The 122,500-nt window shown below is 49.1% G+C and overlaps 6 protein-coding genes, 1 long non-coding RNA gene and 3 other non-coding genes across 13 annotated transcripts in view; 3 read left to right on the top strand and 7 right to left on the bottom strand.

The window, feature by feature from the left end:
* Positions 1–21,899: 21,899 nt before the first annotated feature.
* On the bottom strand, positions 21,900–22,682 carry LOC135825070 (uncharacterized). The gene has a single exon (XM_065337810.1). It carries the CDS (start codon positions 22,680–22,682, stop codon positions 21,900–21,902), a length of 783 nt encoding a protein of 260 aa, XP_065193882.1.
* A 4,066-nt stretch (positions 22,683–26,748) lies between these two features.
* LOC135825068 (uncharacterized) lies at positions 26,749–46,724 on the top strand. Its single transcript, XM_065337807.1, has 6 exons — positions 26,749–26,886; positions 27,005–27,065; positions 43,858–44,077; positions 44,429–44,636; positions 45,846–46,033; positions 46,529–46,724. The coding sequence occupies exons 1-6, from the start codon at positions 26,845–26,847 to the stop codon at positions 46,722–46,724; spliced, it is 915 nt and encodes a 304-aa protein (XP_065193879.1). The 5' UTR covers positions 26,749–26,844.
* An 8,340-nt stretch (positions 46,725–55,064) lies between these two features.
* LOC135824868 (uncharacterized) lies at positions 55,065–63,112 on the top strand. The gene is made up of 6 exons (XM_065337595.1): positions 55,065–55,256; positions 55,375–55,435; positions 60,763–60,982; positions 61,311–61,518; positions 62,229–62,416; positions 62,902–63,112. The coding sequence occupies exons 1-6, from the start codon at positions 55,215–55,217 to the stop codon at positions 63,095–63,097; spliced, it is 915 nt and encodes a 304-aa protein (XP_065193667.1). The 5' UTR covers positions 55,065–55,214; the 3' UTR covers positions 63,098–63,112.
* A 2,946-nt stretch (positions 63,113–66,058) lies between these two features.
* On the top strand, positions 66,059–77,321 carry LOC135824867 (uncharacterized). Its single transcript, XM_065337594.1, has 8 exons — positions 66,059–66,253; positions 66,372–66,432; positions 72,929–73,148; positions 73,449–73,656; positions 74,466–74,653; positions 75,200–75,392; positions 75,673–75,747; positions 75,951–77,321. The coding sequence occupies exons 1-8, from the start codon at positions 66,212–66,214 to the stop codon at positions 76,299–76,301; spliced, it is 1,338 nt and encodes a 445-aa protein (XP_065193666.1). The 5' UTR covers positions 66,059–66,211; the 3' UTR covers positions 76,302–77,321.
* A 2,036-nt stretch (positions 77,322–79,357) lies between these two features.
* Positions 79,358–79,430, bottom strand: Trnar-ucg (transfer RNA arginine (anticodon UCG)). The gene has a single exon. It is a non-coding gene; the product is annotated as a tRNA-Arg (tRNA).
* Positions 79,431–90,002: 10,572 nt separating this feature from the next.
* Positions 90,003–91,491, bottom strand: LOC135825071 (uncharacterized). Of its 2 annotated transcripts, none has more exons than XR_010555009.1 (2): positions 90,466–91,491; positions 90,003–90,220 (listed from the first exon to the last, which is right to left on the bottom strand). It is a non-coding gene; the product is annotated as an uncharacterized LOC135825071 (long non-coding RNA). The 2 variants fall into 2 exon arrangements; XR_010555010.1 differs by having other exon boundaries at positions 90,003–90,192.
* Positions 91,492–100,327: 8,836 nt separating this feature from the next.
* Positions 100,328–116,427, bottom strand: LOC135824699 (uncharacterized). 3 transcript variants are annotated; one of them, XR_010554920.1, is made up of 8 exons: positions 116,115–116,427; positions 109,333–109,610; positions 108,432–108,515; positions 107,277–107,378; positions 104,848–105,021; positions 103,619–103,768; positions 100,791–100,967; positions 100,328–100,517 (listed from the first exon to the last, which is right to left on the bottom strand). XR_010554920.1 is itself a non-coding variant. In XM_065337410.1 (8 exons), the coding sequence occupies exons 2-5, from the start codon at positions 109,530–109,532 to the stop codon at positions 104,997–104,999; spliced, it is 411 nt and encodes a 136-aa protein (XP_065193482.1). In that variant the 5' UTR covers positions 109,533–109,610; positions 116,115–116,427; the 3' UTR covers positions 100,328–100,545; positions 100,791–100,967; positions 103,619–103,768; positions 104,848–104,996. The 3 variants fall into 3 exon arrangements, 1 of the variants encoding a protein (XP_065193482.1); XM_065337410.1 differs by having other exon boundaries at positions 100,328–100,545; XR_010554921.1 differs by lacking the exons at positions 108,432–108,515; positions 109,333–109,610 and having other exon boundaries at positions 100,328–100,545; positions 116,115–116,133.
* Positions 116,428–116,943: 516 nt separating this feature from the next.
* Positions 116,944–117,016, bottom strand: Trnar-ucg (transfer RNA arginine (anticodon UCG)). The gene has a single exon. It is a non-coding gene; the product is annotated as a tRNA-Arg (tRNA).
* Positions 117,017–119,997: 2,981 nt separating this feature from the next.
* Trnar-ucg (transfer RNA arginine (anticodon UCG)) lies at positions 119,998–120,070 on the bottom strand. Its single transcript has one exon. It is a non-coding gene; the product is annotated as a tRNA-Arg (tRNA).
* A 369-nt stretch (positions 120,071–120,439) lies between these two features.
* Positions 120,440–122,500, bottom strand: part of LOC135824852 (neurobeachin-like protein 1) — a 95,810-nt gene continuing 93,749 nt past the window's right edge. The window contains exon 67 of the mRNA XM_065337577.1: positions 120,440–122,500. This exon is cut by the window's right edge and continues 180 nt beyond it. The gene's annotated coding sequence lies outside the window, so the exon portion shown is untranslated.

Genomic DNA, 122,500 nt, shown 5'->3' with positions numbered 1-122,500 from the left:
AACGTCTTTAGTATAGCTACGGGAATAAATTTCTTGCATGGTTACAAGTTCGGCACCTGACCCCACCCACCCCCGACCCTCCCCCAACAATACTGTAGTCTAATGATCCTTTCCAAGACCCCTAACTATGAAGTGCAAGCTCCTTGGTATCCACCAGGGAGTCGTAAAATACGGGTATTTTTACTACTCCCTGGTGGATACCACCGTAGCATAATCTCGACTACAGACGCGTGCTAGTTTGTACGTGAACTGGGATGCAGCCATGTGGATTCACAGGAAGAGTCTGAAGAAAATGTTGAACGGTCTCTGCTGGGATGGCTGCTAGCTACACGTTAGCTCAGTGGCTATAGCATGGCTGGCCTCAAGCAAAGGTCCCTGGTTCGAATGCTGGTGGTGATAGTCATTTTTTCTTCAGACTTTTTCCGTTTGCGTCTTTCCCTCAAACCAGTGAACAGACAGTACTGGAGCACTTACCTGTCCGTGTGCTGGAGTCCTGACACGTGTCTTGACTTTAGCGAGCTCCTGTTCGCTTCCTTGTCGTTGGACGTGCTCAGTCCGTTCGGTTTGTGATTTCAAATAAACACAACCAACCAACCTAGCACACCGTCAGCTCAGAACAGAAGGCTGTTGTTCTTGTGCTGCTATCTACCGATGAAGTCCGCGGCATCACAAACAGGCAACTACCGATAGATCATACTGCCACTGCATGTGTGACTATGCGAGTTATTTCGGAACAAGACCAGTCTGTCGAAGTCCCAAACTGATAAGCAGCCACATCTGAACACAACCTGTAAAAAAACTGGGAGTCACGGCAGAATCCTTCCAAATCCTCGAACATGAACTCACTTCGCGGCAGGAAATTTCCTGTACTTGTGACTTTTGAAGCGACACCAAAGACGAGTGCATGTCGAGAAGGCGCCGTGGAAACTACTCAAATGCTGTATTGCCTGCTTACTTTCTGAAGCAAACACTGGGAGCAGAAGTCGCACATAACGACTTCGCAGCTTGCAACGCCTTTCAATATTTTCAAAGCCTCGAATCATCCTCACATTTGAACCAGGCAGTCGTAAAATCCAGGAACAGACTTTACTGTAAATGACCAGTGCTCTGCGAAAACCGACCTTAGGTGCTATTTTGGCGAAAATGAGTTTGTGCTGGATTGTTGGCCCATGGCCCTTTCTTCAACTTCTGGTGAAGTTTTAGGTGGATTGCATACATATTCAGTTAGATACAATGACAATTTCTTTGCACTTTTCCTGCAATTTTTGGAGGAAAAATAGCAAAATTCCAGGATTTTATGCTACATTTTGGAACCAATGCTGTGAGAATTCATGCAGCATGATTGCAACCAAACTTTGCAGAATAAATCTGTATGTCATAATCTTCAAAAGGAAAGGTTTATGATGGCATTGGATCTTCCTGTTGTGGAGATAGACACATTCTATCTCTGTTCTGTGGATGGTGTTGCTCACGAATCTGGTGGAAGAGGTATTTGGCTCTGTTTGAGGATATGCCAGCCGGAGTGATGCGTAGAGGCAGGTGCAAAGTAGTGAAGAAGCTAGGATCAATGCCGGGTCAAAGGATATTGATAGTTTTATCTGTTACTGGTAGTTAGAATATCTAGGTATGTCTACATCTGCCGCACACATTGTTTCGTATTCGGTGATATCATGGCAGTCTCTTTTCCAAATCTTGCCAAACGTACTGTATGCAGCTTTGCCACCAGGCTTTGTGAACGCCTGGTGAACAAGCTTCTTCGTAGTGATACTGGGCAAATACATGTAGGCTGGTACTGGCTTGTTGTGCCCATGTGGAGCCGCAGGTTAAAGGGGAAGTGCATCGATTTTTCAAGTAGGGCTCAGATGAAAGACAATTGGATATCGGTTCCGATGGTATATCTCTCGCTTGCGTACGGCAAGGGAAACTTGCCATATCGCCGATTTCCTGATCCCGTTTCCATGGCGACTACAGGTGATGACGCACATTCTGCTTAGCTCCGTGAGAGAGAAGGTCGATCACTGCAGAATTGTGGCATTTTCAGTTGTCTTCTTGTATTCACGAAGTGAAAGAAGTACTGTGTTCAATGCTGTTAGTGCCGTGAACTGTTTATCAGTAGTCCTCTCCGTTGTGTACTGGGACGTGACACCGACAGGGGAAAGCTGGAGTGCGGAGACGTTAGCTGGCAAGCGAAAATCGTGACGAACCAAGTGCTGAAATCTTGGTTGGGACAAATCAAACGTTCAGCATTTACCTCAACCAAGGACCATGCCGTTTGCTCTTTCCACTTCCTGAAGATGGATGCGCTGCCTGCTGAAGACTCTCCTATCTCTCGTAACATCTTCTGAAGCCAGGTGAGACGACGAGTAGCGGAGATTAGCGAACGAAATAATGTCGTATGTTTTGAAATTTTTGCTGAACATTTCTCAGGAGAGATGGCGAATACCAAGCATCTTCTCCTAGTCTAGAGAAACCATTTCGTAGGCTACATTCCGCCTAGGGAAATGCAGGAGACGGCCTGGCTGGGGAGGACACACTTGGAGGAGAACGAAGTAAGTGATCTTGTTAATGTTGTTCTTTGGTATTGCAATCTTACGTTTGACGAACATACGGCATGGTGCATAGTTGGTCGTTGAGTGCCTGCATGTGCATGTAGAAGTGTGTGCTGATAAACACTTCCTATGCAAGAATGTGACACTCATGCTCTCTTTCTTTCTTGCAGTATGTGCTCACGTGTGTGTGTGTGTGTGTGTGTATGTGTGTGTGTGTGTGTGTGTGTGTGTGTGTGTGTGAGCGAGAGAGAGTGTGCAGGAGCAGCGTGGAGCATGCCAGTGTGATCGCTGTGGCCGTTGCTTTCTTAGCTATGGCGTTCTTGCCCGTCACAAGTGTGTGGCTCAGCCCCCAACGACAGTGGAGCCGTGTTGTGGTGAATACTGTGTGTCCTGCGACCGCTGCTTCCGTTCGGTCCAGGGCAGGAATAGACACCGCTGCTGAAGCTCTCCGCGGCCGTACGTCAGTCTCGTGGCAGATGACCCGAACTCTCATTGTGTGTGTGTGTGTGTGTGTGTGTGTGTGTGTGTGTGTGTGTGTGTGTGTGTGTGTGTGTGTGTGTGTGTGTGTGTGAATGTGTATGTATGTATGTGTGTTGCTCCCTACATAGACAAACTCTTGTTTTTGTGTCCCGGGTGCCATGGGGCGGCGTTCTCCCATTCTCTCTCCACTGCCCCTCCGGGCCCACGTGGCAGTGACTCGACAGGGCAGGGCAAGTGTGTGTATGGTGTATGGTGCATGGTGTGTGCTGGCATGTCTGTATAAATATGTTGGACAGGAATTTGTTCACCCACAACGTTCACGGGAAACCATGCTAGGTGTTGCTGGGACGTATGGAGTCTGCGAGCACTTACAATAACTTACGTCATGTCACGACAAAGAACGGTGCAGTGTTTGACCCTCATGTAAACATGATGGTGATGGTACCTCACCTAAGCTACCCATGAAGCTAGAAAGAACATCAGGTGAACAGAATTGTACCAGAGGAAAGCATCTATTGCCCGAACTTCTTCATATGAAATGAATAATACCCTTCTCCATAGAGACAACATGCAGATGAAGTGTATGGACAAATAATATAATTATATTATTTGTATAAATAGGCCATTCACTGAGGGCATGGAATGATCTCTACGTGTAGATTGGATAGACACATGCACGTCTGCAAGGAAAGCATTTTGTTCATGGGTTAGTTCATGGGCTGATTGAGTTCACATGGACTAAGTTCATACATGCCATCTCTCCTGAGATATGTTCAGCAAAAATTTCAAAACATACATTATTTCGTTCGCTAATCTCCGCTACTCGTCGTCTCACCTGGCTTCAGAAGATGTTACGAGAGATAGGAGAGTCTCCAGCAGGCAGCGCATCCATCTTCAGGAAGTGGAAAGAGCAAACGGCATGGTCCTTGGTTGAGGTAAATGCTGAACGTTTGATTTGTCCCAACCAAGATTTCAGCACTTGGTTCGTCACGATTTTCGTTTGCCAGCTAACGTCTCCGCACTCCAGCTTTCCCCTGTCGGTGTCACGTCCCAGTACACAACGGAGAGGACTACTAATAAACAGTTCACGGCACTAACAGCCTTGAACACAGTACTTCTTTTCACTTCGTGAATACAAGAAGACAACTGAAAATGCCACAATTCTGCAGTGATCGACCTTCTCTCTCACGGAGCTAAGCAGAATGTGCGTCATCACCTGTAGTCGCCATGGAAACGGGATCAGGAAATCGGCGATATGGCAAGTTTCCCTTGCCGTACGCAAGCGAGAGATATACCATCGGAACCGATATCCAATTGTCTTTCATCTGAGCCCTACTTGAAAAATCGATGCACTTCCCCTTTAAGGGAGGCCATGAACTATAGCATAATACTAGCATAGCATAATGTTCTATAAAATGTTTCAGCTCCACAACATCTTCCACAGGCAGTGCATTCCAGAGTTCTGTGTTGGGCTGATTTCACTTGCACTGACACTGTGACAGCAGCCTGTAAGGCTGTAGATTTCAGCACCTAGGGCTTGATCTTGGAGGCACACACATAGACTTCCTGACATGCATGTACATGACTTCCACACCAGCCACTGACTGTACTTCAGTACTGACAGTAGTTCAGAGTAGTATTGTTGAGCCCCATCTATCACATCTCCCAGCATGCTGGACGTGCTGGGTAGCCTCACCACGTCTCCTGAGCACGTCTAGCTTTCCGCCTACACACATGCAGCGATCTGTCTTGATCAGGACCTGCGCTGTGTGTGCTGCAAGTGTAAGCAAGGTTTCAAGTGTCACACTCTTGAAACAGCACCAGTGCGGAACACCTACAGCGCTTGTCAAACTTGTCACGCGCCTCCTGGATTGTAGACAGTACTTGAACCGATTTTTCTTGGTCTGCACTCTGTATATTGCCGGCATTGAGGGGCTGGGCTGGTGGCAGAACCGACGCCTGATCGAAATTCTCCTCCGCATCACCGCCATGCTCGATCAGCGTTACGTCCTGCGATTCCACATCCGACTCTCCTCGGCACTGCTGTCACCAGAACTGCGATTGGACCAGGCCAAAAAATGACTATTCATCGTGAAGGAGTTTGGCTAAAACCTCTGGGGAGAAGCCCACAGCAATTTGAGCTAGCGACCGTCTTCTGCTTCGTTCCGCCATGACTCTCACCTTGTAGTCTTCAAAAATCGACAGATCGTGACGTTTTGTTCTTTTTCTCGAAAAAATTACGAAGCACCTAAGGTCGGTTTTCGCAGAGCACGGGTCAAATAATTATTTGCTTGCGGAAACGTACTGTGGTAGATCTACTACACAGTCATCGTGTAGATCTACCACTAACACAGACTCAGTACTGCTGACAGTAGTAGATCTACCACTGGCACTACTGCCACTAGTACAGTAGTAGATCTACCAGTAAGTAGATCTTGTAAAGTAACATAGTTGTAGATCTACATGGCGACGACTGTAGATCTGTTCTCAGTAGATCTCCTCCTCCGACCGAAGTGTCAGAAGTAAGAGTCTTAGACGCTTCGGTCTTGATCTTGCGTGGAAAAACGGCGCACGTGTACGGGTGGTAGATCTACCGTCACACTACAGAGAACCGCTGACACCGTCAGTGATTATGGTGACGGTAGATCTACCATGCAGAGGGCTAGGGTCCCATCCCAGGGCTAGGGTGTCGCACTCGCAGCTCCTGGAGCTGTCCTCGTGCCGTGGGCGCAGAGCATTGACATGCAGAGCTAGAACTAGAAATCTTCAAATGGCCATGGCGACATTCACACTGCTCTGCGGTCTACTACAATTGTACTTGAAAACGGGTTCATCCACAAAGCCAATGGTGTGAAGGCATAAAGTAAGAGCCAAATCAAAAAGACAAAACAAATGGCCATGGTGACATTCACACTGCTCTGCGGTCTACTAGTACTACTTCGGAAGTACTTGAAAGCGGGTTTATCCACAACCACAAGCCAATGGTGTGAAAGCATACAGTAAGAACCAAAGACAAAGCAAAAAGACAACCCAAACTCGCACATCCTTGCTCATGGTTAATAGTGCTACTCTAGTTGCTTCGCTCTCTACTTCGCTTTTTGCACCTCTTTCTGTTCCTTATACCGGTAATAGTGTTTGATTTAGTATTCCATCCATAGTTACGTGCGACGTACGTTCACTGAAGATGGTAACGAGAAAACCGTTCTGAACACTGTCTTCTTCTTTTTTACAGCCCAAATTCTGCAATAAATAGAACACCCAATTGTGACTCAATTCAAGTGCAAGATTGAACACAAAAGCCGTTAACAAAAACCCGTTACCTACATTGTACATGTGCATGTAAATGGCGTACTGGCATGCGAAGGCGAAAGCACTCCTCTACCCGGGACCCGGGTCCCCCTAAACTAAGGCTAAAGCACATGCATGACTGTCTGTCCATTAGGCATTGGCGGATAATGCTCGAAAAGGTGGCAGATTCTGCTCGAAAAGCAGAGAAATTGGCAGAACCAAACAAACCTTATGGCGGGCAATTCCTCGAATTCTGCTCCATTTCTTTATCCACATACCAAACATGCATGAAACTTACCAGAAAAAGTACCGAATTCTGCCAATTTTTCTGCCGGCATTATCCGCATATGCCTACCCTAAACTAAGGCTAAAGCACATGCATGACTGACTCTGTGTGTCCATCGCAGCAGGCAAACGAACCCCGGGTGCGTAGCTCACCCATCACCGCAGAATACACCAAGTCTTTGCTTTTGTGGACCGTTGAACCAAAGGAGCCCATGACTTCAGAAATACAGGATTGTACATGTATGGAAACTTTGCATATACATATACATGTACCAGAGATTGCAAACAGCGGTGGGGCCCGGGGGTGAATGATGCTCTCTCTCTTAACCTGGTTTGTGGAAGCCTTCCGGTTTGCACTCCTTCTCAGGCGAATATCACTGGTTTCATGATCAGCAGTCTCAGCACGTGTGCTGGACATCTTTCCCACTTTCACATTCATACGAGAATGATGCAGTCCGCACGGAACTTGACGGAAGCCCTTGGCGAATAATGCTCGTAAAACTGGCAGGTTCTGTCTCGCAAAGCAGTGAAATCGGCACAACCATACAAACTATACGGCAATCGCTTCCTTGAATTCTGCTCCATTTCTTTAACTAAATGTAGATGACCATGTACACCAAAAATGCATGAAACATACAATAAAAGGAAAGGACATTGTACACAATTCTGCATGTGCCAGCGTTATCCGCCAATGTACTAGGTCTACATAACATTGTACATGTATCTGTCACCAGGGCATCGTTCAGCAATCTGTCACCAGGGCATCGTTCAGCAATCTGTCACCAGGGCATCGTTCAGCAATCTGTCACCAGGGCATCGTTCAGCAATCTGTCACACACTGACACGACAGACCCTGCGCAGACAACACAGTCTTAGACAGTTGTATTGTATCCACCTTGGACCAAAAATCAACTAAGGGTTTACCTTGGTGCAAAATCAAAGAAGGGTTTACCTTGGTGCAAAAACCAACTGAGGGTTTTCCTTGGTGCAAAATCAAAGAAGGGTTTTCCTTGGTTCAAAATCAACGAGGGGTTTATCTTGGTGCAAAATCAACGAAGGGTTTATCTTGGTGCAAAATCAAAGAAGGGTTTCCTTGGTGCAAAATCAACGAAGGGTTTACCTTGGTGCAAAATCAACTAAATCAATCCTATTGGACAACAGCAAGGTAAAAATGACTCGAAAAGCAAACGGTTGCAATCTCGACAGCCTGCCAAGACAAGTACAGTCTGTGCCGAAATCCAAAGCGGAAAACTCAACCATCCAGAATACTAGTATCCCACACAATGAATCCCCAGCGCCATTAGCGGTAACCATGGCGATGGGTGCCTGTGATCCTAGCGCCACTGAGTCTACATGTACGCTGACAACGGACCCGGTATACGTGTAGTAGATCTAGGTGGAAAAGAGCGGGAGTAGGGGACACTGGTGAATGACGAATGGCTCTGCGTGAGGATCACATGCATGTTAAGCAGTATACTCACCAGGATAATAACTCGTGAAAAGCCCGACAGGAGATCCAGCATACTGTCGGTAGGCTCTAGCAGGGTGATAAAAGATGGTGGATGAGCAGATTGCTTTAAAAGTTTAAACTACTCCTTTATCAGTGTGATGCAAGTGCCGTCGGTGAGCTCGGCTCGAAACACGCAGTCGCAGCGTGGAAAGGAGAGCGTGTCCTCTTCGCCGCTGCTCTCGTGCAGAGCTCGGACCTTGCGACTCTCGGCATCCACAAAGAAATGGATGACCTCCTCGGGCCACCACGGCTGGCCAAGCTGGCCACCCAACACCCGATCGTCATGCGGAAAGACGCTGGACCAGCCGCAGAATGACGATCCGTGACTCCAGCTATTGTCCTCGGTCATGGGCAAGTCTTCATCTGCAATTCCAATCATCAATGGTTTGTCTGCGTCTCGGATGCAGATCGTAAACCTCAACTTCAGCTTCCAGGCCTTCTTGATGATGAAGTTGGCCCTGACGGATCGGAGTTTTGCTACTCGGGTGAAGCGGGCAGTGGCCGTCTTATTACCCTGGCTTAGTACAATGTTTTGAGACTTGGAAGACCTTGCGGAATCGAAGGTTCTTTGCCGAGGCCGGAGAAAGTCATACACAGCTTCCTCGTCTTCTGAGGATTCCTCGGTGCCAGACGAATGGTCTGAATTGTCATCAGCATACTGAATTGGAGATACTAAGTCTTGGGGGGCTTCCACGATTGGCAGTTTGTCTTCCGGCGGTAGCCTATGACTGAGCAAGCGGCCTTCTTCGACGTGCCTGTGTACAAGCGCCTGCAGCCCCTCATCGCCATAGCAGGAGAGCATTGAAACTGTCATTTGTTCCGGCGTAGGTGAACTGTAACGGTAAAGAACAGGATTCGCATTTTGTTGAAGCTCCTCAAGGATTCCCTTCCTGCGATCCATGTGCTCCCAGAGCTTTGCACCGACTTGGACTACGGCTGCGTCGTCAAGGTCACGCTGCAAGAAGCGGACAATCTGCAAGAGCCGCAGACCTTCCATGGCCATCTCTCTTCTCTCGTCTTCGCCCAACGGCTGCTTGCACTCACGCCAGTACATCTGATCCAGGTCATCTCGGAACCGTTTCTCCGTTCTACGCAGCCGCTCGTGGTGTTCCGTGAACGCCTCTTCGATGTAGTTGCTGATTTTTAGCACCTTGTCATCCAGCAGCTCCTGGCTTCCTGCAAAGTTCGCAAGGTCTCGTTTCAAACGGGAATAGTAGCTGTCTAGATCATGATCGGACTCATCAGCCTTGCACAAGGACTGACGGACAAACCTGGCGGCTTCCTCCAGCTCCCACACTATGGGTGCGTAGTCTGTGTTGTACGGGGACTTGTGCACCATGTGGTTGGCATGGTCACCGTGGCTGCAAAACGCCTCCTTGCACGCGCAGCAGAAACGCGTGAGACGCTCGCCCGGATGGACCCTGCAGGTCGAGACCGGAATAGCGCGGCCGCGGCCGCTTCCACTACCACCGCCATGCAGCACTATGAGGGAATGCTTGGAGAATTGTCGTTGCTCGTCATGGACATGGGCTCGATAATGCGCCGCACAGAGGTACATGTCGCAATCAGTACAGTACGCGGTCGCCGTCTGAGGATCCTCGCAGCTGCCATGCTGACACGTCACGCTTGCATCCACCGGTGGACGTGGCCAGTCCACCAGTTGCACTTGTGGCAGTGTACATGTACCGACATGTGCTGCAGGTCCATAAGCAGATGACAATGCCATATACACATGTGATGGCCTGTGCGTCGTCCTCGTCTGACATCTAGCACAGTTCAGGGTACCCTCATCATCAGTGTGCTCCTTGATGCAGTGATGGCAGGCGACGTGCAAACAGCTCAACACTTTGAAGGGAACGCCCGGGGCACTGCTACCGTTGCTGCTGCCACTGCTGCCGTTGCTGCTGCTGCTGCCGTTGCCGTTGCTGCTGCTGTTGCCGCTGCTGTTGCCGTTCCTGATGCTGATGCTGCTACATACCGCTGACCTCTGGCAATAGACACAGCGATCATCCAGTTCACTGGGAAAGGAAGGGCAATCTTCCTCAGGAGTACCGGTGGACACATTCTCCAAAGGAGGGGGAGTAATTAGCTTCTTAGGGACGACTTCCATTTCAGCAGAAATCACCAGCAGCTGTAAGGGCTAGTAGTCTGACACGCCAGGATGCCTGCGTTGAACGAAAAGGAGGTAGACCGCGGCCTGACGACTTATAAGTAACACATCGTGCCACCGAGGGCCACCGACAAGTGCTCGATCTGCGAAGCAGCGCGGAACACGGTCCCTAGCCCTGGTGATAAACATGACGCCAGTCTGGTGAGGCGCTGCTGCGATCTATGCAGCTCTCTCTCTCTCTCTCTCGCTCTCTCTCTCTCTCTCTCTCTCTCTCTCTCTCTCTCTCTCTCTCTCTCTCTCTCTCTCTCTCTCTCTCTCTCTCTCCCCCTCTCCCTCTCTGGGCGACATACCGTTTGACCTTTTGGCGTCCATCGCCGGAGGTGATGATAGCGATGCTACGGCAGTATCCATAGCAACATGTGCTGGGATTGCATAATATCTTGCAAGGCTGAAGAATTGACCGCCACTATTCAGCCCGGTCTACACCACACAGGCATGAAGTGGCTTTTTCTGGCCAGTGAATCCCCACTTGTTGGTCTTTTTAATGTTTTTCCGCACACACTTCACACCACATACTCCGGCATGCACCGGCTGTTGGTACTGTGTGCACGCGCGCGCACCATTACCGAAACGCTCAATACAAAGAATGAAGACAATCCTCCTCCCTGAGTACAATTCCCCTCTCTGAAAACAGTTCGTTACGCAGGGGCAATTATTTGCATGGATTCAAACAGGGACGGGTCACATGTCATACATGTATGGACAATCATGCGGCTTCGCTACATGTACATTTATGATGTACATGTACATGGTATATCCAGACTCAGTCATGGGCCACATGCACATGCCAGTCGTGACGTGCTAGGCTGTGCTGTTTGTAAAAAAAGTTTAAAAAAAAAAGTAAATTATCGTGTCCGTTTCCGAAGGCGAAGGGAACTCACGACGGCCGCTAACAGTAAGTAAGTAAGTAAGTAAGTAAATTATCGTATCCGTTCCCGAAGGGAACTCACGACGGCCGCTAACACCCGATAAACCCGCTAACAGTAAACACCTGGTAAACCCTAGCGGCAGATGCAGCGCCTAACGGTGGGGGTGAGTGGATAAGTCTCACAACCACTGGCACAACTTTGTAGGGACCGGCGGATTCTGCTCGAAAAGGTGGCAGATTCTGCTCGAAAAGCAGTAAAATTGGCAGAACCATACAAACCTTATGGCGGGCAATTCCTCAAATTCTGCTACATTTCTTTATCCACATACCAAACATGCATGAAACTTACCAGAAAAAGTACCGAATTCTGCCAATTTTTCTGCTGGCAGAATCCGCTGGACCCTAGGCACGGAGAAACCCCATTACGCATTAGCTGCATCCATGTACCCCTTTTTTTGTAATCTTTAAAAAAAATGGGGGTGATTTTGGACCGGGGTCCGGAGACGCGAGTTCCCCGTGTGATAATCTCGACAAATCGGGATACTTGGTAGCAGGTATGGAAGAATCGATTCAATTGACAACCCTCCCAAGACATGACTCATTGATTGTCATAAAGACATAATGAGTACTTGTATGTGACCAGCTGGCAGCGCCGCAGCGGTCGGCACAGCATGTCCAGACTCCAGACGCATTCACAAACTGAGTCTGTGCACGTACTACTGCCACTACTGGCAGCCGTAGAGTCCCCTGTCTGATTGTCCAAACTGGCAAAGCGGCTACCTTCAAGTCCCTTGCCTTGTTTTAGTTGTTTATGCCTTGACTTGACTGTCACTATGCCACAGTATGGTATGTGTGACTGGCTGACCCTCCTCCGGATCTCCACTGACCATGCTGACAGTGGCTGTCGACATGTCCAAGACAAGAGTCATATCAAGACCAAGAGTCCAAGACATGAAACTCTGCAAGTAACGTACAGTCGTTGTGTGTAGAGAGGTAAATCTGGCAATGACGTTTCCGGATTATGTGTTTGCATATTTTTTGCATTTTGAGGGTCAAAATGCTTTTTGTCCATTTTGACCCACTTTGGGCCAGGGAGTCGTAAAATACCGGTATTTTACGACTCCCTGAGAGCGATAGGTACTTCACGATCACCATGAATGATCACCACGGTGCCAAATGTCACGCGACTAGCTGTCGCCATTTTGTCACCATGGCAACGGTGGCATTTTTTGTCCTTTTTGGGTAAATTTTTGCATTTTCTTTAGAAAAAAATTTGATTTATAGGGGTTTTTCAAAACACTTTCCATTTCCATTTTAGACCAAGAAAAAACGCATAATCCGGAAAAGCCTACTGCCAGGTGCCGTCCCGAATCCCGGACCCGCACCGCACTTTGATATCCCTCCTCCTACATTGTACGTCACGACGGTCACGTACATGTACTACTACTAGTACCTGATGACAGGCAGCACTGTCACGGCACTAGGCCTGTTACCTGGTTACATGTTTTGCTGGCTCACCTGGACCGAACGGAGTTGCTGCTGTTTCTCATTGCCTTTGGGGATGACGCGAAGCGGCGGATGCTTCATCCGATTCAGGCTATTGGCGATAGGATCTCTCTTGGAGACCCCTTGAAAAGGCGGATCTCGGTCGAGCTCCTCCGCTACCCCTTGCATATCAGGAGACCCGCGGACGAATAGCTGAGGGTGGGCCCTACACTGCCTCAGCAGAATGAGATCCATGGTAAGGTCGAACCTCAAATATTTGGCACACTTTGAGTTGCCTGCGGGGAACTCACGACGCAGATGCCGAGACAACGCCAGCAGGGCTACTGCAGTACTGGGAGCAGGAGGCATACCGGGGCTGGTAGTTGGTGACAAAGCCATGATTCCAGGATCCTTGAAATGAAACAAAAAGCACACTAGTCTTGACAAAACTTTTCACAGCTCGAGAGAGAGGAAAGCGTCAAGAAGTCCGGTTCGACTGTGCCTTGTGCACTGACATGTACAACTACGACTACAAGTACTTCAGTCTTTAGTAAGAACTAGTAGTAGCTACATGCGCAAGTGTGAGTACTAATACTAGAGCACGCGCGGAGCATTCGAAAAGTATTCGAAAAGTATTTTCTGTTTGCGGGCATTTTTCAGTCGAACAAAGCCCTAGTTTCGACTGATTGAGGGCTTTTCGTGACGATTCTCGAATTTCACTCGAATAATCGATTTGCTGATGCTCCGTATTATTATTAAGTCATGTCGATGAGATGGAATGCGTGGATAGCGTGGGCGTTTGGACACGTGAGGTCGGTCCTTTGTATGTATGCCAGCAGTATGGCGCAGGGCAGGGCATGCCGGCAGGCAGGGGGCATCCGATGATCCGGCAAGGATATCCTGACTCGTGTAGTGTAGTGTGAGTGTGAAAATGAAATCGTGTCGTCGATGGACGCAACGAGCCTGCCCTCAGCTCGATCAGCCACACTCAGCCCCGGCGCCGGCATGCGCGGCAGCACACGTACACATGCACAGTCGACTGACTCTCTGTGTAGTCATGAATCATGATGCATGTACGGTCGACTACTGAAACGCTAAAAATCAATCTATGCAGTCCTACTCCTAGACCTAGATCCTTGCACTAGCACTTGAAGGACTACAGACTAGAGACCTTTCGCTAACGATTTTCGTACACCATTTTCGTAGTGCGGGAACGAGGTTACGAAGATCTTACGGAAGTTCGTCTGATCTGGACGGAAAAAGCCACTTTCAACGAATATTGCTTTCGTTCTTGTTTGGCGGGATTTGTTTCAGATTTTTCAGACTTTTCCCTCTACTCTTTCTCTTATCCCTAACCGTAAACGTGTCAGTGTACTATGGCTTCAAATTTACCTGCACCTGTTCCTCCGACACCTATTACACCGGATAGGCAACGGATAGTTTGGGACTCAGGCATGGACTTGGTCCTGCTCAGACAGATTCGTGGATCAGGAAATCCTTTTGTCGTGTTAGGATACGAAAGACGCCTCAAAACCACCAGCAGCCCTTCCAATCCTGTCCAACAGTGTCGTGACGGAGCACGAAACCTCGCTGGGAGGCTGAGCCGTTCAAGCAACTCCATAACCTGTGCTTTCGTGAAGCGATATCTGCGAGAACATGTCTCCTCATCAATTTTTTCAAAGTTTAATCGATTACCCACATGCTGAGGGAGATTCGCACAGGTATCTTCAGTTATGCAATGGATGAGAAGTAGGAGCTCCTCTTCATCCAACATTCCATTCTCGTGCTCAAGAAGGAACAGAGATAAAAGCATTTTGAATTTTTGATGATTGAGTCAGATCCTGGCTATAGCATACAATTACAGACCGGTCGTAGCTTGAGTGATCATGGAGTGGAGATAGGAGGAAATCAAAAAACCAGCGTGGGGAATAGAAGGGTGCAAAGTTCAGGTCATGAACTGCGCACCGCCGGTGAGAAATATGTTGCTACGACAACAACGCAACGAAATGTGGACATGCGAGCGAAACGAAAAATTTACGAAACTTCGGTACGTAATCCAGACCAAAGGAAAATTAACGAAAATCGTTAGCGAAAGGTCCGTAGTCAGTGAGGCTACACTACCTTACCTAGGCTACAGCCAGTGCGGCGGACGGTAGATCTACACTACATACAGAGTCAGTCAGTGATATGTATCTAATATTGACTGAGTACGAGGTCAATATAGGAAATAGGTCTTTTATTTCCTATAGTCTATACTGACCAAGTACGAAGTCAATATTAGATTTATCACGACTGACCAAAGCATGCGTTCAATCGCTAAAAAGGAGTCAAATATAAGCGGTCAATATAGCCCTAAGGAGTGAAATATGCAGGAATATTTGACTGCTTAGGTATGGCAAAAATCTATGTGAGTCAATACTAAGGGAGTGATAAACACCCGATACTAGTGATAGTGATACAGCCGCCACGAGAGAGACAAAAGCAATCGTAGATTCCGCTAGGACCCGCAGGGTCCGACGTGGAATCGGGGTTACCATGGTTACACGAGGGGTGAAGGCGAAGAATGTGACAGTGTGTTTGGCCTCAAATCGCTCTAGTTTTCCATAAATTTCCAGCGGTTTAAAGATAAAAATGTAAATGCACGCATTGATTGCACCTAGCACCTCTTGCTTTCTTTGGCCTTTTCTGAGCGACCAAAGTGATAGTGCAATCAAGAGTAGTGACAGTGAGGGTTGGGTGACACCAGCACAATGGGCGGGAACACACTGTCACATTCTTCGCCTTCACCCCTCGTGTAACCCCGATTCCACGTCGGACCCTGCGGGTCCTAGCGGAATCTACAATTACACTTCGGAGCTTCAGCAGACAGCATGCACTCATCAAGAACCAGATGAACGCACAAGGTAAGAAGCCAGGGCATACGTTTCAGGGAGTCTTGAAACCCCGCGCGCGGGCGCTAGCGCTCACGACACAACGTCACAAGTCATCTGGTCAGCACAGGGCCAGGGGATCACGAGGGGATCATATGGGAACACGGAAGAAACGGTAGCATGCAGCATGCATGCAAACAAAAAAATAGCTACGGAAGCAGTGCATGCAGCGCATGCACTGATGGCAGTGATGCAGCGCGCGCAGCCTGCACTGCAGCCGTGCAGGCCGGAAAAGTGCTGTCAGTTCCCCATACCGGTATCAGATTATTGTGTAGCGTGTGTGCAAGCTGGCAGGCCTGCATGGCCGATAGTGCAATCAAGAGTAGTGACAGTGAGGGGTGGGTGACACCAGCACAATGGGCGGGAACACACTGTCACATTCTTCGCCTTCACCCCTCGTGTAACCCCGATTCCACGTCGGACCCTGCGGGTCCTAGCGGAATCTACAATTATTACACTTCGGAGCTCCGGCTTCGAATGTGACAGTGTGACTTTAAAGTGATCCACCACCTCAACCAAGGCAAGGGCGTAGCCAAGCATTATGCGCGAAGGAGAAGCGCGCATGTGGAGTGAAGGAACATGCATCTCGCAGAGTGCCTGATATACAGTAAAAATGTCTCTATGTATCGAGGACACACCATAATACAGGTGCCCTTCAAGTCGGAGACATGAAGGGAGAAAAGGGTGACAGTCAATTAAAAACGACTAGCACCGGACACAGATAATAATACTGCGACACCATGGCGAGGCTGTGTCAAAATATGGAATGTCACAGTACTCCTCGAGCCAGGAATGTGGACAAAGAAGTTTGTCCCTTGCAAACCAGGGAACCAGGAAGGTCTTAGATCTGGAACCCTAGACATTTGCCTTGCTGACGGAGGCAAGGGCGAACACAACACGTACCTTCGGGAGTTGATGGCAGTGGAATACGGACCGTGAGACTGCAAAGCTCCGAGGTGAACGGAGAGCCTGAGTGGAAACTATCTACATGGGAATGTGCCGCGTCAGACGTTTCCGAGGCAATTGGGATTGGGTCCCCAAGCCTGCAGAACCTCCAGAACATTGATGACACTCCATGTGCTGGCAGGCCAGCAGTAATAGACATTGGGCATCAAATGGGTGGTCGCTACATCAGCCTGACCAATACTCTAAGAGGCCCTGAACACGTAGCTGGAGTGTCGACGAGAGAGGAGAAAGATGCATTGGTTATTGGTCTATTGCCTCCCTACATCGCACTGGGTGGCTAAGGAGTTGGTCCGACTGCGATGAACTCCAGACCGAACCCGCCAAGAGCACTTGCTATATGTGGTGAATAGCGCTAACCATCAGGATGAGGCAGAATGGAGAGTGCAGAAGTGCATTCTCCCACTGGTCTGGTCTGCCGGAAGGACCAAGGAAGCCTGGGCCTCGGCCTCAGGATCTGAGCGCTAACTCACATACTGATCCAGTTAGCGGGTATGGCTGGCCACAAATAGGTCAAGTGGGCTGTATCAATGATGTAACTTTGTAAGGACCTACCTGTCCAACAGGCAATTGCCGCTGTCTGCAGACCGTGACGGTCGTTTGGGTCGTGGACGATGTCCCGAACATTGACGGCGACTAGGTGGAGCCAGCGGGGTCGCGCCAATAGTAATAGTTATGTACGCTTGGTAGCCCTAACAGACACATAGTTATCCAATGTTTCTTTCCTTGGATACGTAAGCAACAGCCATCACATGATCAATCTCGACATGCAAAGGTACTCCCGTTATGCCATGCACTGGGGTTTGCAGACCAAGGCACTCCGCCAACAAGCAGTAGATGAATGGAGTTTAACTCCTGCAGAGTCATGTGGTTATGGGTGGCTGCTGTGCATGGGTCCTGAACTGCCGGGCTCTCGTAGCGCAGCGATGGCACCTGTGAGGTGACTGGCTGGCCATCCCCGACTGAAAAGTGACAGACCCAGTAATGGAGACTTGTCAATTGAATCACCAGACCATATCGAGGTTGCACAGCCCAGGCTGTGGACCTCTATCCTGCAAGCACTATATTCTGTAATGAATTGATCGACTGTGAAGCTGGGCTAGCGGGAACGCCTTCCTCAATTCCGGACGCTTCACGTTCAGGCGCCTCAAGTGGCTTGGTGATGGCAGACGGATGGTGAGCCTCATACATTCCAGGGACTGCACCAGCTACAAGCCGGACTTGTGCAGGTTCACTTGGAGCCCGAGATGCTCCAGGAGGCGGATCGTTGCTTGCACTATGGTGTGCCGCAACCAGACCGCACACAATAATGAGGCAGGTGGCAATGCACATCACTACCTTCACCGCCCATGTCCGGAAAATGCAGACGATCGATGCAGACACCTGGTGCATGTGCGGAGTGAACAACACATGCCGAACGGTAGACATGTGTACCGCCAGCCACTTCCGGATGGCCGGATGGATGCCGGTCGAGTGACACATGTCCTGCATGGCCAAATAGCACATTGGCTCCATGAGGCTGGTAACATCGTCAGTGGCCGTACCGGGTCTCCAGCTTGCAGGGACCTGTGGTGATAAAATCGTCATATTCGTGTGCTCAGCGATGGTAGAGATGACGCAGGATGCGGAGTCAATGGCTGGTTGGATGGTCATTTGAACTGGACATAGTTTATATCCGTAGATCTCAGGTATATGTACGGCTTACTCAGCTATTGCACAACATGGTCATGGACCTTGGGAGTGCACAGGACGTCTACGGCAAGACAAGGGTGAATGTACATGTAGGTCATCAAGTTCTTCCTCCACGGTGAGAACACAAAGACATCGCATATTCACTGATTTCCTTCTGCGCTAGGAAAGCAGTTTTCTATACAATATACATAAGGCCAAACTAAAGAAGGTGTGTGGTTCGACTAACATGGACATTTTTTTTACGGGCGGGCGGGCGGATTTTTTTTTAATATATTTTTTAGTAGATGTAAATACACTGTACTGCCTTTAGACACCCAGTGCAGTGCAGTACATCGGCATTATTACGCAGTGTTATGCCATACATGTTGTATAAAGGGATCACTGGCTAATACTTTGAAACATTGTGTAGCTCTGGAACGAGAAGAGAATAACTTCAAGCGGTGACTCTGACTGTCCAAATCATCAAGCAAATGAAGAACGATGCGAGTTGAAAGTAAGTTCCAAAAGGAGCCGCCTAGCGCCTGCGTCCGCAGACTCACGCTGCACAGCACGTACTAGACGTGGACGTGTTCAGTCCACGTACGTCAGTCACACGACAGCCCGCCGAAAAAAAGTTACGGTCGGGCTGAAAAATGTACGGTCGGTCGGGTGAGTCGAACCACAGACCTTCTTCAGTGTGGCCTAACTGTATATTTGTTTACAAACAGGCGCGTCGGAACGACTTTGGAAGTGGGGTCCGGGGGTCACGCGTCGGAACGACTTTGGAAGTGGGGTCCGGGGGTCCTCCCCCAGGAAAAAATTTCAAAAATTAAAGCCAATTGCAAGCATTTCCGGGCATTTGGTGCCATTTCAGTGTACGGTAACTACAATGAAAGACTTTTTGATTCTGCAAAAAACCAAGAAGATGCTACGATCGGGGACAAACATTACCCTCCCCCGGGAAAAAAATTCAAAAATTGAAGCCAATTGCAAGCATTCCCAGGCATTTGGTGCCATTTCAGTGTACATGGACTTTTGATTCTGCAACAAACCACGATCGGGGACAAGGGTTTGCCACGTTTGCGCTGAGATCATCGCGCTTTGTTGCAGTGTGCTAAAAAAAATATAAAAAAAATAAAAAAAATAAAAAAAAATAAAAAAACCGCCGAAAAAGTGGGGCGGCCATGGCCGCCCCGGCCGGTGCGGTTCCGACGCCCTTGACAAAGAGGCGTCTTTTCGAGGGTAGAGGGCTCAACACGATGCGGAGCACTATGATGATTTCATTGAGTAAGGAACTCAGAGTTGCAACAAACTCTAAGACCTCCTTGTGCCTGTTGTGTATATACCTGTTCTGTATTATTTTATACTTGAAGTACATTTATGCAAATGTACTCGTACCAAGTAAGGCACACCGTGAAAGGCCACCGACAGCCGAGCAGGCTGGTAGTGTGGACCATTGGCTGCACCATTACGGGATTGGCACAACATGCATCCAGCTGCTTCAGCTCGTCTGCCAAGCCCTTGTTGGTAACGAAAGCCTGGTACATTGTTGTTGTTGTTGAAATTTTATTTTGTATCGCAGACCAAACGAGCAATGGTGCCCAATATTATGATGGCGATAAAGTAACGGCCGAGAGCCAAGGATACAACAAGCAAGCCTCCACGAAAGAGAGAAAAACACAGAAAACACAGACTGCAAATACTCAAAAAGAAAAAAGAGAAAGGGAAAAAAAGAAAAAAGAAAGAAGAAGAAAGCACAGTTGAGTCACAGTTGAGTCACGACTCCAAGTCCAAGCCTAGATGCTGGCTAACCATAAAAATAAACCTTTAAAAGTCTCTTGAATGATCTATGGCAGGCGAGGGACTTGAACTCTTGGGGCAGGGCGTTCCATAATTTAACAGCAGAAACGAGCGGCCGACAGTCACCAGAGACTCGCCTGGTGGCAGGGACAACATACGCATTTGGATCGTTGATCCGAGTGACGCCTTCAGTCTGGCGACGTAGGCGCTTGGACAGGAGATTACAAATTCTGGCGGTGTGGATACGAAGCATGAGGAGGCGGAGTTTACAGTGGGCGTTTTGGATGATGGGGATGAGGCCTAGACGGGTGTAGATGGGATCTGTGTGGGAGGGGAATGGCTGGTTGGCAACGCAGCGGATACATCGCTTGTCGAGGACCGAAAGCTGATGCCGTTGGTGCGCAGAGAGAACCGAGAAGAAGGCATTAGATCCATACAACATTTCCGGTAGTATTAACGATCTGTAAAATAGCAGGGCTTGTTGCTCAGTTAAGCAGGAGCGAATGGCTCGCAGCGCCGTTAGTTTCTGGGAGGTCTTCCGTGTAATAGTTGCAACTTGAGTCTCCCACCGAAGCTGGGTGTCGAGATGTAGACCTAGATATCGAGCATTTGTGGTCTGAGCTAGGGGATTTCCATTGCATTCTATGTTAAGTAACAAGGGCTGCCTGCGAGACGCATGAAGGGCTAGAACGTGGGTTTTGGAGGGATTTAGTATTAAGCCTCTTTCTTCCAGAAAGTTGGCCAGGTTGGAGACTGAAGGGGAGAGGGTTAAATTCAAGAATTCGACGGATTGACTGATGGCGCCTAGCAGGATATCATCAGCAAACAGCTGTGAGTGGGCTGGAGCTGTGATCTGTTCTATTTCCATTGTGTAGATGGAGAACAAAAGAGGACCCAGCACACTTCCCTGAGGAACACCACACTCACAGGGAGAGAGGGCGGACGACTGGCCATTGCTCAGGACGACTCGCTGACGGCGGTCAGTTAGGTAGCTCATGAACCAACTGAGAGCCGTTGAGGTAATACCAAGCTGAAATAGATCTGTAACCAAAATTTGGTGTTTGACCTTATCGAAGGCCTTGCTCATATCGACAAGTAGAAGACCTGTATGGCGCTGCTGATCCGCTGCCTCCAAGTATCTGTCTACAGCCAATGTCAGGGCATCTTCTGTGGAGTGAAGTGGGCGATATGCGAACTGGTTTGCGGGGAACAAGGAATTTCCGGAGAGGAACTTACAGAGTCTCGTGTGGACTACCCGTTCTAGGACTTTGGAAACTATTGGTAATAACGATATTGGTCTATAGTTCTTAGCGACAGCTTTGTCGCCTGACTTGAAGAGGGGACGAACATCCGCAATCTTCAGAGATGCAGGAACAACACCAGAAGCCAGAGATGCATTGATTAGTATGGTGAGGGACGGTGCAAGGACAGGAGAACAGTGTTTGAGGATTGCAGCTGGAACCTGATCGCTGCCTGCAGCTTTGCGCACGTCGATGTTGGAGAGCAGCTTAGCGATCTCTTGCACACTTGCTGGAGCAAATTCTTCGAGGCATTCCTTCTTCGTGGGACCCAATGGGGCTGAGAGACGTAGTGGTCTAGTTGGGTCTGACACAACACCGCTGAATTGGTCACTGAGCTGTGAGACACTGACGGCTGGTGGAACTGAGGACTTGTTACGACCGCTGAGGTAGTTGATGGTCTGCCAGGTTTTTCGTGCGTTGGCCTGACTAGCAGCAAGAAGGTCCCTAAAGTAGGTGGCTCGGAGATGTCGTGACATACGCTTGGCTTCGTCTCGGGCAGAAGTGAAGACATTGCGTAGTGCCGGGTCTGCAGGTGATGCTTTCCACCGTCGATGGGCCGCGTCACGTCGCTGGACTAGGTCATGTAGAGCTGGCGTCTTTCAGGGGAAGGATTTCCGGGTAGGAGCTCTTGGGCGGTGTAGACGGATAGGAGCATGAGTGTTCAAGGCCGCGACAAGTTTCTCCAGCCACATATCCCACATTTCATCTTCTGTCCGCGCAAAGCAGAAGTTCTCTAGATCGCTATTTAGAAGGTGGTGTGCAAATCGACCCATATCAATTCTTGCAATGTTACGGCCACGTCGCACGGTCGGTGTGCAGGACGTTGTGAGTCGCAAATCAAGTGCCAGAGCGAAGTGGTCACTGATTGTACAAGGTACTACGACACAAGAGTTCACATGATCGTCTCCGACCAGAGCGAGATCCAGGGTTGTTTGGCTGCCTTGGGGTCCAATTCTGGTAGGACTGTCCACTTGGTTCTTGATGTCGAAAGAATTACACAGGTGCAGCAAGCTGTTTAGCTGGGGGCTGTCGCGGGAGCTTACATCGACATTGAAGTCTCCAACAAGGACCAGAGGTGACGTGGGAAGTGTGGAGATGACAGTGTCTAGTGCATTCGTCAAGTCTTGCCAGAATTGCACAGGAGTGCCTGGAGGACGGTACACGCCACCAAGGAGAACCTTGGAACGCTGCCCACTGACCTCTAACATGAGCATTTCCACCTGGGTGTCAGCCTTCACAATTCGGGCTCGGAGATGATCTCTTACATATGCTGCTAAGCCTCCGCCATGAGTTGGCCTGTCGCGTCTGACCAGGGTGTAATTCTGTATGCGTAGGATGTCATCGGAAACGGAGGTTGTTAAGAAAGTCTCTGCCAGCATCATTATATCAATTTTATGGGAAAGAATATAATCTTCAATTTCATGCTTTTTATTGAGAAGATGGCAAACATTTAGGAATCCTATTTTGAGGTTACTTTTAATTAATTCATGCTGTAGGGGATTTACAGTGGGGCAACTATTTCGTGGCTGAAAGATAGGTGCATGGGGGGGTTTAAGGGTTGAAAGGGGGCTGCGTGAGGATTTAAACAGAACATTTAGTGCTCCTCTGCAGCTCGACCAGTTGCTACACTGTCACCCTTGAAGCGCCATTCTCGAACTCTGACGTTTGAAGGCCAGAATTCCGGTTCCAGAACAGTAGCTTTGTGTTGTAATGGCAGAATTACGTGAGCAAAGGCCAACCCGAAGTACTTTGTCTCAGACACGGAGCACTTGATGACAGGTATATTTCGGCGTTCACACCATTTGGCGATCGATTCTGATGTGCACCCACTATTGACATTGCCCACATACAAAGCGCAACATTTTGTGCGGGATCCTCCCTGTAGTTGATCAGAGCGCTTTGGCCGGTTTTCATAGTACGACGTGACCTGAGTGCCTGGGTGACTTGTTTGTTTGGGGTCGTGTAGTACTGGCCTGCTGGCTGGGGCCTCCCCATGTGTTATCCCGTGCTCGCACCTGTGACGACTGTGCACGTGCCGCCGCGCTGTACAACCTGACGCTGTCAGCAGGCGGTTGTACACGTACGGGTTGAGGTTCAGGTGTGCTAGTTTGTACAGGGTCATGATCAGAGTTCCTTTCTTTGAGAGCCGCCAATTCTCCTCGAAGGGACGACACCTCCAACTGCAAGGCAGAAATTAGGGCTACCTTGGCGGCCAATTCTTTAACATTTTTTGCAATATCGGCCAATGCCTGCTGAACAACATCGCGCACCTTGTCAGACTGACCTGCTGAGTTTGTCGACGAACCAATACCGTTGTCGCGAAGAAGCTTGACTATCTGGGTACGGGAAAGTCCCGAGTGTTCCAGTCTGTGACTCTTGGCGAGATGCCGGATCTCCTGATTGTCCATCACAGCAAGGTCTACATCTGCTGGTGCGGTGGGTGACTCCTCAGACGACATTGTCACATCAAGGGGCCTGTTATGCCTACCTCCAGACCGGCCTAGTGCCGGTTGGGCTTGAAAATTTGCAGAGCTCAAAAAGTCACAACTGCCCCGTACTCTGCATTCATGGTGGGTCGGGCACAAGGCACACGTGAATGCAGTACCGGCGTATCCGCCATATCAGTACTAAACAGTACGAGACTGATCTGGTTGCTAGCTATGGTTGCTAGCTATAATTATAAGTAGATTCCTTCTGGGTGCGTAGATATTCCAGGATACGTACGATGAAATGCTATCCACAGTAGTAAATTACAGATATGGTTACTTGGACCTGCCGTTGTACGGAAAGGGCCGCGCTGATATGCACATATCATATGGGCAATGAATTGATCCCAGTTATGGATGCGGCAGTAATCGTGCAAGGCCTTGGCTGGCCAGACCAAGAAGGGGGTGGGTGGTCCCTCGCGGTGCCCGAGATGGGCACTAACTTGAGTAGTGGAAGGCAGTATACCACAAGTCATAGCGTACACAAAGGCAAGTGTACATGACATTGCACTCTTGGCACTACGCTCAGCAGATAGCTGGAGCGCCCGTGTCCGTACGTGCTCCAGCCACCGAAGGTCAGACTGAGGTATTATTATTATTATACGCATTCCCGCGTTGAAGTGTAGCAGCAGTATGCTACTACTACTACTACTACTACTACTACTACTACTACTACTACTACTACTACTACTACTACCACTACTACTACTACTACTACTACTACTACTACTACTACTACTACTACTACTACTACTACTACTACTACTACTACTACTTGAGAACGGTTTTATTCACAACACCATGAAGTAAGAGTCAAAGCAAAAAGACAACCCAATTTCGGAATAAAATAGAAGACTCAATTGAAATATAAAACTTTGAACGCAAAAGCTTCACACGAAATCATTAACTAGTAATAATAATGCCTACGGGCATGCAAAGGCGAACGGTCAGAGCTCTGGCCGTGTCAGCAGAGCCGGCGGCAATAAGCTGCAAAGGGGCTCCCGACCCTGCGGCGAATGTAAGAGAGAGAGAGAGGGGAGACTACTACTACTGAGGTATGGCAACAGTAAAAGTGTCATATGCTTCACCACTTCGAGGTTCCTATCACAAAAGGTGCTTGAACAATAGGAGTGGCAGTACATTGTTAGCACTGCACAAATGGCAACCATTTGATGTTTATTTTTCATTGCTCACAGAGGTGCATCAGCCACCTCTGACATCGTGATCATGCTTCCAGAACCATGTATCTACATACAGGTAAACCTGCCTTAACCGGACGCCCGTGGTGCAGCGGAAACTGGTCTGATATGACATTATTCCGCTTGACACAGGGATGCACGTTCGATCCACAGCCCTTTGATGCAGGAACATTTCCCGGTCAATACGGGATTCTGCTTGGTATAGGAGCAAGCAAACACAGGTAGAACTGTACTTGCGAAACAACAATATGAGCATGGCAGAACGGCATTAAGTTATGGGCGTGACTCTGGGCATGAAACAAACTTTGAAAGCACTCGCCGGTGCTTGCAAAGCCACGAGACCATCGTTCATCACCAATGGACTAATGGTTAGAGTGTGGCAAGGCCCCCGACAGGGCCTGCCCACTGGCGTGACGGAAGCCACCATATCTACAATGACCGCACAGTCCACCGATATGGGTGGATGCGAGTTAGGCACAGACATTGGAAAGGCACTCCTGCTTTTCATGAAATTGCCCTGACCACACCAGGAAGGCACGACTCAGGGCAAGAAACAAAGCACTCGCTGGTGCTTGCAAACCCACGAGACCATCATCCATGGATAGTGGATGGATGGATAGAGTGCGGCAAGGCACGCGACAGGGCCTGCCCACTGTAGAGACCATCGTCCATCGACAGTGGACGGATGGTTAGAGTGTAGCAAGGCACGCGACAGGGCCTGCCCACTGGTTCGACCATCGTCCATCCGCAGTGGATGGATAGTTAGAGTGGCTAGAGTGTGGCAAGGCACTCGACAGGGCCTGCTCACTATAGACTATCGTCCATGGACAGTTGACGTATGGTTAGAGTGCGGCAAGGCACACGACAGGGCCTGCCCAGTGGTGTGACCATCGTCCATCGACAGTGGATGGATGGCTAGAGTGTGGCAAGGCACGCGACAAGGCCTGCCCACTGGTGAGACCGTCGTCCATCGACAGTGGACGGATGGTTTGAGTGTGGCAAGACACGCGACAGGGCCTGCCCACTGCCGTGACAGAAGCCGCCGCATATCCGCCATGTCCGCGTCGTCCATCGATGGGGTTGGATACCAGTTACTTGTAGGTACAGAGATTGGCAAGGCACTCGTCAGGGCCTGCCCAATGACGTGACGGAAGCCGTCTGTTGATGTTGCTACGCGCTAAGCGCAGAGCCTTGGCAAGGCATTCGAAAGAGCCTGCCGAACTCGTGAAGGCCGCCCTGACCCAACAGGGAAATCGTGACTCGGGGCATGAAACAAGGCACTCGTCGGTGTTTGCAAACCCACGGAACCATCGCAGCGTCGCCATCAGCATTGGCCGCCGAAAAGGCCGAAATTTCCATATCGGCACTAACTAGTTACTTCAGCACTTACCTACACGGACAGCATGCACGACGATCCGGTAGGAACTCTTACTAGTCCTAGGCCTGGACTGCGAGCTTCAGCTTCGGAGTCATCATTAGACAATAGACACTGCCATAGCGGCAGTAGAAGACTGAAGTCTCAAGGATACTAGACAAAGGAAAAAGGTAACCTATCAGGAAAGAAGCGAAAGAAAAGGCCAAAGAAAGCAAGAGGTGCTAGGTGCAATCAAGGCGTGCATTTGCATTTTTATCTTTAAACCGCTGGAAATTTATGGAAAACTAGAGCGATTTGAGGCCAAACACACTGTCACATTCGAAGCCGAAGCTCCGAAGTGTAACAGCCACACAGAAGCCGTCCAGATATCAGTTCATTGCAGTTTGCAGTTTGCAGTTCGCAGTTTTACTTTTAGTCCGAGAAAGACGCTTTCACCTGGCAAAGAGTACCTAGCGAGTGGATTGGAGCACGCTGAGCCAGCAAGATGGTGACCATTGCCAGCCTACTGTTGGTTGCGTTAGTTGCCGTAAGTTTGCGCATGTGGTTGCTGTTCGCTGGCTCTTTGTTTGGTGTTTTGTAGATCGCGTTTCATACTGTCGTTCTCGGTTCGGGGTTTTGTGTTTTGGCCTTATCTCCTCCGTCAGGTGGCGAGTGGAAGGTCACCAGCGATCGATGTTGTTCAGCCATCGGAGAACGTTACCTCAGGTAAGAGCTGCAATCGATCGCGTAGCTGCGTGAGCATGGTGAATCCGCCTGCGCTTTTTGCTGGTGGTGTGTTTGTGTGTGTTTGTGTGATGTCTGTTCGTAACATTGCGACACATCCTATGTGGTGGTGTCGCTCAGTCATCTACGCTGAGCATTCACAGTCGCTAGTGCCTACGTGCGAAACTGCGTCGATGGCGAGCGCTAATTCCTGATCTTGTAGCGTTCACCATACACGGGTGTTTCGCAGCGGCCACTCGTCAAGATGGCGGCAAATCCGAGAGTACAAAAATTTCGACTCTGGCTAGGCTATGTGCGCGGCGGATGCGAATCTCGCACGTGCATGCAAAATCTAGCCTTCTGCAGATCTGGGTAGAGCAAGTGTACGTGTGTGGGAACGACGACCTTTTCCGAGAGAGAATGTGGCTCTTTTCATCCCAACATTTTACACGCCACGCTCTCCCTCCCAGCTTAGTGATATGAGTATCTGCTACCGAGTAGAAGTCTCCATCTTCACAGTAGGCAAGGCAAAATCGCAACGTTGAATTACTTTGCTCACTTGGTGTTTTTGGTCCTTTGAGATGATGTGGCTGTTGTGTACAACTCGAAGTGACAAACTTGAGACCCCCGCGCCACAAAAAACTAAGGCGCGCCACAAAGTTTCGTTTGGCTATTCAATGAAAGGATGTATGGAAGCAGGGATAAAAACTATCGTGGCTGCCGGCAAAACTCCTAGTTATGTAATAAACGGGGGTGTGACTTTGGTAATTCCAAGGAAAATGTACGCACGGCCATTCCACAACGAAGACGAAACTACGAGCTCAAAAACACTCCGATTTTCAAACAAACGACGCAGGAAAGAAGACATGGCCGCAGTGTTCCCGTGTGGTCTTCAAAACACCTAATTTTACTTCGATAGCGGCTGGTTCAGGGCAAATTCAGGCCCAATTCGACAGCGTCGTACCGCTGGGATTCGCCCAAAACACGAGGAAATGTACGGTAGATCCAAATGCGTACGCATTTTGCGTACGGGGACGACTGGCCAGAGTTCATGCACTGCAAACACCCGTGCATAATACTAATAGACCAATCCCGAAAAGATTGTCTGGGTTCGTGAAAGGGGGCACGCGTGCAAGCCAGCACGTGTGAAGTGCATCGTTTTGTATTCAGTTTGTGTGTGTCAGCTCATGGCGGAGGAGAGAGAGACATTTGCTCGCCGAGCTGAAGCTAAAGGATTGGATGGAGTCCTGCCAGCAGCTAGTCAAAGGACCTTCGGTACCTTAGGCAGACCCTGACGGAGTTTGGAGGCCAGATAGCTCTCGGTGAGGAGAGAAACATTCGCGTGGCGATCGACTCTCCGTAAAAAATGCAAGCTACATAGCGCCGACATACTGCAACAGCTACGATTTCAGCTAACTTCTCGATCTGCTGCTTCACAAAGTTCAACTATTTACAAGTCCTGACTGTTGTAGTCTGAAGCTGGAGTCTCATCGCTCACCTACAGGTAGCTTTTGGAGCTGATGGATTTCCCGACTTGGACTCCTTCCGCAAACTCTCTCAACATTACTACAGTGTATGCTGTGTTTCCGCACGCTCGTGTCGACATGTCACATACTGTACTGTACCGGGTCGCGGAGGAGCTTGACGACCTCCGCTGACTCCAGGTTTCCGAAATACTGCCGTCGTCTTCGTTGATGTCGCTGGTGACATTCTCCCCTTGCAGGACGTGCACATAGTTGTCGTCCCGGGGGTAAAGACTATGTTGTCTTTCGAAATAGTTCTTCATCACGCTCGCGCGAATGATGTTTCTCATCATGAACTCGTTCCGACGGTGTGACACGGCGATGGTCTTTGGCGGGGCACTGGCTTGGCGAAAACGGTATCTTCTTGTGCAATATAGCATTGATCGGCTGCAGATGAGTACAGTCACTTCGTGGTTGGTGCTATAGGAGGGCAGCTGCCAGGAAAGAGGCAGGACTCATCGAAGACGAAGCGCTCGCAACAAACAATAGCACTCGAAATATCTCGTAAGATTTAGGGCCTATCGCTTTGAGCCACAGCGCTCATAGCTTTGCCTACTTCATCAAAGTGAGCTCTACATGTTCGTTGACCTCTTCACACTACACAGAAGAGCGAAACAAGGATTATGTCTTAGCATTTCCACTCCAACAGCAGACCATTACCAGTGCGAGAGAGAAAACTACAAAGGGCTTTTGCTTTCTGTCGCATCGTATCTCTTGCATGCAACTAACGAGAAAACCGTGTACTTAGGGCCTGTCCACACTAGGTAATAAAAACGGCGTGCCGTTTCAGAGTACGTGACGTACACGCGGTGCGCTGTCCACACTTCGCTCTGTCACCTGTACCACTCCGTGTACCTGTTCATTTTTGTCCGTGGATGCACTACTCACGGTGACTTCATGTGCACCAACTAATGACATGGCGTCCTTTCATGCGGTTTACCGCACGGATTTATGAAGTCGGACATATTCCGATTTATTTGCATCAATCGCACAAAATTAGGTACATTTCTCTTGTAAACCCTGTCAGTTTGAGACAAACACCGAACAAATTTTAGCCGCGACGAGGATCGGGAGGAATCCAGCATTATTTTACATAGCTACTACTAGGGATTCCAGTCAAAATTTCAAATTCATAATTCAAGCTAGTTTGTGCTTGGAAAATGTTACCAAGGAAATCAGAAAACCAACGGTACCAATTTTATCAAAATCGGTCCAGGCATTCCAAAGTTATAGCCATTTTTCTACCCAGAAATGGGTGAATTTTTCTCTGGCGATCAAATGGGAAATTGGCCCAAAACATGGTCAAACTACTGCATAGCAACAGCCTAGCAACAGTCAATTTCACCCAAATCAGGTGAAATTTGGAACACAGCCTCTAACCCTGATCTTGATCAAGATTGTGAATTTTTTTTCACCAAAAAACATTAATTGGCAAAAATGGCGCCCCTAGCAACTGCATAGCAACAGTGATGCAGCACATAGCAACAGCATGGTTACAGGCCATATTCTACTTATATTGAACCAGATTATCTTCGGAAACTTTTTGGGAGGCACTGTACACCCTAGACAGATGCCCTGCAGATTTGTTTACTTTTGCGAGAGGAGCTTGATCAGGTTTTCCTTGAGCACAGTTGACGAGAACTTGTTGCCGAGCTGCGAGAAAGCAAACAGCGACGAATCCGCCTCTTGGCTAAGGATCTTCTTTCTGAATTTAATCTGCAGCTTAAGCTTGCTCAGTCGGGCTGACTCAGATGTGCAAGATTCTAACCCTGCTTCAATTTCAGCTGGTGATTGCCAGAAACCATCTCTAGCGATGTCGGCAGAAAGCTGTGCTTTCTTCTCCGCTTCCCTTTGGCGCTTCTCTTGCACGGCCTTCTGCTGGGCAGCTTGTGCTGCAGCTCTGCTTTCCAGCATATGCCGCCGGCGTAGACGAAATGCAGCATACATACTTGGACTCAAATGTCTAGCCTTTTGAAATAGGTCCTCGCGCTCGGCTTCAGTGCGCTCCGCAAGCCAGGCTCCGGTCTTGTTATTGTTGTAGAGAATCATTCCTTCAAGAGCAGCAGTTGACGCATTCGGCTTCTCCCTCATCAGCCGATCGAGCATCGCAAAATCTCTCTCAGACACAGTGTTCGTCTTTGCCATTGTTGCCGTCTGCTCTTTCAGGGTTGCTGACGGGTCGTCCAGTTTCCCACCCGGCAAGTGATCACGGACTAGCCGGTACGTTAGACTGGCGATAGCTGCAAACAAAGACTGCAGGATGAGCTCAGTCTCTCCATCATTAGCACTTGAGGTGACAAGCTCTGCCCATTTCGTATCACCGTCAATCGGCACGCTAGGGAATGGCACAGTCTCGCCAGTCAGGAAACCAGCGGCATTGTCTTGTGACGATAAGAAGCTGTACAGGTGTGCGTACTTGGAATTCATGTCTAGAATTGAGACACCCTTGTTCTCCAGCAACTTCCACAGAGGAGCGGAGAGGTGCTTGTCAATCAAGCCGAGTGCGCGCACGCCTGCAAGAAACAGAGGCTCCTTCAGGTCAGCGGTCACAGCTTGCAACAGCATATTGGGGCGGTCGAACACCGTCGTCAAAAAGCTCAGGGCGTGATCTCTCACAGAATACAAACCAGCAGCATTGTGAAATAAGATGTTAAATCGATTTCCACGGAAAGTGTCAAGCGGCACTTGAGAAACACCTCGCTGGCGCAGAAATGCAGCAAATTCTTCAGGAAAGCCACTCTGCTCAGAACCATGGCGCTCCAATGCCTTGCAGGCAGTTCTCACAAGACGGACAGCACCAGATTCCGTTGAGTTCCGTGCTGGATTCTGGGCAAGTAGCGTTGCACCTGCCATGGACCCATCCAAATGCAGCTGTTTGTACACTCTCAGCGACTCGGACACAGTTTCAGCCATATTCACGATGAAATGCATCCCACAGAAGAAGTTATGCATATCCAACATAGACTTCTTCTCCTCTTCACCAACATCACACCATCCGCTGACAACGGCAGGCAGCACCTGGCTTCGATACCGCTGAAGTAATTCATTAAAGTTCTTCTGGACAATATGGCGGTCGGACATTGTGTTTTTTTTTGCTGCTGTAATCCGCATGGACGCATCCTTCGTTCCTGACACCCGCTGGATGTCATCCACTATCTGCACGTAGGTGTCCAGAGTCATCTGCGCCGTCCCAGACAGAACTTCCCGCATACCCATACTATACTGGTCTCCACCAATACCGACCTAGAACAAATGCAGGAATCACACATAGGAAAAAACGATGAAAGGGCACAAGAAACATGTGCTAGCTGATAAGACATGTTCTCATCACGGTGGACACCACTTACCAGCAGTAGTGCTCCACGCGGCTGGCATAGGAAATTCAACACCAGCGTCATAATAATTATTGCTTACTAAACCCTTGCATAGAACGGCAAGACTGATAGCATTCAAATTCTCAGCGCAGTCAAGTGGCTAATGGGCCCAGTATGCCTAATAATCACAACTTACCTGGAAAGACATATACTTCTGACCAAACTTTGTCGTCCAGTCACTGTGCAATGTGACATTATCTGCAGAAACTAGCAGATCACTGAGCTGAACTTGCGATAGGGTGGCAGCTTCGACGTACATCTCAGACAGCTTAGATGGCTGTGGAAGTCGCCCAAGTGTTCTGCCGCAGAGCGAAGCAACTGAGCGCATGATAGGCTCAACGTTGTTGATGCCAACATTGCGCGACAGAAGGTCCATAGAACATTTACGCACGGAAGCCGTGAATATTTTTCCCGCAATCATAGTGTCCACTGTTCCGGTGTCCACAGCTTTCATTGCCTGCTTCAGCGCTTCCACTTCTCCTGCCAGTGCAGCATTTGCAACTTTCAAATCCTTTATGTTCGAGTGCAAATGGGAGATTTCTTCTTGCGAATTTAATTCTAGCTCCATTGCACTCTCCTCCATCTCGTCTGCTGCTGAAGTTGATTTATCTTTCCAGTATTGGACTTGCTTTGCCAAACGCTGATCACGCACCCTGGCTTCAGTTAGATCACACTCCATTGCATGTGCGTCACCCTTTAGATCACTGATTTCTCTCTTCACCCGTTTTAACTCGGCACGCTGTTCGGCTATTACGCTATTTTTCCGCTTTTCCCTCCGGCGAATATTTTGAATTTCGGCAGGTGACATAGCTCTCTCCTGTAGTGTTTCCATTTCCTCCTTTAGTTCATGACACTCAGTGGCTAGTTGGTCAGCCACATCCAGGTGCGCATGTGCCATAAAGTAATCGTCAGCACTCGGCTCACCCGCACCCGGTTGATCGTCCACAGCAGCACGGCCTCCACTGGCCACAGCAGTACTCTGTGCACCTCCTTCAGCAGCTGTTTTTGATGATTGAGCCAACTTGGAAGCGGATAGTATTATAGAGTCTTCCTGCTCCCAATTTTCAAGACCCTGGATGGCAGATGCACGCTTCGTTTTGGCCAAATTACTCCTCTTCTTCACGATGGCTTTGGCCCTGGCCCAGAACGTCGACAAGCATGGCAAGTCACCAGCACGTGGGCTCCCAGAGAGTTTGCAAACGAAATCCAGAAGACGTTTTGGATGGGTGCCTGGATCACGCTGATTTGACACATACTGCATCAGTTCCAACACCAAACGGTTCGATACTATCGGTAGTGACGGCAGCTCACTGTTCTCCGCCAGCGCACGAGTTGTAAATCCAAACCTAGAAAATGGATCAGCCGCACATTCTCCTTGTTCCTCGCAAGCAGGAGATAGCACGGCATCGTGTACTACGTCGCGCTCACGAGGAACAGCACAATCCTGGTCTTCGCGCTCCATGATACTCGCGATCAGCTGACTGCGCTGTGACTGACACCTACTGTACTAGCACCCTTCTTCTTCACAACTAAAAAATCGCAGTTTGTCGGAGCCGTCGGAGGTACTTCTGGCACTACCCGGCGCGCTCAAATTTTGTTGCGCTGGTCTCCCTTTCTTCAGAAAAATACCAGCATGGGTGATTCCGAAAGGCTTTTTGGTGCTGAAGCTGAAAATCGATTTAAGAATCCCCTAAAATGCCGTTTTAAACTTGAAAATCGCCTTCAATTTCTTCTTTGACTGATCGCAATGGCCCAATTTCGCCGCGCGGCGACCAAAAACCCCACATTGGACAGCTGAAAACCTCAGGAAGCCACTGGTGACTTCAAAAATCCTCCACAGCTCACGATATCCCAGCGCACTGGCCTAGAATGAGCCGTCATTGCGCGACCAAACTTTTGTGTGTAGCGCGTGGAGAAAGTCCTCGAACCCAGTTGGCCGAATCCTGGAACCCCTACTACTACCATCACGTCGACCGAGTGAAGATCGAAATGATAATGGAGTGGAGAGAAGAAGACCTGAACTAGAGTGCTTGAGAGACTATGTAGTGTCACATGAGAATTGCTTCGTTAGGAAGGCTCTCCTTTTGAATGGAGAAGCCCAACGTCGCTGATTTGCATCGCCGTTTTCAAGCGCTGATCTGCAGTAGGAATGTTTTTGTAAATTATTCGTAGTTGCCAGTGGACGTGGATGAATTCAGCGCTCTGTTCTCTCAGCAAGCCTACTCAGTCCAACACGAAGGACTTCCATGAGCGAAACAACGTGCTCCTCGAGCAAGTGCAGCTCGGGGTAATATGGCCAATGCCACGGGAGACCACCTCGTGCCTGCATAAGGCCAATTGATGGCAAGAAATCTTTGATGAGCGCCTTCGACTTCAAGGACGCAATATATCACCTCAGCAGTAACTGCAGCGCTCTTGCTGAAAATATCCTGAGATTTGGTGTTGGCTTCCAGGGCTGGGCATATCTGCTCCATCATGGTAACTGGTGCGTTTGTCAAGGCAGTGCAGTTTCTGCTGCTGTTTCACAAGCCATATGCGCATATGCGCAGTGAGTAGGAATTTGTTGTATGATAGCTGAGGATCACCAGCCTTTATGGACAAACCTATATTGGGACTGGTTGCTGAACAGTGCACACCTAAATCTCTCAGCAAGCTCTCTTGCTCAGCTGGTGACGAACACTATATACCCGCTGCTTTGGGCTTGCAGCCCCGTCTCCCGACCGTAGACCGATCGAAAGGCTGTCACGGTCCTGTGACCATCGGCGTACAGTTGACGCTGATGGGGCATCGGATAAAGTGCTGGCGTCAGTAATTCTCTGCCTGGGTATACCTGGATTCTACATCTACAGCTGGTTTCGACTTCCAGCCATCCTTCGTTAGTTATGCTTGTGACTATCATGCCAGCAAGTTGATCAGCAGCATCACCTCGCATCTTTGATGGTGAGGCCTGCAAAACGTCACCGACCAGTGACGATGCTCAAATAGGGCACCCTACCAGAGCTGCCGCAGTGTATGGTGCAGTCTTTCATGAATCCATAAACTATGCTGTTTGGCTGCTGTAGCTCTGACGCTTGCGTGTGTGCCTTACATTAAGGGCAGCGGGCCGTCTGCTCTAGCCATTTGCCAATGCATGCACGGCTGAACGTCTACCAACAAGCTGCAAACACTTCTCTCCCTACCTGTGACACTGTGACATAGTGGACATTGTGCGTGTGTTATTGCATTCCTATCTGAACTGTTCTGGATGCAGAGATTTACCCACTAAGCCCTAGAGAAATATGAATAAATAGTAAATACTATACTACTACTACTATTACTAAACTTGGTATGCGGGTGTGACGTGCTGCTGCTCATCAGATTCGGTCCATGCAACGCTCGTGTTTTTAGTTTTGTTATTTTGTCTTCCTTTTTTGAATTCGTAAACCGAACAGACTAAACTATGCAGTGATCAGGTACTGGTGTGGTGGGGCGAGGTTTTGTTGGTGATGCTGCTGTCAGTGGTGGCGGCGTGCATGTGCTCGTGCTTGCGGGCGATGGCCCGCGTTTTCTACCATGCCGCAAGTTTGTCTTGCGTTTGTGTTTTGCATTTGGACTTCCTGCCAGGCTTGGAAGACTTGCATTTCAAACAGTTTGTCCCACGGTGTGGCTCCCAGTCTTTGAGCGGTGTACATCCACCTCTGGAGCTCCAGAGAATGTTGGGCCCCTGGCAGTAGCAGTGCATTCCATGGCCAATTTGCAAGTGTGGCAAAAAAGTTCAGGGTGTATTTGGTTTCATCCACATTGAGATGAAACACTGCCAAAATGGATTGAGTATGATCTGCCACACGATACTTCGTCCGTCCACTCCTTGACGCGAATTTCTCCCCTCCAATACGACAACACGACGACAGGAAGCTAACATGAGCCTCCATTTCTGAACAAAATAACGTCTCTAACATGGCCACGAAAAGCTACAGTGATGTACGTCAAGCTTAGGAATACACGAAATCGAAAGGCTAGGACATCGAGGTATACTAGAAAATTCGCTGACGAGGTTGGTGAGCCCTTGAAATCGAGCGACGATCCAAAAATAATTGCACCCACGTCGAGAAAGAAACCATGCGTAGCGCGTGGGTAACCCAAGAAGATCGCTCGAGCGGCGGCACAGTCGAAGGCAAGGCCAGTCCAAGCTCTAAACTCTATCGAATGACCTGGCAAACACCCGTGGTTTCGGTTGACCTTGCCCGTTTGAGATGGAAGTCGAGCGAAATTGCAAACATACGACTAGGCCAGGTCGCGTAAAAAATGAAAAGATTAAAATTTGGCCGCCATATTAAATGAACGCGCGTCGCATGCATGGGACAGCCGTGTACTGGCAGACACACAAGTGACTTGTAGTTGTAGCGTGTACACCAGGCAAGCACTCCCTGGCTTGGTCTAGACCTACCCAGCTAGCTACAAAAACGAGTGGCGGCCCAGCGATGGCAGTACTGACGCCGAGCGCAAGGAACATCACCCTGAACTCTGTTCCAGGTACGGAAATTTGGCCACACTCTCGCGGCAGCGCAGCATCACGGTCGAGGCCCGCTATAGCATCGCTTGATGAACTAATGGTTGTGGCCGCCGTGTATTTCCAGTAAAAGTCCCTGGCTTTGGCCTTCAGGTCGTCAATTTCGTTCATCACAACTGAACAGGGTTCTACTTCCTATCCAAACAGTTTCAAATACTCGCTCGTCAGTGAATTATCTCTCTCTCTCTCTCTCTCTACTACACCTTCCTCTTCACCAGACCCCGGGATATCTCTGCATGTCCAGCCACGACTGTATCAATGTCGCCTCAGAGTCGTAGCTGAAACGGACGTGTGGCATTATGAAAACGGCAAAGCAAAAACAAGCTGCAGCAGCTGGAAACAGCAAGAAAAAATGCGATCCGAAAACTCCGCCGATCGACTCTCACACAACAAACACTGCGAAAACGGCACGTAGATGAGAAACGTGCTTTGTACAGGGGTCCTCGACTCACGTTCCGCGTGAATCCCACGTTCCCCGTTATCGGCCATTTTTCGTCACTCACCTTGGCAACAAGCATATTTATGGCGTGTTTACGTGGTTTTCTACCTAGTCTGGACAGGCCCTTACCCTCGCATTCACACGCGAACTATCAAACACATCCTGTGCCGCATGCTGATCAGGTAGTGCCATGTAGGTGTTGTACAGTGTACTCTCAGGTGACATGCCCCCTTTCGAACCCAGACAATCTTTTCGGGATTGGTCTATTGGCCTATGTTGCTGTGCGCCTCTGCCTCTGGTGAGCGGGAGCATTCGCTGAGGTCCACCACCACCACCAGGGCAGGAGGTGTTATTCGCACCGGAGCTGCCTGTCCCAAACCATGAAAACTGGCTGGATGATCAGTCACGGATTGCCAGTACTGCAATGGCAATCGCATGGACTTTCGCCACTCCAGGCTCGCATTATGCGCTATCAGTATCACAGTCATCAAAATGGATATTGAGAATGTGTGGAAGTAGTAACTAATACTTGAAGTGCCAGGAAGAACCCCCGCACCTTCCGTACTGCCCAGCAAGGATTTGTTGGAAGGCAGTGGTGGATCGGCAGGGATATCCCCGGGAATGGCAGAGTGTTGTTCGTAGACATCGCTGTAGTGTTATCAGTAGAAAGGTAGTTTTCAGAGTGACACGACAGGTACGAACCTAGCCGGGGGAAGATCCTTCAGCCACTGCTGTTCGTAGACCAGTTTCGTGCATTTGTATGTGCGTGAGCGACTTTTCTTTCCACTGTCGCTATCTCCCCTCTATTTCTCTCTCTCTCACACACACACACACACACCACACACACACGCACACACACACACACACACACACGCGAGCGCGCACACGCATACCCTCTCGGACTGGTACACTTCAGCTAGCGATGGAAGCTTTCAACGCGCTACTCGTTTTACTGCGTTTGACGGCATCGGCATCGCAAGGATTTAGGTGCTTGGCTGGTTCGTGTATAGACATTCCTGTTCAGCTCATCAGGCGCTACGACCGTCAGTTGTGTTTTCCGATGCAGCTCGCTATGTAGCTGATCGAGCGGAAAGTTCTCAAACGAAATGGCGAAAAGAAGAGTTTCCCGCAGTGATTCTGTATTTTTGCAACTGGTGCAAATGTTGTTCGTTTCAGCGCGACCGCGGTAAAGGTATAGTTTAGGGTCCCAAATTATTTTAGTGGGTCAGCATGCTCTACAGAGTCCCAGGCATGCACATTACACATAGGCCTTGGCCACAACTGACATCGAATACGATGTGGATGGACAACCACTGGTGTATGCAAAATCACCTTACGATGCGAACGAAGACGGCGCAAAGGACCATGAAAATTGCCTGAGTTTGAATCTCGGTGATGCCGTGCGTGTCTTGAACACCTCCATGGGCAAGGGAAGGTGGTGGGTAGAAGTCAAAATATTCGTCGTTCTGCCAGGAGGCTTCCTCCGCGCCGCGCAGGTCATCCTCAGTGCCAAGGAATGATGATGGAACGTAGCCAGACTCGCCATCGACTTCTACCCACCACCATCCCTTGCCCATGGAGGTGTTCAAGACACGCACGGCATCACCGAGCTTCAAACTCAGGCGATTTTCAAGGTCCTTTGCGCCGTCTTCGTTCGCATCGTAAGGTGATTTTGCATACACCAGTGGTTGTCCATCCACATCGTATTCGATGTCAGTTGTGGCCAAGGCCTATGTGTAATGTGCATGCCTGGGACTCTGTAGAGCATGCTGACCCACTAAAATAATTTGGGACCCTAAACTATACCTTTACCGCGACCGCTCTTGTTGATTTTTGCAGCGTGCGATGCGGAAAGGTGTGTGTTTGTGGCACCTTCTGTCGGCGTAAGCAAGTGCTCTTGACTGGCATGAGAAACAAGCACTCTACTCGGCCATTAGATGAGCGGTTTTGGTTTGGTCTGGACACAAAAATTATACTATGGCTCAGGCGGCATTTGCATGAACAGTTGCTTCGGAGGGTGTCTTCCATGCGTACAAGTACGAGCTCGTACACAAACGTAGGCTAGCGATCCAGGAAGCCACTCCATGGCGCATCTGGTGAGCGCTCTGGTGCAGCCCTGGCGTGTTGATAGGGTAATGCAGTATCTCTTGTTGTGTGCTGCTCCGCTGGATTTTTTGACGATCGGGGCTGGGGCGACCGACACCTTTCGTACATGGTACTACATTGTATTTGCGTTGTGCACGAAGCAATGCACTACATCATGTAATGCTCCCTCAGACCTCACAGAAGAGGAAATAGTGGACCAGTTCAGTATCATGTAGATGATGTACAAGTACAATGGTACAGGTCCTCCCTCGTTATAACGAGTAGTACATAAACCCCGTTAGTAAATAGAAATCTGAAATCCCCTGGCGAAACGTGGTCTATACAACTGTTTACAGGTCCGGTTACAACGTAATCCGTTAGTACATAAAATCCGTTATAACGACCCTTTGCCCAGGTCCCTGGAGTGCCAAACCCTCAGTATAAGATAATATTGACCATGCAGGACCAAGGCCAAAACACGTAGGATAAAGCAGAAAGAGAAAACGTATTATGTCTATGTATTCGTGAATATGGACGATCCTTTGCAATGTTTGCATCCAAGGAAGAGTTATATTGGAGATTTTCAATTATCTTATAACGAGTTGAAGCATCGATAATTTATGTTGTATCGAGGGTAGCCCGGGTAAGTACGAAGTAGTGCCTATTTCACCTTTAGCTGCAAGTCCTGCTACAAGATAAGTCTCGTTATAAGATAACTTTTTCGATGGCCCAGAGATTATCTACTAACGAGGGAGGACCTGTACATGTACCAAACTGGATAGAACCTGCACACCACCAGGGGGAAACAGGAAAGACTCTGCGTTATGGTATCCCATTTTGACCTGGGTTATACATGAATGTGCAGTAGTGCCTGGGCTGTAAAGGTCAGATTCGTATGAGTTCTGGCCATTGCCTGCCCATGAGGTTAGTGCTGCTGCACCGACAAGTAGCATGGTTGGCAAGGGGGGAGGGGGGAGGGGGGGGGGGATTTCTCTTCCCCGTGCAAGGTCCAGTAACCTAGGGAAGCACTAGTTCCCTCATGGATGAGATTCCGACTTCATCGCGCGCACACGTTCACACACAAGTCGAGTGCACACACACACATTCACACACACGCATACATATACACACGCGCACATGCCCACGCACACACAGGAGGTGAACATACCGCTCAGGTCGTTTGTAGCTGTTCAAACGGTAGTTTGCAGAATGATGCGTCGATGGCCTCGATGGTGTTCCTGCTTCTTGTCACAGTGTGATGCCAGTGAAGTTAACTTTGTCAACAACGATCTTCGATCCTGCATGGGAAAAACGTCACTATTTGCGAGCTGTCGTTATTCGTGTGTTGTTGAAAGTATGCAGTCAAGATGGTTACTAGATCTGAGGATTCTGTCTTCACACGCGAGTTGCTGACTGTATGCTGAAGTTTTAGAGGCCGTCCATAAATATCGAACTTTTTTTCACCAAACGAATCGGTTCAGTTTATATCCAACCCCTCTCTCCCTCCCCCTCAAAACGTAAAAAAAATGTTGACATATGCTTGCACGATACAACAAAAGTTGCAAGTGTGTCACTGCTCCTACATGTATCAATGTTTTCGGAAACGAAATTGGTCAACCCCTCCCACCCCATACGGTTTTGTGAAAAATGTTCCACGCTTATGGACGACCCCTTACAATACTATTTTTTTTTTTAACTTACATTCACCACCAGCAGTACTAGTACTGTAGAGTGTAGTTGGTAGGTTGTGTTTCTGTTGGGGACTTGGCACTGCACATGAAAAAAGACACGAATAGGCAGACCGGCCAATAGGATGATATGGTGTACGGATGCTAGGAACTGAGTTGTACTCTGTGTACAGTACAAGTATTAAATGAATGTACTACAAGTATGCAATCATTTCGGCTAGCCGTGAATACTCTAATTTCAGAAATTTTCTATTTTCGGTATGAGGGCAAAAGGCCAGGTTAGGTGAACAGAAAATTTAGGTACAGAGAAGCAGTTCCCTATTGGATTATGTGTGTTAGTGTTTGTTTGGTGTGTTAAAATTTTAGGTATGAAACAGATGCACCGAAAGTACCGAAAATAAAAGTACACCGAAAATTTGTGAAATTTAATTACAGTAACCCTTCATAGTTACAGTGTACAGTGTAGTCTGTCATGACGTCACTATCTCACTATCTCACTGTCTGTGTGTGGAATGTTTTATTACGTCACTAGCCTTTGTTTGTGGGCATGCATGCATGCATGTGCTTATCAGTGGCTAGTGTTGCATTGACTGGCTAATGAGTGCGTGGGTGAGTGAGTGGGGACATAGTCATTGTACACACACGCACACACCACACAGTCCACACAGTACACACGGTACACATACTAGTGCAGCCAGCAGGCAACACACTGTGTGTGTGTGTTCTAGGTGTGTCCCCCAACACTTGTTTTATTCTGGTCCTGGGATGATTGCATGCACTGTATGTAATTGTTTGCCCCAAGTACCTGGCAGCCTCTCTCAAGTGCCTGGGAGGCCCTGGTTGCTGTAATGTCATGTGACACTGGATCTGTACAGTAATGTTGTATTGCCGGGGCTAGTACAGCAGTAAGGGCAGGGCCTGCTCTAGACATTGAACACAGCCCGGTCAGAGTGTACCTGGCGCATGCAGGCCAGCCGGGTCAGATCATCCAGCAGAAAAACAACCAAAAAGCCGTCTCAAAACGCAGGAAAACAGAAAGGCGAATTTATTACCGGAAATCTGAAATTTTAGAGAACAACGCGAACTATCAAAGTCCGCAAACGTAGAAGGTACTCAGTAAACGACATTACGTGAAGAATGCAAAGCAGTTCCATTGGATGATTTAACAATTTGAAAAAAGGAATTCTGTTTTCTAATTAGTGCTAGTAGCAGGACGAACATGTTCACATAATAGAGCACTGGGGGGGGGGGGGGGCTGCAACACCTTGTGGAGTGGCTGCTTGCTGCCACTGCATCATCTGCATGGCCAAGCCGACTGGCATCTGCTGAAAGGCTTCAGCAGACTGGAGAACTGGTGGAGTTGCAACTGCTGCTGATGCTGCTGCTGCTCCTACTGCTGGCGCTGCTGCTGCAGCTGGCGCTACTGTTGCTGGTGGCGCTGTTGCTGCTGCTGGCGTTGCTGCTGCTGCTGGCGTTGCTGCTGCCGCTGCTGCTCTGGGTGTGCGGGCCAGGTCCCTCCGTCCAGACGAGGTTGACGTGGCAGTCGTAGTACGCCGAGTCACCTCAGAATACCATGCAGCCATAGCCTTGTCGTAGTTGAAGTCGGCGACGGCAGGAACGTCGAGCTTGATTGCCATGATCATCTCCAGATTCCTCGTCGACAGCGAGTTTCGCATCGCCGTCTTCACAAGCTTCAGCAAGCTGAAGTCTCGCTCGCATTCAGCAGTGGACAGGCAAACGGCCAATCCCCAGTCAGCGATGCGCGCCAGGTTCGGGTAGTCTCCAGCATGTTGCTCGGCGAGAATTTCGAACATCTGCTGGACGCCTTTCGAGGCCCGGAGGTTCGGGTGGGTGAGACTAAACGATTACTTGAGCGGATGTCGCAAGCCAGGATGGAGCCGAGCATCATGCCGATAATTCGAAGCAGTGAGTTCTTACCTTTCAACCACGCATCGCGACCAAATCCACCGCCGCTCGTCTTTCCTTGGAAATGCGTCTTGCACAAAGCGCATGGCATGGATAGACTGGCATGGTCGTAGTCCAGCCAGGGTCGACCTTTCTTCCAAGAGTCATGGAAAGCGTGAGTTCTTTTTCACTTCGCTGCGGGCTCCATCGTCCAAATCACCAGTCGACTGAAAACTTGCAACTGTGTCTAAAGCTATACCCAAAGTTACACTTTTGACTGCCTGCAACATCGACTTTGAATGTCCTGATTTCTTACTCGCCGCTGGCCAGATCGCGCTCGAACCAGTTGACCACAGTTGACCCTAGCCGAGTTTCTGTCGCTTGTAGACTGTAGTGTGTACGGTTGCGCTAGATTTGCAACAGATGGGGTCCGCGAGTTGTAAAATACCGGTATTTTAGGAATCCATTGTCAGTTTGAGACATTTTTCAGCCGGGACAGACTGGACCCGGTGTTATCTGTTCAGCCAGGTCGTGCAGTTCCCCAGCCGGGCGCGTGACCCGGCTGACCCGGCTCTCCAGCAGGCCCTGAAGGGGGTAGGGAACATGATGAAGATCATGTTTGCACCAGGTGCTTGTAGCTATTGCACTGCTGTCTGCTGTGTGTGTATATGGTATATGGTATATGGTATATGGAGGGTTGTTTTCCTAGCTTGACGTCGATACAGTAGTCTCTTTAGAATCCAGCAACATTAATTTTATAGAAAGAAAAAGGACATAAGGATACGAGTTAAGAGTAACTCTCCATCACTGTAACTGGATACTATATACAGTCAGAAAGTGCAATAAGTAGGACTTGCAAGTGCAATAACTTTTCCTTTCTACATTTATTTATGGCTCAACATCCGAGTTTCATTAATTTTTATGCTAAGGAAATTCTGCTGGATTAGGGAGGGTGCTGGAATTAACGAATCTGATTTTCTGCTGGAGTGTGCATTACGAGGACCTTTTGGTTACTGAAAATGGTGCTGGGTTTTTCTCTCTACAAAATCCACATATCTCCAGACACTGCGGTGAATAATGGAGTGTGGTGGTGGAGCCCATTTAAAGACCGCCTGCCATTAAAGACCGCTTTTTCTGGCCCCAAGGGATGCTTGTTAGTCACAGGTTTTCTTCTATTTTACAATCAACTTACGGTCGTTGCTTTTCGTCTTCTTCTTGTTGTTCCCGTGTAGATTGCTATGAACGAGCTCAGCCCCACCTTCACATGATGCATCTGTCACTACACGCGCACAGACATCGCGTGCACGATCAGTGCCGTCGCTCGCAGCAGGAGCACAACGAGTTCTACGCGGCGCAGAAGGAGCGTCTGCGTCAGACCATCGAGGACTGTGAGCGCAGTGCTCACAACCTGGCGGCGGAGACGCCAACGCCGGCGGCAGAGCTCGAGGCCTCGTAAGTATTGATGGTGTCATTGTATGATGTCATTATGATGTCATCATTAGTGGGTTGTTTACAATACTGTCGGTCGCCGAAGAACGGAGGCCTGAATAACGAGCAGGCTAGGATTTTACCAAGCGCAGCATACCAATATATGTTTGTGCCTGTGACTCAACTGTGCTTAGACTAGCACCTGAAAAAGAAGAACGGCTGGTGCGTGTGTGTGTGTGTGTGTGTGTGTGTGTGTGTGTGTGTGTATTTGTGTGTGTGTTTTTTGTGTGTTTTTTGTGTTTGTGTTTATGCGCGTGTCGGCGACTGCGCATCCACCTGAAACCCATTGTGCATATCTCTCACCTTCTACTTCAGGTGCCACGAGGCGGAGGCCAAGATGCGTCAGAGTCTTGGTGACCACGTGTCCGGTGCTGCCGACCTTCATGAGCAGTGTGCTCGACGACTGCGTCAGGTACACAAGAGAGTGCAGTCGGCCGGACAGAGTCTGTTCCACGTCCTGGCTGGATGTGCTCCGGAGCACGCTTGCATCCTCCTCAGACTGTCGAAGGCCAAGATGCAGCGGGTAAGAAGAGAGAACTCGAACTCTGTGTGTGTGTGTGTGTGTGTGTGTGTGTGTGTTTCTCGCAATTCACGACACGACATTCTTTTCTTCTTGCTCTGTGTTACGTTCGGCCTGCGAGCCACGCAGGAGTCCATTGCGGGGCAAGACAAGGACTGATTATTTACAACGAGCATGCGCAAATAAATATAATACATGACATGTGTTTGTGTGTGTTTTTGTGTGTGTGTGTGTGTGTGTGTGGCTACTTGAAGGTGTAATGTTGTACCTGCCACCTTTGTTGGTTCCAGGGTTCATATACTTTTTGTTTGAAGTATACATACCTGTTAACCATGGACTGCTTCTGGCTAGATTAACTCTTGTGTAATCAACGGTGCTAGTGAAGCTTATATCAGATCCACTCTGATTTAGCCACCCACACTAGTAGCAAGTATTACCTTCACTGGGGGCAGGGGTAACTGCAGTTGGATCCCAGGACGGATACCCTGATGCCGTCAGTCCTTTTTCTGCACCTTGTCCTCACCCACTTACTGAGGTGTGGTGAGCCCATAAGTGGGATCATTTTCAAGTCCACCCAGAGTTTTGGGGATTTCAGGGGGTGTCGGCCGTTGGGCGGTTCAATAGCCAATTGAGTCCTCTTTCCAGGATTCCTTTTGAGTCTCTCTCCCCTCTCCCGGGGAGACCCACGTGACCAGTTTTGGAAGTGAGCAACAAGTACAAGTACAAGTGTGTGTGTGTGTGTGTGTGTGTGTGTGTGTGTGTGTGTGTGTGTGTGTGTGTGTGTGTGTGTGTGTGTGTGTGAGAGAGAGAGAGAGAGAGAGAGTACGGAGAGAAACAATGCTGCAACAATCACTATACACTACACGTTGGGCCCCGGACTGTGTGTCTTGCCACGTGGACAGCACTGTACCCCACATGTACGAGCGGTGATGCTCAATGAAATCTGATCGCGTGAGTGAAGTGCGTGCAGGTGTGCTGTTCATTCCCAGTCCTGCAAACAATGGGATGTGAACAGGAGAGCGAAGGTCGCAAACATTACTCACGCGATTAGGTGTCATTGAACAGCACTGTACAAGCATTCCTCCCCTTTTCCCCCTCCTCCCCCTTCTCCCCCTCCTCCCCCTTCTCCCCCTCCCCCCCCCCCCCTCCTCCCATCACACATTTAACACGATTCTGTGCATGGGCTGTGTGTGTTATCCTGCTGGCTCGCAGGTTTCCAGCTCTGTCCAGGGACTGGCCAACCTTGACGTTGGCGCCACGTGCGCTTTGCCGAGTGAGCGGCTGGGGCACAAGGTGCGTCGCATGTGCGAGCGATTCAGCACACAACAAGCCATCGTCAACGAAGCCAGCTCCAATGTTTATGATGAACTTCACGAGACATTGGCCAGCCATTGTGCTGGGTAAGGGATTGATTATTGGCACCTGCATTGCGGGAAAACGAAAACTAAAAAGATAATTTTAAAGAGCTACGACCGCGGTCAACAAACCTGAAACAATGTCTCCTTGCCGTTAGCGACTTCTTCGTGCGTGTGTGTGTGCGTATGTGTGCGTGTATGTGTGTGTGTGTGCGCGCGCATGCGCGTGTGCGTGTGCGTGTGTGCATGCGTGGTATGTTTGCCCGTATCTCCAGTATAATATGCAATGAACACCAAGATGATGATGTTGATATCATGATTGAGTCTATTACACTGCATCATTCACTCAGACTGAAGTCATGTTTTTCTCGCATTCAATTTGCATGTCCGTGTGTGTGTGTGTGTGTGTGTGTATGTGTGCGTACATGCATGTCTGAGTGCGTGCGTATATGCATGTCTATGTGTGTGTGCGTATGTACATGTGTGCGTGTATGTCTGCCTGTTTACGTGCCTGGCTATGCGTATGTTCCTAATATGCAGTTCAAGAGCTCAGGACCGTGACGTGGTCACTGGCGAACACAGCATTGTGACTGAGCAGGTGACGGTGTTCAAGGAGGACCCAACCACTGAGTATGTAAGTAACACATCGTGCCACCGAGGGTCAGCAACACGTGCTCGATCTGCGAAGCAGCGCGGAACACCGTCACTGGTGATAAACATGACGCCAGTCTGGTGAGGCGCTGCTGCGATCTATGCAGCTCTCTCTCTCTCTCTCTCTCTCTCTCTCTCTCTCTCTCTCTCTCTCTCTCTCTCTCTCTCTTTCTCTCCCCATCTCCCTCTCCCTCTCTGGGCGACATACCGTTTGACCTTTTGACGTCCATCGTCGGAGGTGATGATAGCGATGCTACGGCAGTATCCATAGCAACATGTGCTGGGATTGCAAAATATCTTGCAAGGCTGAAGAATTGAGCGCCACTATTCAGCCTGGTCTACACCACACAGGCATGAAGTGGCTTTTTCTGGCCAGTGAATCCCCACTTGTTGGTCTTTTTAATGTTTTTCCGCACACCCATCACACCACATACTCCGGCATGCGCCGGCTGTTGGTAGAGGGGACGGTTTCAAATAGGACACAGGTTGCAAACCGGAACGGACTCAATATTCACTTTCTCTCTTGGTATTTTGATTAGAAAACATAATATGTCACAGTGAGACTACGATGTGTTATACTCCGAGCCAAAATTTCATGGCTCTGAGATGACCAGAAGCGCCATATCAAGCAGGTGAGTTTTTGACGTGTTGCTTCGCACTGCGACTTGAGTTTTACGACTTTCGAAAAATCAACTTCTTGTCGCAGGTAAACAGCGGCTCGCCTCTCGCCAATAAAGCACCGCATACCAATCAAAACTAATGGAAGCACACACAAGGCTTATTGTTACTCTGTACTGGCCGTCGTGGAGCGATAGCAATTACCTAATTTCAGAGCCAGAGTGAATTTGACGTGCACTCTAAGACGTGTCCGGTTTGGAGCCACCTCTGATTTGAACTTTTTTGAAGCGAAAAATTGGGCAACTTGGAGGCAATGGGTCAACACAAAGGAGTGGCTCAGTTCGATTGACTCTGGCCCCAGAGCAAACTTCAACATGCCAGTTTCCTTCCACAAACATATTTCGAGTGAAAAATCAACGCTGATGATCGGGTTGGGTCTATACAAATTTGGCTGTCAAAGCGTCCCGGTATCGAGCCGTCCCCTCTACAGTGTGCACGCGCGCGCACCATTACCGAAACGCTCAATACAAAGAATGAAGACAATCCTCCTCTCTGAGTACAATTCCCCTCTCTGAAAACAGTTCGTTACGCAGGGGCAATTATTTGCATGGATTCAAACAGGGACGTAAATTATCGTGTCCGTTTCCGAAGGCGAAGGGAACTCACGACGGCCGCTAACAGTAAACACCTGGTAAACCCTAGTGGCAGATGCAGCGCCTAACGGTGGGGGTGAGTGGATAAGTCTCACAACCACTGGCACAACTTTGTAGGGACCGGCGGATTCTGCTCGAAAAGGTGGCAGATTCTGCTCGAAAAGCAGTAAAATTGGCAGAACCATACAAACCTTATGGCGGGCAATTCCTCGAATTCTGCTCCATTTCTTTATCCACATACCAAACATGCATGAAACTTACCACAAAAAGTACCGAATTCTGCCAATTTTTCTGCCGGCAGAATCCGCTGGACCCTAGGCACAAGTGCGGAGAAACCCCATTACGCATTAGCTGCATCCATGTGCCCCCTTTTTTGTAATCTTTAAAAAATGGGGGTGATTTTGGACCGGGGTCCGGAGACGCGAGTTCCCGTGCGATAATCTCGACAAATCGGGATACTTGGTAGCAGCCTAGCAGGTATGGAAGAATCGATTCAATCGACGACGACAACCCTCCCAAGACATGACTCATTGATTGTCATAAAGACATAATGAGTACTTGCATGTGACCAGCTGGCAGCTCCGCAGCGGTCGGCACAGCATGTCCAGACGCATTCACGTACTGTGCACGTACTACTGCCACTGGCACTACTGGTACTAGCCGCAGAGTCCCCTGTCTGATTGTCCAAACTGGCAAAGCGGCTACCTTCAAGTCTCTTGCCTTGTTTTAGTTTAGTTGTTTATGCCTTGACTTGGCTGTCACTATGCCACAGTATGTTATGTGTGACTGGCTGACCCTCCTCCGGATCTCCACTGACCATGCTGACAGTGGCTGTCCAAGACAAGAGTCAAGACCTAACTCTTCAAGAGTACTCCAAGACATGAAACTCTGCAAGTAACGTACAGTCGTTGTGTGTAGAGAGGTAAATTGTAACGTACAGTCGTTGTGTGTAGAGAGGTAAATCTGGCAATGACGTAAGACAAGGCGCGGCGGTCAGCCAGGTGCCCGTCCCGAATCCCGGACCTGCACCGCACTTTGATATCCCTCCTCCTACGTCACGACGGTCACGTACATGTACTAGTACTTGATGACAGGCAGCACTGTCACGGCACTAGGCCTGTTACCTGGTTACTTGTACATGTTGTGCTGGCTCTACTAGCTCTCTACAAAAATACTAGTACTCACTATAAGTAGTAGTACTAGTACTAGTAGTAATGTAGCTCTCTTCTCACCACGGTCTCAGCGCTAGCTGCTACTTACACTCAAGTCACCATGGTCAAAGACATTAAGTCATGTCGATGAGATGGAATGCGTGGATAGCGTGGGCGTTTGGACACGTGAGGTCGGTCCTTTGTATGTATGCCAGCAGTATGGCGCAGGGCAGGGCATGCCGGCAGGCAGGGGGCATCCGATGATCCGGCAAGGATATCCTGACTCGTGTAGTGTAGTGTGCTGTGAGTGTGAAACTGAAATTGTGTCGTCGATGGACACAACGAGCCTGCACTCAGCTCGATCAGCCACACTCAGCCCTGGCGCCGGCATGCGCGGCAGCACACATGCACAGTCGACTGACTCTCTGTGTAGTCATGAATCATGATGCATGTTGTTGTTGTTGTTTTCTTTATTTGAATTCGCTAAAACCAAACGGACAGAACTGTCCAGTGACAAGGGAGCGAATGATGAGCGTCATAATCACTATGCATCAAAACATCTCAGGACAAAATGAGACAGACTATATTAAGGGAGGGTCTGCACAACACTTGTACATAAAGGGGAGTACGAGAACAAAGGCGCGGCAGAAGTCGAGACAAGAAAGCAATCAACGCCAGAGATATTTTTGTCCACCAAAAACAGAAAGAGAGAGAGAGAGAGAGAGAGAGAGAGAGAGAGAGAGAGAGAGAGAGAGAGAGAGAGAGAGAGAGAGAGAGAGAGAGAGAGAGAGAGAGAGAGAGAGAGAGAGAGAGACAGAGAGAGAGACAGAGACAGAGACAGAGACAGAGACAGAGAGACTAACAAATGAGGGCTGAGACCTCTACAACAGGGCTTTACGTCTGAAAACAACCGCACGAATTAACAAGCAAGTTGTCAGAGAACAGGGAGAGAGACGGGCAGGCATATAATGAAAATATGGCGATAGTGATCCGTCTGACCTCAAGGGTTCATGCTGTGTGGAACAGCAGCAGTGCGAAATTGGGCTGGGTGCGGTATGGCCCGCACCTCGCTGGGCAACGCATTCCAGAGCCTAGCTCCTTGGAACGCGAGACAACCCTTACCCAGCTCAGTGCGGGTTGGCGGTGGTCTTAGACCCATCGATGATTGCAGCCGAGTAGGAGCGCCGCTGGTTGGTAGCAACAGCACTTGCAGTGTGGGGCTAGCACGGGAGTAGCGGCAGCGCCAAACCAGGAAGATGAGCTTCTGGATGAAGATCTCCCGGACACGGTAGGCGCCGAGTTGGACTAGCAGGTTTCTGGCAGAGGTGCGCGGCGAGCATCCGTACACAGCTCGAGCCGCACGATTCTGCAGAACTTGGAGACGGTCCAGGTGCTTACCCGCCAGCGATGCTGAGAAGGCATTGGAGCCATATGAGAAATCAGGCATTATCACAGACTTGAAGTACTGGATGCGGCTTTGCATGCTGAGGCAGCGGCGCATCCGCCACAGCACACCGACTTTTTTGTTGAGGCGGGCAACGCACCTATCCATCTGGGTGTTCTAAGACATGGCGCTGTCAATGTGAACTCCGAGGTAGCGAGCAGAAGAGACAGATGGCAGCTTAGTCCCATGACACCATACGTCCAGTTCAGTTTGCGCTTCTAGCTTCCCAGCCGGTACTACCAATGCCTGACTTTTTGATGCATTAAGGATCAAACCTCGCTGCTTCAGCCAGTCAGCAATGCATGTCACTGCTCTGGAGAGAGTGGCGGTCAGTTCCTGTTGTGTTGGGCGACTGCAGGTCAGTGCGATGTCATCTGCGAACTGGATGGACTCGGCTTGCTGGGCAACAGATGGTATGTCCCGGGTGTAAAGGCTGAACAGCAGTGGACCTAATACCGACCCCTGTGGTACTCCACAGGAGCAGGCTGCCACTGTGCTAAGCTGGGATCCCAGCTGGACAATCTGGCAGCGATCAGACAAGTATGACATGAGCCACTGGAGCGCTGTTCCAGTGACGCCCACACAGAAGAGATCTTCGACTAGTTGCTGGTGGCGAACCTTGTCGAACGCCTTCGACATATCCAGGAGGACCACACCCGTGAACATGCGGCGGTCTCTTGAGGCGAGGATCCTGTTGACCATCAACACAAGGGCATCCTCCGTGGAATGTCCTGTCCAGAATGCAAACTGTGTGCTGGGCAGAGAACCAGCCATATCCAGAAAGGTGACAAGTGCCTTCTGCACCACCTTCTCTAGCAGCTTCGAGAGAATTGGGAGCAGGGACACAGGACGGAAATTGTTGGCGACAGATGGATCGCCAGCCTTGTGCAATGGGGTCACATACGCACGCTTAAAGCCAGCGGGTAGTGCCGGAGGTCAGGGACGCATTGAAAAGTGCTGCAACTGATGGTGCTAGCAGGTCGGCACAGTACTTTAGAAGTAAGCCTGGGATGCCGTCGCTCCCGGTTGCTTTGCGCGGGTCGATGCGCTTCAAAAGCTGTTCAGCATCGCAGACACGCACATGTTGGAATGAGGTCAGGGCAGACCGAGGCTGTGGACCCTGAGGCATAGAGAGCACTGAAGGTCGAGCATCATCAGAGACTACCTTGCCAAACGTGGACGCGACATGTTCGATGTCGCATGTCGGCTGGATTGATTGTCTCTTGCGTCCAGTCACAGTATTTAGGACTGACCATAACTGGCGTGGGTTCTGGCAATTATCTTGGCACTGACTTTGGAAGTACTGGTTGCGTTTGCACCTGTTTGTATTCGCAGCAACCGAGCAGGCACGTCTATATGCTGCGTGAGCTTCAGAGTTGGCTTTGTCAGCAAGCCACTTTCGATGCAGACAACGCTTCAGCTGGTTTATCTTGTATAGCTCTCTGTCAGACCATGGAGGATGGAGCTTGCCTGTCTTAATCTTGCATTGCTGCAATGGCGCATGCCTGTCGAGGACAGAAAGGAATCGTTGATGCCAGTGGTCCCACATGGCTTGCACATCAGAGTCTGGTGGGTACACAATGTACGACTACTGAAACGCTATCTACTATTCAGGTTTTTACAGTGCCGTTTCCATGGTTGTAGCCAATGAGCGACGTTCCCGCGGTGGCCTTGATGAGCCGATAAAGGCCTGCACGCTGTCAGCCTAGCTCTACAGTGCAGGGGACTGCGTCAGTTTTCCGTTGCCATCTCAGTTCATCTCAGGACCTTGCCGTCCTTGGCTTTAGTCTAGAGGAGAGTAGAGTAAGTACATGGTTGAAACCAGGTCTACAATCATGTAGATTGGGCATGCCTGTAGACATGACCTCATGCCCAGTTCTGTTCATTGATGTAATAAACATACAAGTACTATGATGTAGGTAGCAAAGGTGGCTACATGTAGTAAGCAATCCAGTATTCTACAAGCTAATGCAGTAATGGCGATGTTGACAACAGGTTTGTACGCGTGTCAGGAAAGGAGTGACAAAACTAAACAGCTACAACCTGAAAACAATTCAAAACATTCTTCTTCTTCAAGGCCAAGGGAAAAATGGCAAGAGTTCTTGCCATCACGTCCCCGAACTACTTCTTCTAAAAAAATGGCAAGAGATCCGTCCACCACGCCCCCGACCTCCACCCCTAGGTGGTGTCGCGCTTATATACAGTTCGCAAGTGAAACCTGACCATGAATCAAGGCCAAGGGCGCAGGCCAAGGCGCGTAGCGCGCGGCCGTACGCATGAGCTTTGGCAATTCTGCAACTACTTCTTCTAAAAAAATGGCAAGAGATCCGTCCACCACGTCCCGACCTCCACCCCTAGGTGGTATCGCGCTTATAAACAGTTTCAAAGAATGCCAGTGAAAACATGACCATGACTCCGATGAGCGTACGGCCAGGCAGGCCCAAGCCAAGGCCCGGGCGCTGGCCAAGGCGCGTAGCACAGTAGATCTACGCACGAGGCCTTCATGTACTGATGTAAGCGAAAATTGATAAGATCATCGCGTGTCAGCAAAGGGGTGATAGTGTAGCCACCACGTCCGCGACCAACCTACTTCAGTACTTGTTCTTGAGCATTGAGCAAAGAAAAAAGGCAACAGGTCTAGCCACCACGTCCCCAACCTCCACCCAGTGGCGTGCACCGAGTCTTGAAAGGGGGGTTTCTAGAGTTGGTAATTTTTTCTGGAGACCCACTGTATAATTTTGTATCTGTGCACATGCGCATCCCCGGAACATCCCATCGGAGATAATGGCTAGGGAGGAGGGAGGGGGAGGGGACTCAAGATCAGGGGTGCAGGGCACCAATGAACACTGGTGCTGATGAGATGCGGGGCTTGTCCGACTGCTATCATCAGATCATGCCGGCACAAACGCGTCAGAGAGGGAACCAGGTACAGGGGTAGAAAGGATAGAAATAAGAGGAATGGAGGGAGGGGACGATGTTGCATGGAAATGTTGGTACATGTGTAACCGGTAACAGGATATAACGGGTTACCATGGTTACCTCTTACATACCAGCACTTCAAAAAGCATTTGCAAAGAGGGTGCAAAAGTCAATGTACTTGTATACAATCACATAGTTGTCATATTGAAGTTTTGAACACGTAAAAGTTTGATAGGCCTAGCCGCCCAGGCTACACTACAGTCTATAAGACTAGTATAAGTTAACAATATGTCTATGGTACTTCACCAGTCCACTCCAGTCCAGGCATGTTTGTTTCATCATAACACTGCTTACATTCGACGGATCTTTCTTTCTGTTCTTATGACGAAGTTTTCAGCATGTATTGGCAATGTTCAACATGATTTCAATAAAGAGTTATGGGCCTTGCTTCGATGGAAGCTTGCGGAAGAAAAGCAGAGCCCCGCGTCCTTGAGTCGCGGCTGGAGCAGCGCTTCGTTCTGAAGCAGCGCATGTGGATCATGGACGCACATTTTTACATCTTCCAGTCGACAACGTTTTTGACGAACATCTCTGCTGCGCACATGAGCGAGAACGAAAGGCTGTGGAGATCTTGATTTGAGTCAACACTTTGGAAGGAGATATCGTCAATCATATCCTTGAACTGACTTGCCAGGGGCGTCGCACACGGTACGGTCACTACGGTATTGACCGTACCACTTTTTGCCCCAGATACCCGTGAGTCAACAGAATACACTGATCTGGGATCTAAAATTCCAAAATTTTCGTCTCAGCCACCACTCCCCCACGAGTCAATTGTACTTCAGATGGCTGACCGTACCACACTAAAATACCTTCCGACGCCCCTGCTTGCATCGCGCGTGCTTGACTCAAATTTCGAGACAGAACGGATTTCTTGAACGTCATCGCAAATCCAGGAGCGAACCAGAGCTAGAGATCAATCTCTCTGTCGCTACTCTCCACTGAAGAAAGAGAGAATAATGTATTTTGAACTACATGCAAAGCAACTCTCTCTCACTTCGAAATAAGGACATAGTCACTGAGTCTGTACTGTAAACTGCCCGTCGATCGACGCGTATGCAGGATAACCAATCCAGTAGGCGCGCTTTTCCTTCGGCAAGATTGTCCGAAAAAAGGTGGTTTCCAGACACCAAAAACTCATACGGTGCACGCGCCTGCCACCCCTATGTGGTATATAGCTTATAGTTATACCGTCTACGCGGCTCAAAGGATGTAAGTGGAAACCTGAAACACGATCATAGAGTTCTGGCAGGACTTTCCGCCTTCATCAAGGCCTCGTGCATACGGCCGCGGGCGCAGGCCTCGGCGCTACGCGCCTTGGCCTGCGCCCTTGGCCGTATGCACTCGGCCTTGATTCAGCCATAAAGACTTAAGTCCTGCCAGAACTCTATGATTGTCTACCTAGTATGCAGTCCTACTCCTAGATCCTTGCACTAGCACTTGAAAGACTACAGAGTACAGTCAGTCAGTGAGGCTACATACACTACCTAGGCTACAGCCAGTGCGGCGGACGGTAGATCTACACTACATACAGAGTCAGTCAGTGATATACACCCGATACTAGTGATAGTGATACAGCCGCCACGAGAGAGACAAAAGCAACAGCCACACAGAAGCCGTCCAGATATCAGTTCATTGCAGTTTGCAGTTCGCAGTTTTAGTCCGAGAAAGACGCTTTCACCTGGCAAAGAGTACCTAGCGAGTGGATTGGAGCACGCTGAGCCAGCAAGATGGCGACCATTGCCAGCCTACTGTTGGTTGCGTTAGTTGCCGTAAGTTTGCGCATGTGGTTGCTGTTCGCTGGCTCTTTGTTTGGTGTTTTGTAGATCGCGTTTCATACTGTCGTTCTCGGTACGGGGTTTTGTGTTTTGGCCTTATCTCCTCCGTCAGGTGGCGAGTGGAAGGTCACCAGCGATTGATGTTGTTCAGCCATCGGAGAACGTTACCTCAGGTAAGAGCTGCAATCGATCGCGTAGCTGCGTGAGCATGGTGAATCCGCCTGCGCTTTTTGCTGGTGGTGGGTTTGTATGTGTTTGTGTGATGTCTGTTCGTAACATTGCGACACATCCTATGTGGTGGTGTCGCTCAGTCATCTACGCTGAGCATTCACAGTCGCTAGTGCCTACGTGCGAAACTGCGTCGATGGCGAGCGCTATTTCCTGATCTTGTAGCGTTCACCCTATAATTGGCCTATGTTGCTGTGCGCCTCTGCCTCTGGTGAGCGGGAGCATTCGCTGAGGTCCACCACCACCACCAGGGCAGGAGGTGTTATTCGCACCGGAGCTGCCTGTCCCAAACCATGAAAACTGGCTGGATGATCAGTCACGGATTGCCAGTACTGCAATGGCAATCGCATGGACTTTCGCCACTCCAGGCTCGCATTATGCGCTATCAGTATCACAGTCATCAAAATGGATATTGAGAATGTGTGGAAGTAGTAACTAATACTTGAAGTGCCAGGAAGAACCCCCGCACCTTCCGTACTGCCCTGCAAGGATTTGTTGGAAGGCAGTGGTGGATCGGCAGGGATATCCCCGGGAATGGCAGAGTGTTGTTCGTAGACATCGCTGTAGTGTTATCTGTAGAAAGGTAGTTTTCAGAGTGACACGACAGGTACGAACCTAGCCGGGGGAAGATCCTTCAGCCACTGCTGTTCGTAGACCAGTTTTTGTGTTGTTTATTTATTTTACATCGCATGGCAAACGGGCAGTTCTGCCCAATATTATGAAAGCGGTGACAACCAGTAAGAAGAGTCAGAAATGAAGAGAAAAAAGAAAGAAAAAATACGAAAACGGAAGTAGCAATGAGGGGAGGCAGGGTCAAGACGAGCAGAAAAAATGGATCTCAAATTTACAAGTCAGGTCATCATAGCATGATTCTATCGAGTCTCATCAGCAGGTTACGAAAGCCATTACATTTAACCGAAGTAGAATACGCGTAGCATGCGTTTGAATTCACGGACAGATACTATGGACTTCATACAGTCGGGCAGGCCATTCCAGAGTCGGCAGCTGGCTAGAAGCGGTCGGCATGCGCCAGAAGCACTGTGGGCCAGGGGGAGGGGAAGGTTGCGTCCCAATTGACCTCGAGTGGTCATGCCTGTCGGCGGGCCTTGCAATACAATTCGGGACGACAACAGCTCACTGACGATTCCAGAACGGATTCTAAATGGCAGGAGTCGGAGCTTGCATTCCCCTCGTTCCAGCACTGGGCAGACACCCAGCCTGGTGTACAGGGGAAGAGTGTGGGCCAATGGGTGCTCATCGGCCACGCAACGGATGCAACGTTTATCCAGTTTGGCTACTGTGTTCCGCTGCTCAGTGGACAGTCCTGGGAGAAACGCATTCGACGCATATAGAATATCCGGTATGACAAGGGCAGAGTAATACAGCATCGCCTGCCGCACTGTTAGGCAGTGCCGGATCTGGCGGAGGATCCGCAGCTTCATAGCCGTGCGTCGGACGATAGAGGTGACCTGCGGTGACCAGCGAAGATTTTCGTCCAGAGTGACTCCGAGGTAGCGAGCCGTACTGGTCTGGGCAAGAGGCGTGACAGTGCAAGTAATGTGGAGGTCGAGGTGTGCCTGCCGTCCAGCTTTGATTGCAAGCACTTGCGTCTTTCCGGTGTTGAGGATAAGCCCTTTGGCATCGAGTAGCCTGGCGACAGCTGACACTGCTGCGGAAAGGGTGATGTTGATGGCGTGAGCGCTAGCGTGGCTCAGGTACAGCATGATGCCGTCCGCGAACATTAGTGTACGCACTGGGTCAGCTACTGATGCGACACATCTTGTGTAGATCGCGAATAATATCGGACCAAGCACGCTTCCCTGGGGGACACCGCACGTGCAAGCTGTTTCCTCTGAGCGTGTACCGTTGGCAGTGACCACACACTGGCGTCGTGCGCTGAGGTAGTCCGCAAACCAGTCCAGTGCCGTAGAGGAGACACCAAGTTCGAAGAGATCCTGGAGCAAGGTCTGATGTTGGACCTTGTCGAAAGCTTTGCTCATATCAATGAGCACCACGCCGGTATGCAGGTGCTGGTCTGCGGCTTCGTAAAATTGATCCACAGCCAACAAGACTGCGTCCTCTGTGGAGTGGTGGGCTCGGTAAGCAAATTGCTCGGCAGGAAGGAGGCCATGTTCGGTTAGGAGCACACAGAGCCTTTTATGCACAATCCTTTCCAGGATCTTTGAAACAACCGGGAGCAAAGATATAGGGCGGTAGTTCTTAGCAGTTTCGGGGTCTCCTGCCTTGAAAATGGGGCGAATATGGGCCAATTTCAGCATCATCGGAACCTTTCCCATGGCCAGCGACGCGTTCATCAAGATAGTCAGTGACGGGGCCAGGACCCGAGCGCAGTGTCGCAACACATAGCAGGGAATTCCGTCGCTACCCGTGGCCTTCCTCTCGTCTACCTTCAGTAGGAGAGCAAGCACTTCTTCGCACGTGGCTGGTTCGAAGCGGTTCAAGCCATCTGCTATACCCGGTCCCTCAGGTTGGGATAGGACATCAGGTCGCTGCGGATCGCTGACAACTGAACTGAATTGGGCATTGAGGGCAGACGCAGTGAGCCGAGTAGGAGTTGACGATTTCTTCCGACCGCAGAGGTCGTTGAGAACCTTCCAAGCTTTCCGGGGGTTGGATTGACACGTGTCCAGTAGTTGTGTGTAGTAGGATGATTTCAGCTGACGAGCAAGCCGCTTTGCTGCTTTGCGGGCATCTGAAAATGTGTCGTAAAGTTCCGTGTCCGTAGGTTTTCGGAGCCAACTATGGTGGGCATGATTTCGTTCGCGGACTGCATCATGGTAAACGGCCGTTTTCCATGGGGATCTTGTGAGAATCTGATGTCTAGAGCTGGATAAGCGGTGCTCCTGGACAGGAGCATGCCTGTCAAGGAGTGAGGTGACCTTGTCATACCATAGCTGCCACATATCTTCCAAGGATTTCGCCGTGCTGAAATCTTCTAGACGAGAGTTGACAAAGTCCTGGCAGAGCTGCGGAAGATTTATTCCTCTGGTGTTTCGGCTAGATCTGAGTACTGGAACGGTTGGCATTTCGAAGGCAAGGGTAGCCAAGATGGGGAGGTGGTCACTGAGGCTATGCGGGAGAACGCGGCAAGAGCCCACTGCACCGTCCTCAGCCAATAGGAGGTCTATGGTGGTTCTGGACCCACCACGTCCAACACGCGTTGATTCAGTGAAGTGGTTCAAAATACAAAAGTTACCGCAGAAGTGTTGAAGCTGCGTCAGCTGGGCGGCTCTGGAAGACGATGTGTCGATATTGAAATCTCCGACCAAAGCAATAGGCGTGCCGGCCCTGGGCGCGTGGACTGAGTCCACAGCGTCAGTCAGCTTGTCCCAGTACGAGACCAGCGACCCAGGAGGTCGGTAGACTGTGCCGAGGATTAGCTTACCATTGAGGCCGTGAACGAGGAGAAAGAGAAGTTCAAGATCACCACGAGCAAAGTCCTCTAGCCGAGTAACATGAAGTGAGCTCCGTACATAGGCCGCTACTCCACCACCGAAGCCAGGTCTGTCTTGACGGACAAGTTTATAGTTTGGGATGTTGACAAGGCTGTCCGGGGTCTCTGAGGTCAGGAATGTCTCGGCAAGACACATTATGTCTATGTTGTGCTTGTGGATGAATTCCTCGACCTCGTCCTTCTTGGTAAGCAAGTGACAAATGTTGAGGAAACTAATCTGGAGGCCCGCTATCTCAGACTGAGAAGCACTACTAGCACTGGTGATCGGGGGTGGTTGAGATCTAGTACCTAAACTATGATGATGATGCAAAGGGTCACGGGATTGAGTGAAAAGACCCGGAAAAAAGGGGGCGGCATTAGGATTAAGGTCAGACATAGGTGAGAATAATGATAAGAAAGTTAGGCAAACGGCCAATCCCCAGTCAGCGATGCGCGCCAGGTTCGGGTAGTCTCCAGCATGTTGCTCGGCGAGAATTTCGAACATCTGCTGGACGCCTTTCGAGGCCCGGAGGTTCGGGTGGGTGAGACTAAACGATTACTTGAGCGGATGTCGAAAGCCAGGATGGAGCCGAGCAGCATGCCGATAATTCGAAGCAGTGAGTTCTTACCTTTCAACCACGCATCGCGACCAAATCCACCGCCGCTCGTCTTTCCTTGGAAATGCGTCTTGCACAAAGCGCATGGCATGGATAGACTGGCATGGTCGTAGTCCAGCCAGGGTCGACCTTTCTTCCAAGAGTCATGGAAAGGGTGAGTTCTTTTTCACTTCGCTGCGGGCTCCATCGTCCAAATCACCAGTCGACTGAAAACTTGCAACTGTGTCTAAAGCTATACCCAAAGTTACACTTTTGACTTCCTGCAACATCGACTTTGAATGTCCTGATTTCCTATTTGCCGCTGGCCAGATCGCGCTCGAACCAGTTGACCACAGTTGACCCTAGCCGAGTTTCTGTCGCTTGTAGACTGTAGTGTGTACGGTTGCGCTAGATTTGCAACAGATGGGGTCCGCGAGTTGTAAAATACCGGTATTTTAGGAATCCATTGTCAGTTTGAGACATTTTTCAGCCGGGTCAGACTGGACCCGGTGTTATCTCTTCAGCCAGGTCGTTCTGTTCCCCAGCCGGGCGCGTGACCCGGCTCTCCAGCAGGCCCTGAAGGGGGTAGGGAACATGATGAAGATCATGTTTGCACCAGGTGCTTGTAGCTATTGCACTGCTGTCTGCTGTGTGTGTATATGGTATATGGTATATGGTATATGGAGGGTTGTTTTCCTAGCTTGACGTCGATACAGTAGTCTCTTTAGAATCCAGCAACATTAATTTTATAGAAAGAAAAAGGATATAAGGATACGAGTTAAGAGTAATTCTCCATCACTGTAACTGGGTACTATATACAGTCAGAAAGTGCAATAAGTAGGACTTGCAAGTGCAATAACTTTTCCTTTCTACATTTATTTATGGCTCAACATCCGAGTTTCATTAATTTTTATGCTAAGGAAATTCTGCTGGATTAGGGAGGGTGCTGGATTAACGAATCTGATTTTCTGCTGGAGTGTGCATTACGAGGACCTTTTGGTTACTGAAAATGGTGCTGGGTCTTTCTCTCTACAAAATCCACATATCTCCGGACACTGCGGTGAATAATGGAGTGTGGTGGTGGAGCCCATTTAAAGACCGCCTGCCATTAAAGACCGCTTTTTCTGGCTCCAAGGGATGCTTGTTAGTCACAGGTTTTCTTCTATTTTACAATCAACTTACGGTCGTTGCTTTTCGTCTTCTTCTTGTTGTTCCCGTGTAGATTGCTATGAACGAGCTCAGCCCCACCTTCACATGATGCATCTGTCACTACACGCGCACAGACATCGCGTGCACGATCAGTGCCGTCGCTCGCAGCAGGAGCACAACGAGTTCTACGCGGCGCAGAAGGAGCGTCTGCGTCAGACCATCGAGGACTGTGAGCGCAGTGCTCACAACCTGGCGGCGGAGACGCCAACGGCTGCGGCAGAGCTCGAGGCCTCGTAAGTATTGATGGTGTCGTTGTATGATGTCATTATGATGTCATCATTAGTGGGTTGTTTACGGTACTGTCGGTCGCCGAAGAACGGAGGCCTGAATAACGAGCAGGCTAGGATTTTACCAAGCGCAGCATACCAATATATGTTTGTGCCTGTGACTCAACTGTGCTTAGACTAGCACCTGAAAAAGAAGAACGGCTGGTGCGTGTGTGTGTGTGTGTGTGTGTGTGTATTTGTGTGTGTGTGTTTTTTGTGTTTGTGTTTATGCGCGTGTCGGCGACTGCGCATCCGCCTGAAACCCATCGTGCATATCTCTCACCTTCTACTTCAGGTGCCACGAGGCGGAGGCCAAGATGCGTCAGAGTCTGGGTGACCACGTGTCCGGTGCTGCCGACCTTCATGAGCAGTGTGCTCGACGACTGCGTCAGGTACACAAGAGAGTGCAGTCGGCCGGACAGAGTCTGTTCCACGTCCTGGCTGGATGTGCTCCGGAGCACGCTTGCATCGTCCTCAGACTGTCGAAGGCCAAGATGCAGCGGGTAAGAAGAGAGAACTCGAACTCTGTGTGTGTGTGTGTGTTTCTCGCAATTCACGGCACGACATTCTTTTCTTCTTGCTCTGTGTTACGTTCGGCCTGCGAGCCACGCAGGAGTCCATTGCGGGGCAAGACAAGGACTGATTTATTTACAACGAGCATGCGCAAATAAATATAATACATGACATGTGTTTGTGTGTGTGTTTGTGTGTGTGTGTGTGTGTGTGTGTGTGTGTGTGTGTGTGTGTGTGTGTGTGTGTGTGTGTGTGTGTGTGTGTGAGAGAGAGAGAGAGAGAGAGTACGGAGAGAAACAATGCTGCAACAATCACTATACACTACACGTTGGGCCCCGGACTGTGTGTCTTGCCACGTGGACAGCACTGTACCCCACATGTACGAGCGGTGATGCTCTATGAAATCTGATCGCGTGAGTGAAGTGCGTGCAGGTGTGCTGTTCATCCCCAGTCCTGCAAACAATGGGATGTGAACAGGAGAGCGAAGGTCGCAAACATTACTCACGCGATTAGGTGTCATTGAACAGCACTGTACAAGCATTCCTCCCCTTTTCCCCCTCCTCCCCCTTCTCCCCCTCCTCCCCCTTCTCCCCCTCCTCCCCCTTCTCCCCCTCCTCCCCCTCCCCCCCCCCCCTCCTCCCATCACACATTTAACACGATTCTGTGCATGGGCTGTGTGTGTTATCCTGCTGGCTCGCAGGTTTCCAGCTCTGTCCAGGGACTGGCCAACCTTGACGTTGGCGCCACGTGCGCTTTGCCCAGTGAGCGGCTGGGGCACAAGGTGCGTCGCATGTGCGAGCGATTCAGCACACAACAAGCCATCGTCAACGAAGCCAGCTCCAATGTTTATGATGAACTTCACGAGACATTGGCCAGCCATTGTGCTGGGTAAGGGATTGATTATTGGCACCTGCATTGCGGGAAAACGAAAACTAAAAAGATAATTTTAAAGAGCTACGACCGCGGTCAACAAACCTGAAACAATGTCTCCTTGCCGTTAGCGACTTCTTCGTGCGTGTGTGTGTGCGTATGTGTGCGTGTATGTGTGTGTGTGTGCGCGCGCATGCGCGTGTGCGTGTGCGTGTGTGCATGCGTGGTATGTTTGCCCGTATCTCCAGTATAATATGCAATGAACACCAAGATGATGATGTTGATATCATGATTGAGTCTATTACACTGCATCATTCAATCAGACTGAAGTCATGTTTTTCTCGCATTCAATTTGCATTTCCGTGTGTGTGTGTGTGTGTGTGCGTACATGCATGTCTGAGTGCTTGCGTATATGCATGTCTATGTGTGTGTGCGTATGTTCATGTGTGCGTGTATGTCTGCCTGTTTACGTGCCTGGCTATGCGTATGTTTCTAATATGCAGTTCAAGAGCTCAGGACCGTGACGTGGTCACTGGCGAACACAGCATTGTGACTGAGCAGGTGACGGTGTTCAAGGAGGACCCAACCACTGAGTATGTAAGTAACACATCGTGCCACCGAGGGTCAGCGACAAGTGCTCGATCTGCGAAGCAGCGCGGAACACGGTCACTGGTGATAAACATGACGCCAGTCTGGTGAGGCGCTGCTGCGATCTATGCAGCTCTCTCTCTCTCTCTCTCTCTCTCTCTCTCTCTCTCTCTCTCTCTCTCTCTCTCTCTTTCTCTCCCCATCTCCCTCTCCCTCTCTGGGCGACATACCGTTTGACCTTTTGACGTCCATCGCCGGAGGTGATGATAGCGATGCTACGGCAGTATCCATAGCAACATGTGCTGGGATTGCATAATATCTTGCAAGGCTGAAGAATTGACCGCCACTATTCAGCCTGGTCTACACCACACAGGCATGAAGTGGCTTTTTCTGGCCAGTGAATCCCCACTTTTTGGTCTTTTTAATGTTTTTCCGCACACACATCACACCACATACTCCGGCATGCGCCGGCTGTTGGTAGAGGGGACGGTTTCAAATAGGACACAGGTTGCAAACCGGAACGGACTCAATATTCACTTTCTTTCTTGGTATTTTGATTAGAAAACATAATATGTCACAGTGAGACTACGATGTGTTATACTCCGAGCCAAAATTTCATGGCTCTGAGATGACCAGAAGCGCCATATCAAGCAGGTGAGTTTTTGACGTGTTGCTTCGCACAGGCTTATTGTTACTCTGTATTGGCCGTCGTGGAGCGATAGCAATTACCTAATTTCAGAGCCAGAGTGAATTTGACGTGCACTCTAAGACGTGTCCGGTTTGGAGCCACCTCTGATTTGACCTTTTTTGAAGCGAAAAATTGGGCAACTTGGAGGCAATGGGTCAACACAAAGGAGTGGCTCAGTTCGATTGACTCTGGCCCCAGAGCAAACTTCAACATGCCAGTTTCCTTCCACAAACATATTTCGAGTGAAAAATCAACGCTGATGATCGGGTTGGGTCTATACAAATTTGGCTGTCAAAGCGTCCCGGTATCGAGCCGTCCCCTCTACAGTGTGCACGCGCGCGCACCATTACCGAAACGCTCAATACAAAGAATGAAGACAATCCTCCTCTCTGAGTACAATTCCCCTCTCTGAAAACAGTTCGTTACGCAGGGGCAATTATTTGCATGGATTCAAACAGGGACGGGTCACATGTCATATGGACAATCATGCGGCTTCGCTACATGTACATTTATGATGTACATGGTATATCCAGACTCAGTCATAGGCCACATGCCAGTCAGCCTGGTTTGCTAGGCTGTGGTGTTTGTAAAAAAAGTTTAAAAAAAAGTAAATTATCGTGTCCGTTTCCGAAGGCGAAGGGAACTCACGACGGCCGCTAACAGTAAACACCTGGTAAACCCTAGCGGCAGATGCAGCGCCTAACGGTGGGGGGTGAGTGGATAAGTCTCACAACCACTGGCACAACTTTGTAGGGACCGGCGGATTCTGCTCGAAAAGGTGGCAGATTCTGCTCGAAAAGCAGTAAAATTGGCAGAACCATACAAACCTTATGGCGGGCAATTCCTCGAATTCTGCTCCATTTCTTTATCCACATACCAAACATGCATGAAACTTACCAGAAAAAGTACCGAATTCTGCCATTTTTTCTGCCGGCAGAATCCGCTGGACCCTAGGCACAAGTGCGGAGAAACCCCATTACGCATTAGCTGCATCCATGTGCCCCCTTTTTTGTAATCTTTAAAAAATGGGGGTGATTTTGGACCGGGGTCCGGAAACGCGAGTTCCCGTGTGATAATCTCGACAAATCGGGATACTTGGTAGCAGCCTAGCAGGTATGGAAGAATCGATTCAATCGACCACGACAACCCTCCCAAGACATGACTCATTGATTGTCATAAAGACATAATGAGTACTTGCATGTGACCAGTTGGCAGCGCCGCAGCGGTCGGCACAGCATGTCCAGACGCATTCACGTACTATTCACGTACTGTGCACGTACTACTGCCACTGGCACTACTGGTACTAGCCGCAGAGTCCCCTGTCTGATTGTCCAAACTGGCAAAGCGGCTACCTTCAAGTCCCTTGCCTTGTTTTAGTTGTTTATGCCTTGACTTGACTGTCACTATGCCACAGTATGGTATGTGTGACTGGCTGACCCTCCTCCGGATCTCCACTGACCATGCTGACAGTGGCTGTCCAAGACAAGAGTCAAGACCTAACTCTTCAAGAGTCCAAGACATGAAACTCTGCAAGTAACGTACTGTGTGTAGAGAGGTAAATCTGGCAATGACGTACGACAAGGCGCGGCGGTCTGCCAGGTGCCGTCCCCAATCCTGGACCCGCACCGCACTTTGATATCCCTCCTCCTACGTCACGTACTAGTACCTGGTGACAGGTCAGCAGCACTAGGCCTGTTGTGCTGGCTCTAACCACACACTGTACTTGTACTAGCTCTCTACAAATACTACTATATAATTATACTAGTACTAGTACATGATTGTACTGATGTACATGTAGTAGTAAAATGTAGCTCTCTTCTCACCATGTACCACGGTCTCAGCGGTCTCAGCGCTAGCTACACTCAAGTCACCATGGTCAAAGTGTCGATGAGATGGAATGCGTGGATAGCGTGGGCGTTTGGACACGTGAGGTCGGTCCTTTGTATGGATGCCAGAATGGCGCAGGGCAGGGCAGGCAGGGGGCATCCGATGATCCGGCAAGGATATCCTGACTCGTGTAGTGTAGTGTGCTGTGAGTGTGAAACTGAAATCGTGTCGTCGATGGACGCAACGACCCTGCACTCGCCACACTCAGCCCCGGCGCCGGCATGCGCGGCACCACACATGCACAGTCGACTGACTCTCTGTGTAGTCATGAATCATGATGCATGTACGACTACTGAAACGCTATCTATGCAGTCCTAGATCCTTGCACTAGCACTTGAAAGACTACAGTCAGTCAGTGAGGCTACACTACCTAGGCTAGGGCTAGGCTAGGCTACAGCCAGTGCGGCGGACGGTAGTTCTACACTACATACAGACTCAGTCAGTGATATACACCCGATACTATTACTAGTGATAGTGATACAGCCGCTACGAGACTTCGAGAGAGACAAAAGCAACAGCCACGCAGAAGCCGTCCAGATATCAGTTCATTGCAGTTTGCAGTTTGCAGTTCGCAGTTTTAGTCCGAGAAAGACGCTTTCACCTGGCAAAGAGTACCTAGCGAGTGGATTGGAGCACGCTGAGCCAGCAAGATGGCGACCATTGCCAGCCTACTGTTGGTTGCGTTAGTTGCCGTAAGTTTGCGCACGTAGTTGCTGTTCGCTGGCTCTTTGTTTGGTGTTTTGTAGATCGCGTTTCATACTGTCGTTCTCGGTTCGGGGTTTTGTGTTTTGGCCTTATCTCCTCCGTCAGGTGGCGAGTGGAAGGTCACCAGCGATCGATGTTGTTCAGCCATCGGAGATCGTTACCTCAGGTAAGAGCTGCGATCGATCGCGTAGCTGCGTGAACATGGTGAATCCGCCTGCGCTTTTTGCTGGTGGTGGGTTTGTGTGTGTTTGTGTGATGTCTGTTCGTAACATTGCGACACATCCTATGTGGTGGTGTCGCTCAGTCATCTACGCTGAGCATTCACAGTCGCTAGTGCCTACGTGCGAAACTGCGTCGATGGCGAGCGCTATTTCCTGATCTTGTAGCGTTCTCCCTATGTTGCTGTGCGCCTCTGCCTCTACTCTGGTGAGCGGGAGCATTCGCTGAGGTCCACCACCACCACCAGGGCAGGAGGTGTTATTCGCACCGGAGCTGCCTGTCCCAAACCATGAAAACTGGCTGGATGATCAGTCACGGATTGCCAGTACTGCAATGGCAATCGCATGGACTTTCGCCACTCCAGGCTCGCATTATGCGCTATCAGTATCACAGTCATCAAAATGGATATTGAGAATGTGTGGAAGTAGTAACTAATACTTGAAGTGCCAGGAAGAACCCCCGCACCTTCCGTACTGCCCTGCAAGGATTTGTTGGAAGGCAGTGGTGGATCGGCAGGGATATCCCCGGGAATGGCAGAGTGTTGTTCGTAGACATCGCTGTGTGTAGTGTAGTGTTATCAGTAGAAAGGTAGTTTTCAGAGTGACACGACAGGTACGAACCTAGTCGGGGGAAGATCCTTCAGCCACTGCTGTTCGTAGACCAGTTTCGTGCATTTGTATGTGCGTGAGCGACTTTTCTTTCCGCTGTCGCTATCTCCCCCTCTATTTCTCTCTCTCTCTCACACACACACACACACACACACACACACACACACACACCACACACACACGCCACACACACACACGTGAGCGCGCACACGCATACCCTCTCGGACTGGTACACTTCAGCTAGCGATGGAAGCTTTCAACGCGCTACTCGTTTTACTGCGTTTGACGGCATCGGCATCGCAAGGATTTAGGTGCTTGGCTGGTTCGTGTATAGACATTCCTGTTCAGCTCATCAGGCGCTACGACCGTCAGTTGTGTTTTCCGATGCAGCTCGCTATGTAGCTGATCGAGCGGAAAGTTCTCAAACGAAATGGCGAAAAGAAGAGTTTCCCGCAGTGATTCTGTATTTTTGCAACTGGTGCAAATGTTGTTCGTTTCAGCGCGACCGCTCTTGTTGATTTTTGCAGCGTGCGATGCGGAAAGGTGTGTGTTTGTGGCACCTTCTGTCGGCGTAAGCAAGTGCTCTTGACTGGCATGAGAAACAAGCACTCTACTCGGCCATTAGATGAGCGGTTTTGGTTTGGTCTGGACACTAAAATTATACTATGGATCAGGCGGCATTTGCATGAACAGTTGCTTCGGAGGGTGTCTTCCGTGCGTACAAGTACAAGCTCGTACACAAACGTAGACTAGCGATCCAGGAAGCCACTCCATGGCGCATCTGGTGAGCGCTCTGCCACTGGTGCAGCCCTGGCGTGTTGATAGGGTAATGCAGTATCTCTTGTTGTGTGCTGCTCAGCTGGATTTTTTGACGATGGGGGGGGGGGGGGGGCTGGGGCGACCGACACCTTATGTGCGTTGTGCACGAAGCAATGCACTTCATCATGATGCTCCCTCAGACCTCACAGAAGAGGAAATAGTGGACCAGTTCAGTATCATGTAGATGATGTACAAGTACAATGGTACAGGTCCTCCCTCGTTATAACGAGTAGTACATAAACCCCGTTAGTAAATAGAAATCTGAAATCCCCTGGCGAAACGTGGTCTATACAACTGTTTACAGGTCCGGTTACAACGTAATCCGTTAGTACATAAAATCCGTTATAACGACCCTTTGCCCAGGTCCCTGGAGTGCCAAACCCTCAGTATAAGATAATATTGACCATGCAGGACCAAGGCCAAAACACGTAGGATAAAGCAGAAAGAGAAAACGTATTATGTCTATGTATTCGTGAATATGGACGATCCTTTGCAATGTTTGCATCCAAGGAAGAGTTATATTGGAGATTTTCAATTATCTTATAACGAGTTGAAGCATCGATAATTTATGTTGTATCGAGGGTAGCCCGGGTAAGTACGAAGTAGTGCCTATTTCACCTTTAGCTGCAAGTCCTGCTACAAGATAAGTCTCGTTATAAGATAACTTTTTCGATGGCCCAGAGATTATCTACTAACGAGGGAGGACCTGTACATGTACCAAACTGGATAGAACCTGCACACCACCAGGGGGAAACAGGAAAGACTCTGCGTTATGGTATCCCATTTTGACCTGGGTTATACATGAATGTGCAGTAGTGCCTGGGCTGTAAAGGTCAGATTCGTATGAGTTCTGGCCATTGCCTGCCCATGAAGTTAGTGCTGCTGCACCGACAAGTAGCATGGTTGGCAGGGGGGGGGGGGGGGGGTTGGGATTTCTCTTCCCCGTGCAAGGTCCAGTTACCTAGGGAAGCACTAGTTCCCTCATGGATGACATTCCGACTTCATCGCGCGCACGCGTTCACACACACACACACACACACACGCATACATGTTCACACGCGCACATGCCCACGCACACACAGGAGGTGAACATACCGCTCGGGTTGTTTGTAGCTGTTCAAACGGTAGTTTGCAGAATGATGCGTCGATGGCCTCGATGGTGTTCCTGCTTCTTGTCACAGTGTGATGAAAAAACGTCACTATTTGCGAGCTGTCGTTATTCGTGTGTTGTTGAAAGTATGCAGTCAAGATAGTTACTACATCTGAGGATTCTGTCTTTACACGCGAGTTGCTGACTGTATGCTGAAGTTTTAGAGGCCGTGTATAAATATCGAACTTTTTTTTAGTGTTGAAACGAGCGTATCTATAACAAACGAGCGATCAGTTCCACTAACGAGGAAGCTATCAAGCGAGCTAACGAGTTTCATTGATGTGGCGAATATGATTATTTTTTTGAATATATTTTTTTCTAAGTTCGATTTTTTTCAGCTGGTTCAAATTATCACCGCCGGCGCCGGCATTTGGGGTTGCTGCTGCTTCACTTCGGACTGCTGGTTGGTGTCGAGATGTCTTTTCAGCGCCGTCGTCGATTAGCCTTTGTAAGAATAGACCGTTTTGCAAAGATTGCAAGTAGCCCTGGTCTTCGCTGCATCGCGGGAGAAAACTTCTAAACGACTGAGCGTAACTTTCACTCGAATGGAGGGGTGACCGAAGCATATCCTGCAACAGGTCAGCAGATGCGGAACAAGACATCAGTAGAGTCCACCAAAGCTGCAACGACAACTGAAACAACTCAAGTGTCGTGCAGGCATACAGTCACCTGTAACTGCGAGTGATTTTCACTTTGCGCGGGATCGGGACTGGACTCTCGATCGACCGGGGAGTCGTAAAATATTTTACGACTCCCCGGTCGACATGTACTGCTATGTGTACGGAGTGCGGTGTACGGTGTTCGTTAGTGCAAACGAGCTGGCCGCACAAACGAGCCGAATTTCTGGCGAGCGAGCTAACGAGTATCCGGTGAGATCGTTTCAACACTACTTTTTTTAACCATCCGAATCGGTTCAGTTTATATCCAACCCCTCCCTCCCTCCCCCTCAAAACGTAAAAAAATGTTGACATATGCATGCACGATACAACAAAAGTTGCAAGTGTGTCACTGCTCCTACATGTATCAATGTTTTCGAAACGAAATTGGTCAACCCCTCCCACCCCATACGGTTTTGTGAAAAATGTTCCACGCTTATGGACGACCCCTTACAATACTTTTTTTTTTTTAAACTTACATTCACCACCAGCAGTACTTGTACTGTAGAGTGTAGTTGGTAGGTTGTGTTTCTGTTGGGGACTTGGCACTGCACATGAAAAAAGACACGAATAGGCAGACCGGCCAATAGGATGATATGGTGTACGGATGCTAGGAACTGAGTTGTACTCTGTGTACAGTACGAGTATTAGAAAATGAATGTACTACAAGTATGCAATTATTTCGGCTAGCTGTGAATACTCTATTATTTCAGAAATTTTCTATTTTCGGTTTGAGGGCAAAAGGCCAGGTTAGGTGAATAGAAAATTTAGGTACAGAGAAACAGTTCCCTATTGGATTATGTGTGTTAGTGTTTGTTTGGTGTATTGAAATTTTAGGTATGAAACAGACCACCGAAGTCCCGAAAATAATAGTGCACCGGAAATTTGTGAAATTTAATTACAGTAACCCTTCAGAGTAACAGTGTACTGAGTCTGAGTGTAGTCTGTCATGACATCACTGTCTGTGTGCCTGGAATGTTTTATTACGTCATTAGCCTTTGTTTGTGGGCAATGCATGCATGCATGTGCTTATCAGTGGCTAGTGTTGCATTGACTGGCTAATGAGTGCGTGGGTGGGTGAGTGGGGACATTGTACACACACACACACCACACACCACACAGTCCACAATCATGGTACACATACTAGTAGTCACAGTGCAGCAGGCAACACACTGTGTGTGTGTGTGTGTGTGTGTGTGTCCCGACACTTGTTTTACCGTATATTCTCTATTATAAGCACAGGTCTCCATTACTAGCACGGTCTCTAATACTAGCACACTGTGAGCACCTTTCGAAACATTATAAGCACAGTCTCTATTATTAGCACGGTCTTGGTAGAAATCAATGCTGCATGCATGATATCCAGCATGTATTTCTTCTTGCTCTGTATGGATGTATTGGTTGAAAAAATATAAGCACGGTCTCCAATATAAGCGCGGTCTCCAATATAAGCACGGGGTAGAGGGGTGTTGAAAAAATATAAGCACGGCGCTTATAATAGAGAATATACGGTATTCTGGTCCTGGGATGATTGCATGCACTGTATGTAATTGTTTGACCCAAGTACCTGGCAGCCTCTCTCAAGTGCCTGGCTGCTGTAATGCCATGTGACACTGTATCTGTACAATAATGTTGTATTGCTGGGGGCTAGTACGGCAGTAAGGGGGTAGGGAACATGATGAAGATCCTGTTTGCACCAGGTGCTTGTAGATATTGCACTGCTGTCTGCTGTTTGTGTTTATGGAGAGGTTTATGGAGGGTTGTTTATGGAGGGTTGTTTTCCTAGCTTGACGTCATTACAGTGGTTTCTTTATAATCCAGCAACATTAAGTTTATAGAAAGGAAATTCTGCTGGATTAGGGAGGGTGCTGGATTAACGAATCTGATTTTCTGCTGGAGTGTGCATTACGAGGACCTTTTGGTTACTGAAAATTAGGGCCGAAACGATTGCCCATTTTGCCTTAACGATTAACCAATAACACTAACGATCGATTTATTGGTTTTACCGATTTTCCGAACAAGTTTTATAAGTGTCATGTTGGACATCAGTATACGGCAAAAAAATTAAAATTTGTTCAACTATAATTATAGGTACGTATGGGTGAAAGATCCACAGTTCCTCTGCCATTAAACATAAACGATCAGTCGTCTGTCTTCTACAATGGAGAGGGGTCAACTGGAATCGACAATCCAGTCGATGATCGACTCCGTCAACATGCCTGAGCGCCTGCTGTCGCACGTTCGCAAGTTACCTGTGCCGAAGAACGACGTGACGGGCTTCATTCCAGCACTGTTATGAGCATTGTCACTGCGCTCAACATTGCTGGTAGTCGCCGTTGCTGTTGACTGTTTTGCTGGTCCTTTCCCTACCGCAGCGGCGTACTGGTCTTTGTGAGCAGAAATCAGGTGCTGGAACAAGTTGGTTGTGCCGCTTTGACGGACGAACTCGCGGCTGCACGAATTGCATCTCGCTACGCTATCAGCTTCCTCGAAATATGCCCAAGCTGGCGATCTCTTGGTCAGACTAACTTTCGCTTTTCCAGGCGGCAGGATTGTCACTGCTCTCCTCGCCAAAAAATCAAACACCAACTGTAAGTTTTTGACAAGAACTGAACAAATTAGAAGGCCGGCAGCCATCCTCACAGTTTCGCTACAACCTAATAGTAATGAAGCTTTCCGGTTGTTACATTTTCCGGCTACGCTGACTAGTGCAGTGAATGTAGTGACTATGTACGACTACGAGTACCCAAAAAGGATCAAGCGCGCAATGATTGTACGGACCTGAAGCTACGGCCGGCTCACCTGTACTTCGACGTTCATGTACTTGTGCGCATGACACGCGTGCATGATGCTATGCATGGTCTGCATGTACTGACGTCATGACAGCTGGCTCTCGCACTGTACAGTCATAATCGTTATCGATCATAACGATTATCGATTTCATCCATAACGAGTGATATACGAGTAATCGGTATAATCGTTTCGGCCCTACTGAAAATGGTGCTGGGTTTTTCTCTCTACAAAATCCACATATCTCCAGGCACTGGGGTGAATAATGGAGTGTGGTGGCGGGGCCCATTTAAAGACCACCTGCCATTAAAGACCGCTTTTTCTGGCCCCAAGGGATGCTTGTTAGTCACAGGTTTTCTTCTATTTTACAATCAACTTACGGTCGTTGCTTTTCGTCTTCTTCTTGTTGTTCCCGTGTAGATTGCTATGAACGAGCTCAGCCCCACCTTCACATGATGCATCTGTCACTACACGCGCACAGACATCGCGTACACGATCAGTGCCGTCGCTCACAGCAGGAGCACAACGAGTTCTACGCGGCGCAGAAGGAGCGTCTGCGTCAGACCATCGAGGACTGTGAGCGCAGTGCTCACAATCTGGCGGCGGGGACGCCAACGGCTGCGGCAGAGCTCGAGGCCTCGTAAGTATTGATGGTGTCATTGTATGATGTCATTATGATGTCATCATTAGTTGGTTGTTTACGGTAATGTCGGTCGCCGAAGAACGGAGGCCTGAATAACGAGCAGGCTAGGATTTCACCAAGCGCAGCATACCAATATATGTTTGTGCCTGTGACTCAACTGTGCTTAGACTAGCACCTGAAAAAGAAGAACGGCTGGTGCGTGTGTGTGTGTGTTTTTTGTGTTTGTGTTTATGCGCGTGTCGGCGACTGCGCGTCCACCTGAAACCCATTGTGCATATCTCTCACCTTCTACTTCAGGTGCCACGAGGCGGAGGCCAAGATGCGTCAGAGTCTGGGTGACCACGTGTCCGGTGCTGCCGACCTTCATGAGCAGTGTGCTCGACGTCTGCGTCAGGTGCACAAGAGAGTGCAGTCGGCCGGACAGAGTCTCTTCCACGTCCTGGCTGGATGTGCACCGGAGCACGCGTGCATCCTCCTCAGACTGTCCAAGGCTAAGATGCAGCGGGTAAGAAGAGAGAACTCCTTCACGGTGTGTATGTGTGTGTGTGTGTGTGTGTGTGTGTGTGTGTGTGTGTGTGTGTGTGTGTGTGTGTGCGTGCGTGCGTGTGTGTGTGCGTGTGCGTGCGTGTGTGTGTGTGTGTGTATGTGTGTGTAGATTCCTTTAGAGTCTCTCTCCCCTCTTCCGGGAGACCCACGTGACCAGTTTTGGCAGTTAGCAAGTACAAGTGTGTGTGTGTGTGTGTATGTGTGTGTGTGTGTGTGTGTGTGTGTGTGTGTGTGTGTTTGTGTCACTGTATGTGTGTGTGTGTGTGTGTGTGTGTGTGTGTGTGTGTGTGTGTGTGTGTGTGTGTGTGTGTGTGTGAGAGAGAGAGAGAGAGAGAGAGAGAGAGAGAGAGTGAGTGAGTGAGAGGGAGAGAGAGAGAGAGAGAGAGAGAGAGAGAGTACGGAGAGAAACAATGCTGCAACAATCACTATACGCTACACTTTGGGCCCGGGACTGTGTGTCTTGCCACGTGGACAGCACTGTACGCCACATGTACGAGCGGTGATGCTCTATGAAATCCTATCGCGTGAGTCAAGTGCGTGCAGGTGTGCTGTTCATTCCCAGTCCTGCAAACAATGGGATGTGCACAGGAGAGCGAAGGTCGCAAACATTACTCACGCGATTAGGTGTCATTGAACAGCACTGTACAAGCATTCCTCCCCTCCCCCCCCCCCCCCCCCTCCCCCCCCCCCCCCCCCCCGCCTCCGATCACACTTTCAACACAATTCTGTTCATGGGCTGTGTGTGTGTGTTTTCCTGTTGGCTGGCAGCTTTCCAGCTCTGTCCAGGGACTGGCCAACCTTGACGTTGGTGAAACGTGTGCTTTGCCCAGTGAGCGGCTTGGGCACAAGGTGCGTCGCATGTGCGAGCGATTCAGCACACAACAAGCCATCGTCAACGAAGCCAGCTCCAATGTTTATGATGAACTTCACGAGACATTGGACAGCCATTGTGCTGGGTAAGCGATTGATCATTGACGCCTGCTTTGCGGGAAAGCCGAAACTAATAAGATAATTTTTAAAGAGCTACGACTGCGCTCAACAAACCTGATACAATGTCTCCTTGCCGTCAGCGACTTCTTCATGCGTGTGTGTGCGTATATGTTCGTATATGTGCGTGTATGTGTGTGTGTGCGCGCATGCGCGTGTGTGTATGTGCATGCGTGGTATGTTTGCCCGTATCTCCAGTATAATATGCAATGAACACCAAGATGATGATGTTGATATCATGATTGAGTCTATTACACTGCATCATTCACTCAGACTGAAGTCATGTTTTTCTCGCATTCAATTTGCATTTCCGTGTGTGTGTGTGTGTGTGTGTGTGTGTGTGTGTGTGTGTGTGTGTGGCTGTGTGTGTATGTGTGCATACATGCCTGTCTGAGTGCGTGCGTATATGCATGTCTATGTGTGTGCGTATGTACATGTGTGCGTGTATGGGTGGCGGTACGCATGTATGTCTGCCTGTTTCCGTGTCTGGCTATGCGTCTGTTCCTAATCTGCAGTTCAAGAGCGCAGGACCGTGACATGGTCACTGGCGAACACGAAATTGTGACTGAGGAGGTGCGGTTGTTCGAGGAGGACCCAACCACTGAGCAGCAGTTTGTACCAACGTTTGTTCCGGAGATCCTTCCCGAGATGCCAACTCTGCCAGTCGAACCCAACTACCCGGCCGTTACCGAGGAGGTGAAGAAGGAGGTAAGGCGACGTTTCTTGTGTGTGTGTGTGTGTGTGTGTGTGTGTGTGCGTGCGTGTGTGCGTGCACATGTGTGCATAGGACGTGGTGAGCACCATTGATAAATATAATCATAACCACTACTAATTGCTTTACCCCCATTTCTAACACTAAACTGATTACTGGCATGCTCAATTGTATTCTCACTTTGCACCACTTGCCTTTAGGCGCTGTTACCTTTCACAGTTAAACGCTGACTCGTATTGTCGCTACTGCTGCCGCTGTTGTTCCGTTGTGTTTTAGACGAGCAATGGTTGGAACCCACTGTGGGGTCTTGGCCCTGTTCAGATCAACAAGAACATGCCAGCTGGACAGGAAGTAAGTATAGTGCACGCTATCAAGTCAGTGTGTGTGTGTGTGTGTGTGTGTGTGCGCGCGCATGCGTGTGTGTGTATATAATGTGTGTTACACGATAGGATGTGAACCAAAACCAATTTCTGTCCTTGTAACTATTAATGATCAGGCTTGCTGACGGTATTCGATATTCATATTCTGTTTGTCCGACGACCGATTCGCTGCAGGATATTGGTTTGATGGAACCAGAGCAAAAGCCGGATGGTGGGGACGGCGATCACGATCATGACCACGACAAGCAGAGCGATCATCACCGCCACCACAAACGTCGCTACGTCACAGTCGCCGTGGCTACGGGCTGCGTCTGCGTTGTCGTGTGCGTTGCCGTGGCGGCGTTCACTGCCAACGTACTGCGCCGTCGCTATCGTAACTCCATCCAATCACAGCAGCCGGAGAAGAGGAACGACGTCGCCAAGAAGGCCCTCCTGGACGAGGAGGAGGAGATCCGGAGCATCGAGCAGAAGGGCTTCGAGAACCCCACATACAACTTCTTCGAGCACCTCCAGGAGGAAGCATGAGCAACAGGTGGTGTTGTTGGTGTTGCCGTTGCTGGGAATGGTGGAGTGCTGCCAGCTTGACTTGTAATCGATGTGTGTGGCGTTAACCTCGCCTCCGTTGTCTCGCACACTCTCACGCATTCTTTCTGTTGCCTCTCTCTCTCTCTCTCTCTCTCTCTCTCTCTCTCTCTCTCTCTCTCTCTCTCTCTCTCTCTCTCTCTCTCTCCCACTCACTCACTCTCTCTCTCTCTCTCTCTCTCTCTCTCTCACTCTCTCTCTCTCTCTCTCTCTCTCTCTCTCTCTCTCTCTCTCTCTCTCTCTCTCTCTTTCTTAGCTTGCTCTGCTCTCAGCCCTATAATAATAATTCCTTCGGTGGCTGTGTGCCGTGCACGCAGCCACACAGATTCGCCCAATGCACTCGCAAATGCACACAGAACACTAATCTATTGATGCTGCAATATACTGTGCGCCTGCCCACACTCAGTCGCTTCTTGGCTTTCACCCACTGCGGTGGAACACACACTGTCAGTGTAACGTCACGTTCGATAGGTGCCATAACCGTTACCATGGCTACTCTAGTTGCCGACATGTTTTGTTATTGTTGTATCATGACTTAGTTCACTGACTAGCCAACATTCAGAGTAATATGCATGTACAGTACATCGGAATGCTTTATTTTTCGGCGTGCTGCATTGCGTTCATGCGATTCTGCTGCATTGGTAATATAGGATCTATTCGTACGTGTATGTGTGTTTGCTGTTTCGTGTCGTTTCTGGTGGTGTTTGTGGCCCTAGTTGGTTGTGTGGCTTGTGTCGGTTTGCCGTTGATCCGTGCCAGGAAACTGCGCGCGATGTGTTTTAACTAAAACTTGTACTAATTTTCTTCTGCTTATTCTCTTTGATGTTTAGTGTGATTCATCCGTTTGCCCGTCTTGTTCATGTGAGTCTCGCGTCCGTGCGTGAGCCTCCTCTCACATAATAATACTTTGTGTTGACTTTTATTCACGGGTTGGGCCAGAAAAATATTTATACATGACGGTGATACCGGTTGTTTCAAGCAGCGTGCCATGTATGTGTGTGTGTGTGTGTGTGTACATGTGTGTGTATGTGTGTGTGTGTGTACGCGTGTGTGTGTGTATGTGTGTGTGTGTCCACGCGGGGCGGGGGCTAGCGTGCGCGAGTGCGTTCCAGACTACAGTGTATGTAATGGGTCCTTCACACTACGCCCAAAACGAGGCGTACGTGACGCTTTCGTCAGGATAGCCATGACAACATGGAAGGTGGCGGGAAAATCGTACTCCTGATAGTGATACGAAAACGTAAACGACGTATCCAGACCCCTGTACCGAGTTTCGTTCTGCCGTTCCCAGTAGTTTGTGTACAAAAGAAGCTGTACGAGCAGCGTGTGCGTGCCTGTGTGAATGCACCTGCATGAAAACGACGTCTGCCAGCACGTCGTATTCCAGAACGTGACGCGGTTTGTAACGTAGTATGAATAGGCTATAACGGTTATTTCATGTGCCACTAGTACTAGTTCGGCTGGTAACGTGAGGTGCATGTATATAATATAACCTAACCAGTTGATTATATGGGAAATATAAACCTGTATACAAACCGAGGCGAAGCCGAGGTTTGTATACAGGTTTATATTTCCCATATAATCAACTGAGTAGGTTATATTATGCTTATACTGAGCTGATATACAAACTCCCCTAGTGTGATCCTAAAAAAAAAGGAGTTTATATACCAGTTTATACACCAGTTTATATACCAGTTTATATACCAGTTTATATTCTCGTCATCGAAGTACCTGTTATATGCAAAATACAAGTCTGGAGTGTTGTGTGGGGAGAGATGGGAGTTTGTATACAAGCTCAGTATAAACCGTCATATACATAGCTGGATAGTGTTGGGTCTGTTGCCAACGAGCCTGAAAGCTTGGCTGCTTGAAGGCCGGGTAAGCGGGTGCAATGATTATTGAAAAATAATGAAAATCATAGTGTACCTTTAGTGTACCTGGTGCCGTTGCTGGCTTCACTTCAGTGTTCATATCATTGTACTTTCTATCGACGCACACTTTCTATCGACGCACACTTTCTATCGACGCACATACCCAATCTGCGGACAGAACTGTTTCGTCCTTTGTGGACTCATCAGCGCGCTAGCGGACTCCTCAGCGCAGTACAGAGAAAATGGGGTCAAACCTGTTATCAATGGAAATATATTTTCCAAAGCCAGATTTTAACCACCTGTTGCCCAATGAGCTACTTCGGACTAGTGTAGTGAAGCACGGATCCACTCTGCTTTGGCCACCCACACTACATGATTGTACTGAAGACAAGTGAAGTATAGCAAGTTTTATGTTCACTGGGGGCAGGGGTAAACTTTATAATGCAGTTGGTTCAAGGGCGGATACCCTGATGCCCTCAATCCTTTTTTGCACCTAGCCGTCACCCACTTCTGAGCCTGAGGTGTGCATGCCATGGCATTTATAGTGGGATCATTTCCAAGTCCACCCAGAGTTTGGGGAGTTCAGCCTTCAGGGCCATCACTATCAGCCGCTGGGCGGTTCGCCAGTACTGAGTCATCTTTGCAAGGGTGAATCCCCGGCAACGCTGGCTCAAAACTGAGCAGGCCAGGGAGGGGTGCATTCTTGATCTTGCAGGTAACTGGATTGCCGGGTGGACAGACTCAGTTCGATTGACTTCTCGTGTGCTCTGTAATGTATGGCACGGTCGCGAGTTCGGTCAAGTGTCACTGAGCGTCGCAGTGAGTGTCAGGTTGGTGGGAAGAGAGCGATGGCGAGCTCCAGGGTTGGGAGCAACCAACTTTCTTCTTCTTTTCTTTCCTTTACTAGCAAACATAGCGGCGCCCTACTAACAATCGGGGAAAGAGGACAAGTTTTTAGAGAAGTGACACTGGATAAAAAGACAAGGGGGAGGGGGGGGGGGCGATGTGCCGATGTGGTTGGCGAGGCTCATCCGACCAGAGCTAGAGGTGGTCTGTGGTCGATGAGGAAGCAGACTGTAATACGATTTCCTGGCAAAACCGGGAAGCAAAGGAAAAAAAAGAGTAGATCGACCACGATGGGACTCGAACCCACAATCTTCTGATTCGAAGTCAGACGCCGTATCCATTGGGCCACGCGGTCGTACACATTTCTACATAATTCTCTAACCCACTCTGTCAGTATGCATGGTGAATGGTTTTGAACGCTTGTGGCTCAATGTAGCTGAACCATCGGACCTTATTTGTCAGCTTGGATCACGTGATCTATCCAGCTGCCGCGTGCGGCAAACAGCCCAAATAGCGCTAACTCTGGCCTGCGAGCGTTTGCTGCGACTAGCGCGCTAGCGCTCGTGACATACACAAACGCGCTAGCCAGAATGCTTTGACTTTGATGGCTTTCAGCTTCTATTTTTTGAAAAGTAGCGCGCTCAGACCAGCTCGCTCACTCTTTTCCTCTTCCATTTTTTAGGGCAATTGTTTTGTTTGATAGACGAAGCTTAGGGTCTCTTTGGGTTTGCAACCCTTACCCTCCTGGAAAAAATCATAGTTGCTAGACTGCGACACTTCAGACCAGGTACTATTAGAGCCGCTAATGGACGACGAGCTATTTTCCGCTATCCGGAGCTCAAGCATTTGGGCCGCTAAATGGACGAGACTCCTGCGGCAAAGGATGCAGAGAATGAGGAGAAAACACTCGTATGGAGCAGGGAGTAGGTATTGTACTACTTCCTGGCATGGAGCACTGAGAAGCGGTAAGTCTTAGGGCAATTCTTAGCCAGTAATTACTTTCTCGCCATAATTATGTTCTCGTTTTTCGTGTCTTCTGTAATGCCAGTACACTAGCAGTACGACTACACTGTAGGCGAGAGTCCATAAGCCAGAGTGTGCAGCTCTCCATCTCTGCAGCATAAACAAATTAATGACAAATTTCCTTTGCCTAAGGGCTGGGTTCCACTGCCGCTCCGCCGCACATCATCCACGGCATGAAACGTCATCATTACGAGCTGGTCCAGCGAGGCCGCGGCTCATCACCAGCTTTCGCTTCGCTGCTTGATACAAAAAAATGCAAGCCGCGGTCACGGCTTGCATTGTTTCCCGCACTTAATTGTTTTATTCGGGGGAATTTTAATTCGTTGCACAGGCCAGAACACGAGGATTTTTTTGGATTTCACGCGCGCGCAGGCAGGCTAAATGTCATCAAAAAACGTCGAGCACGATCGCGGTACCGTGAATGGCGAGTGTCACTGGAACCGCGCCGCTCTGCTGCATGCAGCCAAGTACCGTGGAGCAGCGGAGCTGCGGAGCCGCAGTGGAACCCGACCCTAACCAAACTTATAGCAATTTGAAAATGTTTGACAATTTTTCATAAAAAACTTGACAACATTGTTCTTCTGTAGAGTGCCGCTGGCAACTCCATCGATGAACTCCATCAATGAGCGCAGGGATAAAGTTTAGAAACCCTTCGAGCGAGAACGTGTTTTCAAAAAGGAAGCACAAATATGCCGCGTAACTTCCCCTCTAGTATGGCCCCATCAAAGCCACTCGCTGACTACTTACCAGTAAAATGGGGTTGGACGGTTGTCAGATTAGCTGATATGTTTTCTGCCAACACAACCATAAGCAGTTGTCAACTCTCAAGACTAAAAGAGCTTGCGAAGAAAGTGAGAAACCTTGGCTATGAAAGCACATGAAGCGTCAGAACATAATCGAGCAAACTTGGACCTAGATTACCAGTGTCTGCTCCAGAGCCGGGTCAGTGACCCTGTTCGTGAGTACTTGGACCCTTTGGAAAAAGAACACTGGGTTACCTGCGACCCGGTCGGAAGTCCTGTCGAGTACTATACTTTTTTATACTTCGAGGGTATACCGCCACTGACAGGCTGCATACGCGTGCAGATGCGTGCGGCCAGAGTGCCCAGTGCGAGTACGTTCATACATGTACATGTACAATCATGTACATCAGGAAGTCGAAAGTAAGTTTACGACTCCCTGACACACAGTAGCCGCACTTGAACGCATCTGGCTCTGGCCCAGTGTTGCAGGAGTTGTGCCAGGTAGACGTGTACCCGGTTTGTGTTAAATCCTAGAGCAGGTACTGCATACCCTATCATATCTGTGTACATGGGTATACAGAGTCAGTGTTGTTGCGTCCCACTCAGCACCCTTCTGGTTCATTTCGGCACCAGCACTCTTTGCGTATGCAGAGCTGAGTAGAGTGCAAGTTCGGACCACAAGTACACTGTAGCAGCTTGTAGCAAACCTAACCTGTGCCGTTATGCACGGTACTTGTGTGCATCTACTTCATCCCTGAGTAACACACCTGGTATATGGTGCACAATAGGGCACAGTAAATAATCAGCATGCATCGCAGTTTTCTGCAACATATTCCTGAAGTCACTTTACACCTCAGAAGAATTGCGTCGCTGACTGGAATTCGATACCGGTTTAGTTTCTCTCTGGGTCATTATGAATCATAGAAAACCCGTCATAGAATAGGTCCAAGCTAAAGTACCGTATCACCATGGTAATTCCTGGAAATTCGGTGTGTTTTCTGCCTTTTGTTAAACAAGCAGCAATGTGCAACAGAAATTACCATGGTGATACAGTAGATTACCGTGTGAAGCGGTGTGAGATGCAGCAAAGGTGAGCCTGTTACTGTGAGTCTATGCCCTAAACAATAAACTTTGCCGTGGGATGATTATCCTTGGGCTGCACACTCTGCACACTTATTGCTAGGTATATCATTGGTCTTGTTCGGATCGTCCATTACGTTTGCAGCTGTTCAAACTTGTTTTGTTGTGTATTACTTTATTGATTTATTTATTCTACTTGCCTTTCCTATCTTCTTGTGTTTTAGCATTAGGCGATTTGATCGCAGGACAAGAGAGGAGCTGATGGACGATCTCTCCAATGTTCCTCTTGGTTCGGAGCGGCGCCGAGTGCTGACGTTGGGACTTGGGTAAGGATGAGTGTTCCCTCATGTTTACAAGTTATCCGTTTTGTCCAACACTAACGGTTATATGCAGAATACTGCTGAGTCAAAAATGTGCAACAATTAGCACAAAAACTGACTGATGAGATCATGACATTCAACGACCTGATGTTTAGCTGCATCACGTTTATATCCGTAAGTGTTGGACAAAACGGATAACTCGTAAACTGATGGTCCTCTTTTTTAATTTTAATCCTTGGCTCTCCATCCGAGTTCCCTCGTGTGTGTAGCTATTATTATTTTTTTGGTGACAGTCAATTTTTCTTCAGACTTTTCCCGTTTGTGTCTTTCCCTCAAACTAGTCAATATTTTTACTTACTTATTTTTTTGCCCAGGCTCTACATTCTACCTTTATTTTACTTAGACTAGGGTTAGCTGTCCGTTTACCAGTACTCATCCACACATATGTGCACATAGGGTCTACACAGAACTCTATCAGTAGATATTTTGTGTATAGGGGGTTGTCTATCACCGAGATAGCACTATATACTCGCATTCTGTGTGTTCTCTGGTAGCTATGTCCCTTGGAGACTGTACGGTGTCAGTGTGGTGACCGAGGTCAGGCCGTGTCTGCACTGGCATCGTCAACTTTGCCTACTGCTACGTGCTCCCCAGTGCTCCATCTGTGTCCTGTAATTTGTTTGGGGAGGGGGGGGGGGGGCAATACCGGTACTTCAGGTGCAGGGGGCAAGGGGGGAATGGGGTGGGGGACATCATGCCCCCCAATGAACCTCTCCAGGCGTTGTTCTGGAGTAGACTAACCATAGGCGGAGTGTACACATGCAGCACATAGTTTGGGAGCTAGAACGCGATCGGACTCAGGCATATTCAAAGGCAGTCTATTGTGATAGTAGTCCTGGACTGATCTCACTATGATGATATAGGTCGTGCCCAGCATCACAATGCCAAACATTATAAATGACTGTTTTGTTTGCCTGAGGGGCTAGATGAGCATGCGGCTAGACTGCCGATGGCAACCAACAGGCTCAAGGCTGTGTTGAGACTTCGTCACGGTGAGCGACCCGAGTCAATTGTTTACTCGCCATGACTAGGCATCGCATTGAGCATCGTATGCCCACTAGTATTATGTCACTGTTCTTAGTCGCCCCGGGGGCGCATGCCCGTTATCAGGAGACTTCTCAAAACACATAAGCCCTGGGTCCTGAAGGTTAGGCCTATTGTTAATCTAAATAGTCCTGGCTACTATCCCGCTGAGTTCACTGACTTTCTACTGAACCCGTATGTATGTGAGGAAAGTGCTGTTCTGACCTCAACTGCGGATTTCATCAACTTGGTAGAAGGTTTGCCTGTGCGGGACGATCATTTATAATTGAGTATAGATGTGACCAGCCTTTACTACACCAACATCCCCAACGAGCTCGGTTGTCGTGGTATGTCACACACAGGTGTACAAGGTGGATGCCCCTCGCCCTTCGTACATGGTTATTAACAGCAGTGACTTCCTTGATGTCAGTCATTCGGAAGAAAAATGAGTTCGTGTATGGTAACGATGTGTTTCGGCAGATCCAAGGGACTGCCATGGGTTCGCCTGCAGCAGTGGTCTATGTCGACATTGTTATGCTGTATTTGGAGAAGCGGTACGTTTTGCCGATCTTAGAGGGGGAGGGTTTAGAGGTTCAGGTTTATAGACGCTTTATCATTGCATGGTTGCGAAGGTCAAGTTCAGCGCACTTTAGATACAAGTAGGATTAATAAGTGTTCGGCCCTCAAGTTTTCTCATGAACTGGCACATGATGGCATTGATTTCCTGGACACCACAGTTTTCCGTAGTAAGGGATACATGGCGGTGAAGCCTCATTTCAAGTTCACCAATCGTTTCCTGTATCTGCTTGTCGGTAGTAACCACCTCTGTAGTATGGGCAAAGGTGTGTTCACTGGGGAGTTGATCCATATCCGTCGGTCTTCGACCCTTGACCACCACTACGAAGCTGCTGCCGAGCGGCCGAAGCAGGCTTTCCGGGCCCGTGTATACAAGCGCTCCATCTTTCATCTTTCAGACCCGTACACTAGGAATGGATGCGCAGGGAAGGTATGTTGGTCAAATTGGCATGGGTTTGGGTTATTTCTGTAGTTGTATACAGTGCTCCTCATTGTATTTACCTGGGCCCGGCCTGCTGTCCTTCGCCCGTTGGTCTTGAGGTCCAGGTGTAGTACCCCTACCATACAGTCCGGTTGCCAGCGCGGTTGTTGTTACACGGTGGAACATCGGCAAGAGGTTGCTTGCTCGTTTGCCTCATGCTCAGTGTCCTCAGGGAGTTAGTATTTTCCTCCTGTTTGGATTTTGCAGTGTCTATGGTGTCGGTAATTGAGTTTTTGTTCTGTATGCTTTTCTGTGGTGTGTGGCCGTTGTTCACACATCTTTATCAAGTTGACTTGCTTCCTGGTGTGGTGTACCCTTTTGTTTTATATTGGTGTTGGTCTGGCTGTAGAGTTCTAGCATCCGTAGCTGCCTCAGGGGGTGCCACTTCTCCCATCAGCGTCGACTAGTCCGCCGGTACGTGGTGCTATATTACGTTTAGTTGTCTGTTCCATCCTGTACGGGCTGTGTCCTGCTGACCACACAGTCTGGGTCTCCATACTTTGCATGTTTTCATCGTGTGTAGTGCTCACACGTACATATATGGACTGTCACACCCATATGTTGTACATGTGGCTGCACGTGTTGTCTCTTTGTCGTACCTGCTGCTGTATTTGTGTCTCTGTGCTGCTGACCCGTACATGCTGCTGCGCTGCTTTGTTGTATTGCTGACACGTGCACCTTTTTGTGCTAATATGATATCGAGTACGCCACTTTTTGTGCTGATGAGGGCACCACTTTCCGATATCATGTTTCCTTTTGCCATGTCAGTTGTCAGTTCTCCCGTCGTCTCCTGAAGTGTAGTAATGAATAGCTCTCTCTCTCTCTAGCTCTAGAGAAAAACCACTTGACTAGTCCGTTTGATGTGTGGCGTGGCGAGGGTATAGTAGAGGCAGCTCGTTCTCCAACCGAGACGACATTTGGCGCCCAACGTGGGGCTCAAACCCACGACCCTGAGATTAAGAGTCTCATGCTCTACCGACACATATATGCACGCGGCACCGTTTGTGCTCCTATCCATTTACATATGCTGCTTTCCACACCTGTGCTGACAGTCGGTACGCACCGACTCTGTACGCATGCACGCACACCATTACATTCTGTTGGCATCATATTAGTGAGGTTTTGCATTCCGAAATTCGGCAAAAGATTCGGCACGTGGGAGCGAGGTCGAAAATGCACACGAAGATGCGGCATGTTTGTTCGGAAAAAGCTCACTTTGCCGAACATATTTTTCGGATGAATTTTCTTGTGGAAGAGCGCTAGCGCGTGATTTATTCAAAGAGGTTTCTTATCTTGGCATGGCTTCGCAGGCGTCTTTGACGACATCAGCATCGTCAGCTACCTCTGATTGCTCCTCTCCACTGCCTGTCTACTCTCTTTCGCCTGGAGTGTCCTCACCGTCATCTGTGTGGCTGAAAAGACTATGGCGATACCCATAAAATTTGATTTGGCCATGGAGTTGGTTTTTCTGAGGCGACTGAGGAGGCAGGTTTGGCCCTCGACTCTTTGGGCGCGATCAAAGTTTGTCGGAATCAGCAAGAAAAGGAGCACGGGACAGGACATTGCTGGTGCTGGGGCTCACGAAATCAAAACACATCATTTTCGACTTGCAAAACAAACGTCGGTGCGAAAATTCGACATTTTGATGTTCGACAAATGACCAAAGAACGCCGAGCCGAAATTCGGAATGCAAAACCTCACTATTGCGGAGCTTTCCGGAGCTCCGAGTTAGTTGTTGTTTGGAATACAGCAAGAGAACAACATTACATTGGCACTGCGAGCAAACGCCTGATCCTCGCCATGTCCCTACTGTCACTACCGCCTCCGGAGCCATTCCCGATCTACAGCAGTCTCTACGACGCTGCTGCCCATTTTCCTGCCTGGGAACGGTGTTTCCAAATCTATGTCGCAGCAGCCGGCATCTCGGATGACACTCGCCAGAGAGACACTTTCCAGTATGTGGCCGGCAAGGACATCCAGCAGCTCGTCCCTACGTTAGCCAACACTGGCAACGATCTCGACGGCCTCATAACTGCCGCCGCCGACTACTTTCAGTCGAAGCAGAGCCCCAGCATGGCCCGCTTCCACTTCCGGCAGGTCACCCAGCAGCCTGGCGAAACGTTAGACACGTTTTATACTCGTTTGCTGGCATCGGCAACGACCTGCAGCTTCGCCGACGATGCCCAGAAGAACGTGGCTCTCTGTGATCAAATTGTGGCAGGATGCACGTCCGATCCACTCCGCAGAAAACTGCTGGAGACTGCGTCCCTTGATCTCGCCAAGGCGCTCAAGGCCGCCAGAGCATTTGAAGCGTCAGTGGAACAGACGACGGCGTTCCGGCGCACACAAGACTCGATCAATGCCCTCCGTCATCAGCCACCGTTCTACAAAAGGACACAGCCGCCTCCTGCTACTGTTTCAACTCCGTCGCGTCGACCGATGCAGTCTTCGCCACATCCAGCTGCAAACTCGTACCACCAGCCACCTGCCCCAGTCGCCACTCGCGCTCCAGGCCAGCGGGAATCCAGCACATCGCTCTGCTACCGCTGTGGAGAGCCAGGCCACCCTGAGTCACGTCGCTACGCAGTTTTGCACTGTAAACGTCTGCCCATGGGCGTATCGTCCGCATCCGAGATCCTACAGCGCACACCGGACGCCATGGCTCGCTGGCCTCGACGGTGTGAAGAACGTCCACGACAACATCTTCAACTTTGGTAAGAGCGTCGAAGAGCACAACCGACGACTCGCCGCCTGCCTCCAGCGGCTCCAAGATCACAATGTTACACTCAACCGAGCCAAATGTCACAAATGTCACATCCTCAAGCCTCGGCTCAAGTTCATGGTTAGCGTCTACTCCGACAAGGGCATCCGCGCCTCTCCCAGCCACCAGCAGTCTGTGGCTACATTCTCTACGCCATCTTGCGTCAGCGACATACAGAGTTTCCTGGGTCTCACCAACTTCCTCCGCCGTTACATTCGTAACATGGCCGATCTCACCACGCCACTCCCTGCTCTCACTAAGAAAGGTACTGCTTGGCGTTGAACTGATGTTGAGCAGCAATCATTTGATGCACTGCAGAAGGCCATCGCCGAAGACTGCATGCTGCAATACTTTGACCGCAAGTAGCCCTCCGCGGAATATGCTCGTATTTTTACCGATAATTCCTTTGAGCATTGCTCAAAATTACGTCCGATAATTCCCGTAATTCCACCAATAATTCTCACAATAATGCTTTTTTTCTTCCCTTTTTTGCAGATACCGTACCGCTTACGGGTTTTTTTTGCCACTTGTACGGGCAAAAAAATCACGGTTCGCGTGAAACTCGGCTGGAAGCTTTTTTTCTTTCTCTTTTGAAATACCGGGCGATCAACTCATTCAGGATCACAAGCTTTTTCCGGGTACAAATCAGGGTGTTAAAATGGAAAAAATTGAAAAAAGGGGGGCATTGCTCAAATTTTACCGATTATTCCACACAAAGTTGGTTGCTCCAACGAGGAGCACACGCTTCTTGCCGAACTTGACACTTGACTGACTCACGACTGCCATCCGGAGCACACGAGGAGCACGTCGCACCTTCCGCTCGGCAAACCTGTAAGAAAGCACCACTCCCTGCTCAATACACAGTGTTTCGGGGAATTCACCCCTCATCAGTTGAGCTTGAGTAGGCTGAGGAAGATTGTGCCTGAAAAGCACCACTTATATACTGCTCTCCAGGCCAAACCATCACCAGGGATACATACTTACAGAGACGCTTTGTTTCCAGCGCGACAAACACCTAGTGAATCCCCAGGTAGCAGCGTGAGTCAGAGTCGCTCATGGAGTTGTGCTAAACAAACGTTGAGAGCCAGTATAGCTATTCACAACGCTGTCACCTCCAACAACTAGTCGCACGTCCCCAATTATCAGCAAACGGGTGTGCGTTACAGGATTGGCCTGGCAACTTCAAACAGGCACAATCCACTAACGTGGTGCCCCGTCAACTTCAACGGGAACACACCGATACAAACACAGCCCCACAACAGCAAAACGGGAACGCCGTTACAAATATGGTGCCCTGCCAACTTAACGGGAACGCACCAACACAAGCTGGCCTGGCACCTTCAAACAGGCACAACTGACAAAACACGGCATCCAGCAACAGCAAATGGGTAGGTACACCGTTACAAGAACAGTCCATCGCACCAAAATGCTGCTGCCACAACATTATAGCAGCAGCACGCCAGACATGCATACATGGCATTCCCAAAAGCAGATACTTGGAGTCAAATTCATCCATCACACTGTTTGTTAGGGCTGAATTTTCCAGTGACAATAGCAAATCCCACCTAAGGCACATGTGATGAGATCTGTACACCAACTATCGTCACAGAATCAATGCACATTAGTAGAGCATAAACACTCACTTGCGCTCATACCCTGTCACGTAGAGATGCTACTCTACGTGTACTGTTCCGATGTCCATTGGGGTGGTATGCCGGCCACTTGCCAGATGTAGAGCTTCTAAGCCGTACTTTGCCACCGTCTGCTTGCCGTATCATATTTAAATAAGGCCGAGTAAGGTGGATCCCTTTGGCAAAAGTGAACACAGGCTTGGTGCTACAGGCATGGGCTGTCATGTACCGGAATAGCCAATACCGGGCATGTTTCGTCGACAGTAGATGGAACTGCGACGGCTCCACCGTATATGGCCGCGTCTTAGTGACCTTCAGGCGCAACGTGACTAAGTCAGGTGCGAGACTCCCAGCCTCCCACACAAATACTCTTTGGCTGTCAAACGAGTGAATACTAGTAGATGATGCTAAATACTCGCTGGCAAACAATAAGCCATACAAGGCCAGTAGTATACTTACCCACAGCATAGCCTGATCTACAATATGACTGATTGGATCGTTGTAAGTATTGCCGAAAATGGATTAAGTCGTCCACTAAAAGCTCTTTGAAACTCAGATGTTGAGCCAATATGGCAATAATAAAATTAATGTAGAAAGGAAAAGGACGTATGGATATGAGTGTAGAGTAACTGTCACTATATACTAAATACAGTCAGAAAGTGCAACAACCAGGCACTAAAACATTTGACGACCCGACTCCTGGCTTCAACACATCTCCGTGGTGTTAAGGAGAGACCAAAGAGGGAAAGGTAATACTGGTTTCGTCATCGTCCAGTAACAAGTAACAATCAACATTTCTTGTTCTTGTGGGACTGTAGCTTCAACTACTAGCTTGTGCTCATTTTCGTTGCGCTTACCTTCCCCTCTTTGGTCTCTCCTTTTAACCTTGAACCTTCCAAGTTGGAAGGCTGTTGGTTAGCGCTACGGAGATGTGTTGAAGCTAGGAGTCAGGTCGTCGAATGTCTCAGCACTCTGTCAGTTTTGTGCCTAGTTGTTGCATTTTTTTTACTGTAGTAGCTAGTTACAGTGGTGGACAGTTACTCTTAACTCGTATCCATATGTCCTTTTCCTTTCTAATAAAAGCTCTATCCGCAAATACGCCGAGGCGGCTTGCCGTCTCTCGCTCTATGCCATGCAACACAACTGTTGAGCGAGCAGCTTTTAGGCCAGCCCCATTGCACAACAGGTAATAGGCTACTAATAGCGTAACGCAGCTAGGTAAACACGAATCGATGAAAGAGGCAGACTTCTTAGAACAAAGAGACTAGTTGTGAAGGACACAACATTTTCAGCAGTCAGCAGTAGGAGAAATTGCTCTTAATTATGCAGCAATACTAGGCTTACACGTTTGTGTCATGCGTTCTGAGACGGAGTCCTTGACTAGCTCGTCACTGGCCGCACTCAGAGCAGCAGTCGTCACTGGCCGCACTCAGAGCAGCAGTCGTCACTACACATGGGTTGGGAAGCAATGGACAAAAATAACACTTGCCACGCACACATGCACTGCTTACCAGCTAAGTTAATATGTCATACTGTACTGCAGCAAGCAAGGAACTGGCAATACCTGCACCAGGCCTATCTACTGTGACCCATGCCATTGTGAATGAGAAGAGGCAGCATTTGACAGTATGAGCGGTGTGATGAACGGGAATGCATAATACAAGCCAGTCGAGCATTGGTACATGTACTTACGGACGCAAGTTGGCTGCACACCGCTCCACTGGCCGTTGATTTCACAAGTACGCACGGCCGAGCCCATAAGGACATAGGGAGATGTGCACACAAACGTGGTCGTGTTGCTGAACATCAAGCCGTTCACGGTCATTGAGCCCAGTGCCGGTGGTGACAGGACCTGGCAGTCGGTTTGACCTGCACAAGCACAGAGTGCACAGAGCACAGAGCACAGGCATTCAGTGCATGCATGTTTGGCCTAGGGGTGAAACGAGTGCCAAAATTGAGGACTCGAGTACTCTTTGAAAAAACGAGCGAGTATTCAAGCGAGTACGAGTATTTTACTGACAACATAAAACAATGTACTGCACACACTCTCGTAACACTGAACGTATTACACCTGATACACATGTAGTCTTGCATGCAGCCTAGTGCAGGAAATAGTCTGAACTACGTCTTTTGTTGGTAAGTAGGGACAAGTAATAATTTCACACTTGCATGGGTTATCAGTACTGGTCAGAGTAACAGACGTGCTTGATGTACAAGCAAACAGTACACTGTGCATAAGATACTTTGAGTGTTTTGCGACACGAGTCCTCACTCCTTTCGAATTTTCGAGCAAGCGCTCGAGTATTCGATATACTCGTTTCATCCCTAAAACGTTTGTGTATGTGTGCGTGGCACAGACGTTGGTTTTGAATACATTGTAGTACACGCATTGTGTAAAGGAAATTGATGCGAAGACTGCCTCAACATGGCCATGCAAAGTAATAAAATAAATACAGCAGTGAATAGCGGTCAACAGTAGCTCTCAGGGGCGTACATAGGGCGGTTCCCGGGATGCCCGGGAACCAGTAAAATAATTTCGATGTGGGTAGATCTACGGAGAATGTTTTGATCAAGGCCCAGCGTGCATGCAGTGCATGCATGCCTAGGCGGCGTAGTCGCCTGCAGTCCGCCTGACCGTCCGAGGACGGTGACAAGGCAAGGTGTAAAAGTGCTGCTGAGGCATTTTTGTGACACAGCGTAGATCTACTGAACTTACTGGGTGCAACGAAGTCTCTACATACGAGTTACAGAGTGCCCAGTGCGAGTACGTTCATACATGTACATGTACAATCATGTACATCAGGAAGTCGAAAGTAAGTTTACGACTCCCTGACACACAGTAGCCGCACTTGAACGCATCTGGCTCTGGCCCAGTGTTGCAGGAGTTGTGCCAGGTAGACGTGTACCCGGTTTGTGTTAAATCCTAGAGCAGGTACTGCATACCCTATCATATCTGTGTACATGGGTATACAGAGTCAGTGTTGTTGCGTCCCACTCAGCACCCTTCTGGTTCATTTCGGCACCAGCACTCTTTGCGTATGCAGAGCTGAGTAGAGTGCAAGTTCGGACCACAAGTACACTGTAGCAGCTTGTAGCAAACCTAACCTGTGCCGTTATGCACGGTACTTGTGTGCATCTACTTCATCCCTGAGTAACACACCTGGTATATGGTGCACAATAGGGCACAGTAAATAATCAGCATGCATCGCAGTTTTCTGCAACATATTCCTGAAGTCACTTTACACCTCAGAAGAATTGCGTCGCTGACTGGAATTCGATACCGGTTTAGTTTCTCTCTGGGTCATTATGAATCATAGAAAACCCGTCATAGAATAGGTCCAAGCTAAAGTACCGTATCACCATGGTAATTCCTGGAAATTCGGTGTGTTTTCTGCCTTTTGTTAAACAAGCAGCAATGTGCAACAGAAATTACCATGGTGATACAGTAGATTACCGTGTGAAGCGGTGTGAGATGCAGCAAAGGTGAGCCTGTTACTGTGAGTCTATGCCCTAAACAATAAACTTTGCCGTGGGATGATTATCCTTGGGCTGCACACTCTGCACACTTATTGCTAGGTATATCATTGGTCTTGTTCGGATCGTCCATTACGTTTGCAGCTGTTCAAACTTGTTTTGTTGTGTATTACTTTATTGATTTATTTATTCTACTTGCCTTTCCTATCTTCTTGTGTTTTAGCATTAGGCGATTTGATCGCAGGACAAGAGAGGAGCTGATGGACGATCTCTCCAATGTTCCTCTTGGTTCGGAGCGGCGCCGAGTGCTGACGTTGGGACTTGGGTAAGGATGAGTGTTCCCTCATGTTTACAAGTTATCCGTTTTGTCCAACACTAACGGTTATATGCAGAATACTGCTGAGTCAAAAATGTGCAACAATTAGCACAAAAACTGACTGATGAGATCATGACATTCAACGACCTGATGTTTAGCTGCATCACGTTTATATCCGTAAGTGTTGGACAAAACGGATAACTCGTAAACTGATGGTCCTCTTTTTTAATTTTAATCCTTGGCTCTCCATCCGAGTTCCCTCGTGTGTGTAGCTATTATTATTTTTTTGGTGACAGTCAATTTTTCTTCAGACTTTTCCCGTTTGTGTCTTTCCCTCAAACTAGTCAATATTTTTACTTACTTATTTTTTTGCCCAGGCTCTACATTCTACCTTTATTTTACTTAGACTAGGGTTAGCTGTCCGTTTACCAGTACTCATCCACACATATGTGCACATAGGGTCTACACAGAACTCTATCAGTAGATATTTTGTGTATAGGGGGTTGTCTATCACCGAGATAGCACTATATACTCGCATTCTGTGTGTTCTCTGGTAGCTATGTCCCTTGGAGACTGTACGGTGTCAGTGTGGTGACCGAGGTCAGGCCGTGTCTGCACTGGCATCGTCAACTTTGCCTACTGCTACGTGCTCCCCAGTGCTCCATCTGTGTCCTGTAATTTGTTTGGGGAGGGGGGGGGGGGGCAATACCGGTACTTCAGGTGCAGGGGGCAAGGGGGGAATGGGGTGGGGGACATCATGCCCCCCAATGAACCTCTCCAGGCGTTGTTCTGGAGTAGACTAACCATAGGCGGAGTGTACACATGCAGCACATAGTTTGGGAGCTAGAACGCGATCGGACTCAGGCATATTCAAAGGCAGTCTATTGTGATAGTAGTCCTGGACTGATCTCACTATGATGATATAGGTCGTGCCCAGCATCACAATGCCAAACATTATAAATGACTGTTTTGTTTGCCTGAGGGGCTAGATGAGCATGCGGCTAGACTGCCGATGGCAACCAACAGGCTCAAGGCTGTGTTGAGACTTCGTCACGGTGAGCGACCCGAGTCAATTGTTTACTCGCCATGACTAGGCATCGCATTGAGCATCGTATGCCCACTAGTATTATGTCACTGTTCTTAGTCGCCCCGGGGGCGCATGCCCGTTATCAGGAGACTTCTCAAAACACATAAGCCCTGGGTCCTGAAGGTTAGGCCTATTGTTAATCTAAATAGTCCTGGCTACTATCCCGCTGAGTTCACTGACTTTCTACTGAACCCGTATGTATGTGAGGAAAGTGCTGTTCTGACCTCAACTGCGGATTTCATCAACTTGGTAGAAGGTTTGCCTGTGCGGGACGATCATTTATAATTGAGTATAGATGTGACCAGCCTTTACTACACCAACATCCCCAACGAGCTCGGTTGTCGTGGTATGTCACACACAGGTGTACAAGGTGGATGCCCCTCGCCCTTCGTACATGGTTATTAACAGCAGTGACTTCCTTGATGTCAGTCATTCGGAAGAAAAATGAGTTCGTGTATGGTAACGATGTGTTTCGGCAGATCCAAGGGACTGCCATGGGTTCGCCTGCAGCAGTGGTCTATGTCGACATTGTTATGCTGTATTTGGAGAAGCGGTACGTTTTGCCGATCTTAGAGGGGGAGGGTTTAGAGGTTCAGGTTTATAGACGCTTTATCATTGCATGGTTGCGAAGGTCAAGTTCAGCGCACTTTAGATACAAGTAGGATTAATAAGTGTTCGGCCCTCAAGTTTTCTCATGAACTGGCACATGATGGCATTGATTTCCTGGACACCACAGTTTTCCGTAGTAAGGGATACATGGCGGTGAAGCCTCATTTCAAGTTCACCAATCGTTTCCTGTATCTGCTTGTCGGTAGTAACCACCTCTGTAGTATGGGCAAAGGTGTGTTCACTGGGGAGTTGATCCATATCCGTCGGTCTTCGACCCTTGACCACCACTACGAAGCTGCTGCCGAGCGGCCGAAGCAGGCTTTCCGGGCCCGTGTATACAAGCGCTCCATCTTTCATCTTTCAGACCCGTACACTAGGAATGGATGCGCAGGGAAGGTATGTTGGTCAAATTGGCATGGGTTTGGGTTATTTCTGTAGTTGTATACAGTGCTCCTCATTGTATTTACCTGGGCCCGGCCTGCTGTCCTTCGCCCGTTGGTCTTGAGGTCCAGGTGTAGTACCCCTACCATACAGTCCGGTTGCCAGCGCGGTTGTTGTTACACGGTGGAACATCGGCAAGAGGTTGCTTGCTCGTTTGCCTCATGCTCAGTGTCCTCAGGGAGTTAGTATTTTCCTCCTGTTTGGATTTTGCAGTGTCTATGGTGTCGGTAATTGAGTTTTTGTTCTGTATGCTTTTCTGTGGTGTGTGGCCGTTGTTCACACATCTTTATCAAGTTGACTTGCTTCCTGGTGTGGTGTACCCTTTTGTTTTATATTGGTGTTGGTCTGGCTGTAGAGTTCTAGCATCCGTAGCTGCCTCAGGGGGTGCCACTTCTCCCATCAGCGTCGACTAGTCCGCCGGTACGTGGTGCTATATTACGTTTAGTTGTCTGTTCCATCCTGTACGGGCTGTGTCCTGCTGACCACACAGTCTGGGTCTCCATACTTTGCATGTTTTCATCGTGTGTAGTGCTCACACGTACATATATGGACTGTCACACCCATATGTTGTACATGTGGCTGCACGTGTTGTCTCTTTGTCGTACCTGCTGCTGTATTTGTGTCTCTGTGCTGCTGACCCGTACATGCTGCTGCGCTGCTTTGTTGTATTGCTGACACGTGCACCTTTTTGTGCTAATATGATATCGAGTACGCCACTTTTTGTGCTGATGAGGGCACCACTTTCCGATATCATGTTTCCTTTTGCCATGTCAGTTGTCAGTTCTCCCGTCGTCTCCTGAAGTGTAGTAATGAATAGCTCTCTCTCTCTCTAGCTCTAGAGAAAAACCACTTGACTAGTCCGTTTGATGTGTGGCGTGGCGAGGGTATAGTAGAGGCAGCTCGTTCTCCAACCGAGACGACATTTGGCGCCCAACGTGGGGCTCAAACCCACGACCCTGAGATTAAGAGTCTCATGCTCTACCGACACATATATGCACGCGGCACCGTTTGTGCTCCTATCCATTTACATATGCTGCTTTCCACACCTGTGCTGACAGTCGGTACGCACCGACTCTGTACGCATGCACGCACACCATTACATTCTGTTGGCATCATATTAGTGAGGTTTTGCATTCCGAAATTCGGCAAAAGATTCGGCACGTGGGAGCGAGGTCGAAAATGCACACGAAGATGCGGCATGTTTGTTCGGAAAAAGCTCACTTTGCCGAACATATTTTTCGGATGAATTTTCTTGTGGAAGAGCGCTAGCGCGTGATTTATTCAAAGAGGTTTCTTATCTTGGCATGGCTTCGCAGGCGTCTTTGACGACATCAGCATCGTCAGCTACCTCTGATTGCTCCTCTCCACTGCCTGTCTACTCTCTTTCGCCTGGAGTGTCCTCACCGTCATCTGTGTGGCTGAAAAGACTATGGCGATACCCATAAAATTTGATTTGGCCATGGAGTTGGTTTTTCTGAGGCGACTGAGGAGGCAGGTTTGGCCCTCGACTCTTTGGGCGCGATCAAAGTTTGTCGGAATCAGCAAGAAAAGGAGCACGGGACAGGACATTGCTGGTGCTGGGGCTCACGAAATCAAAACACATCATTTTCGACTTGCAAAACAAACGTCGGTGCGAAAATTCGACATTTTGATGTTCGACAAATGACCAAAGAACGCCGAGCCGAAATTCGGAATGCAAAACCTCACTATTGCGGAGCTTTCCGGAGCTCCGAGTTAGTTGTTGTTTGGAATACAGCAAGAGAACAACATTACATTGGCACTGCGAGCAAACGCCTGATCCTCGCCATGTCCCTACTGTCACTACCGCCTCCGGAGCCATTCCCGATCTACAGCAGTCTCTACGACGCTGCTGCCCATTTTCCTGCCTGGGAACGGTGTTTCCAAATCTATGTCGCAGCAGCCGGCATCTCGGATGACACTCGCCAGAGAGACACTTTCCAGTATGTGGCCGGCAAGGACATCCAGCAGCTCGTCCCTACGTTAGCCAACACTGGCAACGATCTCGACGGCCTCATAACTGCCGCCGCCGACTACTTTCAGTCGAAGCAGAGCCCCAGCATGGCCCGCTTCCACTTCCGGCAGGTCACCCAGCAGCCTGGCGAAACGTTAGACACGTTTTATACTCGTTTGCTGGCATCGGCAACGACCTGCAGCTTCGCCGACGATGCCCAGAAGAACGTGGCTCTCTGTGATCAAATTGTGGCAGGATGCACGTCCGATCCACTCCGCAGAAAACTGCTGGAGACTGCGTCCCTTGATCTCGCCAAGGCGCTCAAGGCCGCCAGAGCATTTGAAGCGTCAGTGGAACAGACGACGGCGTTCCGGCGCACACAAGACTCGATCAATGCCCTCCGTCATCAGCCACCGTTCTACAAAAGGACACAGCCGCCTCCTGCTACTGTTTCAACTCCGTCGCGTCGACCGATGCAGTCTTCGCCACATCCAGCTGCAAACTCGTACCACCAGCCACCTGCCCCAGTCGCCACTCGCGCTCCAGGCCAGCGGGAATCCAGCACATCGCTCTGCTACCGCTGTGGAGAGCCAGGCCACCCTGAGTCACGTCGCTACGCAGTTTTGCACTGTAAACGTCTGCCCATGGGCGTATCGTCCGCATCCGAGATCCTACAGCGCACACCGGACGCCATGGCTCGCTGGCCTCGACGGTGTGAAGAACGTCCACGACAACATCTTCAACTTTGGTAAGAGCGTCGAAGAGCACAACCGACGACTCGCCGCCTGCCTCCAGCGGCTCCAAGATCACAATGTTACACTCAACCGAGCCAAATGTCACAAATGTCACATCCTCAAGCCTCGGCTCAAGTTCATGGTTAGCGTCTACTCCGACAAGGGCATCCGCGCCTCTCCCAGCCACCAGCAGTCTGTGGCTACATTCTCTACGCCATCTTGCGTCAGCGACATACAGAGTTTCCTGGGTCTCACCAACTTCCTCCGCCGTTACATTCGTAACATGGCCGATCTCACCACGCCACTCCCTGCTCTCACTAAGAAAGGTACTGCTTGGCGTTGAACTGATGTTGAGCAGCAATCATTTGATGCACTGCAGAAGGCCATCGCCGAAGACTGCATGCTGCAATACTTTGACCGCAAGTAGGCCTCCGCGGAATATGCTCGTATTTTTACCGATAATTCCTTTGAGCATTGCTCAAAATTACGTCCGATAATTCCCGTAATTCCACCAATAATTCTCACAATAATGCTTTTTTTCTTCCCTTTTTTGCAGATACCGTACCGCTTACGGGTTTTTTTTGCCACTTGTACGGGCAAAAAAATCACGGTTCGCGTGAAACTCGGCTGGAAGCTTTTTTTCTTTCTCTTTTGAAATACCGGGCGATCAACTCATTCAGGATCACAAGCTTTTTCCGGGTACAAATCAGGGTGTTAAAATGGAAAAAATTGAAAAAAGGGGGGCATTGCTCAAATTTTACCGATTATTCCACACAAAGTTGGTTGCTCCAACGAGGAGCACACGCTTCTTGCCGAACTTGACACTTGACTGACTCACGACTGCCATCCGGAGCACACGAGGAGCACGTCGCACCTTCCGCTCGGCAAACCTGTAAGAAAGCACCACTCCCTGCTCAATACACAGTGTTTCGGGGAATTCACCCCTCATCAGTTGAGCTTGAGTAGGCTGAGGAAGATTGTGCCTGAAAAGCACCACTTATATACTGCTCTCCAGGCCAAACCATCACCAGGGATACATACTTACAGAGACGCTTTGTTTCCAGCGCGACAAACACCTCGTGAATCCCCAGGTAGCAGCGTGAGTCAGAGTCGCTCATGGAGTTGTGCTAAACAAACGTTGAGAGCCAGTATAGCTATTCACAACGCTGTCACCTCCAACAACTAGTCGCACGTCCCCAATTATCAGCAAACGGGTGTGCGTTACAGGATTGGCCTGGCAACTTCAAACAGGCACAATCCACTAACGTGGTGCCCCGTCAACTTCAACGGGAACACACCGATACAAACACAGCCCCACAACAGCAAAACGGGAACGCCGTTACAAATATGGTGCCCTGCCAACTTAACGGGAACGCACCAACACAAGCTGGCCTGGCACCTTCAAACAGGCACAACTGACAAAACACGGCATCCAGCAACAGCAAATGGGTAGGTACACCGTTACAAGAACAGTCCATCGCACCAAAATGCTGCTGCCACAACATTATAGCAGCAGCACGCCAGACATGCATACATGGCATTCCCAAAAGCAGATACTTGGAGTCAAATTCATCCATCACACTGTTTGTTAGGGCTGAATTTTCCAGTGACAATAGCAAATCCCACCTAAGGCACATGTGATGAGATCTGTACACCAACTATCGTCACAGAATCAATGCACATTAGTAGAGCATAAACACTCACTTGCGCTCATACCCTGTCACGTAGAGATGCTACTCTACGTGTACTGTTCCGATGTCCATTGGGGTGGTATGCCGGCCACTTGCCAGATGTAGAGCTTCTAAGCCGTACTTTGCCACCGTCTGCTTGCCGTATCATATTTAAATAAGGCCGAGTAAGGTGGATCCCTTTGGCAAAAGTGAACACAGGCTTGGTGCTACAGGCATGGGCTGTCATGTACCGGAATAGCCAATACCGGGCATGTTTCGTCGACAGTAGATGGAACTGCGACGGCTCCACCGTATATGGCCGCGTCTTAGTGACCTTCAGGCGCAACGTGACTAAGTCAGGTGCGAGACTCCCAGCCTCCCACACAAATACTCTTTGGCTGTCAAACGAGTGAATACTAGTAGATGATGCTAAATACTCGCTGGCAAACAATAAGCCATACAAGGCCAGTAGTATACTTACCCACAGCATAGCCTGATCTACAATATGACTGATTGGATCGTTGTAAGTATTGCCGAAAATGGATTAAGTCGTCCACTAAAAGCTCTTTGAAACTCAGATGTTGAGCCAATATGGCAATAATAAAATTAATGTAGAAAGGAAAAGGACGTATGGATATGAGTGTAGAGTAACTGTCACTATATACTAAATACAGTCAGAAAGTGCAACAACCAGGCACTAAAACATTTGACGACCCGACTCCTGGCTTCAACACATCTCCGTGGTGTTAAGGAGAGACCAAAGAGGGAAAGGTAATACTGGTTTCGTCATCGTCCAGTAACAAGTAACAATCAACATTTCTTGTTCTTGTGGGACTGTAGCTTCAACTACTAGCTTGTGCTCATTTTCGTTGCGCTTACCTTCCCCTCTTTGGTCTCTCCTTTTAACCTTGAACCTTCCAAGTTGGAAGGCTGTTGGTTAGCGCTACGGAGATGTGTTGAAGCTAGGAGTCAGGTCGTCGAATGTCTCAGCACTCTGTCAGTTTTGTGCCTAGTTGTTGCATTTTTTTTACTGTAGTAGCTAGTTACAGTGGTGGACAGTTACTCTTAACTCGTATCCATATGTCCTTTTCCTTTCTAATAAAAGCTCTATCCGCAAATACGCCGAGGCGGCTTGCCGTCTCTCGCTCTATGCCATGCAACACAACTGTTGAGCGAGCAGCTTTTAGGCCAGCCCCATTGCACAACAGGTAATAGGCTACTAATAGCGTAACGCAGCTAGGTAAACACGAATCGATGAAAGAGGCAGACTTCTTAGAACAAAGAGACTAGTTGTGAAGGACACAACATTTTCAGCAGTCAGCAGTAGGAGAAATTGCTCTTAATTATGCAGCAATACTAGGCTTACACGTTTGTGTCATGCGTTCTGAGACGGAGTCCTTGACTAGCTCGTCACTGGCCGCACTCAGAGCAGCAGTCGTCACTGGCCGCACTCAGAGCAGCAGTCGTCACTACACATGGGTTGGGAAGCAATGGACAAAAATAACACTTGCCACGCACACATGCACTGCTTACCAGCTAAGTTAATATGTCATACTGTACTGCAGCAAGCAAGGAACTGGCAATACCTGCACCAGGCCTATCTACTGTGACCCATGCCATTGTGAATGAGAAGAGGCAGCATTTGACAGTATGAGCGGTGTGATGAACGGGAATGCATAATACAAGCCAGTCGAGCATTGGTACATGTACTTACGGACGCAAGTTGGCTGCACACCGCTCCACTGGCCGTTGATTTCACAAGTACGCACGGCCGAGCCCATAAGGACATAGGGAGATGTGCACACAAACGTGGTCGTGTTGCTGAACATCAAGCCGTTCACGGTCATTGAGCCCAGTGCCGGTGGTGACAGGACCTGGCAGTCGGTTTGACCTGCACAAGCACAGAGTGCACAGAGCACAGAGCACAGGCATTCAGTGCATGCATGTTTGGCCTAGGGGTGAAACGAGTGCCAAAATTGAGGACTCGAGTACTCTTTGAAAAAACGAGCGAGTATTCAAGCGAGTACGAGTATTTTACTGACAACATAAAACAATGTACTGCACACACTCTCGTAACACTGAACGTATTACACCTGATACACATGTAGTCTTGCATGCAGCCTAGTGCAGGAAATAGTCTGAACTACGTCTTTTGTTGGTAAGTAGGGACAAGTAATAATTTCACACTTGCATGGGTTATCAGTACTGGTCAGAGTAACAGACGTGCTTGATGTACAAGCAAACAGTACACTGTGCATAAGATACTTTGAGTGTTTTGCGACACGAGTCCTCACTCCTTTCGAATTTTCGAGCAAGCGCTCGAGTATTCGATATACTCGTTTCATCCCTAAAACGTTTGTGTATGTGTGCGTGGCACAGACGTTGGTTTTGAATACATTGTAGTACACGCATTGTGTAAAGGAAATTGATGCGAAGACTGCCTCAACATGGCCATGCAAAGTAATAAAATAAATACAGCAGTGAATAGCGGTCAACAGTAGCTCTCAGGGGCGTACATAGGGCGGTTCCCGGGATGCCCGGGAACCAGTAAAATAATTTCGATGTGGGTAGATCTACGGAGAATGTTTTGATCAAGGCCCAGCGTGCATGCAGTGCATGCATGCCTAGGCGGCGTAGTCGCCTGCAGTCCGCCTGACCGTCCGAGGACGGTGACAAGGCAAGGTGTAAAAGTGCTGCTGAGGCATTTTTGTGACACAGCGTAGATCTACTGAACTTACTGGGTGCAACGAAGTCTCTACATACGAGTTACAGCGATTCCTCGATCTCAGAGTCATTTCCTTTGCAGTTTGTTTCGACAGAGTTGGTTACGTTTTTGACGATGCTTTCGCTTTGTGGAAAAGAAAAATGAAGAGTCGACATCCAGAGGGCCAGCGCTCTATTCAGAGCTATTTCGAGCAGGAGGCAAAGCGTGTAGCCAGTGACAAAGGTCAAGCGATAGATGAGATTGCGGACGCACCTGACTTCCAAGTGGAGTCTGCAACGAGCAGCACAGAGGACGGAATCGCCGGCGAAGCTGTAGAGCGACCGTTGTTGGAAGCTGCTGGATCATCCAAGACGTACTTCAGTGACATTGGAGTGTGTTGGATAGGATATTCTGAAAGTGTACCTCCACGGTGGAATCCCTGATTCCTCCGAAATTTGCCATACATGGAAAAGATTTCCGTCATTGAAAATCATTGTGCGCCACTAGCTGCACTGAAGGCGAAGGATTTCGTTTCCTGTGCGTGTCCAGACGGGTGGCAAACAGCGCCGCTTTCAACTATCCTGGTTGGAGGAGTTTCCCTGGGTAGTCTTTTGACCGGCGTGCCATGGTGGCTTCTGCTTGCCCTGTGTAATGTTTGCTCCAGGTGATTCGAAGTTTGGGCAGCTTTACCGCAGTCCTCCCGAGAATATAACCCGACTCAAGACTGAGCGTGTGGATGTGCTTCAGCGACTCGTTTCACGGCATAACATGAAATCGTCCTGCTGAACAAAACATCCATAAAAAATGCCTTGGCAAAGTTCAGTCTTTTTAAATCAAATATGCGTAGCAGTGACATTATCCAGCAGTTTATGCAGAAACTCCATCGGATACGTATAAAAGCACTAGCCGTGTGGAATTATGTTGGTTGATCAGTTGGCATGGGAACCACTCCTAGAGGCGAGCGGTGTACGCCCCTGGCTCTACATTTTGCTTGTAATAGAAGTCATTAGCGTCAGAGCAAGAAGAGGGACAAGACGAGTCAAGGGACAATCCGGAGGACGCAATACCATACGACCAACTGTTTGTTTCTACCAGCGTTATTGTAACGTCGACACAGCTCTGACGACGATATACTGGGCGAATGCCGCGGGGCCTCCCAGCGTGTCAGCGACAGTAGGTGATGGGCAGATAACAAGGTAGCTTGCGGACAACATCGGTGGCATGAAGCCTAGTGACTGCCAAGCGTCTTGGCGCGACGGGCGAGCAGTACAGTGTCATGCCCCAGGGGTGCTGTGGCTGTCGACGTCGGCGGGTCGTGAGGTGCGTTCGCAGGCCTTCATGGCGCTCGGACAACTGCAATACTAGTACACAGACTCTCACTACTAGCTACATAGTACTCTGATTCTGGCACGTTATTTCTGCATTGAATAGTGATTGATTTTCCGCGCCGAATATCCGACGCTGCATGCATGTCCAATGCGCGTCAACAGTACTTCACACTTTCCTTTTCCCGCGTTATCACCTCAGCTATGCCAGTTTTGTATGTGGAAACCCCCTATATAATAGCAGTTTGGTCTATATTTTTAATCATTCAATATCTACCTTCACTGATGAGCTATGTATTGGCGAAACAGCTGTCTGAAGGAGTTTATCAATATCGTCTACGGAAGTGTCCTCGCAATGGTGATGGTTGTGTGCAGGAGGGTCTAGTCGGCTAAAAAGCGCAGTGTGGTGGTGGAGGTGACTCAACATTTTCTTCAATGGCCGAGAGCTCTGTCGCACCCTGTAATAATAATAGAAGTCATGGTACTACTATCAGTGCTGCTGCTGGTGCTTACCTGGAGCTGGTGTGACCTTGCCTGGGCAGTACTGTGCATCAGAGCCATCAGCACAGTCGTACCAAACACCGTCGCAGCGCTATGATGGCAGGATACAGCCACTGGAACGCAGGCAGGGCAGGTAGCCAGACTGGCACTGCAGTTGAATGGCTGGATACACGTACCCATACACACAACACACAAAGCAGTCAAGAGATGAAGAAAGTGTCTGCTCGGCACATCTTTTGTACAGTCAAGAGATATTAGCATATTTGGAGGAGGTGGTAGCCTAAAACAGGCTCGTCAAAAGTTACCGGCTTATGCCAACAACTCAGTGTTCTGGTAGAGTAGACGGTTCGATACCGGAACGCCTTGACAGCCAAATTTGTATAGACCCAAACCGATCATCAGCGTTGATTTTTCACTCGAAATATGTTTGTGGAAGGAAACTGGCATGCTGAAGTTTGCTCTGGGGCCAGAGTCAATCGAACTGAGCCACTTCTTTGTGTTGACCCATTGCCTCCAAGTTGCCCAATTTTTCGCTTCAAAAAAAGTTCAAATCAGAGGTGGCTCCAAACCGGACACGTTTTAGAGTGCACGTCAAATTCACTCTGGGTCTGAAATTAGGTAATTGCTATCGCTCCACGATGGCCAGTACAGAGTAACAATAAGCCTTGTGTGTGCTTCCATTAGTTTTGATTGGTATGCGGTGCTTTATTGGAAAGAGGCGAGCCGCTGTTTACCTGCGACAAGAAGTTGATTTTTCGAAAGTCGAAAAACTCAAGTCGCAGTGCGAAGCAACACGTCAAAAACTCACCTGCTTGGTATGGCGCGTATGGTCATCGCAGAGCCATGAAATTTTGGCTCGGAGTATAACACATCGTAGTCTCACTGTGACATATGTTTTCTAATCAAAATACCAAGAGAGAAAGTGAATATTGAGTCCGTTCCGGTTTGCAACCTGTGTCCTATTTGAAACCGTCGCCTCTACCCGGTGAAACACCCTAACCATACACCTACAAGTATAACATATATCCTAAGGACTCAGGCTGAGATGCCCGACTGGTCCTGGGTCCTGTGATACTTGAAGCACGATCATCATTTGTGATGATGAAAAGTGGCAGGTAACACCCAGACTATTACATGCTCTGTAAATAGGAAAGATCAACGCCACCAGAATCTGCCTTCCTACATGCCTGAAGCTTCTCTACACAAGAGGGATATATTGGCTCTCTTGAAATTCAACTTACGATTACATGAGGCAGCTGCCCCACTCCAGGAACCGTCAATCTGGCAGATGCGCACAATGCTTCCCTGCAGGTTGTATCCGGAATTTCAGCCGAAGACGACGCTGCCTCCAGCAGAATAGTTTGTGCCCTGGGAGTAGCCGTTGGTCGGTTTAGCTAGCGGTGTGCACACACCGGCTGTACACGTCACAGGCACGTACACACACACAGGCACGTACACACACAGGCACACACACACACACACACAGGCACACACACACACACACGCACACACACACACACCTTGACCTTGATACACAAGGATTCTTCATTATTTGCCACGTTTGAGCTGAGCTGCGATCATCGCGCTTTGTTGCAGTGTGCTAAAAAAACAAGAACAAAAAATGGCCAAAAAAGTGGGGCGGCTGAGGCCGCCCCAGCCACCCCAGCTGTGCCGGCCTTGCATGCCTGGTGTACGGTCTGAAAGATGAAAGATGGAGCTCTTTTATACACAGGCCCGGAAAGTCTGCTTCGCCTGCTCGGCAGCAGCTTCGTAGTGGTGGTCAAGGGTCGAAGACCGACGGATACGGATCAACTCCCCAGTGATCACACCTTTACCCATACTACGGGGGTGGTTACTACCGGCAAGCAGATACAGGAAACGATTGGTGACCTTGAAATGAGGCTTCACCGCCATGTATCCCTTACTACGGAAAACTGTGGTGTCCAGGAAATCAATGCCATCATGTGCCAGTTCATGCGCAAACTCGAGGGCCGAACACTTATTAATCCTGTCTAAAGCGCGCTGAACTTGACCTTCGCAACCATGCAATGAAACAAAAATGTCACTGATAAAGCGTCTATAAACCTGAACCTCTAAACCCTCCCCCTCTAAGATCGGCAAAATGTACCGATTCTCCAAATACAGCATAACAATGTCGGCATAGACCACTGCTGCCGGCGAACCCATGGCAGTCCCTTGGATCTGCGGAAACAAATCGTTATCGTACACGAACCCGTTAGTTTTCCGAATGACTGACATCAAGGAAGTCACTGCTGTTGTTAACCGTGTACGAAGGGCCGGGGGCATCCACCTTGTATACCTGTGTGTGATATACCACGACAATGCCACGTGACCGAGCTCGTTGGGGATGTTGGTGTAAAGGCTGGTCACATCTATACTCAAAAATAAATGATCGTCCCGCACAGGCAAACCTTCTACCAAGTTGATGAAATCCGTAGTTCAGGCCAGAACAGTACTTTCCTCACATACATACAGGTTCAGTAGAAAGTCAATGAGCTTAGCGGGATAGTAGCCAGGACTATTCAGACTAACAATAGGCCTAACCTTCAGGGCACAGGGCTTACCGGTATGTGTTTTGATAAGTCTCCTGAAAACGGGCATGCGCCCCCGGTGCGACTAAGAACAGTGACATATAAAATGGTCATACGATGCCCAATGCGATGCCTAGTCATGGTGAGTAAACAATTGACTCGGGTCGCAAACACGAAGTCTCAACACAGCCTTGAGCCTGTTGGTTGCCATTGGCAGTCTAGCCACATGTTCATCTAGCCCCTCAGGAAAAAAAACAGTCATTTATAATGTTTGGCATTGTGATGCTGGGCACGACCTATATCATCATAGTGAGATCCGTCCAGGACTACTATCACAATAGACTGCCTTTGAATATGCCCGAGTCTGATCGCGTTCTAATTCCCAAACTATGTGCTGCATGTGTACACTCCGCCTATGGTTAGTCTACTCCAGAACAACGCCTGGAGAGGTTCATTGGGGGCATGATGTCCCCCACCCCATCCCCCTTGCACCTGAAGTACCGGTATTGCCCCCCCCCAAATAAAGTACAGGATACAGATGGAGCACTGGGGAGCACGTAGCAGTAGACAAGTTGACGATGCCAGTGCAGACACACCTCACCTCGGTCACCACACTGGCACAGTCATATGGTCTCCAAGGAACATAGCTACCAGAGAACACACAGAATGGGAGTATATAGTGCTATCCCGGAGGATAGACAACCTCCTATACAAAAATACCTACTGATAGAGTTCTGTGTAGACCCTATGTGCACATACGTGTGGATGAGTACTGGTAAACGGACAGCTAACCCTAGTCTAAGTAAAATAAATGTAGAATGTAGACCCTGGGCAAAAAAATAAGTAAATAAAAATAATAGCAACACATGAGGGAACTCGGATGGAGAGCCAAGGATTAAAATTAAAAAAGAGGACCATACGTTTACGAGTTATCCGTTTTGTCCAACACTAACGGGTATAAACGTGATACAGCTAAGCATCAGGTCGTTGAATGTCATGATCTCAGTCAGTTTTTGTGCTGATTGTTGCACATTTTTGACTCAGCAGTATTCTGCATATAACCGTTAGTGTTGGACAAAACGGATAACTTGTAAACATGAGGGAACACTCATCCTTACCCAAGTCCCAACGTCAGCACTCGGCGCCGCTCCGAACCAAGAGGAACATTGGAGAGATCGTCCATCAGCTCCTCTCTTGTCCTGCGATCAAATCGCCTAATGCTAAAACACAAGAAGATAGGAAAGGCAAGTAGAATAAATAAATCAATAAAATAATAAACAACAATACAAGTTTGAACAGCTGCAAACGTAACGGACGATCCGAACAAGACCAATGATATACCTAGAAATTCTAGAAGGCACTAGGAAACATCCATACCTGCTCAAACTGTAGAGGACAACATAGAAAAAGGTAAAAGAGGGCACTACTCAAGTGTTCCTAGGATAGCTATGGTCTTTGCTATGCTATTGATTTGCAGTCTGATTCATCTGAAAAACGAAGTTTCAACTTTCAAGCATTTAAAATTTACAGTCCTACCCTCGTTAGTAAGACATCGGTTGCAAGACAAACCTCATTAGTGAACAACGATCCAAAATCCCATGAATCATTAGCAGTCGTACATGCAAGTCCGGATAAGAGATTATTCGTTTGTAGACCAAATTCGTTATAACGTCCCCTTCAGCTGTCCCACAGGTTTGAATTCTCATTACAAGAAAAAGCGGATGGCCGAGGATAGCTCGATTGATATTTCATGTTGTCTTGTATCGGGGTCCGATGAAACATTGTCTGATAATGGGTTGTCTTGTACAGGGGTCTGGTGGAAAACACTGTCTAATAACAAGGAACCATCAGTTTTGATGTGGACACAATATGGATGATGCAAAGCAGCAGAAAAATGTACTCGTTATCAGACAAAAAAAGTTGATACCCCCAGGGTTGTCTCCTAACAAGGGTAGACCTACGAAATAGTGGTTGCGACTTCGGCGAAGATTGTTAGGAAAGGGTTTGCTCTCGACACTGGAGCTCACGCTATTCCACCGCCTTGACTTTACACTTGACTGACTGACAGCTGCCACCCAGAACACACGAAAAGTCCATCCAACCTTCCACTCGGAAAACCTGCAAGAAGGGACCACTCCCTGTTCAATACACAGTGTTTCGGGAAAATTTACCCTCATCAGTCGAGTTTGAGTAGGCTGAGGAAGATTGTGCCTGAGAAGCACCATTTATATAGTGCTCTCCAGGTCCAAACATCACCAGGGATACAAACTTACAGAGACGCTCCGTTTGCAGCGCGACAAACACCTCGTGAGCACCAGATAGCAGTGCGAGTCAGTGTCGCTCCTGGACGGTGAAAGCTGTATATTGACACATAGAGAGAGAGCGGGGGAAAGAGAGAGAGAGAGAGAGAGAGAGAGAGAGAGAGAGAGAGAGAGAGAGAGAGAGAGAGAGAGAGAGAGAGAGAGAGAGAGAGAGAGAGAGAGAGAGAGAGAGAGAGAGAGAGAGAGAGAGAGAGAGAGAGAGAGAGAGAGAGAGAGAGAGAGAGAGAGAGAGAGAGAGAGAGAGAGAGAGAGAGAGAGAGAGAGAGAGAGAGAGAGAGAGAGAGAGAGAGAGAGAGAGAGAGAGAGAGAGAGAGAGAGAGAGAGAGAGAGAGAGAGAGAGAGAGAGAGAGAGAGAGAGAGAAAGACACACACACACACACACACACACACAAACACAGAGAGAGAGAGACAGACAGACAGACAGACAGACAGACAGACAGACAGACAGACAGACAGACAGACAGACAGACAGACAGACAGACAGACAGACAGGCAGACAGAAGGAGAAAAGACAGAGATCCAGGATGTGACATCATCATGACATCGGCCGCTGCTGTGTATGTTGGATCCAAGGTAACGAAAAGACGACACATGGGCAATCTCCATGGTTCGAGTCGCGAGCGGCTCTAGATCGTCGTTAGAGGTGTTGGGGCCAGAAACCATGAACTTGGTTTGGGTGGGGGGGGGGGGCACACGCACACGCACACACACACGCACGCACGCACACACACACACACACACACACACACACATGCATGCACACACACACACACACACACACACACATACACATACATACACACACACACACACACACACACACACACACACACACACACACACATACACACACCTTCCTTCCTTCCTTCTTCCACTGCCATGACTGGCTATGTGGCCCCGTACGGGGCAGACCAGGAGACGTGTTGTCCACCGGGCGGGGAACGCCATACTCAGCGCACGAACAGCGTTACACTTGTGCGTCGCAATATCCTGTGGCCAACGAAAACTGCGCGCACAAGTGCCACAAATGAGGGGCTTCGCCACAGGCTTCATGCGGGACTGGACAATAGCGTCGACAGCGTCACGGCAGATGACCCGCCATCCCTGTAGATCTTGGACGATGTCACCAAGCTGCTCCAGAGGAACGCCAACACACACACACACACACACACACACACACACACACACACACACACACACACATACACACATACTTTGTACCATGTATATGCCCGTCACAAGAAAAGCAAGCAAAGTTGTGGAAGTCAGGTCTCGCTGGACCAACCAGAATGGAGCTGCTACGGGCCTGAGCACGCAGCTTTCCCCATGTTGCAGAAGGCAATGCAGTGCTGCAAGTGGCAGGCAATCCTACGTGAAAAATTGGCACATACACCTCCATATTAATAATTCCAACGAGAGAGCTCAGTTGAAAGCTCAGGGCCCTCACTATCTTTTTTGCCTAGGTAATCATGCATTATGCGATAGCAATAAACAACAGTTTTATTCGGCTGAAATAAAGGATACCAATAGACCCCACTTGTACTTGGCTGAAATAAATTGTTCATCGTTGTTATTGCATTTGGTTTTTCATTTCGATATCGCACAAATAAAGAGCGCTTGGGCTTGAAGGCTAGAGAGGGCTTGACCGCCCAGGAGCCCTCGCTATGCTTAATATTTGCCTAGGTCATCATGTGTGTTGTTCGAACTGATAGAAACGTCTTTGCAATACAAAAACATGTGCATGACAATCAAAACTTTAGTTCATAAACGCACATCGATACATAACTCAAAACTCAAACTCTCAGACAGGTACATTCTACCAAGTAAAAGTAAATATAATAATAGATTACGCTTTGGTACTAGCTTATTTCATTTTTTTCAAGCCCCGTTTCAACATGTGGCCAGCAGTCTTTGCCAGAATGGTACGGAACATCAACGGAATAGGGCCAGGCTGGTGCGTAACATGATGATGGCCCCGCACACCGAACAAGTTCGAGCATGAGAGCATGTATTTTCTCCTGCTGAATGGATGCCTGTGCAGCGGTCTCTAGCTGTCAACGCGTTTTGTCACGAAGGCGGTGAGTCTCCAAACGACGGGATATTTGCTCCGTCGTTTCTTGCTGTTGGCATAGCCTTTCGCAAGCACGGCGACTCTCGAGGCGGCGGGACCTCTCTTCTCCCTTCTTCTACTCTGTGTCACTCCTGCCGACGCCGTCTGCTCAGAGCTTTAACACTGTCACCCCTGTCATTTTGCTCTTCCTCATAGTCCTCTTCTAATTATCTCAGCATTCTATTTATACAACAACTACGACCATTAAAACACTGCAATCTACCCGATCCTTACATTCCCAGCCCATTAGTACCACACCCCTAAACTTTCGACCGATAGTACGACACGTTCTATGGTCTTTTGAAATCAAACCGCGACCATTACAATAATGCGGTCTAAACCATAATGAGCGTTAGCATGCTAACGCAAGTTAGCAGGCAGCCCAGCGAGCTGGCCCGACCTGCACGCATGCGCGAGTCACATGTTCATGCGCCCTCCAAGATCCTGTACAATGTCTCTTGCATGTCATTGCTGTTTTCGACTTTCGAGCATGCAACTTGCGGAACATGCGTTCCCAACCAATTTCCTCCACAATTGTGCTCGCCCCGGTGTATCTTGCTAAGCTCAATGTTAAAAGTGCAGTCTGCCGAATTCCCGTCCACCCGGAGGATTGGTCCTTGTCGATCCGCTGGCAGGATCAATACTTTTATGAGAGTGCCCTGCCCTTCAGACTGTATTACGCTCCAGTCCAGCTATATGGAACTCTGTCGCATCCGCCAGTGAATGGATTATGTGCTAGCAGTTCGCACTCACACGCCTGTTGCATTACGGGGAATACCTCAACTAACGTTCCTTCTTAGTGCATGCTCTGGACTTGTGTTAGCTTGCCAGCAATTCGCTATTCTGCTCCGAGCGTTTACACACTTCGATGTTTCTCTGGCTGCAGCAAAAGTGGAGGGTCCAGCTCAAGTCCTGACGTTATTGGCATCATCCCATTACGGGGAGTGCCTCGACTAACGTTTCTGTCTCCATGCATGCTCTGAACTTGTGTTAGCTCGCCAGCAACTCGCTACTCGGCGCCGCGCGTTTACATACCTCGGTGTTTCTCTGGCGTCAGTAAAAGTGCTTCCTCAATGCATGCTCTGGACCTGTGTTAGCTCGCCAGCAACTCGCTACTCGGCGCCGCGCGTTTACATACCTCGGTGTTTTCTCTGGCGTCAGCAAAAGTGGAGGGTCCAGCCCACGTCCTAATGTTTATCGGCGTCATCCTGGACACCCGCCGCGCTAACATCAGTATGCCTATGGACGAACTTGCCGAGCTTCGTGATCTCCTTCGGGCCACTCTTCACACAGCTTCAACTACCCAATGTCAACTCGAGTCTCTTCTGGGAAAGCTCCCGTTTGCTACAAGAGTGATAGCCCCTGGATGCAAATTGCAGATTGTGGTCACTTGCCAACTGGTACCGGCAGCCGTGTTACCTGATCAAGCTCTCCAAAGAGTGCCTCAAAGATCTTCGCTGATGGCCTGAGCTCCTGGATAAGCGGAACGGCCGGTCCTTCTTCCTACACCCTAAATGGACGCCGTCCCCCGACTTGCTGGTATTCACTGATGCAAGTGGTGCACTTGGCCGGTGCTCGTACAATTGCGACCGGGGATAGGGCGATGGACAGTCAATCAAGCAGAGCAGCAGTCGCAAAGGGTTGTTTGCAATTGTGGCAGCCCGCAGCACCTGGGAAAACTAGCGGCATCAGCTGCGAATGCCAATCGATGGGCATTTACAGCAACTGCGAGGATATTGCTCATCAGTTGTGGCTTTGGCCTGGCGTTGTACACCGGCCACCCGTTTCGAATCAGCTGCGGGACTCGATATTCAGAGAGGCGGGAAGGTGGAAAGCGATGTCTGCCCGAGTAACATTCGGACGCCACCTGCAGCCAAAGTATGGGTTGCTGCGGCAATGGCCTCAGCCCATGATATCAAGTTCTGACAGTCTTTACCTAGCTTGCACCGCTTACAGATTGCACGGGTAGCTGCACTTTGTGATCCGCTCCGGGAGTGCCGATTTATGGAATATATGCTCTCAACTGGTTATGCATACCAATATATTTAGCATTTGGAGGCTCTACTCAGAGTCATTGGCGGCTCTACTCAGAGTCATTGGCGGCTTCATGTGGAGTCATTGGCGGCTCCATGCGGAGTCATTGGCGGCTCCATGCGGAGTCATGGGCGGCTCCAAGCGGAGTCATTGGCGGCTCCATACGGAGTCATTGGCGGCTCCATGCGGAGTCAATTTGCGGCTCCATGCGGGGTCATTCGGCGGCTCCATGCGGGGTCATTCGGCGGCTCCATGCGGGGTCATTCGGCGGCTCCATGCAGAGTCATTCGGCGGCTCCATGCGAAGTCATTCGGTGGCTCCATGCGGAGTCATTTGACGGCTCCAAGCAGAGTCATTTGCCGGCTCAGCTGCGAGCCATCTAGTGGCTCCAAGCAGAGCCATCATACCAGTTGCTCGAATCGGCACTCCCAGCTTAATCCAAAACTCGGTTGCTCTGTTGTGAGGTGGGGGGATGCTAACCTAGGAATGGGTTTGCTCCCCACACTGGAGCTCGCGCTATTCCGTCGACTTGACACTTGACGGACTCACGACTGCCATCCAGAGTCGCCACCACTATTTCTAAACCATACGGCTAATTATTTTAGTTAGCTATCGACTTACCGGTACAGTAAAACCTGTGACTACTGACCACCCCTTGGTGCCAGCAAAAGCGGTCTTTAGTAGCAGGTGGTCTTTAGTTAGAGGTTTGCACCGCGTGACCATATGTGGATCCCATTATATGATATGTATGTCAAAATGCAGCTAATACAATTCCCCAGGACTTGCGCAATGTCAGAAAGACGGAGAGATGGAGAGAGAGACAGAGAGAGAGACAGAGAGAGAGAGACAGAGAGAGAGAGAGACAGAGAGAGAGAGAGAAGATTAATTTTTTGCAGACTTCAAATTCAGCTGCTACTTCTGAAGCCAGGAGTCAAACGTTCCCTGGGGAAGTTTCGTTTCGCGCTGGGCTTCAAATTTGTTCATGCGATCAATCATACCGACTGTCCTTGTTGTGACTTCTCGATTGCTTGAACGCGATCCTTCAGCATCAGGACCTTGTGGTGCTGCTTTGTTTCTGGATTCCTTGATGCTATCGTCGATCCGTCTGTATGACTGGGGTGACAGAGCCGCCCAGTCTTCGTTTCTCCTCCGAGTAGTAACATCGATCAGAGAGTGCTTTCGATGCGCTCTCCAAGACGTTTCCTATCATGTTTTTTCTTGACAGCGCTTGAAATTTTGACAGGTGTAGTGCAGTCCACACCGACTCCACAGCCCAAATTACCTGCATTCATTTATTCAGCTGTAGTATCGAAAGATTCTTTTCAGGACCATGGAAAATCAGTAAAATTTCAAGAAGGAGCTTCGAGCAACATTTGATTTCCTACATCGCGGTCGCTAGTTACGGGTCAAAAATTGTGTTTGGGACAGGAAATGGCGGTCGCTGGTCGCGTTCAGAAGGTAGTCGCTAGTCACAGTGCATATTGAATGTGAAGCCTTCCGTGCCTGGCGAAGTGGCCGGTAGTACCAGGCTGGTCGCTAGTGACGGTGGTCTTTAGTTACAGGTTTTACTGTATATCCCTTACCGAAATTGTATTCTTCTTTCTTTTTCTTCTACTCCGTTCCATCAGCACTCGGCCGATGGCAGGAGATTGGTACCCACTGGGCTAGCATGCAGCAGCCAAAGCTGGGGCCTTTTCTTACTCCGTCAAACCCACTTCTTAAAACGAAACTGACGTGCATATTCACATTGTATGTTGTGAATGTCCCCATATTTGCCCCGACATCTTAGCTCGTACAGCGCTCCAGATACATCTATGCTACGGTGCGCACCGCATACTCGAATTACGGTACGGGACACATACGGGATACTGCACCAACCATGGCATGCCACGTGAACCACCCTACCAGGCACCGTGACACGCACCGAATTACAGCGGTGTGGATACTGGCTAGCGCCAGATGCTACTAAAGTACAACTGAATAGCGTCTTTTGCATAGCTACGGGAATAATCTCATATCCCAAGCATTGCAGCTCTGCTAATAGAATAATTCAGGTTACTCCCACTCCATTTCTCTAGTGCTTATTTTTCTGAAAAAATATCATCTTTGGCACCAGAATGCTGCCACCAAGAGTACATTAACCAGAGTGTGCAGCCCAAAGAGAATCATCCCACGGCAAAGTTTATTGTTTAGGGCATAGACTCGCAATAACAGGCTCACCTTTGCTGCATCTCACACCGCTTCACACGGTCATCTACTCTATCACCATGGTAATTTCTGTGGCACATTGCTGCTTGTTTAACAAAAACGTAGAAAACACACCGAATTTCCAGGTAATTACCATGGTGATACAGTACTTTAGCTTGAACCTATTGTATGCAGCCTGTCAGTGGCGGTATACCCTCGAAGTATAAAAAAGTATAGTACTCGACAGGACTTCCGACCGGGTCGCAGGTAACCCAGTGTTCTTTTTCCAAAAGGTCAAAGTACTCACAAACAGGGCCACTGACCTGGCTCTGGAGCAGACACTGGTAATCTAGGTCCAAGTTTGCTCGATAATGTTCTGACGCTTCATGTGCTTTCATAGCCAAGGTTTCTCACTTTCTTCGCAAGCTCTTTTAGTCTTGAGAGTTGACAACTGCTTAGGGTTGTGTTGGCAGAAAACATGTCAGCTAATCTGACAACCGTCCAACCCCATTTTACTGGTAAGTAGTCAGCGAGTGGCTTTGATGGGGCCATACTATATTTGTGCTTCCTTTTTGAAAACACGTTCTCGCTCGAAGGGTTTCTAAACTTTATCCCTGCGCTCATTGATGGAGTTCATCGATGGAGTTGCCAGCGGCACTCTACAGAAGAACAATGTTGTCAAGTTTTTTATGAAAAATTGTCAAACATTTTCAAATTGCTATAAGTTTGGTTAGGGTCGGGTTCCACTGCGGCTCCGCAGCTCCGCTGCTCCACGGTACTTGGCTGCATGCAGCAGAGCGGCGCGGTTCCAGTGACACTCGCCATTCACGGTACCGCGATCGTGCTCGACGTTTTTTGATGGCATTTAGCCTGCCTGCGCGCGCGTGAAATCCAAAAAAATCCTCGTGTTCTGGCCTGTGCAACGAATTAAAATTCCCCCGAATAAAACAATTAAGTGCGGGAAACAATGCAAGCCGTGACCGCGGCTTGCATTTTTTTGTATCAAGCAGCGAAGCGAAAGCTGGTGATGAGCCGCGGCCTCGCTGGACCAGCTCGTAATGATGACGTTTCATGCCGTGAATGATGTGCGGCGGAGCGGCAGTGGAACCCAGCCCTTAGGCAAAGGAAATTTGTCATTAATTTGTTTATGCTGCAGAGATGGAGAGCTGCACACTCTGGCTAATGGACTCTCGCCTACAGTGTAGTCGTACTGCTAGTGTACTGGCATTACAGAAGACACGAAAAACGAGAACATAATTATGGCGAGAAAGTAATTACTGGCTAAGAATTGCCCTAAGACTTACCGCTTCTCAGTGCTCCATACCAGGAAGTAGTACAATACCTACTCCCTGCTCCAATACGAGTGTTTTCTCCTCATTCTCTGCATCCTTTGCCGCAGGAGTCTCGTCCATTTAGCGGCCCAAATGCTTGAGCTCCGGATAGCGGAAAATAGCTCGTCGTCCATTAGCGGCTCTAATAGTACCTGGTCTGAAGTGTCGCAGTCTAGCAACTATGATTTTTTCCAGGAGGGTAAGGGTTGCAAACCCAAAGAGACCCTAAGCTTCGTCTATCAAACAAAACAATTGCCCTAAAAAATGGAAGAAGAAAAGAGTGAGCGAGCTGGTCTGAGCGCGCTACTTTTCAAAAAATAGAAGCTGAAAGCCATCAAAGTCAAAGCATTCTGGCTATATGTGTATGTCACGAGCGCTAGCGCGCTAGTCGCAGCAAACGCTCGCAGGCCAGAGTTAGCGCTATTTGGGCTGTTTGCCGCACGCGGCAGCTGGATGGATCACGTGATCCAAGCTGACAAATAAGGTCCGATGGTTCAGCTACATTGAGCCACAAGCGTTTTGAACAGGGAGTCCGACTGTCGTAATTCCAAAATACGACTCCCTGGTTTTGAAAAAGATACCTCATGCAGTGACGGTATCCTCTCGATCCTCCTTTACCAGTCGATACTCCTTGGTTGAAAAAGAACTACATGTACCGCGTACCGGTAGATCTACTACTACTACTAGTACTAGTAAAAAAAGTCTACAGTAGACCTGCATCCCGGTCCGGTCGGTGCAGTCATTTTTTGACTCTGATATCTGCCACATCTGAAAAAAGGAAGCAAAGAAAAAAAAAGTAGATCGACCACGATGGGACTCGAACCCACAATCTTCTGATTCGAAGTCAGACGCCGTATCCATTGGGCCACGCGGTCGTGCACATAATGAAACTCCTCCACTCCACTCTGCTAGCACACATTTCCGAACGGAAACTGAGTTGGTGCAAGCGGCAGCAGAACCGAGTTTGAAGCAGCTTGCTGCAGCAGCAGCAGCATTCCCAGCAACACCACCAGAAGCAGCACCAGCAAACCCCAGTAGAAACAGCAGCAGTAGCAGCAGCCGCAGCAGCTGCAGCAGCAGGCGAAGCAGCCGCGACAGCAGCAACTGAACAGCAGCCGCAGCAACAACAGCAGCAACTGCAGCAGCAACTGAACAGGAGCAGTGGCAGCAGTGAGCAGTCAGGTATGGGACTTTGTTCAAAATAGTAGTACGGGCATGACTCTGATAAGTAAACGGCAAAAAGACACGGGCGCACTGGATCAAGCAGCACACAAACCAATGATTATTATCATGAATGCAGGGAGAAAGAGACTCGGCAAAGAATTCAATAAGGGCATGTTCGATTGGCAGGATCGGGATCCCAATCCACCTGATCCACTGGATTCTCACCCTTTCGAATGGTCAAATCTGGATCCGGATCCTTCGGATTTGGATCCAGTCAACCCACCTCGGGGAGCCGCTGAGGGTTCAGCGGATCCAACGGATCTAAATGTGACCTTTGTGCGTATAATAATAATAATAATTTATAATATAAATGACAGTTCACATATCACTCATTGCATGAGGTCAACGCATCTGTTAACAATTTCGAGCCAAGCAGCTCTATCAGAAGCAGATTGCACAGCATCCAGAAGCGACAGATTAATGCATTGTAAGTCTTTCTTGACAACGTCGATCCATCTCAGACGTGGTCGTCCTCGTATATGGCGGGTAAAAATCATTTTTGTACACATTGTGGTACGTACGCACATGTGGCCACGTGGATCGAGATAGAACGTGTTGATGTTTTGTACAACGCGCGTGCGATGAGTACGACTTTCATCCTTTTGGGTGACTTGTGTGAGCGCCATTTTATTACTTCGTCAACATGGCAACAGTCAAGGTCCAAAATAAAGTGTTCGGTTGAATCTGAAGGATCCGACGGATCTGAGATCTGGATCCCGATCCTTACCAATCGAACATGCCCTAAGAGAACAGCAAAATCCGCGGCATTAGGTAAGCCGATGTGAATTTCAGGCAAGGCATACTACACACCAACCACTGACTGAGAAGACAAGACACTCAGTCTTCACACTTCTTCTGTCTTCGAGCGGCGGCCCCAGTTACATGAAACGCCATTGCAGGACAGCTGTACGGCCTCAGCTGTACGGCCTCAGCTGTACGGCCTCAGCTGTACGGCCTCAGCTGTACGGCCTCAGCTGTACGGCCTCAGCTGTACGGCCTCAGCTGTACGGCCTCAGTCTAAGTGCTTTGGAGGGGAATCAGAGATCGGATGAGCGAGCATGGTGTAGAGCCATGGCACCCGGTCCGACCGGTACGGCTATGGCTCGACGTCATTTCGAAAACTGGACCCACCCAGATTCGTGCAAACCAGGTAGAAGCAACATCCCCTGGCCGCGGCTGTAGTGGTCCTCTGGGACAGGCAGGCGGGGGTCGCCATGATTGCAGAGTGGTCGCCTTGACAGGTTTTAGTGTAGAAGCAATATCCCCTTGTCCCGGCTGTAGTGGTCCTCTGGGACAGGTGGTCGCCTCATCCGCAGAGTGCTGGACGCTTTGACAGGTTTTAGTGTAGAAGCAATATCCCCTTGTCCTGGCTGTAGTGGTCCTCTGGGACAGGTGGTCGCCTCATCCGCAGAGTGCTGTCTGCAGAGTGCTGTCTGCAGAGTGCTGTCTGCAGAGTGCTGTCTGCAGAGTGCTGTCTGCAGAGTGCTGTCTGCAGAGTGCTGCCTGCAGAGTGCTGCCTGCAGAGTGCTGTCTGCAGAGTGCTGTCTGCAGAGTGCTGTCTGCAGAGTGCTGTCTGCAGAGTGCTGTCTGCAGAGTGCTGTCTGCAGAGTGCTGGACGCTTTGACAGGGTTTACTGTACTTGTGGGTGTCTACAATAAGCAAATTTTTCAAGGTTCGAAATGTACTCGAGAAATTATGCATAACCTTGGTTGCAGTTTTCCTTCCCGCTAAATAATAGGGAGGTTTCGCTCTACGTAATTACGTATGAAAATCCGTATGTCGTACGCGCCGGGGAGCGAGGGCAGCTTTCATACGTAAATCTCTCTACGGATTTCCGTAGGAAAGCTGTTTCCTACGTTGGGTCCTCCGTAGGACTTTTTGAAATATTTTTTCGCATTTTCCGCAATTGTCCATGGCAACGTTCAAGCCGCGTGAAACACAAGGTACCGGTACACACACCGTACACCACGTGCAAAATAAGATGGAAAACGCGGTTTCGGTTCATGGTGCATGCGGTGGGCGCATGCAGCCAACGCATCTCCAAAGCAACAACGCATGTTTAGCAGTCGTGGATAAATCACGTAGAGCGAAACCCAGCAGCTCTGATTTTTTACGTATGAAAATTCCGTGCAGTTCATACGTTATTTAACTTATTTTCATACGTAATTCCGTAGAGCGAAACCTCCCTAATCTGGGTGCGGCAGCAAACCTTACTCCTTCAAAGTGGACTGGGACTCTGGTGCATGGTCAGACAGTCAGACTCACAGGTATACCGGTACAGGCGACAGTATAGTTATTCTTGCCACAGAGAACAGAGCCTCAGCTCAGCACAGAATGAAAAAATAAAAAAAATAAAAAATAAGGGTACAGTCAACTTGGCTAATAACGACTGCGGATATAACGACAATTCGCGAATAACGACAGAATTTCCATGCCCGGAGCAAAGTCCCATCCAACTGTAATACATATATGGGACTTCGGGTATAACGACACTTCGCGACTAAGGACACTTTTCTGATGCCCCGCCGAGTGTCGTTATACGCGAAGTTGACTGTATCCGGCTTTGGGGAGTTGACTGTATATATACTCAGTACATGTGGAAAAAACCGGGAAGCAAAGAAAAAAAGTAGATCGACCACGATGGGACTCGAACCCACAATCTTCTGATTCGAAGTCAGACGCCGTATCCATTGGGCCACGCGGTCCTCGACAAAAACAACTGTAATCTATAGTAACCAAATCTGTCCTGACTATTGCATGTAATTGTTCTGGACCGGACAGTCGACCGGTTACGCTCAGGGAGTCGACGAACCAGGGCACAAGAGACTACCTGCTAGGTTATCACCTCCCACAGCAGTCAACATGATTGCATGTCTACGCCCTCTGGACCCTCGCTTTGCAGCAGACCGTGTTTGCATGCGTGACAGCCTGACAGGCAATACAGGGCAGTACTACTGCTGTGGCACGATATATACAGGGAGGCGGGGAAGAGAGGAGTGGGAGGAGAGATTGAACACTTCCAGTATGCCGCACCATCCACCAGCACGAGATATCAAGGACACAGCTGCTACCCATTCACGTTGGCCATTCTCGGCCATTCTAAGTTTCAGTCTTCAATGTGTGAAATGTCTTAGGGAGACACGAGTACACAGACATCAGAGGAGAAAATAATATGCTTTGAAGTGCCACTAGTACCAACAATACAGTAATAGGAGGAGTAAAAAAGCGGGGGGGGGGGGAGTTAGGGGAGCGGGTGGTAGGGGCAGAGCAGGGGGAGGGGCAGGGGTAGGGTGGGGGGGGGGGGCACGGGGTAGGAGAGAGCGGGTGGTAGGGAAAGAGCAGGGGGAGGGGGAGTCATGTTAGGTCCACTGAGGTGGTAGGGTATAAAAAGGATGACCTTGATACTAGACAAACAATAGCCGGAATATCAAAAAATAAATGTCATGGGCACCAAGCTAGATGCGATTCATGACGACGGAGCACTCCTATTAGTACTTTTAAAAGAAATTGAAAATAGAGTGTGTTTCATGAGCGTGTGTGCACTTGGATAGCTAACTACCGACGTGCCCATGTGTGGTATTGTGCATTGGTGTGTGTGGGGGGGGGGGGGGGAGTGGAGTGTGTATGTGTGTGTGTGGGGCGGATTGCTAGAGCACACCGGGTCAAAAAAAGTCTTTTTTCAACATTCTCGTGCAACACGGCGGCGGTCCACAGAGTGAGTTTCAAGAATGCCAGACTCATGATAGAATAAAAGAGGGAGATAATGAAATAGAAATCTTTACAATCCAAACTGTCAACCTAAGAGAGTAAAACATATAATTGAGGAGATGTTAAATGTTAATCGACATGATTATCTAGATCTAGACTTAAAATTCACATTGGAGAGGACAGAGCGGGATGTTTGACCAAGCAGCCCGAACAAAACACCAAGCAGAGTGCCAAGGCACACACTTGAGGAACAAACATTGATGGGCACGAGTGGAGTCAACACACGGCACGTCAAAACACACGATGCGGGCGACTCACATAGCGGCACAATCAAACTTTCTCGATGGAATGACGACGACACACACATCGACCAAACGAGAAAACAAAGTCCTCTTTGATCAGCACTGCGTGGTGAGGTCCATCAATCCGATATGATGACACCGGGAGATAACACTCAGGTATCCTCTATTTCAATATCAGCTGAGAACGAGTCATCCCATGAGTCATCGATGATGTCACCACAGAAAAGAGGAATGGATGATGATGATGATGATGTCATGGAGAAGCAGATTGATCCGATTGGGTAGAGGTGGAGTACGTAAAGCTTTATAAGCTGAGAATGAGTCATAGATGAGTCATCGATGATGTCACCATGGGAAAGAGCCATGGATGACGATGTCATGGAGAAGCAGATTGATCCGATAGCGGAGAAGTTGTGGATTACGTAAAGCCGCCAGCAGCATGCACTAAACCAGATGAGAGTTCCACGACGCCAACGAGTCCATTGCGCATTGCCAAATATGGAAGGTATGAGTAATGCATGCGAGTACGCTGTGATCAGCAATGTACTGTTCAACACACCAGGCGACCATGCCCAGGTGGCTGTGTGGAGTGTTTACGGTACGAATTACGTCATTGCGCAATGGGCTTACCCAGGCAACAATTACTCATCGATGACATCAGACACGTCACGAACGGCCAGAAACCATGACATCACCACAGAGGCACACAGCATTCCCGACATGCCAATGCTGAGTCGGTGACGTCATTCAACCCGAAGCAACAATATCCCGACCGGAGACAATCAAAATTTAGGTTAACTTATCGGGGGGATCTACAGCTACGAAGCTAACGTGTTTACCAACGAGAGAAGACGGCGCGCGTGCTACTGCACAGGCTGGCGGGACGCGCACGTGAAGGCAGAGCCCGCCATTGGTGACACTACGCCGCAGTAATGCTGTGATCACACGTGATACGACTAGAGCTAACGTTGCAGACGCATGCACGCACATCACGCGCGAGCGTGGGGCGAAAACACCAACTAGATACCGGTACGGAGGCACAGACAACAACACTAGAAGTCCAGCTGAGAGACTGACAGCGAGGAAACATCACACAGCTCGGAGCAGCGGTGATCGACGCTAAAA

This window comes from Sycon ciliatum, chromosome 9 (genome assembly GCF_964019385.1).
Source record: "Sycon ciliatum chromosome 9, ocSycCili1.1, whole genome shotgun sequence".
Classification (NCBI taxonomy): domain Eukaryota; kingdom Metazoa; phylum Porifera; class Calcarea; order Leucosolenida; family Sycettidae; genus Sycon; species Sycon ciliatum.
Note: the sequence above shows the minus strand (reverse complement) of the source record. Positions and strands in the feature narration are given on the sequence as shown.

Excerpts from the sequence above, each read along its gene's own strand:
- LOC135824699 (XM_065337410.1), bottom strand. The coding sequence starts at position 109,532 with ATGAAGCCTGTGGCGAAGCCCCTCATTTGTGGCACTTGTGCGCGCAGT. Across the intron at positions 107,379-108,431 it reads GCTGCAAACGGAGCGTCTCT|CATTAGGCGATTTGATCGCA; the intron begins GTAAGTTTGTAT and ends CTTGTGTTTTAG. Across the intron at positions 105,022-107,276 it reads GTGCTGACGTTGGGACTTGG|CCGGTGTGTGCACACCGCTA; the intron begins GTAAGGATGAGT and ends TGACGTGTACAG.
- LOC135824868 (XM_065337595.1), top strand. The coding sequence starts at position 55,215 with ATGGCGACCATTGCCAGCCTACTGTTGGTTGCGTTAGTTGCC. Across the intron at positions 55,436-60,762 it reads ATCGGAGAACGTTACCTCAG|ATTGCTATGAACGAGCTCAG; the intron begins GTAAGAGCTGCA and ends GTTCCCGTGTAG. Across the intron at positions 62,417-62,901 it reads TTGGCCAGCCATTGTGCTGG|TTCAAGAGCTCAGGACCGTG; the intron begins GTAAGGGATTGA and ends TCTAATATGCAG.
- LOC135825068 (XM_065337807.1), top strand. The coding sequence starts at position 26,845 with ATGGTGACCATTGCCAGCCTACTGTTGGTTGCGTTAGTTGCC. Across the intron at positions 44,078-44,428 it reads GCGGCAGAGCTCGAGGCCTC|GTGCCACGAGGCGGAGGCCA; the intron begins GTAAGTATTGAT and ends CTTCTACTTCAG. Across the intron at positions 46,034-46,528 it reads TTGGCCAGCCATTGTGCTGG|TTCAAGAGCTCAGGACCGTG; the intron begins GTAAGGGATTGA and ends CCTAATATGCAG.
- LOC135825070 (XM_065337810.1), bottom strand. The coding sequence starts at position 22,682 with ATGATGCTGGCAGAGACTTTCTTAACAACCTCCGTTTCCGATGACATC.
- LOC135824867 (XM_065337594.1), top strand. The coding sequence starts at position 66,212 with ATGGCGACCATTGCCAGCCTACTGTTGGTTGCGTTAGTTGCC. Across the intron at positions 66,433-72,928 it reads ATCGGAGATCGTTACCTCAG|ATTGCTATGAACGAGCTCAG; the intron begins GTAAGAGCTGCG and ends GTTCCCGTGTAG. Across the intron at positions 75,393-75,672 it reads CCGAGGAGGTGAAGAAGGAG|ACGAGCAATGGTTGGAACCC; the intron begins GTAAGGCGACGT and ends GTTGTGTTTTAG.